The 114,393-nt window shown below is 42.7% G+C and overlaps 4 protein-coding genes across 8 annotated transcripts in view; 1 reads left to right on the top strand and 3 right to left on the bottom strand.

Moving 5' to 3' along the window:
- Window positions 1-9,763, bottom strand: part of CPA4 (carboxypeptidase A4) — a 21,439-nt gene extending 11,676 nt beyond the window's left edge. Inside the window, exons 1-5 of the mRNA XM_008512808.2 lie at window positions 9,612-9,763; window positions 4,630-4,711; window positions 4,033-4,167; window positions 2,835-2,933; window positions 62-163 (exon numbers count right to left, since the gene is read on the bottom strand). Coding sequence (XP_008511030.1) covers window positions 62-163; window positions 2,835-2,933; window positions 4,033-4,167; window positions 4,630-4,711; window positions 9,612-9,679 — 486 coding nt within the window. The 5' untranslated portion in view covers window positions 9,680-9,763. The remainder of the gene's footprint in view (window positions 1-61; window positions 164-2,834; window positions 2,934-4,032; window positions 4,168-4,629; window positions 4,712-9,611) is intronic.
- A 3,059-nt stretch (window positions 9,764-12,822) lies between these two features.
- CPA2 (carboxypeptidase A2) lies at window positions 12,823-33,566 on the bottom strand. The gene is given in 11 exon segments (XM_070616603.1): window positions 12,823-13,023; window positions 18,271-18,352; window positions 20,424-20,623; window positions 22,420-22,510; window positions 23,682-23,792; window positions 25,117-25,210; window positions 27,682-27,791; window positions 29,510-29,608; window positions 30,203-30,337; window positions 31,000-31,087; window positions 33,229-33,566. Coding segments are annotated over 11 exon segments (1,344 nt in total). The 5' UTR covers window positions 33,375-33,566; the 3' UTR covers window positions 12,823-12,835.
- Window positions 33,567-53,708: 20,142 nt separating this feature from the next.
- On the bottom strand, window positions 53,709-61,277 carry SSMEM1 (serine rich single-pass membrane protein 1). Its single transcript, XM_008512785.2, has 3 exons — window positions 60,995-61,277; window positions 56,397-56,451; window positions 53,709-54,529 (listed from the first exon to the last, which is right to left on the bottom strand). The coding sequence occupies exons 1-3, from the start codon at window positions 61,175-61,177 to the stop codon at window positions 54,033-54,035; spliced, it is 735 nt and encodes a 244-aa protein (XP_008511007.1). The 5' UTR covers window positions 61,178-61,277; the 3' UTR covers window positions 53,709-54,032.
- A 1,735-nt stretch (window positions 61,278-63,012) lies between these two features.
- TMEM209 (transmembrane protein 209) lies at window positions 63,013-93,525 on the top strand. 5 transcript variants are annotated; one of them, XM_008512751.2, is made up of 15 exons: window positions 63,013-63,909; window positions 64,845-64,981; window positions 65,114-65,172; window positions 66,013-66,144; window positions 66,624-66,865; window positions 69,535-69,736; window positions 75,753-75,928; window positions 76,556-76,627; window positions 78,736-78,832; window positions 81,792-81,917; window positions 84,008-84,105; window positions 85,223-85,337; window positions 85,434-85,531; window positions 88,646-88,719; window positions 91,814-93,525. In XM_008512751.2, the coding sequence occupies exons 1-15, from the start codon at window positions 63,907-63,909 to the stop codon at window positions 91,866-91,868; spliced, it is 1,686 nt and encodes a 561-aa protein (XP_008510973.1). In that variant the 5' UTR covers window positions 63,013-63,906; the 3' UTR covers window positions 91,869-93,525. The 5 variants fall into 5 exon arrangements, 4 of the variants coding, with proteins under 4 accessions (XP_008510973.1, XP_008510982.1, XP_070472700.1 ...); XM_008512760.2 differs by having other exon boundaries at window positions 63,896-64,071; XR_011539267.1 differs by having other exon boundaries at window positions 63,902-64,037; window positions 85,119-85,337.
- Window positions 93,526-114,393: the final 20,868 nt, after the last annotated feature.

The following is a 114,393-nucleotide window of genomic DNA, read 5'->3' as shown; positions in this document are numbered from 1 at the left end:
TGGACACGAGGAACCAGGAGTCTGAGTCCAGGCAGGCCCTTTGAAGAGCATGGGGCCTCACCTTCAGCACATACATGGACCGGTTTTCAAACGAATGCCCAATCTTCAGCCTGTGTGCCAAGTCAGGAAACTCTCCGGCAATGTTGTCCATCTCATGGTAAATCTGAAGAGTGAAAAAGCGAACCCAGGGGCATTTTTTAAATTTGTTCACCTCTGGATGGGTATCTGTGAACTTTATCTTGTTGATCTTAATGATTTCTTCCAGCTCCCTAACCTTGGGATTGACAATATTATCGGCATGGAATGCTTATGCTGGAGGAACTAAGAGTGTGTTTCTAAAAATTTCATGTTTTATTTGTCCACAAAACTAGAGTCCATTAAACTAAAGTAGTTTAATGCTCCAACAGTGTGGCCCTGTGCACCATATCCCATTCAACCACCATTCTTGAAAGCATTGCTCCCCAAACTTTTTTGATCACTTTCTCCATGAGTAGAAAAAAGAAAAAAAATTTAGCAGGCATCATGTATATATACACTATCACACAAATATATTATGTACATTATTAAACAAAATATAGAAATAAAAATGGTTACGTTAATGATAAATATTAAACATATGTAGAAATATAAACAGAAGTCGTAAGAGTGTCTTCCTCCATCCCAGGGGACCATCTTGCTTACACCCTGCACTGTAGGCGCCCCACTTGGGAGATGATTCCTCTAAAGGCTTTTAGAGAACAAGTGAAGAGCTGTAAAATCGTGGCTACAAAAGCTTCCATTTGCTTTCAGTTAAAAAAAAAAAAAAAGTTTGACTTAAATAGATTTCATCCATCTTAGTTCCTCAAACTTTATGAGGGTCAAAAGAAGGAAATAAATTTATATTTACACCTTAAAATTGAAAGGAGGAGCTTTACGGAGGAGGAAAATGTGAAATCAATATAGAATAAAATCAAGCTTAAAGGGTTTATCAGACTTGGAGTCAATACGGCCGATTGAGCAGAAGCAAGAAACCACCCCCAGATAAAATACAATGAAGATGATTCACAACCAAGTTTAAAAGCCAAAAAAGGGGAAATTGCAGGTGTCAGAAATAAAGAGGGAACTAGCTGGCAGAGTGGAGGGCAGAGGATAAAGCCCCAGGACCGGATACCGGCTGCCTGAGGTGCTGAGGATCTACAGCAAACCAGGAGTAGGAGTAGAGAGCACAAGACCCAGAGGAGGGCAAGAATCCGGAACCTGAGAGACGGGAATCAGCAATTCCAGCCACATAAAGGGGCCTGGAAACTCTACCCTCAGACCCTAGAAAGTGGAGCAAAAGCTGGAAGCCTGCCCTGAGCCATGAGGAAAAAGAGAGTCACCTAGGAAAAGTTCAAACACCAAGCTGTGTCCAGATGGGGGTGGGAGGGTCCAGATTCACACTGCTCATCAGGACAACACTCACCAGAGAAACTAACAGAAATAACAGCAACCACAACAACACACACAAAGGTCTGAAACTAGAAGTCCTAACAGAGACAAACAGGAAATTCCCACTAGAGACCTAAGAAGGCCTCAGTGGTTGTAGGATATGAGCTCTTAAAAGCCGTTTTTAGAAAGAACTGAATATGATCAAGCCAGGAAGGAACACTAATTCACAGCAAAGTCCACGCAGGGGACAAGAGATAGCTGTAAACCACATGACAGTGGCACCTAGAGCCAGAGAACAGAAGCGAGTCGATGAGGAAGTGAGGCTCCTACAGCACGCAGGTGAGGGGATGGAGTTTCCGTGGGGGCTTCGGTGACATTTGCAACTGGTTAGCTCAGCTACAGAGTGCCCCGTGTTAGTGAGGCTAACGTCATGGGTTTGATCCCTGTGGGGGCCCTGAGCTCTGCTTTCGTCCATGGCCCTGAACTGAAATCCTAACAATCCAGCTGTTTTGCAGATGTATTCATTGGTCACAAGAGGGATCAAGGGGCAGTGTGGTTGGAAGTGTACACAATAAAGCTACTGACAATCACGGGAGAGAAGTGGAAATAGCTGGTCAACCTTTGAAATAATCCCTCATCCAGAAGAAAAACAACTCAAAGTATATGCCTCGTGAAAAGCATGTCAGGAACACAATCTCTGGATCTAAAGAACAACATGTACTCAGGTATAGGAAAGAGAATACCAATTTAGATTTGGGGTGTGTGCCTGAGCTAGCAGAGAGTTTCCAGACTAATGAAGAAGACATTGTGGGACATATGAGAACTGCGTGGCACATGATGTTGTTCCATTCTATAGTTCCTCTTGATTCCTCAAGTTCCAATATCATATGAAATTATTCTGCTCCAAGTTTTTCATTTGCAGCGTTGGCTTACTTTGAAAGTCAGTCATCTGTATAATGTGGTTTCTAACTAAATACAGCACCAAAATGCATTATGGAAAAAATATACTTTATAAGTAGTCATGATAAATGAGTGGAAATACTTAGTTAACCTTGGAAATAACCACTGTTTACTTGCCTGGAATATGTAACATTTTAATCTGGGTGAATAAAATACAGGGATTATGGTGGGGTATAAGAAGGTTGAATTACAAGGACTGGAAATGATTGCAATTATTTCACGGTTTCCTTTAAGGGACTGCTTAAGAAAAGAAGGATCACGTGAGACAAAACGTTTAGTTTGCATTTCACTATGCTCTAGGGGCTGGTGGGAGTTAAACAACCCAAGAATTAGAAGTGTGCACACACATTTTACCCCTCAGTGAAGGGATATTGTGCCAAGGACTAACACCTCCTGGAAGTAAGGAAAGCGGTTACCAAACCCAGGAGGCCGACAACCTTGACCTTGACATGCTCTGAAACACTTACAGCTTCCAGGGAGTGGTATGCTCCATAGTTGAAGTTATTATTGCTCCGTTCTTGCCCTTCATTGTGTTGCATTTCTTCATCTTCCTTATCTAAAAGGGCCTAAAACAGACGTGACAACATTGTGAAGTGATCCACTGGAGATAGAGGGCATGCTATTTCCACCATATCTTGACACGGGCTGGCCAAGATGGCAGCACGATGGGCACACTTATCAAGCAGCACAAATGGCAAGGTGTAAAAGGGGGTAAGATTTCTTCCCCATATCTATAAAATCTTATTTCTTGGCACCCAGCATACATCACCCCATTCAAAACCTACTTACTCCCTGGAAAAAACATATGTGCTATTTGGTTATTCTATACTATGAATTCTCTAGACATCAGCCCGCATCTGGTATCCAGTGCCTCTGAAATACACAGCTTGGGAAACCATTCAGAAACAAAGAAATTCTTATAACCACTCATACTTTGAAGGTTCCTGGCAGATGTCTGTGACATGTGAGGATGATTAATAAGCTCACAGCTGCTCACGCCATCAGGAAACTCCCGGGCCAAATCACCAATTAGTCCATAACCCACCTCGGTAAAGGAGAGAACACGAGCCAGACACTGTCCTGCTGTTCAGATACAGGACGTGAGGCTGGTGTTTGGCTTGGGTGATGATGTTCCCTCTGCTGGGGGCTGTTGGTGACATTCTCCCGTTCTCAAAGGATGCTTTTTATGACTGGTCCCCAGCACCCTCCACCTCCCTGCCCAGTCCGTTCTTCCCTCCAGACTTCAAATAAGAAAAAGGAAAGAGACTTAATATTTGTGGGGCATCTATGACGTACCAAGCAGTTAGACATTTTACATACATTTAGTCATTTACCCTTCTCAATAAATCTTATGAAACAGGTACCACTATTACATTTTACCAATGAAGAAACAGAGGTTCAAGAGGTTAATAGCTTCTCCAAAGTCACAGAGCTAGTAGTTAGCAAAATCAGGATTTGGATCCAGATCTGTCTGGTTCCCTAATCTATGGATGCCCTTTCCGCTACAACATGTTCCTCTAACAGGTCACTGCTCTTCACTTCCATATACCTCAGTGTCTTCATCTGTAAAATGGAGAAGGATAAGACCAGAACTTGCAAATGTCTCAGGTCCCCTCTGGCTACTTGGTCCTATGCAAGACCAGTGAGGGGCCTTGGCCTACCCACCTGCAGATCTGCAATTGTCACTGAGTACTGTAAGGCCTGGGACTTCAGGAAGGATTTGACTGGCTGCAAACTGACAGATGGGACCAGGACATCCACGGGATGACTGAAGGCAGAGGGAGATTTCCAGACATCGAGCTGAAGAGAACAGAAATAAAACCAGGTTAAAGGACAGCTCAGGTAAAAGGCACAAAGAACTCATTCTTCAGAACCACTGCCAAAAGCCAGGGTGATCCCTAGGGGCTGGGATCTGCTCAAGGGCAAATTTTGCCCATTTAACAACTGTACCTGAAAAAAAAAAAAAAAACAATTGTATCTGGTGAGGCTGGCCCAGCAGGCAATACCTCGCAAAGTCCAAGAAGTATTAAGTCAATGGCAGACAGAAACACGGAGTCCAGGGCTGAGGCCTGCCATCTCCCAGGACAGTGCTGCTGTTATCCACAGCACTTCTCCCCCATCAACCCTCCCAATCATATAAAGGCATGTGGACTGATACATGGTTAGACACAGAAACTCTTCAGGAATAATAATGCTGGTGGTGTAAGAATCTTCTCCCACCAAAGTCAGAGCTACCCAAGGGGACAAAGAAGGACCAGGTACCTTAAAGTTGTCTGAATTCAACAGCTGACTTAATTTGCTGATCTCATCTCCACCTCTGACGTTAATCCTAAAAACCTGGTCCCTAGAGAAAAAAAATTCAAAGGATAATGGTGAGCTTTCAGCTGGCAAATAAACCCTCAGCCTACTATCCCAGACATAACTGGGCTGAACGAGAGGAAATGGTCTAGTCTTTGGTTATAATGTATAGCCATTAAAAATAAGGCTACATGGCAACTATGAAAAAGCGCTTATGGTATAACTTTAAGGGAAATATTAAGTGAAAGAGCAGGACACAAAATTGTATGTATGCCATGATTACAAGTATGGAAAAAGCAGATGCATTGGAAGAAAAACAGACAACGGAAATACAGCAAATGCTGACAATGCTTATGTTCGGGTCGTGGGATTATGGATGACTTACTTTTTTTTCCTCTTGTATCTGTTTTCTGTAATGTGGTCATATTACTTTATAATGAAAAACATATATATTTTGCAGAAAGGAATGTTCCTTAGTTACACGCAAAGCTAACTCATGACATAAAGGAGCACTTCTTCACTGTCAGGGGCTAGGACTAAAACTCTGGCCGAATATGCTGGAAAGAGTTGGAAAATAGAACAGACCTTCCATCCTTGGAGGGTTAGCTATTTTCCTCTTAGCAAAAAAGGGAGGGTCTGGGTGCCCTGTCAATCCTTTCCGGTTCCAGAACCCTGTACAAATGCAAACTGCAATCCAGACCAGGGTGCTGGGGCTGCACTTGGGATTCAGTCCTCCCAGGGGGCCCCGAGAGGGCCCAGAAGGGAGCCGGCCATCCTGAGCCCCCTTTGTTGTCTGTTCTGCATTTGTTTCATATACACCATTTAGTTGGAAGCGGCTGCGGCAGGGGTAGAGGCCCCCGAAGTCCTGTGTGTGGGTGGGAGAAGGCTGAGCCTGAAAAGCTGCCTTTGTGCTCTCAGCCGGCTCAGGGAGCCAGGGGAGCCATTAGGCCGTTGCTAGGTGACGGCCCAAATGAATCTGCACTCGAGGCTGTCACATGCGTCATCCCTTTGACACAATGAATGTGAGAAGAGCTGCTGGAGAGGGCTGTGGGCTGAAGGACCTGTTGACAGAGAAAATGGTTCTGTCACAGGGAGCTAAACGTGCAGCCTCACGTGGCAGATCAGCATCTCATCAGAAAACCGGCTCAATCCGGATGGACGCTCAGGGTTTAACTTTGTTCTGGGAGCTTCTGGAGGATCTGTGGAGGTCTAGCCTGGCCCCAAGGAGGCCAGGGTCACTGCAGAGTTGCTTCCATTGCAGGTGGCAGCTCTGAAGGAAATGCCAGTGACCAAGGCTCCCTTTCTCCCAACTCTTCCGTCTCCGCGGCGTTGGGGAAGGTGGGCTGCTAACTGCATCCCACGGGAGCTGCTGAGGCCGTAGTGGAGAAGCCGCCAACTGGGCAGGTCTCAGTCTGAATCCAACGGGCTTGCTAGGAGTTAGACGGCAGCCCTGGGAAGACGGACAGTCAAATCACCATTTCCCTGACCCTGGGCAGGGAGCCTCACAAAAAAGGGGCAGGTTAAAAACAGAAGAGAAATCCTTACTCCTGGCTGATGACCAGGGCCCATCTGCCAAACTCATGCTCTGTCACAACCCATCCTCAACACTCCAGAACAAGGGATGTCTTAAAAATGGGTGTTCTAGAAAGCACGGACATCTCTATTGGCAAAATTAGGTATTTGTAAAATACAGTACTGATTAGGGCAATCACAAAAAAGGAGGGGAGGGAGAAGGAACAGGAAGAGAAAAAAGCGGAACATAGGAATAAGGAGCTCTTAAGAGTCTGAAAATCATGTTACACATTCACCCAGAGCATGTGTTTTACTTTTCCCAAAGTGGTAACTTCACAACCAAACTTCCATACTCCTGGGCACAGTGCACAATAATGGAACACAGTGTATCTAACCGGCCCTGATGATGATTAAACCCACAGCCCACCTCATCACGCCTTAACAAGCCCAGCTACAGAGGTTAAAGACACATCTGTAGTGTGCAGAGAGACAGGGTGGAAGGGCTGGTAAAGAGCGGGGCCCTTCCCCATCTCTCTCTCCTACACCTTCTTGGCTCCAGCCTCACTGAAATCCTAAATTCACCATGTACTTTGCCCGTCTGTGCCTTTGCACATGCTGTTCCTTCTACCTGGACATCCAGCCCTTTTCCTTATCTGCCTGGCAATCTCCCACCCAGGCTTTAGGACCAACTCCCACCACCCACAAGGTTTTCCCTAACCAGAGGAGGCAAAGTTAGAAACAATCTTCAGATGGTGCTAAAAATTAGGGGTGAGGGGGCTGTCTAACATTATTGTCATGAACATAAGTCCATCAATACCTGGAAGCAGAGAGAACGTAAGTGGGTGCCAGGTGAAGGGCAGCCTTCTTCTTGCCCTTGTTGTCCTTGTTTCTACTTGGAAAATGCCTTCTGCAGGCCCTGAGAGTGTGAGTGGCTGAACACAACCTATCTCCACCATCCGGAAATCTGTTCAAAGGCTTTAAGCTCTTCCTGAAGATGGAAGATTGGCCTGGGAGGGGGGATATGGTGGGATTTGCAGGCTGCCATGTTAACCCTCCTACTCAGCACAGTTGTTCTTACAGCTCTTCCTAACTCTGGCCCTCTCCAATACCCAGGGCTGTCCAGCTGCTGTGAACGCAACGATTGTGATCCTCTCTCACTCACTCCCACGCTTGTCCCACGTTCTAGACAGTCAACAGTCACCTTGGTGCTGAGCTTCTATCCCTCCCACTTTGGCCATGTGGGCAGCCAGGTGGCCTGTTCTTTGTGCCTATCTCACCTGCCTTTCCACTCAGGCTTAGCAACTACCATGAGTACTGGGAGATGGTTTCACAGACTCTTAAATGCCTGCCAGCTACTGCTGAGGCTACAACCAGTTCTGCAACTACTTCCTGTCCTCTGCCTGCCCCACACCTCTAGGCATCCTGGCCACTGTCCCATCCTTAAGATGACTAAAGACCAGAGCAGAAGACACCAGCAGAGTGAGACAGGGGAAGTAGATGACTTGGGTGGGAGGAACGGAGACTGAGGTGGGGAGGGGAGGGACGATCATCACCTTCATCTCCATCAGCCCTGTATCGCCTCCAAGCCAACTTGTCTCCTAGCTTCCTGGCCATTTGAATGCTCAAAGGCCAGCTTCCCCTTACTCTACCTGTTCACCAAGATGGATGTTTGGGACGTGTCTATGTACCCCAGAAAGGAGTCCACCACCTTTGCTGGGTTCCCTACTACGGGGTAAGAACAAATTTGGTGATGAGGATGACACTACTGGTTAAAACCATCTGCAGTTAGCTCAGGCACACACCCCTTTCTGTGCCAGCCCCTGAGACAAGCACTCCAGGGTCCATCCCAGCTGTCTCAACCCAGGTGTCCACTGCGTTGTAAGAGAAGTCTGTACTCCGAGAAATAAAGATTTTTCAGCCATGTGAATAGCTGCAGTGGGAGCCTGACAGCTCCATGCGTCAGCCCACACGGCAGTGAGCATAGTTATTACACACCTACTGCTGAGCTGCCTGTGGCAACATCTCCTTCCCAGGCCACCTGCTACACTGAACCCCCCTGAGCTATTTGGCAGTAGAGACCAGGTGTGAACAGAAGCCATCACCATAAAAATTACTCAATCTCATATAAGTAATTACCTCAATAAACAACTCCAAAGTCCCTTTAGCCAGGTAGTATAAGAGAGAGTAAACTAACAGATATAGATAGATCAGGGAGATACAGGATTCTATCTGGAGATTAACTTGTGTTATAGCAAAAGGGATGGGTGTTGTAGCCAGAGTTCCAGCTCCCCTGCTTACCAGCTAAGTGGCCTTGAGCAACTTCTTTAACCTTTCCAAGGCTGAGTTTCTTCATGTTTAAATTGAGGAAAATAACACCCCTGCCTGGCAGAGTTGTTGTGTGCTCCAAAAGATAATGCACATGAAAGCGCTTTGCAAGTAGCAAAGTATTATGCAATAATGAGTTATTAGAATTCAACCTTCTAGCAGGGTACCATGGCATCCTTTCATCTCTCCCACCTCCCAAATGTCCTTTCCTTTGCAAACCTCAAAGCATTCAGTGTGGAGGGGGTTGAGCATGTGCGCACGCAAGCACGCGCGCGCGCACACGCACACACACACACACACACACACACACAGAGTTTACAGGTGTGTCCTTGCATGTCAATTTTCATAGCTGTAGCTAGGCAAGACCTATCAAATCTCCATGTCCTAGACGGTGACGAGAAAGCACCAGCTCAACTAAGCCTTCACCGTTAACAGAGAGGTGAAACCAGAAAGCCTAAGACTCAGGTTTTCCCTTAAGCATGGCAGAAATTAGAAAGAATTTCTGGTCATTCTTGGTAATTCACAATATAGGAATAAGAAAGTAGGCAGTGCCTGGAACTGACCCTACAAATAAGAACTAGGAAGAAAAAGTATTGGCAGGAGATTAGGGAGCTGGGGAGGGACTGTGGAGACCATTTAGTCCTGATTCCACAGGTAAAACTAGCCCAAGAAAGAAGTAACTGATCCAGGGGCCAGGCAGGTGGTGCAGCAGTTAAGTTCGCACGTTTCACTTCTCCGCAGCCTGGGGTTCACCGGTTCGGATCCCCGGTGCAGACATGGGACTGCTTGGCAAAAGCCATGCTGCGGTAGGGGTCCTACGTATAAAGTAGAGGAAGATGGGCATGGATGTTAGCTCAGGGCCAGGCTTCCTCAGCAAAAAGAGGAGGACTGGCAGTAGTTAGCTCAGGGCTAATCTTCCTTGAGGGGAAAAAAAAAAACAGAAGTAACTGGTCCAAGATGACATGGGCAGAGCTGGCACAGGAGCTGGGTATTCTTTCCCAGGGCCATATGGGTTGAGGTATAATCAGTCACTCATTTCCAGATTCATTTGGAGCCCATATCTCTGAACTAACCAAGTAAAAATAATAATAAGTCCAAAAGGAACTTACCCAAAAAACTTTTCTCGGCCACAGATGCTGGGCCCAATCAGGGCCCCAAAGAACAGTATCCACTTCATGTCCCAAGGGTCTCAGCCACAGAGCAGCTGAGTCAAGCTGTATTTATAAGGACTCTGAGGTAGACTCATGTCCTCAAAAATGCTAATGTGATTCCCAAGCACCCTTGCAACTCTGACGCTACGTCAGGCGTGCGCCTACCCATGCCTCTTCCATTCCTTTTGAGTGATAAAGGCCAAGCCTCTTGACTTACAAGATCAGAACTTGCTCCTCAGGCTGGAAAAGTCTGTGCCAAGGGTGCCACATTGCTCATCGCTTGGTATTTAAATAGTGTTTTTTGAGTAAATAGGAAAGTCCCAGGACAGGAGAAGCCAGATTAGAAACATGGGATGGAGTTAGCTGTAGATTAAAGAAAAGTGAAGACCATCAAAGGAACCACAAGCCAGCTCCAAGACCACACGCTTAACAAGCCTCATCAGAGAATTTCACCAGAGCAGGTCATCATGATGAAAGTTTGTGGCCTCTGTTTTGAATTTGACACCCAATTCCTATGATCCCACTAAGAAAGTAGACATATATGAGGTAAATGGTATAGGAAGATTGTGTTGGTCTGAATAAATTACCAGTTTTCCTTGGGGTCTGAGCTAAAGGGAAGGCTTAATGATATTATTAGTAATAATACTTTCTTATATTTGCTAGACTCTGAGTCTGGTATCTTTTCCACTAAGTCACAGCAGAGTAAATGGAAGACACTCATGACCTCCACAACTTCTTCAGGGACTTTGAGGCCTTGAGTCTGTCTTGGGAGCCCCATATCCACAAGCCTCCCGCATCCCGCTGTCCTATGGTCTACCTTCTTTCTGCACTTGCTCAAGGGGAGTGGATACAACCAAGAGGCATGGTTGGGTGTGTCAAAGAAAAATTATCCTGACACTTGTTAAAACCATAAGGAAGACTTTATTCAAAATTATTGCAATAGGGGTCATGCAACAGGAGAGAGTACATAATTGTGTTCAACTCTGACTACAGTAAAGACAGAAGAGTGAGGGGTCAGTAGATGGAAAATTGCTAAGAGGAGACATCAAGAGTAGGGGGACAGCCAGCCCATGGCACAGCAGTTAAGTTCGCACGTTCTGATTTGGCAGCCCAGGGTTCACCGGCTCACATCCCAGGTGTGGACCTAGTACTGCTTGTCAGGCCATGCTGTGGTAGGTGTCCCACATACAAAGTAGAAGAAAACGGGCACAGATGTGAGCTCAGGGCCAGTCTTCCTCAGCAAAAAGAGGAGGATTGGTGGCAGATGTTAGCTCAGGGCTAATCTTCCTCAAGAAAAAAAAAGAGTAGGGGGATTCTTGCTTAACTAGCCTAACAGGATTCTTGCTAAAGGCAGGCCAAAGATGTACACATAAAAAGTGGAGGATGAGGAACTTGATCAGATGTCAAGAATTGGGGGATGACTTAGCAGAATTCTCTGCTAAGACTGATTTAGGGCCAAAAGACAAGCCCTAGTCAAAAAGAAGACTCAGAGAGCCTGTCTAAGGTTTGGTCAAGGAAAGTCTTTGTCAGGAGTTGTGGAGCCAGTGGCCTCTATCAGAGCTCTTTCATCCTTCCAACACTGAAACTGAACTCCTGTGCCCACTCCGGTCCATCACAAAGGTTGGGCTCTACTTCACCAAAATAGATTTCAGCTCTGAAATTAGTAACAAGAGAAGCTGAGACTGGAATCTGCAAGCAATGTGAACTAAAGAATCAAATACCCAGAATTCTAGACAAGCTGGAATTCACTTCCCATCTTTTTCTCCCAGGGAAATCCATCAACAAAATCTAAGTCCTTCTTGGAAGTGAATGTCTAAAGAGAAATTATATGGAATCTGAGACCCAGACTGGATGGGGCAGCCAGCAGGAAGGCATGTCGCTGGTTTGGGTCCCCACCAATGTTTATAATGCAGCATACCAGAAATGGAAAAGCAGAAGCCAACAATGGAACCAAAGGATACAGCACCTAGCACAATGCTTGGCACAACGCAGTGGCTTAATTAGTATTTATTGAATAAACTATCTCAAAAGTCCACTTCCATCTCTTAAATGCTATTCTATTAAGGTGAAGGAGCTGACACATGCCACAACATGGATGAACCTTGAAAACATCATGCTAAGTAAAATAAGTCAGTCACAAAAGGACAAGTACTATTTGATTCCATTTGTACGTGGCACCTAGAACAGGCAAATGCATAGAGACAGAAAGCAGCATAGAGGCTACCAGGGGCTGGATTGAAGGAGTATGGGGAGTTATTGCTTAATGGGTACAGAGCTTCAGTTTGGGATGAAGAAAAAGTTCTGGAGATGGATGGTGGTGATGATTGCACAGCACTGTGAAAGTACTTAAAGCCACTGAATTATACACTTAAAAATAGTTAAAATGGGGGCCTGCCCTGTGGCCGAGTGGTTAAGTTTGCGCACTCTGCTTTGGCGGCCCAGGATTTCACCAGTTCAGATCCTAGGCAAGGACATGGCACTGCTCACCAGACCACGCTGAGGCAGCATCCCACACAGCGGAGCCAGAAGGATCTATGACTAGAAGACACACCTATGTATTGGGGGGCTTTGGAGAGAAGAAGGAAAAAAAGAAAAAAGAAGATTGGCAACAGATGTTAGCTCAGGTGCCCATCTTAAAAAAAAAAAAAGTTAAGGGGCCAGCCCAGTGGCCCAGCAGTTAAGTTTGCACGTTCCGCTTCGGCAGCCCGGGGTTTGCCAGTTCGGATCCCGGGTGCGGACATGGCACCGCTCAGAAGGCCATGCTGTGGTAGGCATCCCACATATAAAGTAGAGGAAGATGATCACGGATGTTAGCTCTGGGCCAGTCTTCCTCAGCAAAAAGAGGAGGATTGGCAGCAGATGTTAGCTCAGGGCTAATCTTCCTCCAAAAACATAAAATAAAATAAAAAATAAATAAAATTTTTAAAAAGTTAAAACGTTAAATTCTATGATATGTGTATTTTACTATAATTTTAAAAAATAAATTTTAAAGAATGTTGGGAGCATTTTGCTCAGGATGGATTTAAAAAACGATGAAGGGGTACACCTCAGTGGCTTGCCGTTTTTAGGGCAGCACAAATTGAAGACATAATGCTCCTAGATCAAAATTCGAAAAAGTAATAATCACAACCCAACTGTGCTTCAAACAAAATAGCTTTTAATGGTATTTCTTTCTCAGAGCCCTAACAGGGGTGGTCTCGCACATGCTCCAGGATTGTCTTCAAACCAAGCCAGGTTTCTTTGGCTGTGGGCAAGATCTGATCGGCAGGCAGGAGGAAGCCATAGCAACCCGTGTCTCTCAGTTCAAAGGCAAATGAGTATTTGATGCCAAAGTCACAGGCCCAGTCGATGCTTCCTCCACTGGCTTGGTCTGAAGGATAAAAGTGAAAAAAGTCTGGTTATGCTATTCCCACTGGCCCCTCACAGCTATAGGACCTCTAGATTAAGTTCCACCATTATCAAAGGTAAGTCAGGCCCATATCTGCATGGACCTTGAGAGCAGGGACAGCTTAGTAGGGCGTTGTGTGTATGAAAAAATACAGATTAATGTGAAAAGCAAAAGGTGTTATTCAAATGGACACTAAGCTTGCCTTCCTTTGGCATCCTTAGGAGCCTCTGGCTTCACTCATCCATTTGGAATCCTGCCTGATCTCCTAATTGCCATCTTCTACACCTTAGGGAGGCCACATCACTTCCTTCTTTAGACAAGGGCTAGACGTAGACGTTGTTTTCTCTAGTGGGAGAGGAAGGATTACAAACAGAGTAAAAGATTTGGTCCCTGCCCTCAGGGAACTTTCAGCTAAGTGTGGAGCAGGCTTTGTTCTGATGTCAAATAACATGCCCAGCACCTGTATGTGTTGGGTTAAACCAACAGAGTAATGTGCACCTGTATAACGTGTGGCCACTGACGTGACAGATGATGAAAGAAAGAAGCATTAGCCTACAAAGACTTGCAGGCAATCATGACTCAGAAGAGCTGAGCAATGGACCAGCTCTGAGGCCCCTCCCAGGGAGGTCAGGTAGTGGTCAGATGGGCAGAGATGGATGTCACCTAGTTCCTAAGAACGGAGTTGTGCAAAGGGGAAGACCAGGGAAGCCGTACCAGGGAGGAATCAGACTAGTGGTTAATACTGTGAGTTAACACCATGAACTCCTGTGACTTGTGTCTTTGCCTTCGCCCACAGCACTAGAGCAGTGCCCAGTAAATAACAAACACCAAACGGTTGCTGACTTAAACTGAATCTTCCCGAGTACCAAAATTACTAAGTTATACCTTTGGTATGGCTACGCAACACAGCCGATCCACTAAGAGGTCCATAGTAGACAGAATACTTCAGATTGAATCCTGGTTCTGCAGATCATTAGCTAGGTGACCTAAGGCAGGTCACTTACCTCTCTGAGTCCAAATGCTTCATCCACCTAATAGGGATAATAATACTACTTATTTCATAGAGTACTGAGAATTAAATAGGATAATATAATGTTTATGATTCCAATATTTGTTGAGTGCTTACTAAATGTATTAGGCTGTATGCTAAATTGGTTCATTTAATCCCCACCTGGGTCATGAGGTAGATACTAGTATTATTCCCATTTTACAGATGAGAAAACTGAGGTTCAGAGAGGTTAAGCGAAGGAACTGGGATAATGAATGTAGAACAGACATTCAAAATGTGTCAGTTGTGATTATACCTATCATTATCAACACATGATAGGATCCTATCAAAAAGCTGGACCACATTAAGGATCAGAGGCACCTGGAGGAGAGTAGTTCACTAGGAAACTAATGAGCAACATTTACAAGTGCCTTAGAGTTACTAACACTTTCATTCTACATTTTATCTTCTGAGCCTCTGGACAACCCAATTCACAGATGAAGAAACCAAGGGAGGATGAGTGACCTGCCCAAGGTTACTTGGTTCCAAAGTGGCAGAGCTGTAACTCAAACCCAGGCCTCTGTCCCCAAGGTCTGAGTTTTTCCCCCTACACCTCTCTGAGAACTCACGTAACAACTTCTCCTGGACCAACCACCTATTGTAGTGCAGCTCCTCATAGCCCTTTCCAGATGAGAAACTGCCCAGGAAATGTCTCACCCAGCACAGAAGTCCAGCCACCTCTCGGGTGGAGTGAAGCAGGTGTTCAGCCCACAGCTGCATACCAATCTCGGGCAGGAGACAAAAAGTACTTAATTGTGACTAGCTTTTAGAGGCAGTGCTTGTCCATGCTGGAATGAGGCCAGGATCAAGGATAACAGAGTCAGCTCCGGGCAGAGATGCAGCCAGAACTTGCTTTACCATTAATGGTCAGGTTCCAAAATATTAGACAGCAAACGCTATACTTGCCTGATATTAGCTTATTAGAAATATCTTCAATATCTGTGATCTTATCAAGAAAAGCATACTAAACCTTAGCCTTCCAAGGTCTACTATCCTTGTAAATACCTCAGATAAAGAGAGTGAAAAACTAGATTCCTCTAATAAAATGGTTGAGACCCCATGTAGGGGTCTCGGGAGCAAATGATGCCATTCTGTTGACAATCTGAACTCCAGCCTCCATGCAGAGGCTGCCAACCAAAGGACATAGGCATTCCTCAGCCTTAAGTGGCCATTATGGCCTTCCTCCCCATCACCACCACTCAGAGGGCCCTCTGCCCTGGACGTTCCCCCAACAAAGGGGGGGGGACGATCCTGTGAAACCATAAGCAGATCAGTCTTCCCTGAGACTAGCCTAAAAGATACGTAACAAAAGCTCCAAAGCTGTTGATTCCATTTTACTTAGTAATCTGGACTTGGGAACATCCACCAAAGAGATCATCTAAAAGAAAAAGGAGTTTGTACCAACATGTTCATAGCAGCACTATTTAGCAAAAAGCTGAACTAATCCAAAGGCCCAATAACTGGGATATAGCAATATAATGGAACAACAAACACCAAGAGTGGAAACACGTAAAACTACACATGAAATGATGTTAACTGAAAAAAGCTGGACACAAGAAAGAACAAAGACATTGATTATAACTAGGTAAATATATTTGTGTTCATTAACAAAATCATGAATGAACTTGAAACTGATAATAAAATATGATTATTGAATTCTTTTTTTCTATAAAGTTTTTAAAATGCATCGTAATAGGAAAAGAGAAAAGAAAAAAAATCCCATAATCTGGAAAAAAAGAAACTTTCGTGATCTGAAATATTACCAGATCAGAGTTTCTGGATTTCCATTGTGTTCTAGACATGGTGAGTAAACTATTACTCCTTTCCTCTCCAAAGAAAAACATGGCTGACATGTTTTTATCTGTGTGCACTCCCTCAGATTCCCGCCACCACCCTCCTACAGATGCACCCACATCAGTGCCTGCAGCATGTCTGCAGACTCACTCCTCTCGGCCAGGCCTAATCTGCCCACCTCTGCTTGTCCCCTTTTTGCCACTCTTCTCCCCTACTCTGGATCAGTACTGCCTTGCTCATTTCTTCTCTCTCCTGCACCTTCCACCTCTCCCTCTCTATTGTTCCTTTTCCTACAATCAGTAAATAAGTCCGTTATCTCAAAAACAAAACCCTCCCTTCCTCTCTCTCTTCCTTCTCATCCAGGCTCCTAGAAAGAGCAGTCCACTCACCCAACTTCCCCTCTCCTTCATTCCATATACTCCCCAGTTACTCTTACCGCTCTTCGGAACCTGCTCTGGTTAAGGTCACCAGTAAGCTAGCGATGAAAATCCAATGCTAAATGTCCTATTTGACCTCTTTGTGGCCTTCTTGTGATTGTCAACCACTGCCTCCTTTTCAACAATTGCTCCTTCCCTGGTTTCTGAAATGTAGGGTTCTCGGCCTCTCTGCCTAGGCCTGCTGTGTGTCCCTCCCTCACTGCTAACCCCTTCTGTTGTCTAACATCTTGCTCCCCTCCTCCACCAGGGCTCTTCCCACTCCAAATGCTCTTTTTGCTCTCCTGTTTCAACCACCCTCTCTGTGTCAACTACCCCTAATATCTCTCTCCACAGAACCCCAGGGCCATGTAGCCCAAAGCCTGTAGGACATCTCCACTTGAACACACACCAATTATCTCAACCTCACTATGTCCAGAACTGAACTGATTATTTTTCAGCCCCACCCCTCTTTCACCTTCCTGGATTGCTCCCTCAGTTAATGGTACCATTCAATGACCCTCAGGAAGAAACTCTTTACATCCAATAAATGACAAAAGGCTTTTGGTTTTACCTCTGAGATGCCTCGCTTCCATCCTCATTGGCACTGCTCTAGTTTGGGCCATCATCTCTCACCTGAACTCTTCCTTCTCTTCCTGTGGGATGTTCCTACTTCCAGTCCATCATCACTCCATCCTGCTAATGCATTTTATCTAAAATACCGTATGCCTCGATGTACTCACTGCTCTGCCGAACACTCTCCAGTGGCTTCCAGAATCCTTTGGGTTAAAATCCAAACTCCCTAACGTGGCACATAAAAACCTGAACTCCCCCACTCCCCTTCTTACCATTTTCATTCCAGTAGTCCAAAACCTCCTTGAAGTTCCCAGAGCCCATCATGTATTTTCATACTCCTAGGTCTTTGCATGTGCTGTTAACTAACCAGAATGCCCTATTTTCCCCTTCTCTAGCTTTCTGGTGGTCAGCCTTCAAAATCTCACCCTTCTCCTATATGAAGCTTTTCCTGACTCTGCCACTGTCAAATCCCCCCAACTTTCTAATACTTCTATACCATTGCACATATCATACCAGCATTCATTTGTCTTTCTCTTCTTCTTCCATATTAAACTGTGAGTTCTCTGTGGAATTCATTATGTCTCCAGTACTTGGCATAATGATCAGCACATAGTAGATGCTTAATAAAAGTGTGCTGGACAGAGTGGCTGCCTATAAGAGGCATTTGTTTCCAAAGGATCATCAGGCATGGAACACTAGGGATCCTGGGCAGTTTCTGGCTTTGTCCATAAAGTGAGGGGATACCTCTGAGGGACTCAGAATAGCATGAAGGTGCACCAGGATTTCCCACAGCACTGAAGTCATTTCTTCTTTTCATCCCTATCCACTGTGGGAGAGGGGAGTCTCAGAAAGTCTGACAGCAGACTACCCAGACTTATTCCTGACACTGTCAGTATTCCTGATCTGTCTTCCTCTTTGTCTCCCCCAAACTCTGCACGGAGAAGTGACTGCAAAAGAGTCTATCCACTGAGTCATCTGGGTCCTCTTAAAGAGTCGCATCCATTCTGTCCCCATGCACAGTCCATGGGATTACTCAGAGTGAGAGCCATCCTTAGCTAGGAAAGGGGAAATTAATAAAAGTGCCTGACTGAGGACCAGATCTTGATAAAGGCCATTCTCAGGCAAAGAAATTCCACATAATGAAAGTGACCATAAGGATCCGGACAAGCAGGGGGAGAGAACACAATACAAATCTTTAGGAAATTCTTTGCTCTAGATATCACATGGTAGGTATCTCATGGAGGATACTCAGCCTTACTGAGGGGATCTGGTTATGGCTGGGTTCCCTGCGTGAAGGTTCCATGCCTTTCACATCAGGGCACTTAAAGGCTTTGGCCCAAAGTCACATGGTGCCTGTCATCTTAGTGGGTCATTTGTAAAAACACATTGGACACTTACAGACAATTGAGCACATAGGTCCCACTTTATACGGTGCCTTTCAGGCTTCTCAAAGATGGGCAGCCTTTGGGACCACTTCATTCTAGAATGAGAGAACCAACGAAAGGTGGATGGATAACATTTGTCTCTTAGGAGAACAGGTGTAGAATGACACAGTCTGATTAACCGGACTCTCCGGTTAGTTGAGGCTTGAGCACAACACCCTTCTTGTTTTAACCATTTTCACTGAGAAGTAAGCACAAGTTCACTTCTGTTGGCTTTGAAAATACAACAGGAAGACCCTTACTGTTTATTTGACCATCCAGGTATTTGCAATAAATACACCAGGGTCATTATTTTGCCACCAGCTCTCCTTGTTCAGGGGTGTGGATGGAAATAAGGTAGGAGTAAGGGGCTAAAGAGAATGTGTACTGACCCCAGGATGTACCCGGGAAATTGATTTTTTTTTTTACTGGATCCCTACATTGGCTTATTTCCCTATGATTGTCTCTTTTTCCAAGAAGTAGAGCTCAGCAAAATATTTTCCATTATTTGAGGGTTCCAATTTTGACTGATTGAGGCTTTACTGTCCTTGCTAGGGATAAATGTAAGGTCTTGAACTTGGGTCCAGGAAAACAACTGTACAATTACCAGATGGGGGAAACCTGGCTCGCTGGAATCCTCAGAGAGCCTGGGGGTTTCAGTTGTCAATGAGCCCAACATGAGTCAACGGCACGGTGCGACTGCCAAAAAACTAATGTGACCCTCAACTGCATAAGCAGAAGTGCACAGTCTGGATGAGGGCAGTTATGGTCACGCTCTGCTCTGGGCTGGTTAACCCGCCAACACAAGTTTTACATTCATTCTGGGAGCTCCCCTTGAAGAACATGGACAAACCAAAGCATGTTCAGAAAAGAGCAACAACCAGAATGGTAAGGGAACTTGGGACCATATTACGAGTGCTTGAAGGAACTGGGGGCATTTAGTGGGGACAAGGAAAAACCTAGGAGAAGCAGGGTACTGGTCTTCAAGTAATTAATGGATTTTCCCTCTCAAAGGGAAATAAACTTGCTCTATGAAGTAAGACAATAAACCGGAACTGGTCGGTAAAAACCATAGGAGAAAGTTCTCACTCTCTATAAGGAAGAACTCAAACAAGTCAAATCTGCCCCAACATGGAATAGGCTCCCTTGGAGGCAAGAAGCTGTCCCATCATAGATTGGATGACTACCTGGCAGAGATCTGAGCACCAGAGTACATAACTGAAGGTTAGCTAGCTTTCTAAAAGTACCTGTTAGGTTCTTTCAACCCTGCCATTCTTTCTTCCCCAATTCGACCTTGAGAGGTAAGACTCACCAACAAAACCCTGGAAACTGCCTTACAGGGCTAAAATCCGACTGCTAAGGTGCAAGATACACCTGCATTGGAATAATCTATTCCATTTCTGCTAGGGGCTGCTGAAAACCATCTATTTGAAAGTAAACTGACTGAAAGGTCCCATCTCAAGGCTTATCTCTAACATATGGGTCTTAAAAACAAAGCCTAAAAGCCAAGTTGGAAATAAATGCACATTCCCTTCAGCTGGGATAGCTCTTGTTCAATTGTAAGCAGCCCCCTGAGATGTCACCGTCTGACTTAAGGCTGCCACCAGTTTGCTTAGTCCTAAAACAGGAAAGATGATGGAAGGTATCAAGTCAAGGAAGTGAGTGTTTTACACCCAACATCGTACACGAGTGCATCGTGACAGAAGCTCGTAGAGCTGAAGGCACCAGGAGGGTATCAGGTAAGGAGCTGGGAGACAGCATTGCTTAGCATAGAGCATCTGACTACAGAACCAAGAGCCTCAGGTCCAAATCCAGGTGGTTATTTCCTAAGCAACAGAAAGCAGAGCCAGGGAATTTATGGTTGAATCAAGGTCCTGCTCATGTAGATTAGGGCAATAATAATTTCATGAATTCTGTTTCCCAAGGAAACAATTTAGGAAAGTCCATAACCCGTCTTTCAAACATTTGCCTGAATCACAGTCTTTCCCGTGGATGGACGTACTATGTCTCATTCATCTTTGTAAACTGTCACTAGTACATAACATCTTAGTACCTAACTTTATGACTGAAACTTTCTTGTCCACACAATGGATGCTGTGGCTGAGCTGAAATGAAGTTTCAGAAACTCACCAGCTCATTAAAGTTATCTGGCCTGCTACATGTATACCCATAGGGGAACACCAGCAGCTGGGAATAGCTGTGGAGGGTAATGAAGGCCTTGAAGTTTCCATGCCTCTTGATGAGATCCACTATGGATTTCACTTCAACTTCAGAGTTGGCACTGGGTCCGTGGTATCCATCAGAGCAGGGGTCATTGCTGGCTCCAGGTCCTGATGGGAGGCAGAAGAACCCAAGAGAGAACAGGGAACACTAAGAAGACACTGTATGGGGGCGGTTGCAGTACATCACTAAGTTCCCCCTCTGGAAATCAGAGCAAGATTGTCACTGTGTTAGATGGAGTCATTATTTAAGGGCATAGTTGGAGAGCCCAACTGAAGTGATTCTGGTCACATCTCTCTTCTTTAAAAATATGGTTCCTCGGGGGACCAGTCTGGTGGCATAGTGGTTAAGTTCATGCACTCTGCTTCAGCAGCCCTGGGTTCACAGGTTCAGATCCCAGGTGTGGACCTACATACGGCTCATCAAGCCATGCTGCAGTGGCACCCCACATACAAAGTAGAGGAAGACTGGCACAGATGTTAGCTCAGTGGCTATCTTCTTCACCAAAAAAATAAATAGCTAAGTATGGTTCCTCTATATGGCAGAAAGAGCTATCAAATTAGATCATCTCCTCTCTGTGGGAGATATTGGAAGAAAAGCTAGATTTAATATTATAGATGGAATTCCTGCATTGGGTGGGAGTTGAGCAAGCTTATTTTCTGGGATCTCTTCCAATTCTTAGAGCCCAAGAGTAGAAGACTCTATGCATCTGTACTTCTAAGTCACAAAGCTACAAATGCAAGGAACCTCTGACACCCTTTCTGCAGTGAGAAAATCACAACTACGTTTGACAATAAGGACATCTTTGGCCTTTATTTTCATAGCAACTAGAATTACTCATGACCACTGAGTTGGTTCTTCAGTGGCCTGACCAGGGATGTGAATGCTGAAGGAACTCTGAGGGGACAGCTGGGACATTGGACCCTCCCCCCAGGGTCTCTAAATGATATATACAAAGTCTAAATACAACCTGTCACCTTATTTTAAGATTATTTAATAAGAACAATATTTCAGGAAAAAAACTGACATAGAATTGCTGGGCATTGTTCAATATTTTGGATCTGATACTTTAATTTTTTTTCCCTACACTGAAAAAAAAAATTATTGTAAAAGCGATGAATGAAGTTGCCACTCATCCATATCTTATCACAATTCCCAAGTGTGTCCTTTCTTGACTCAATAACTCTCATTAATTCATTTGTCTTACAAATATTTAGTGATTACCTTCTACGTTCCAGATACTGTGCGGGGTGTTAGGAATACTACAGTGAAAAAGACAGCTTCTAACCTCACTGTTATCACACCTAATGAGGAAAAAACCAAACAAATTCCAATTCTGTGATTAGAGAAACATACGAGGTTTTAACTGGTGCCTGAAAGTATTAAGGAGCCCCCCCAACCAGCCTGCTACTGACTCTGAAAAATTAGAGCTCTAAGTCAACAAAGCCAGAGTAGCAAGCTAATATTTTCTCTTTGACTCTATTTTGAAAATCAGTTTCTTAATCCTATTTGTACTTCTTTTTAGTTTTCTTTCTCGAAGCATCCATAGATGATGTAATGCTTCTTCTCTGAATAGATCCTAACCCCCTCTAGTGGTTAGTTCAGGGCTTCCTGAGGCCTCCCTCCATTGCAGGCAATCTTGCTCTGGAAGCTCAGAAGCCGAGCTGGGTTACAGCCTGTGGGAAAACCAAGATGTGAGACAAAATATATTAAATGCTGTTCAGAGCTCTGTGACAGCACTGCGCGCCTGTGAAGGGAATTTAGTTAAGTGTTTTTCAAATGGGTTTTTAAATGGCTTCAATCCTGAATGGGCTTAGCAGGCTGACAGCACCGCAGCAGAGCCATGCAAAATAGCTAGTTGGCCAGACAACATCTGAGCATCTCAGGGGCAAGTGTCCGCAGTCACCTCCAAAATGTGCGTCCCGGTTCCGGTTCAGATCGACACCAACACAGTCTCTGTCAGGTATCTTGGACAGGGTCTTCTACCACATACGATTCTTTAAAATTCAAATAAGAGAGAACACAGAAAAAAGAAAGATGGTTATTCAGGCTGATGAGAGGGTCCCTTTAGAATTCTGTTAATTTCCCTTGCTCTCTCCCAGGAAGGCCCCTTCGGAATTGCACTAATTTCCCTTGCCTGCAGAGGTGTCGAAGAGTCCTTATGTGGGGTTCTGTTTGGAGCTTTATGGTTGTCTCACCGGGGCCAGAGGTAGATATTCAACCCTCTCCTCATATGAATACCTGCCAAACTGTGTTCCTTAGAACACCAGTTCTGTTAAACGTTGACAACAAAAAAAACAAAAACAACAATAAAAAACAAAAACAAAAAAACAAAAAGTGGGGAGAGAGCAACGGTTCTGTGATAGAAAATTTGGGGAAAATATAGGGCTAAATTGGCTAATTTACTTCAGAACTTCTAAGAGTTTTTTAACGCTTTAATGTTTTTTTATGAACCTCCAAGAAATGAATGCAGTGATTTGTATTCCTTTTTATTGTATGGTTTGATATTTCCCAAACTTGATCACAGAACCCTTTATTCATAGGGTACCTCACAAGATGAGTACTAGTATTTGTACGAGTTCCTTTTGAACACACGTTGAAAAACACTATCATAGTCAGCTGTCTCCAAAAATAAACTTGATGCTCTGATTCATTTTGAATCTACATGGGTCACAGTTGCCACAATAGTGTTTCGTGGTGAAATTTTAAAGAAAAAACCCGACATCGCTCCTTTTAGTAATATGACAGAGGATTTCTTCTACAGGTTGTAAGTAAAATGCTAGATGCAATGTACTGCCTACCTAAATCCTACCGCAATCTAATTGCCAGCAGGTAACATCCACCTCCTCTTTTCTATCAATCCTACCACATAAACACGGAGATAATTGGAACAAATCTCCTAGGTAACTGATGGCGAACATTGAGCTCTAATAGCCCAGCCTAACAGCGGAAATGGGCTCTGACCGAGGCAATAGATACAGACATCTTGTGTTGGAACAAGAAGTGATTATAAACTCCACTATATGCCTCAATTCAGGGCCGCTACTGAGAGATTAGGCATTCTGTATAGGGTGAATCAAGAACAGAAAGATCTATTTTATTTTGTTTTTGAAGTTCCCACACATCTTCTTAGATTCTTGTTGAAGGAAAGAAAAAGTCCAGGCTTACTTTGGTTTGAGAGAACACATATCCATCAGGGTTTGCGACGGGCAGCAGGAAGATATCCACTGAGTCCAAAATGGAAGTAAGAGATGGATCATTTCCATAATCAGAGGCAATCTGAGCAGAGACAACAACATATATGTCAAGTTCACAGTCCCCTTTCACTGGGGAACAGGGGATAGAATCTTAAGGCAATATGTTTTTTCTAAACATGAACCAGGTATCCCTGGGGGTCAGTGAGAGTCTCCGAGGACTGCTGTCCCATCTCCCGCAGTGTTAATGGGTTGAAGATGCCAGGGTCTATACCTTATTTCCAGTCAGAATAATTTACTTATATCTTTTTAAAAAACAGATATCACTTATCCCTTCCCTCTAAAAAGGAGAAATCTTTTTATTAATTCTGGTCAGGCATTCTGCAATGGTGGGCAATGGCATATGTGGCTTAGAGGCATCTATGAACCAAAGAAATTTTTTCAGTTTTCCTTAATCACCACACAGGCTAGCTCTCCAAAAGTAGTCATGACCAACATCCGATTACTTAAATACTCAGAGACTTTTCTAAAGATACAGAGGACCAGTTAAACTCCATTTGGGAAATTAAATTTCTACTTGTGATCAATTGCAGTAGAGTTGAAGTTTCTGGTGGATTAAAATTTATTCATTTCCTGTGCTCAGCCATCCTAAGGCATTATTATTCAACTGTTAAATATCCATTTCATAATACCCTAAAGGTAACCGCATTTTAATTGAACGGAAAAATGTATCAGTTGGTATGCACGTGGCTGCATATGCTTGAATGATCTGATGTGGATTGATTTCCTTTGCTCATGAATTAACATTCTGATTTATAGCGTGTCATTTTTGAATTACTTAAGAAATACCACACTAGGTCACACCCAGCCCAGTGTCCTGACTTTAATTCCAACAAACATGTGGAAGAGAGGTATTGCTTCACCCCGATTTGAAAATCAGATTTGGAAAATTTTCAGAACAACCCAAAACCCTTAACTAATTCCACTTTGGATCTGTAGGTTAAAGTAAGCTCTTCTAGCACCTGTTTATATTTTCCATCTGAGCCTCCTTCAAGATTTTACAGATTCTTATAGATTTCTAGCCCTCAGAGTTCCAGGCTCCAAAGCAATTTTTCTCTAGTCTGTTCTTATGTTGAAATCTGTCTCCCAGGGTCCAAACTTGCCACCCGCTCAATTTCTTCTAGCTCACTGTGTCTTTTAACAGAGCACACAGTGGCTGGCCTGGGGGAGAGTGCCAGGATGCTGGGTGGGGCAATACCAGAAAAAGGTTGAATGGGTCCGTTTCCTGCCTGTGTGCCAAGAGAAGGTCTCGGGCTGACAGTGTCAGTCGTTAGGACCACGTGGACTGTTCTTAGGTGTGACCTGACCCCAGAAAGACAAAATAATTGAGGAATTTTAGCCAAAATGACCTGATTTGCTGTCCACAATGCAGTAGCTTGAGTAATCCACTCTCGACCATGGATTCCGGCATTTATCCAGAAGGCCCGCTTGTGTCCTCCGGTGCTGAACTGCAAAACAAGCATGGAAATGGGATTGGCTCCACTGCTGCGGGACCCTCCTCCCCTCTCTTTAGTGGGGGAGTCTTATCTGTCCCTTTTTCTGTACTTGATGTGATTGAGAGAGAAGGAGGAGGTATAGACAGTGATGCCGTTGATTAACTCGTCTCATTTAATGTGACTTTTTTCGTCCCTTCTTTTAATGTAAGCTTAAATGCAGGCTACCAAGAGGGATATAGACTTTTTCTCCTTTGAAGTTGGTAAAAACTTGTTGTGGATAATGTAAAAAAGTGAAAATAAGTTTATCATATGCTGTAAATTTCTAAAAACAGGTTACAGAATAGTATGATGCCATTTTAATTTTTTAAAATGGCTAGTCGGGGGGCCAGCCCAGTGGCGCATCGGTTAAGTGAGCACGTTCCACTTCAGCAGCCTGGGGTTCGAGGTTTGGATCCCGGGTGGAGACATGGCACCACTTGGCACGCCATGCTATGGCAGGCGTCCCACATATAAACTAGAGGAAGATGGGCACAGATGTTAGCTGAGGGCCAGTCTTCCTCAGCAAAAAGAGGAGGATTGGCGGCAGATGTTAGCTCAGGGCTAATCTTCCTCAAATAAATAAATAAAAAGGCTAGTCCGTGTGTATGTGTATATATATGTACATACACACAAACATACGAAAAAAAGGTAGAGGGGGAGGAAGAGAGAAAAGAAGAGAGAAAGAAATAGATATACAACAAATTGTGGAATTAGAATTACAGAGATGTTTTTCCTTTTTCTTTCTTTTTCAGTTTCTTTTTCCAATTTTGTGCAATGATTGTCTTATTTTTGCAATAAAAAATGCTTGTGATAACATTTTGAGTCCTTCATAAAAAAGGATGAGGCTCTGGAAGTGCTCTCCAGAGTTTAAATTTTATGATCTGGGGCCAGCCCCCTGGCCAAGTGATTAACTTAGTGTGCTCCGCTTCGGTGGCCCAGGTTTGGATGGTTCAGATTCTGGGTGCAGACCTACGCACAGCTCATCAAGCCATGCTGTGGCAGTGTCCCACATAGAAGAGCCAGAATGACCTACAACTAGGATATACAACTGTGTACTAAAGCTTTGGGGAGGAAAGGGGAAAGAAAAAATAAAAGGAAGATTGGCAACAGATGTTAGCTGAGGGCCAAACTTTCTCATCAAAAAAAAAAAAAAAAAGCATACCTAAAAAAAAAATTATGATCTAAGTGACTCAGTTTTATTTGGAACACTGGCTTTGCCAATTGGATCAGTAAATGGGGAGGAAAAGATTATTTTTGCACCATCAACTTCTATCTCTGTGCAGCATTCTAAACATAGCAGATAAGGTAAATGAGAAATGCAACTCCTTGCTCAAAACTACATTTCACAGGATTTTGAAAGTTTTAGTTGAAAACGTTTCATGCCTTTTCCTCCAAAAAGCTCAAATGTAAAAAGCAGGGATCTTTCAAAAACACATAACATTCTCAACCACAGAACCACCCTAGAGGAGGGAAGGCCAGGAAAATCCAAGGGGGAGGAGAATCTGGGGTTTCCTGACCCAGTTGTAGGAGAAACAGGGAAGAGGAAATTTTTTTAAAAAACAAAAAAAGAAAGACAAGGTAGTAAATATTAGCAAATGTACCCTAGTGTCATAAAGCAGGCAAACCACTCCTCTCAGGCCTGCTTTGGGAAAAACGCTCTGGAGAAATCCATCTGTCCCAGTGAGTCTGCTGGTTCTCAGCCATAACGTTTCCAAATTTAGCAGGGAGTTGTGACATTATCACTCCTTCTTTTTTTTTTTTCTTAAACTCTTTCTAGGAAATCTGAGGAAATAATTTTCACTCTTTTTTTTTTCAGAGCAAGGTGAAAAAGCTTGAAATTATCAGCACTACGACTGTTAGACATTACCGGTTGAAATAAAACCCTAACCTTTTTCAGCGAGCACCTAAAAACTGCCTGCCTTTCTGGGCATTTGCCTTTGCGGTTTAATTTAGTTGCCCGGCTTCCTCCTTCACACTGCGGGAACTCTTCTTTTTTTAAGTGAAGCTCAGGCAAGTACTTGGAGCTTTTATTATTATTATTATTATTATTCTCTTGTTTAAAAAAAAAGAGGAAGAAAAAGAGAACTTCTACCTTGATTAATTACAGAACACCTTCCCCATCGCCCCCCAACTCTGGGGTCGGCACCACCTCCCCCTTCCTCTGTTCCCATTGGCGCGTTCGCATCTGGTTCCCTGAGAGCGAATCTATCAAGATGAGAGTATTAATTCACTTCTGCAGACCTGCGTCAGATTGCGCAGGAAAGAGAAAAAGAACAAGAAAGGGGCGGGGGGGCTGTGGGGAGGTGGATGGTGAAAACCAGCAAAGACCGGTTAGGAAGGGGGAAAAAAGGACTCGCTCTTCACGCAGAGCCGGGACTGACGGCCCGCCTGGGAGGCGCGGGATTCTAGAAGCATCGGGAGGAAAAACAACAGCTGCACCTGTGTATCTTGAGCACGCTCAGGGGCCGCTTTTCGAAAGAATAGCCAATATTCACTTTGCTCAGTAGACCAGGGTGCTCAGCAACGAGGTTATCCAATTCTTCGGAAATCTGAAATGTTTACAAAGAATAAATAGACATCTGCAAATGAATAATCTGATGCATCCATTAGTGACTTTCTTTCTCCTCCATTTCCATTCCCTCAGGACAAAGTGGAGAGGCCCGTGTGGCAGATGCTGCACGACTGGGGACGTTTGAATGAAAGCTGAGAGACGATGAGTCACTGGGCATCTGCAGGGGCTGGAAAAGGGGAAGCCATTTTGCGTCAGTGCAGCCTGCTCTTTCCAGTTTTGTGCTTAAAACAAAATGGCACTTCTCTGGCTTGCTTGTGGCTTCCCTCACTGCTGCTCTAAGGTGGAACTTCCCCAGCTAGAAAGCTGCTCGCCCTCACTAGCAAAGGAATACAAGGGGTAGTGACACCAAAAAAAAAAAAAAAAAGTGGATTTAGAGGCAGACACTACAAAACGCAGCAGGGCTAGTTCAGGCCGGGGGCTGCCTCAGATGCACTTCCATCGGCAGCTACTCCGGTTCTTTTTTGCAAGGCTGATCGAAATTCTGTGCAGCTGGGGCACCCAAGCTGTGTCCATTGCTGGGATTGAGGCATGTCTGGGCGTGTCTTGGAGAGTGAACGGCATGAAACAGCCTCTCCAGCCGTTGCCGACGTTTGCTCTCCCTAGGACGCAGACACCAATTTGTGAGGTCCAGCAAAGGAGAGAGCGCGCATCTTATTTTCTTTGCTCCCTTTTCTCCCTCATCCTCTATACTGGTCTACAGTCCCTTATCTGAAACCCTTAGGGGCCATACATATTTAAAATTAAGGGTTTTTTGTGTGTGTAATTTTAGAAAGGCAGGAAGCATTTATTGTATATTACACATGTGGCATTGCTCCATATTCGAATACATTAATAATTCTGGCAGTGAGACAAATGAGTAGCAACTTGGTTCAGATTTTTGCCCCTAAATGAGTTTAGGTCAGGTCAGGTTTTGCCACCAAATAAATTGGGGGGTGGGGGAGGGATCGTTTTCAGAGTTCTTTGCATTTTAGGATTGCTGATAAGGGGAATGAGTTCCTACCAGATACCTCTTTTCTGGCCTTTTCCTTCTCTTCCACCTCTCACCTTAACACCCCAAACCCCAAATCCTCTCCGGTCCAGCCTCCACCCCCGAATCAGTTAGTGCAGATGGACCCCTGTGGGCCCCAAGAAAAGCTCTCTGTCAGGAAGACGCAAATGCAGCACTGCCCAGGTGCCCAGATGGCAGCGTGCGACCCAGCTGGAGGAAGGGGGCATTCTTCACACCAACAGAACCCAGGAAAGAGAGCAAAGACTTCACTACCATGAGGTCTGAGAGCACTCGGCAGGTTGGGAGACCCCACCCTTGGCTAGAAGTCAGAGGTGTCAAGGTGTCCCCTGGTTTCATTATCAGTGGCTTCCATGAAGCACGGCTCACAAATGGCTCTGTGGGCAGCACAGGTCAGAAATCAGCAAGGGGGCCTTGAGCAGAGATCATGAGTGTGGCAGGCTGCTTGTGTGCTCACTTAAGACACACCTGGACACTTCCAAATAACATGATGGCTGCTGGGATGAGCAGGTGGGAGGTCCTGCCTCGAGGCAGTGACACTGATACTGGCTGTGAAATCCTGGCGAAACTTGGAGAAGTTAGGAAATAATATGAGAATAATTTCCATTAAATCACCAAGTAGAAGTATAGGCCTTGTCATCAGAGGAGAGAATGGCCCATTTCTCTAATGTTCATTTTGAAACACCTACCTCTTTGAAGGTATGATAAGCCTCAAAGTTGAAGTTACCATTCCGTTCTCTTGTCTTAAGATTAAATAACATTTCTTCATTCTCTTTGACCAAGAGAGCCTCAGATAAAACCAGTTATATCTATGATTAGTTTACAATGCATTTGAATCTACAATTGTGAAGGAAATGATAGGTCCCCAGTCCCCAGTGGTCCTCTTCCAGTCCCATAGGCTTTGGGGTCATCCCTTTCCCTAATTCTGGCAGCACTGTGAAAGGGGATGGGACATTAACGGGACTTCCGGCCAGGCAGATGCTGCAAAAAGAGCATGACAGTCAGTCCTCTGATTGTCTTATGGCTCATCCTTTCTTTCTGGGAGCCCAGGGCCTGAGGTAACTGCTAATAAAAAACTAAATAATAACATCTTACTTTTACCTACTTTGACTAACACCCTTCGGTTTGTACTTTATATTTCATGCCAGAGACTCTCTTTTTGCCATTTCCCTTAAATTTTTTATTACCGTATCCCACTTGTGCCAAATGCAAAAGGGAGAGGGACAGCGCCTCCCTACCCTCTCTGCAGAGATGGCAGGAAGATCCTAGTGACGCCCACAGGTCCCTTCCCTGGTAGAGGGTCCCCAAAGGTAAAAGAGGATGGACCTTCAGTTCATGTTGACCAGCAAGCCTCTGGAAGGACGGGTCTGTGGGAAAATTACCTGAACATCTTCAATCGTGACAGAATAAGGCGTTTCTTGGGACTCCAAGAAACTTTCGACTGCCTGGATGCTGGAAAAGGGAACTGGGACATGGGCTATCTCCCCTGGGATGGTGGGTGACTTCCAGAAGTCAAGCTGAAAGGGATAAAAGGTCAAAGCAATGAGTGGGTCATTCAAGGGAAACAGACAGCTCAGCGCAGACAGATTTCCAGAAATCAATTCATATCTATTGTACCTCAAGCCCATCAGACTGGAACCATTGTGGAGTCCCTATGATATTGCAAGAAGAGTTTTTAAATATCCGAGCATTGGTATGTCTTATTTGTTTTCCCTCCCTATGGTTAGATATTAAAACTGGCAGAAGGTAAAGATTATTTTAAATTATGGCAGTTTGTTTTTAACAGTTGGCATTCAAGTGATCCAATTCATTTCATAACAAACTATTAATATTATAAATTATTTTAGGAGGAAAATAACGCATTAAAGGTGTTCAGTGATTTCTCAAAGTAACTTTCACATTCAATCTCTCTTTTCATTCTTACAATAAACCTGTGAGATAGAAGAATGGTATATTTATCCTTATTATACTAAATGGGAAAATGAGACACAGGGAAGGTAGGTGACTGGCCCAATGTCACATCGTTGGTACTAGAGCACAAGTTTTCTGCATTCCAGCTCCATGAATTAGCATTCCACACTATGTCAGGGAGATGAGATACAGTCCAAAATAAGAGATCTCAATCATTGTGTGTAACAGTGGAGAAGTCACTCTGGGAGACAGAAACCCTCCCTGGGACAGATCCCTGAAGATGTTCTTCAGCCTCCAGTTCTGTCAGATTTTTTATTTGTTCTTCATTCCTTGGTATCATCTCAAGAATTTGGTGTCTAGAGAATATTAACCACATACGTGACCTTAAAAGCAAAACCTGGACAGTGTTTCCTGTTGCTTCCTGCTCGTTAGTCTTTGCATGTAAGAGGTTAATGCAGCAGTCAATAATCTCTTTGACAATGGAGAAACTAATAAATAATATACTGACCCACATCCCCAGACAGAGCAGTTGATAGAATGGCTTTACTTCCCCCAAGGCAGTGTTATCTCCATAATTAAGAGGTGTACCTGCTCCTAGCAGGAAGCTTGACATTAGAGTTACCTTTTCTTTAGTTAATAATTATCAAATAACATCTGCTGCTCATAAAGCATTGGCTTTTAAAACTTGTCTGTTCCTGTTTTTCAGAAATAAGTAAAAAAAAAAAAGGAATAATTAGTTTGGTGCTTGTAAGTACTTGTAAGAGAAATCGAATCCACATCTGGGTAGACCTAGGATGTCTTTCTATGGTTGTTAACTGAAATATATCAGAGTTCCATCTCCAAACCCCATTCATAGGGCCCAAACCTGGCATACGGCTAGGGAATTGAGGCCCAGAAAAATCATGGTGTGCCTTTCTCTCTCCACACACACACACACACACACACACTGAGAAATAAAGGGTATCGAGGGGCCGGCCCGGTCGCACAGTGGTTAAGGGCGCACATTCCTCTTCGGCAGCCCGGGGTTCGCTGGTTTGGATCCCAGGTACGGACATGGCACCATTGGCAAGCCATGCTGTGGAAGGCATCCCACATACAAAGTAGAGGAAGATGGGCATGAATGTTAGGTCAGGGCGAGTCTTCCTCAGAAAAAAGAGGAGGATTGGCAGCAGTTAGCTCAGGGCTAATCCTCCTCAAAAAAAAAAAAAAAAAGGGTATCAAGGACACCTGGGCAGGAAAGAGAAGTCACAAAACAAGCAAACACATATCCTTAGAAAAAAGTTGGGTAGTACGCCTGGGTTCTTATAGCCTTTCCTTGGTGACAGAGGATCCTGCTCTATCCCTTTTCTCCAGGTAGGCTGACTTCCCAAGTCCCTGTCCTGCCCGTGTGTGCAGTGAGGAAGGGATTGGTATAAAGACCCAAACCCGGGTCTTCTGAAACCAGCTGTGCAATTTCCAGTGATCTCTAGTGGAAAACATAAGTGAAAGTATGCGAGATCTTCAAGGCTCTCCTGCTTCCACCTGCCACAGAAGATCTGAAAAATCTTCCATTTGAGTCTCATGCCTTTTGGTTAATGCATGAACTCCCAGGAGTCCTCCTTTAAAACGGGAAGCCGTGGATAAGAATAATATGTGACACTAATATTTCCTAGTGTGTGTTCTTGGGAATAGTAGCCCTTTGAGTTGCTTAGCAAAAAGTAAAGAAGGAAAGAAAGACGAGAGGAGTTTGATGGTCAAAAAATTGGGTAGGTGCAGCCATCTTGATCCCCTCTTGTAGATTTACAGTGCACGCTAATTTAGTAAAAGCACCTAGAAATCCTATAGTTGTTTAGCCCTCTGATTCCCAAAATTTTTGAACTACAGTAAATAAATTTGACCACCCATTTTTTGGGGGACAAATTTCTTTGACCACTTTGTAGTTCCCTGGAACACTGTTCAAGAAATGCTGCCTAATGCCCTTCATAGAATCTTGGAACCAAACTGCTTTGGAGCAACGATGAATCCTACAAAACCGTGAGAGTTAAAGTTGGGCTGAAATCTGCAGCCCTGGTCCACCCACTTCATGAGGCTCCACTGCATGGCACTAGATCTAAAGATGGGGAGGACAAGAGCTGACAGGGAGGATGGAGCCCAGAAAGGTAGGGCGGAGGTGGTGGGAGGGTAACTGAGACGCTTCCTGAGATGGACTGAGACAAATAGCCACACAGCTTTATTTTCACTGATGTCTACCATCCCTACATTCTGATCGTCGGAAGGGAAGATGGCTAAAGACAGAGAGAAATAGAGTATATGTGTTCAGTTTTCATTTTTTCCTTCGTGGCATTCATCTCTCTTTTTGATCACTTCTTCCTATGATTCCCACTATCCCCTCTCCAAATCTAAGAGAACTTCTCTGAAAATGCTGAACAGTTACATCCCTTACCCTGCAACGGTCCGGTGAGAGACTCTGTAAATCAGATAAGCAAAATTCAAACAGGAACCAGAACACGGAACTTACCCCACAAATGTCTGTCGACAGTAGGTATACCCAAAAAGGGCACCAAAAAACAGGATCAACCTCATGGTCAAGGGTCTTCCCAGAGTCCAGAATTCAGTGTCACTCCCGAACTTTATTTGTGGGAACCACGGCTGAGGCTGATCCATTTAAGAACTCAAGTGAGGGGCTGGCCCCGTGGCCGAGTGGTTAAGTTCTCGCGCTCCGCTGCAGGCGGCCCAGTGTTTCGTTGGTTCGAGTCCTGGGCGCGGACATGGCACTGCTCATCAGACCACGCTGAGGCGGCATCCCACATGCCACAACTAGAAGGACCCACAACGAAATATACAACTATGTACCGAGGGGCTTTGGGGAGAAAAAGGAGAAAAATAAAATCTTAAAAAAAAATAAAAAAAAAAAGAACTCAAGTGAATTCCCACATGGAAAATTCCTACCTGCATGTCACATTCTTCAGGTTGTAGACACCCACCTGTGTGATATCACCAGCCCGTACATTTTCCATTCCTACAATGAGATAACAAACTTTGATGGAAAGAAAACAAAATTGCTAGCGCATACCAAGGGCAAATCATGTATTTATGATTTGGAACATAAAGTGCCACTAACTCTGATCAGTGATAGAAGCCAAATTAATAGACCTAGAGGTTAAAGTCCTTTCTGGGTCTCTGACGAAAAAAAGGACACAGCATTTATAGTAATTACTCAGGCATCCTGTCTATCACATTCCATTAGTTTGCCCATTTGTTTATTTTTATAATGTTTACCCTGAAATACTGCAATCACTTCATCCACATCTGCTGAATCTCCCTGTAGATATGGCCCATTCCAGTCCTCACTCTATATTAAACAAAACAGAAGGCCTTTTAATAGTCAATTTTGGACTGTTTCTGAAGTGATCCATCTGCATTTATATCAAATTGATGTCCCTGTTTCTGTGCTTTTTCCCAAAATGAAAATGTCTTTCTGATTATGACAATGAAATTACTTGTTATAGAAAGTTCAGATAAAAAGGAAGTGTTCTATTTAATCAGCATTAATTCCTCCACCCAAAGAAAACTATTTGGTGTGTATCTTTCCAAACTTCTATATTTTAGAGCTTTTTCTTAAACAAAGATTAGACCATATCCTATATTCTGTTTTTTCAACAAAGATTTTCCTAAACAAAGGTGATCTTTCCTTGTCTGTCAACATAGATCTACATTAATCTTTGTTCTTCATTGCATAAAAAGAAAATACACTGGGACTGGCCCCGTGGCAGAGTGGTTAAGTTTGCATGCTCCACTCCAGTGGCCCAGGGTTTCGCTGGTTCAGATCCTGGGTGCGGACATGGCGCCACTCAACAGGCCACAGTGAGGCGGCGTCCCATATGCCACAACTAGAAGGACCCACAACTGAAATACACAACTATGTACTGAGGGGACTTGGGGAGAAAAAGTAGGGAAAAAAAAAAGAAGATTGGCAACAGTTGTTAGCTCAGGTGCCAATCTTTAAAAAAAAGAAAAAGAAAACACACCTACCTATTTTCAGGAATCATACTTTATTGCATTTTAGTCATTCACACACATTATTTTCAGCCTAGCAAGAATCAACCACAAACAGACACAAGGAAATTTTCATCTGTCCCCTGTGTGTCAAATTCTTCATCTGTGCACGCTTTAAATCCCTGGGTTAGAATTCTCAAGTACCTACTTGAAGGGGAAAGGTGTGTGTACGTACATATATATGGGTGTGTGTAGATCTATGTTGACAGACAAGGAAAGATCACGTTTGTTTAAAAAAACCTTTGTTTAGAAAATATATATGGTGTTTAAGAAACTCCCAGATTAACTTGGTTTTTCATTCTCTTGGGCATCAGGGAGAAGACAGAAACCAAGGGCCAGAGGCCATAATTCATCCTCACATCCTCAGCACCTATCGAGTAAATGGCCATCATATAAATTGAAATGAATGTTCTTGGATGATCAGTCAAAGCTTCTTGGAAAAGATGGGGCCTGAGCTGAGTCTCAGAACACATAGGAATGCTGAGGAGGGCCTGCATTTCTGGTGGTTGGGAAACATGAGAAAGGTAGAGAACTGGGAAAATGCATGGTTGGATTGGGGAGGAAAGGGGCCCCACTCGGGCGGACTGGACCCTGGACGTAGTAGGAAAGATAAAATATGAGAAGGTGGGGCAAGATGGTAGAGGCCCTCACAGTCCAAGCAGAGGAGTTTTTGCTGGTGAAAGGGAGCCATGGAGAGCCCTGGAAGTTCCTGAGCTGGTGAGTGGTTGATGAAGGCAGCATTGAGAATGAGGAATCTTGCAGGATGGGCGGCAGGGCAGAGAGACTCTAAGCAGGGAGCCAAGTAAGGAGCTTCCTGAAGAAAGCCAGGTTTAAAATGATGCGTCTGGACTAGGTGGTGGGAGAGGGAATGCATGAGATGGGCTCACAGAGCTATTTCAGTGGAATAATCATGAGTCCGTAGTGATGATGGTGCCTGAGATGGTGTAGAAGGAGGAGCCGGAGAAAGGGTACTTTCCAGTGGGTGTTAAAGGAGGGCAGACAGCCACCCCCATGGCAGCATCCCAACGTTTCCTCACTCAATTGTCACACTGTGTGAAGATCCACTGTGAGAATTTGTTTCATGTCCCATACAGTATGCTTTCAAAAAGGAATTTTTGCTGAGAAATACTACCCAGTGAACTGAATTCACTCTCAGTGTTAGGGACATGATGGCTCTTTTTTTCTTCCTGAAGAGGACAGTGAGGATGAGCCTAGAGATGAAACAGGGATCCAAGAGAAGCTTGGACCCCTCACTCCTAAGCCTAGGGCAGTCCAAAGAATAGGGAGGACTTGAGGATGATGCCTGAGATGAAGGAAAAGAACATTCTCTGGAGTGGATGAAAATAATTTTAAAAAATAGATAGAAGAAGTTGAAGGAGGAGAAAGCACAAGCCTTAGTAGGAGGTTGCAAAGAGAACTCCAGAAAGCACTGTTGTTTCTCCGTCACCGACAATACAGTAGTACCCCCTCGACTTTGGGGGGTATTTTCCAAGAGCCTCAGTGGATGCCTGAAACCACAGATAGTACCAAACCCTATATATACTATGTTTTTTCTTATACGTATATACCCATGATAAAGTTTAGTTTATAAATTAGGCACAGTAAGAGATTAACAGCAACAAGAAATAATAGGCCACTTATAACAATATACTGTAATAAAAGTTATGGTAGATCCTAGCCATCTTTTTGTATTAAGTCAAAAACTTTTACCTTTTCACATGAAGGAAGCACTTTATGGCTTCTCTTTGGCATGTCCGAATTGCCAGCATCACTGCTCTTGCACTTTGGGCCGTTATTAAGTAAAATAAGAGTTACTTGAACACAAGCACTGCGATACCACCGCAGTTGACTGGATAACCAAGATGGCTACTAGGTGACTAACAGGTGGGTAGCGTATACAGTGTGGATACACTGGATAAAGGGATGATTCATGTCCTGGGCAGGACGAAGCACAGGGGTGCAGAGATTTCATCAAGCTACTCAGAACGGCGGCACACAACTTAAACCTTATGAATTATTTCTGGGATTTTCGATTTAATATTTTTGGACCTCCATTGACCACAGGTAACCAAAACCATGGGAAGCAAAACCGTGGATAAAGGGGGACAACGGTATAAACAGATCCTCATTAGAATGGAGCTTCGTCCTTCTCCCACCTCATCGTTCTGGATAAATCTGGTTTTTTTAGATAGCAGTGTTGGGTATACACGACATACAATAAACTGCATATATTTAAAAGATGCTGGGCCAGCCTGGTGGTGCAGTGGTTAAGTTTGCACATAATGCTCTGGTGGCCTGAGGTTCACCGGTTCAGATCCCGGGTGTGGACCTACACACCACGTGTCAAGCCATGCCGTGGCAAGCATCCCACATAAAATAGAGGAAGATGGGCACGGATGTTCGCTCAGGGTCAGTCTTCCTCAGCAGAAAAGAGGAGGATTGGTGGCAGATGCTAGCTCAGGGCTAATCTTCCTAAAAAGAAAATATGCCATTTGATAAATTTTGACATACACCCAAGAAACCATCACAACAGTCAACATCGTGAACATATCCATCATCTCCAATAAAACTTGTTTTTGAGAATCATGGAGGAAATCCCAGCCGGAAAGAGATCATTGAAGCCCCCCTGCTTTGCAGATGAGGAAATGAGGCCTCGAGGGGAGAAGGGACTCCCACAAAGCTCCAGGACTGATGAGGGGTGGAGCAGAGACAAAGAGCTCCATCCTCAGATCCTGGCCACTGCCCTGACACTCTGGACTGTCCAGTTATCCAAGGTAATTCTACTCAGCTCTAGGAAAAGACCGTTTCAAACCAAACACTTCTATAGCAACCTATCCCTCAGGAAGCTGTAATTCAGAAGAGAAAGATGATAGCTCTCTTTAGAAAAGTGCTCAAATGGCAAGTTACTTCCTATTAAGGATGATGTTAGGCACACGTCTCACTTTTGCCCTTTAACCCAAGAAAGTGAGTAGTCTAATCACAGGGAAGGAAGCCACTGAAGGGAACCGTAGGAGACACGACTTCAAATTAAACAGTTCAGCAGAGTTACCAGGCTCCAAAGCACTTCAGAATCAAACTCAAAACGCCTTTGAGTGTAGAATTATTATTATTCATAGTAAAACGAGTTCTGCAGCTGTTAGTGAACCATTAATGATATATTTCAGAATATTATGGATTCAATAGACTTCTGTGCTCTCATTGGAAAATATATACAGTCGTAGCATCTGTGAAAAAAAAGTGCTCCAAATTTCAATCCACCAAACTTTAAACCAAATTTCCCATGACAGGAAGGTGAAGATTGTATCAGAGTTGCTTGGTTCTCTGCCATACATGAACAAGGCAACTTCAAAATCTTATGGGGTTGCTTTGTTTTGACGGATATACCATGGTCATGTAAGACGTTAACATTAGGACAAGCTGGGTGACAGGTATGCAGAACTCTCCATGCTATCTTGGCAACTATTCTGTAAATCAAAATGACTTCAAAAACTACTCCAAAATAAAAAGTTTATTAAAAAATAAAACCTTCTGGGAAGCCACATGCAAAAACAATAAAAAGGCAAATGATGTACAGTGGAAAATATTTGCAGCTTACAAAGGGTTAATATCCTTACGATGTACACAGCACTCACAAATCCCTACAAGGAAATATCTTGTAGAAAATGGACAATAACAAAAATAGACAGCTCAAACAAACACACAAAATATGGCCAAATAAAAAATGTTCAACATCTCTATCAAAGAAATGTTATTTTTGAAAATGAGATGCCACTCTTTTCACCAATCAGGTTAGTAAAGTTGTTGGGTTTCTTGGTTGTGGTGGATGTTTGTGTATTTGTTTGTGTGCTTAATATTACCCAGAATTGGTGAAGGTTTGGGAATATGGGCACTCATGGAAGAATATACACTGTTACAGCCTTCCAAGGTAGGGAATTGGCAAAACTTACAGATATGGACCTCCACACCTACCATTCTACTTTGAGGAATTTATTCTGAGGAGATCATCGTGGATACACACAAAAATTTACCCAGTACTTGTATTGTTTAAAATGGTGAAAAATTAGAAAAATTCTAGTGTCTTCTAATTGGCAGTTGGTTAAACCAAGCAGAGCAAATCCACACCAACCAAAGATGAGATGACTGTTAAAAGCGATGCTGTATAAGAATGCTAAGAATATTTCAAAACATAGGAAGATGTTTACAGAATGTTAAGTTTAAAAAAAAAAAAAAGACAGCTTACCAAACAGAACGTGCATTCAAAATAATGATTATTTAGGAAGGAAACACACCAAAAATTTAACCAGTGATTTGGCTACACAAATTGCCAAAACTTCTGTGTGGTTATGAGTACCTTTAATTTTCTTCATTTTGCTTATAATTTAAATAGAAAGAAAGAAAGAAGAGACCAAATCTCCCTCTGAGATGGGAGGGGAAACCACAGATTCTGGCATCTTTCCGTATACCTTGGTCCCAACCTGGCTTGGCATCCCTCTTGATACTGTGCTTTCTGGCCTGGCTTTCTTTTTGGTCTGTGAGTTCCTGATTTGGGTTCACCCTAATACTCCATTTTCCCACCTACCCATCCTTTGGGGCTCCCCAGAGCTCACCACCCTGGCAGCCCTCTGCTGCCCCCTCCTGCCACCAGCAGACAACCACTGTGTCAATCCAGGGGGACCCAGTTTACACTGAACCCCCGCCTTCTCTTCCCAAAGATAGCCTTCGCAATTGCTTGAGTCTAAAAGTCCATTGCACAAACCCTTTTTATATTAAGTCAACTGGGAAGAACAAACAGACTCTGTAGATCGTTTGCTGTTTGCAACACCAAGCTCAAAAGACCTCTAAGTACAATAACTGGCCACCCAACACCATATTGTGAGGATCTATCTTCTCATCCTTCTCTTCCTGGATCAGTTTCCCATTCATGATCCCTCCAGTTCAGGATCCGTGCATGAATTCCTCATTTGTGGAAACCTACTACATGACAGACACTGTTAAGTTGTAGGGCTCCAAAGATGAATAAGACAGATTTTATCTGCCAAGAGCTCAATGTCTAGACCAGTACTGTCCAATAGAACTTTCTGTGATGATGGAAATGTTCTATATCTGCACTGTCCAACATAGGAGCCACCAACCACATGTGGCTGTTAACCATTTGAAATGTGGCTAGTGTGACTGGGGAACTGAATTTTTTATTTATTTTTTATTTTTATTTTTATTTTTTAAGATTTTATTTTTCTCCCCAAAGCCCCCTGGTACATAGTTGTATATTTTTAGTTGCAGGTCCTTCTAGTCGTGGCATGTGGGACGCCGCCTCACCGTGGCCTGATGAGTGGTGCCATCTCTTCGCCCAGGATCCTAACCGGCGAAACCCTGGGCCACCAGAGTGGAGCGCGCAAACTTATCCACTTGGCCACAGGGTCGGCCCCTGAATTTTTTATTTTATTTATTTAATTTTAACTTAAATTTAAAAACTGAAGCAGTATAAAATATTTTTCTTTTGAACAAATTTTATTGTTTTTGTAGGACATTTTAACTGTTGAAAATTTAACAGCCAAATTGAGATGTACAGTAAGTGTAAAATACACACCAGATTTCAAAGACTTTGAATGACAATTAGAATGTAAAATATCTCATTAATAATTTTTATATTTATGACATGTCAAAATGGTAGTATTTTGGATATATTGGGTTAATAAAATATATTATTAAAATTAATTACACCTATTTCCTTTTACCTTTTTTCTAGATAGTTACTGGAAAATTTTAAATTACCTATGTGTTTTGCATTAAATTTCTATTGGATAGCACTGGTCTAGGAAAAAAAGAAGTGATGTCTAAACAAACAATTTCCTACTAAAGTACCTTATAGGTTCCTGGAAATGTATACAAGTTTGATGCATAACAGTTAAACTATAGGAGCCAGCCCCATGGCATAGTGGTTAAGTTTGATGTGCTCTGCTTTGGCAGCCTGGGTTCACAGGTTTGGATCCCGAACGCAGACTTACACCACTCATCAGCCATGCTGTGGTGGCAACTCACATATAAAGTGGAGGAAGATGGGCACAGATTTTAGCTCAGAGCTAATCTTCCTCAAGCAAAAACTAAACTAAAATAAATAAAATAAACTATAGACTTACCTGATATAACAAGGTAGGATAGTTAATTCTCAAGAGCTAAAAAACATCATAAAGTCCCTAATTTCAACCTGCATTAAATAATAGCCTTTTATCCTAATTTCAAATGTAATTCATGCTGCTTATTAAGAATTGAAGCATTAGAGAAATAACTCAGTGGGCCAGCCTGGTGAACAGGGATTAAGTGCACATGTTCCGCTTCGGCAGCCCGGAGTTCGCCAGTTTGGATCCTGGGTGCAGATATGGCACTGCTTGGCAAGCCATGCTGTGGTTGGCATCCCACATATAAAGTGGAGGAATATGGGCACGGATGTTAGCTCAGGGCCAGTCTTCCTCAGCAAAAAGAGGAGGATTGGCAGCAGGCGTTAGCTCAGGGCTAATCTTGCTCAAAAAAATTAATTAATTAATTTAATTTTAAAAATTTAAAAAAAAGAAATAACTCAGAAAGTTAAGCTATTACTAGAGATAATTAACAGTTTGAGCTACATAAAAACATACTGTTGTTATTAGTTATTTTTATAAGTGTGAGGTTATACTGTATTTGGGGGAGAGGTAAATTGTATTTCACTATGTGGATATACTATAATTTATTTAACCAATCTTATTTATGGCATCCAATTTTTCACTATTTCCAAGCATATTACAAAGAACATTTGTAATTTTCATAGTAAAAAATTCAATTACTGAAAACTATAACACAGAAAAGTTACTACCTCTCATGTTGCCCCCCAACCATTGTCCCAATCTGTACCTCTGATGATTGTTACCAGTTAGGTGTATATTCCATCAGAATTTTTTTTCTGTGTCTATGTTAACCAGCTTATTTTCTCCTTTTACAAAATTTTAGACAGACTGTACATATTCTCCAACTTACTTTTTTTGAAGAAGAAGAAGATTGTCCCTGAGCTAACATCTGTCACCAATCCTCCTCTTTTTGCTTGAACAAGATTGTCCCTGAGCTAACATCTATGCCAATCTTCCTGTATTTTGTATGTGGGATGCCACCACAGCATGGCTTGATGAGCAGTGTGTAGGTCTGTGCCTGGGATCTGAACCCACAAACCTGGGCTGCCAAAGCAGAGTGAACTTAACCACTACACCACTGAACCGACCCCTCCAACTTACTTTTGAACTTAAAAAATATTATTTGGACACCTTTATATGTCAGTAAATATGCTTAGTTTACAGAGAAATGCTCATCAATAAGAAACTTGTTCAATAAATTATGATATAGCTATAGAATGGAATATTATACAGCCATTAAAACAAAATGAGGTAGATCTTTATGAGCTAATATGGAATGATGTCAAAAATATATCTATAAGCAAAAAAGGCAAGTTGTTGAATAGTGTATATTACAATTCAACTTTTGTAAGAGAAAAAATACTTGTACAACTATCGCTGGCTGTCCAAATTTATTTGCTTCCAAATTCAAACAGCAAGAGTTAAAGTTTGAGCAGTAAATTCAGATAGTGAAGGATATTAAGTTTTCCAAATGTATTCAGCTGCTAAGTTTTGGATGGCGACTAGCAAGAATTGAGACGAGGAGAAATATACCGCAAAATATTTATCTGAATCTATTCAGTTCCTAGGTTTGGAAAGCAGCAGTTTAGCTTATTACATGTGTTTTTGCACAAAAATGGTCTGGAAATAATATGCATTGAACTGTTAGCAGTAATCATCTTTGGGGTAGAATTTTTCTTCTATTTTAACATAACTGTGTTATTTGAATTTCTTACAAAGCACATAAGTACTTCTAATCAGAAAACAACACAATAAAAATGTCATTTTTAAAAAGCAGATTCTGGGAACCTGGCAACCTAAGCAGATACAATACTTCGGTGATTATCCTTAAGTGTGTATCTATAATTTCTTTGTACATCTGAAAGAACATTTCTGTTGAACCAATTCTGAATAATGGAATTGCTAAGTCACAGAGTGCGAGCATTTTTCATATTTCCAGGTTGGCCTCCAAGAAAATTATAGCAATTTTCTTTCCCACCCACATTGCCTTGAGAGCGCCTGCTCCCCACAGCTTCTCAATACTCGTATCTTCAAACATTGGGCCTATACCAATCTAAAATAAGGAAAACTATTTCATTGTTTTATTTTGTATTGCTTCAACGATTTGTGAAGTTGAGCATCTTTTTATGTATTTATTGGTCATTTGTAACTTCTCTTCTGTGAACTTTCTATTCATATATTTCAGCCATTTTTCCGCTAACTTCTTTGGCTTTATCATATTTTAAAAACTCTTTATATATTGGGGAGTTTAGGGCTTGCCCTGATTTTGTGTTCCAAAATTTTTCCCAGTCTGTCTTTTCACTTTATTTACTGAGTTGTTGTTTGTTTGTTTGTTCATTTTTCTCTCAATCTCTCTCCAGAAGTGGAAATATTGTAATGCAGTCCAAGCATCACTGTTTTCCTTTAAGGCTTCTGGATTTTATTTATATTGTGCTTGGAAAGGCCTTCCCTACTTTGAGATCAGGAAACTTTTTACTAGTGCTTTTTTCTAGTACTTTTATGGTTGCCTTGTTTCATCTTCCAATTCTGTTCCATCTGGAGTTAATTTTTATGTAAGGGATTAGTGTGCATCACTGTTCAGATATGTTCTTCAGGAATATATTTTTCAGCATTTTATACGTGTTCTTTAATTTTGATCTTTTTCTTTTTCCACAAATGAACACAGTCAACAGGCTTAAGTCCAAATGTGTAATTGATGCTAAAACGCACCCCTTCCAGCCTGTCTAATGATTTCCAGTGATGTCTCAACTGAACTAAATTCATAAAATCTACTCTTCTTATCACTAACATCGACATTATCAGGTATAAATGTCAAGGACTAAATATTCAAATAGATGTGCAAACACTGATGTACAAAGCTATTGATGCATTGAAAGTAAACAATGCCATCATTTGAAATGTTCATTCATGAGCTCACATACAAAAATCCAAATTCTGAGAGTTTAGGAGTGTCAATGCATAATGTCCAAAAATTCCAATTATTTCAACATCAAACATATGAGAGTCAGGATTTGGCTTCATTACAATAAGATATGATCAAGGCTACAACAGGGGTCTCCACTGTGAGAACCCAGCTTTCCTGGGAGGGCCACAGAAAATGTTACAGAGAGGTGAGCTTTGAGATTGGTCTTACAATTGTGGAGGGGTTCAACATTTGAAGATTTGGTGACTGGCGTTTCAGGCAGAGGAATCCAGTGAGAGAAGGTGGCTAAGGGCAGAAGGGCTTCTTAAAGTCCTGATAGTATCTTTCTCCACCCCTCCCAGTTTCTCCTCATCAAAGGAGGTAAGGCTCTGATGCCAGACTTACTCTCACCGATTGTTTATTTGGCCTCATTCACAATAAAAGTATTTCTCCAACCCTGCAGATGCCTTTTATACCTTCTTATCTTTGTGTAATAAAAGGCTTTTCCCTCTTCAAAGGAACTTCAGACGAAAGCAAAGCAGGTCAGGAGATTTTCCGGGAGATGGCCGAATGACCTAATTTACTCCTTTATTGGTGTGGTGGCCTGGGGTACCAGGCAGCCTTGCCTTCTCACCCCCAGAATGCCCCTGCTCACCTGGAGAGGTTGATACTCTCCTTTTTTCAAGGCCTAGACCCTCCCACAGGTCACCTTCTTCCACACCTCCCCAGTCACACTCCCAGCCTTTTTGCCTCCCTCAGTCCAAGCCCCCTACTTCCCTACTATTCCCAACACACACATGTGTTATTGTACGGAAAAAAGAATTTTCTTCAATGTTATTTAAAACTTTAATCCTACTTCTTGTACTTTCGAAGCCCCAAGACTCTGCACATTTGAAATTAATTAAAAGATTTTAAGGGGCTGACCCAGTGGCATAGTGGTTAAGTTTGCATGCTCTGCTTCAGAGGCTCAGGATTCACAGTTTCGGATATCGGGTGTGGACCTACACATCACTCATCAAGCCATGCTGTGGTGGCATCCCACATAGAAGGTTCATTGAGGAAGACTGGCACAGTTGTTAGCTCAGGGCCAATCTTCCTCACCAAAAAAAAGAAAGAAAAAAAGATTTTAATACCAGAATTCCCAACTTAGTAGCCATCAGAATAGATCCCTGGATCTCCTATGTAACTTAAGGATTTTTTGAGAAGCATGCTGCATGTTGTATTCTTTAGGCAGTGGTGTGCTGGAGCTGCTCAGACTGGCTCGGCAGAGCCCTCTATCTAACTCAGTGTTCAGTGATGTCACTTAGGTAGCTTGAAATAAGAAGTTCTGGGAGTCTTTATATCATGGAAACCAGCAAGTGCTACAAAATCAGGGCTTTTTAAAAATGAGAGCTGATTGTTAAACATATACCAGCTGTACAGAGTTCACTGACCTCCTTGCCTTGCAAGGACACTGGGCCTGGGCCCTACGTGAAGGAATGTGTCTGGGCTTGGGGCCAAAGATGGCCACTTCAGCCCTGACTCTAAGGCACAAGTTACAAAGAATATGTCCTGTGTCATGTTCCTTGTCTGGGCTGACCACCCCGACGGGCACCTGACCGGACTTTAGAAACATCCCATCCGTGGGAACAAAAAAGATAGAAGCACCCCATCCGTGGGAACAAGAAGAAATAACTTAAAGTATCCAAACGTCTGAAACCCTGAGTCAGAACCCAGAGAAACCTTAGGATAAAAGGGAGTCACAGGCACAGAACAATTGGGAGTCTCACTGAGGAAAGGACGCTTTGCCTCAGACACGGACAATCAGCACTCCCACCCGTCGTACAAACTATTGGGACTTCCCTGGCTGATTGTGGCGTGGATGTTGTAAGGACCGATTGTTGTTCCCCTTTATCCCTGCTCCTCGTTCTTTTTCCCTTTATCAATAAACTGTGATTGCTTAAACAACCAAGTAGCCTTGGTGGTACCTGTCATTCCTTGCCCTTTGTGGCTGCGGGCAACACCAGCACACCACTGTTTTAAGGATTCTTTTGGTTTCCAGTAATAGAAACCCGCTTAAGCTAGCATAAGCAAAAGGGGAATTTATTAAAAGAATCTGCTGTGAAGTGTCATGACACCTATGAGTGGGTAAACAGATGGGCCTTAGGAATTAGCTGGAACCAGGAATTTGAAAACCAGCAGGACTTTCCTTCTCATTTCTCTGTCCTTTTCTGTTTGTTTCATTTGTTTCTTTCAGTTACAATTTGCTTTCTCTGGTTCCCAGTCTATACAGAGGGAAATGTGGACCCTGAAAACCTGATTTAAGTCCAGTCACCTAGAGAGACCAATCTCTTTCCTGGTCTCAATTCCAAATTCTCAGGAAGAGGCTCCAATTGGAGTAAAGTCCTACTGAAATCGATGCCTGGATGGGGTGAGGTAGGGTGGGGGCAGGCAGGATCACACTGTACCAACATTCATGAGAATCTGGGGGAGAAGAGGCTCCTGGAAAAGAAAAGGCATGAGGCAGTCAACCCAAAGCGTCCATAACATTTATAAAGACCTTTTCTCAGCTATTAATAGCTCTCACCGTCATCAACACAGGCAAAGCCACAGACCTCATCAAAGGCGTACAGGCACCTTATTCAATATTTGTTTAACACCTGAGGCATTATAGAGCACGTTCTAGGTAAAAGGAACTGCTCTAAAAAGTATAGAGGATAAGAAGATGACTAAGACCCTGTATTGGCTGCAAGAAACAGAAAGCCAACTTAAAGTGCTTAATAAGGGAAATTTTCTTGGCCAATGACAAGTCCCAAAGTAGGATGGTTCCAGAATTTGTTAATTCCGCAGCTCAGAACCTAGTCTTTTGCATAGTCTCACTCTGACATGTTCAGACTAATGCCCTTATGGACACAGATAGTGGTCCTAGTTGCAGTCATCATGTTCAGATTTGACATCATCCACCAAACAAAAAGGGACCATTTCTTTCCTGTGCCAGTCTTTTTTAAAACTGAAGAAACTTTTCTCAGCATGTGCCCACCAGCAAACTTCCCTTTCCAGAATTAGATCACAGGCCCATGTATGAACCACTCAGTGACAGGGGAAGAGCACCAGCACCAGCACGGTTGGCTGAGACCAAGTGAGGTCTAACTCTAACTCTTGAAAAGGAAGGAGAACAATGGAACAGAATGGGGATCTGCTAGAATGGAAGGAAAACAATCCAAGGAGGCTACCACAGACCCTTTCTGCATCTGTAGGGATGCAATCAGAGGAAAGAGACAAAAAGACTCTGGCCCGAAGCGGCATTTCTCCAAGCCCTTTTGTCTCCGACTCAACTCTCTGACCTGCCAGTCAGTCTTATGAACCCTGGCTGCAGACCCTTCCCCTGGGATCTGGTTTTTATTTCTCCACTTCCCGCTTTTGAGTTATACTAATTAGTAGCAGAGTTGGCTCCCTGCCTGATGCTCTCACTGCTAAATCAAGATTTTGAACACATGCAACTCCTAGTGAGAGAGGGCCCTGATAAAGACAGTTACAGACAACAGGCCCCTGCAATAAGGCAGCTTGAGGAACTGCCTGTGAAAGAGGCCAAGCTCGGAAGATAAAAGATGAGAACTAGAAGACAGTATTGCCCAGGATTATAACATTTTTGTTTTTTTAAAAAAGTATTTCATGCATTTCCTTTTTTGCACGGAGTGGAAATCTGCAATGAAAAGTGAGTTGTTCAAAAAAGAACGAGTATAACTTTTTTCGTGATACATCTTTCCTCTGCCAACTTCTTGAGACCTCTCTAATAACTTCCAGTCTACATACAGCAAAGCTCAGTTTTCTGTTTTCATCTGTAGCTTTGTGAAATTTAAAGTGCAGCTCTTCTTTACACCAAAAAGTGTCTATAATCTAATATTCAGTTGATATGTGACACTAAAAAAATAAAAAGCATTTTCTCCCTTTGTCTCCCCTACGTGTTGGTGCCTGACTTGTGTTTCCCTAACCCTCCCATGCACTTCTGTGACCACATGTTCCTGACAGATAGAGAATATCCAGGTGGCCTGGTACTTGGAAACTTGTCAGATATTATTCAAAGCAATAAAGAACACATCATACAAGTCTTTGGTATATTGTTACAGGGAAACCCTGTTTAGAATTCACTAATTGGGAATTTGTGATAATTTGAGGAAGGGCTGGCTGAAGTTAACCTTTGTACTATCTATGGAAAAAAAAGAATTCACTGAAGTTCTGAATAGTGTAAACAAGATTGGAAGGGGAATAATTATCTACTTAAAAGAACCAGTTGTTTTGAAAAGCTTTAGAAGTATCCTTTTACATACAAACAGGATAATCATGATTTAAACAAAGGCTGGCCTGTTTCTAAGGCCCCTTTGAAATGTCAATTACAAATTACTCTTGTCTATTCACCAAGGCAAAACCCACCCCTGTGTACCAGGCAACAGTTGGTTAGCTTGCTTCCACTTACTCTATTTGAAAATAATAAACCTAAAGTTCTTTTAAAGTAGTATAATTCAATTCAAGCTTTTGGCTAATCTAGACAGTGCAGATTTACAATGTGGGTAAGGATTTACTAATTACTAATTACTAGCATTCATAACAATCAGGAATGCGTGGAGTGACAACTCCCTTTACTAACTTAGTGGAATAGCTAGCTAATTCAGAAAATCTACAAAGAAAACTACTCCAGAGCAGTGGCTTTTATTTTTTGTCTTACCATAGTAAGAAACACATTTTACATTGCAATTCAGTAGACACACACCGAAACAAAAACAATACTTACCCTTATTATGTGCGATACTCTGTTATTTTCTATTTATTTTTTAATAAATGCTAGTCACAACCCACTAAATTGATTCCACAGTCTGTTAATGGGTTGCTGTTTTGAAAACACTACTCTAGAATCTGTAGGGAGACAGTATGCCTTCATGAGAGAAAGGGTGGCAGTGGAGAAGAGCTGTAGATGCTATCTGATTTTCTTCATGGTGTCCTCTCCCCATTCTCCTGCTCTCAAACCCTTGGCCATCAATCTCACTGCTCTAGTAACTACGGCCTCTTGTTCCTCAACGCTCAGCGGGAAGTTCATTCCTACTCTCACCAACTCTTCCCTAAGTTTCCATTTACCCCCTTTTCTTCAAAAGACCCCCTGGAGTTTCTGCCTGATTCACCAGGGAGCTCGCCAGGCTTCACCACTGCAGATGGGGCAAGCGGATGCCACTAGGCCTCTCCACTCAATAGTGCAAACCCTCTCCAGCTTTACTTAACTGCTCCCATCTCTGCACTGTTTCTGACTCTTGGCACCATTTTCCACTAATAGTCCTTCTCTGGTCTCTCTGGACTCAGTTTGGTATTTGCTATTTGGTCTCCCAAGTTCTTATCTAATTCCTCTCCATTAAGAACATGGATAATATATTATCACATCATCATGGTAAAAACAGAATCTTTGTGGTCAGACAAGACCAAGACCCAGCACCCCCACATTCATCAGCAGTATGACCTTGGGTATGTCATTGAATTTCCCTAAGTCTAGTTTCATCATCCATAAAATTAGGGAGATACCTATTTTGCAGGCTTATGAAAGGTAAATAATCCTTATAAAATGCTCACTTCAGTGCTTGGTGATGAGGATCAAGCCTGCTCCTGCCCCAAAAAGAAGCCCAAGGTGTCCTGGCCTACGTGCTGATCTACATGACCCAATGGATTTTATGGTGTGGATCAGGGCTGCCCCAGGGAGAGAAGCCCAGGGCATCCTGGCCTACATGCCGATCTGTGTGACCCAATTCATATCTAAAGTTATACGACCACACAGCTACCAGACCCCACCTGCACTGATACCATCTAATGACTTTTTACATTATCTTTCCTTTATCTAGTAAAAATGAGTCACGTACCCATGCCTTATAAATTTAGCCCTAACCCTCAACACATTGCAGCTCTTTACTGCCCATGGGTCCTGTCCCCATGCTACTCCATGCTATTCTCTGAATAAAGGAGCACAACTGCCAGACCTTGAGAGGCCAAGAAATCTTTCTTTCGAGTCCTTGGCTCACCGAGCCTACATCACGTGGCATATGGCAAGCACTCTCTAAATGTTACCTATTATCAGTATTATTATTGTTGCTGTTATTATTATTGGTTTAGATTTAATCTACTGGTTCATCTCTTCTCCCACTAAAACCACACCACCCAGTCCTCGAAGGCAGTTACTGGTTTAGAGTTTGAGACTGTCTACCCTGTAGCCATAGTTCCCAGCTCCCCCATTCCCCAACCCTTCTCCAAACACCTCATATGTATATATTCTCATTCTTTGCCACATCCATCTCATTTGGACCCTTCCCTGCATCCCATAGTTCCCTGCATCCCATTTCCTGACAACATTTGTGATGCTTGATATAGGTGGACATTGCCACAAGATCAGTTCTAATCATTTAGCTGCATCCATGGGCCACAGATAGAAGGTAAGCCCAAGAATTCCATGCCTCCCTTCAAGCAAGCCACCCAAACAGGTGTCGACAAAAATAATCCGTAACCAATCTATAAATGAAAATTTGAGTGAGTTTATTCTGAGCTAAAATGTGAGGACCATGGCCCAGGGCCTTTCTTCCCAAAGGAAGAAAGGGCACCAAAGAAGTGGGGTGTACAGAGTGGTTATATACCCTCAAAGAGGATGTTTCACATATGATTGAAATGTCCCTTTTACAATAGTCGTGAGACTGCTCTGTCAGCACAGCGATTGAAGGACACAGCAGGGTAGCAGGTCTGTTGTCTCGAGCTGGGTGGTCACAAGTGAGCTGGGTGGTCAAAGGTGAGCACAGCAATTAGTTCCTAGCCTAAGGAAAGATGCCTATCCTTAAGGAAATGCCAATGTGGGGGGAAGTTGCACCTTTATCCTAAGGCCATTTGTTCTTGCCACAGTAAATGTTTAAAGCGGATATACAATGTATGCTCAATGACCGCATCAAGCCCTTTTGGAAAAACAAAGTCAGGCCAAATTGGGTTTACACCAAATGTCTTCCTCATATACTCCAATATATCCTACTGCTTGCCATTTCTATTCGTCACAGATTACAACCTTCTACCCTAAAAACCAGAGGAAACCTAATTTATCCCATTTAGCAAGGACAGACTGAAGGGGGTACTGTTATGAAGCTCAGGAACCCTTACCCTGATGGCTCACACCAGGTTCTGCACAAAAGCAACATCTAGGGGCTGGCCTTGTGGCCTAGTGGTTAAATTTGTGAGCTCTGCTTCAGTGGCCCAGGGTTTCACTGGTTCAGATCCTGGGCACAGACATGGCACCACTCATCAAGCCATGCTGAGGCAGCATCCCACACAGCACAGCCAGAAGTACCTACAACTAGAATATGCAACTAAGTACTACGGGACTTTGGGGAGAAGAAGAAGGAGAGAGAGAAAAAAAAAAAGAAGATTGGCAAGGGATGTTACCTTAGGAGCCAATCTTTAAAAAAAAAAAAAAAAAAGCAACATCCAGCCATGACTAGCGTTTGCAGCCCCAGTTTCATGAACTCTCTCCCACCTCACTGGTTCTGCACCTAGCTCATTGACGCAGTTCCAACGGGCCTGGCCATGCTTTTGCTCTTCATTCTACCATGTCCTTGCCTTAGATTCAGTGTGTTTCTCTCCTTGGGTGTGGATATCCTCCCAGCTGTGTTTGGCTCTGTTTGGGTTCAAAATACTTAGAGATTACCCTGTTTAATCCCCTCATATTTATAGCCCCTGGTTCCTTCTTCCTATAGGCGGCTATCTCCCACTTCCCAATTCTGATCTGTTCTAGCCCCATGGATGAGACCATGAAAAGTAGCCTTCTTTGATGTAAATCACTCTTCGGATAATAGTGTCACTGGTTTATATTCAAGCAAAACATTTGGGGCATGGGCCCTTACTCTAATATCTGGAAAATAGTCATTGTCCCTTTTCCTGGTGAGATCACATCTACTTGGACAGTACTTATGGCCATGTCGGGGGTGGTGATTAACTTATCTTGAAATCAGGATGTTTCATCTTCAGAGACTAATGGCTAAGATCATAACCCAAACTCTGAAGCCAGACAACTTGGGTCTAAATCCTGCCTCTGCAACTTAATACCATATTTTGAGCTTGTTTTTTGTTTGTTTGTTTTTTGGGTTTCTGTTTGACATCCACTTAGATAAACAAGATAACTTAAGCATCTGGATGATATCAAGCTAGAAATATCAGACTCATTCACTAAGTTTTAGATATAGGCCCCTGCCCTGCTTTCTCTGCCTCTGCTTTCCCCAGCTCCTCCCCTTTGCTTTCATGAATCCCTTTACACATTGATTCCACTGCATTATGTATCTATCATGTTGTCTGGCACTGTGCTGGGTCATAGAGATGCAAAGATGACAAATAACGGACTCTACCTTTGAGTGCATAAATATATAGGTCACAGAGAGAAGTGCAAACCAATACATTCACTAACATGTTAAGGGTGCTGGATGGAGGCCTTTTCAAGGTACACTGGAGCATCAGGGAGGGCACAGTGAGTTTGCCTGAGGGAACAAAGTAAAAGAGTATCAAGGAGTGTCAAGAAGTCTTCATGGAAAAGGTTGATGCTTGAGCTAAATCTTGAAGTTGTCCTGCTTTTCACTTGTTCCAACCCTGAGGAACAGACCGCTTTCCAATCCTGAGGCAATCTGAGCCACAAATAGGCTCAGAAATGTTACCCCATGTCCTGGATTTTAGTGGCTTCGTTCCAATGGTTGGGGATCCCACATTGCCTCCTAAGTCTCTTTGCAATCAGTTAAGGAAACTGCTATTATCAGGAGTGACTCCTGAGATCAAAATCACAGATCTGTGGTCTCATTCCCAGCCCCATGGAAGGCTCAGTCTTTATTATATGTAGTACCTAAGTCCTTCCTCAAGACGTAAGCCCTTCTTTGAACTCTAGCCCAGTGACCAGAGTCCCTGCTACTTATTTTGTCCTTGCCAGCTCTCTCTTCTGGGATCTGGGCTTTGTTTTATATCCCAGCTGGAATTTTGCCATTTATCTGGAGAATGATCTCCAGACTGTCCACTCATGTACCTAGGCCTGCCTGAATTCCTCATTACTAAGGTCCCCACTTAACTGGAAAATCTAGCCCCAACTATGTCTAGATTGAGGCTAACTTGCAGCAAAGACTTTCTCTTTGACCAAACTTTAGTCAGGCTCCTCTGAGCCCTCTTCTTGACCAAATCTCGACTTTGGTGCCTGTCCTGTCTTTGGCCTGCCCAGCCCAGTTTTAGCAAGAATCCTGCTAAATAGGTTTAGTGAGAGTCCCCCAGCCTAGATATCTGATCACCTTTGATATCTGATCAAGTGCCTCATCCTCCACCTTTGACCTGTAAATCCTTGGTCTGCCTTTAGCAAGAATCCTATTAGGTCAGTTTAGCAGGAATCTCCCTACCCTTGATGTCTCGTCTTAGTAATTTCCCATCCACTGGCCCCCTCACCCGGCTCCTTGGGTATAAATCTCCACTTGTTCTTGAGTATTCAGAGTTGAGCTCTATTTCTCTTCCCTATTGCAATAGATTTAACCCATATTACAATAGTCTTGAATAAAGTCTTCTTTACCATTTTAACAGGTGTCAGAATAATTTTTTCTTTAACATTTGCCATGCCCTTTGGACAACGACCACAACGCAGCTGCCCCTCAGGGTCATGCTGCCTCGGCTCCTTGGTCTATTCTAGAACCAGATCTTATTTCAGGCTCTTGAGCTCCTCTTCCTCACTAGACTCTAGCTGATGCCTGTGCAGCAATACAGCTCAGGTAGTCACCTGAAAATATGGACCTGGAGAATATGGCCAATTCTATTCCAACCAACTTCACCTAATTCATTTAGTCAGTCAGACAATCAAAACATATGAATAAATGTAAATGGTTTCTGAACATAAATATATTTTCAAAGAGCTTCCTTATTTGTATTACAGACATAAACAAAATACACACACTCAAGGCATAAAATATGTCCTGTGCTCTTTTGAATAAAAAACGATAGTGGATGCAGATCTTTGATCTTCCAGTTGTGCCATAAACAAATTCACTGGCCTGTTTTTGGACAACGTATTGGGTTCCAAGTATGTTTTTGTTGGTAGTAGAGAGACTTTATCATAAAAGCCTCCTCACCTAGAATTCTAGTGATTTTTCTTGTTTCATTCATCTCTTTCATTTGGCTTCAAGTAAGGTAAGGACTTGATAAAACTCAAAATTTACTGAACTTTGTGTTAATGTCAGGTGAAGAATTTTCCTCTTGAATATCTCCCTTCATTGGGGTTGTTACTGAGGTGTTTTGAAGGAAATGGCGTGTCAACCATTCATTGGTTCTCAAGGCTTTGCAGTGGAGGCAGGGCCTTTCCTTGATCTGGTAACTTCCCACATTCTTTTGCCTCTGAGCTATTTTTCTCTTCTTAATACTGGCTGGTGATGGGTGGTGTTCACTTTCACTCTCCTTCCATGAGGAAGCTCCCGAGTTAGATTCTTCACTGTCACACTCCGTAGTATCACTGTCATGTTGGGTCTGAGTCATCTGGCTGAACTGAGGATGAAGCCTGATTCGTCTCTGTTCAAGATAGGCGTTGACCAAAGCCACTTCTGATTCAGTTACAGGAGCAAATTGGCTCTGCTTTGGTTTTTTCATCATTTGTAAAGAGTCCCAGGTACCATCTTTGCTTTGCCGCTTATAGGAAGTATCTTTGCTTGCTAACAACCAATGAAACAAATCAACAAGTTAGGCACATTGTTGGTTAATATAATTTCGTATTACCTAAGGAAGCCTATGGCATGCGAGGGCTCACTTTCAGTTGCCATTTGCCAAGCCACCACTTTTCCTCACACATTGTGCAATTGTTGGCAGCTGACTGCATTTTTCAGTACCATATCAAACCTCCTAAAGACCAAAAGGGTCAAACAGATGCTTGACATGCTACTTTAGAAGTTTTGTGGACCCCTGATATAAGATCAAGGGAGGGACTGGCTCCGTGGCTGAGTGGTTAAGTTCGCACGCTCTGCTGCAGCGGCCCAGAATTCGGATCCTGTGCGCAGACATGGCACCGCTTGTCAGGCCACATTGAGGCAGCGTCCTACATCCCACAACTAGAAAGACCTGCAACTAAGATATACAACTATGTACGGGGGGTTTGGGAAGATAAGCAGAAAAAAAAAAAGAAGATTGGCAACAGTTGTTAGCTCAGGTGTCAATCTTTAAAAGAAAAAAAAAAGATCAAGGGAAAGTTTTCTAAACTTTTCCAGAAAAGGACTCTTTTTTTCCTTTGCCTTGAAGCCTTAAAGGTTCGAGTGTGTATATGAATGTGATTTGGGTAGCAGGAAACAAAGGGGATCTTTTCTTTATATAGTGGTGTGCTGGAGTCAGCTCATAGCAGCCAGCTTGCAGGACCTATTTGCTAAACTTTTAAGAATTTTGCGAGATGGTTGTTAAACACAGCAATTAGTAAAAATTAAATTATACAAACATGATTAAATCAAATTATTATAAATAAATCTAATAAACACTCAAAACCTATCACTTCCTAGTTATTTTACTACATTATGATGTATGCTTTTAAAGCTATTTATGTCTGTGGTATCTAGATATTGGAAATACTATGTAACAATGTGCATCTCTTCTCAACTCCATATTCAGTGATATCATGTTGGTCACTTGAAATAGTTTTGGTGGGATAAAAATCAACAAACACTAAAAATCAGGGCTTGGTTTATGTTTTTTCTGATTGTGTAGGCTGAAAAAAGTGATGGAGAACATGTTACTAACATAGATTGCATTTAAAAGTTTCATGTCTGTAGCCACTATATTGTGAATAGCACCCAAAAATGAGGAAATATTCTTCCAGACAATTCTAAAACTATTATCCAATTCAGCAAAGAAGTCACTCATATCACTTACAACCAAGTTAAGTTCCAACACACATCTTCCTGTTTTACTTTCAATTACTCCTTAACTTAAAAGAAAGTAACACTCATATTGGAACCACACTTGTTCATCAGTTGCTGCTACAGGTTGACTAAGGATACAAAGGTCTGGCAAAAATCAAGGAAAGTACTTTGTAAGAATCAGCAGTCTATATGGAATTTACCAGAAAGAGTATTATCTAGTTTATTATTTGTAAATTGCAAGGTATACATCCTTTATATCAGTAACATTTTTTCAAAAAAACATGTATATGCACATACACACATATTTTTGGAGAGCCAGTTGTTAAACATTTACCAGCACACCACTGCTTATAGGTCATTGAAAAAGATGTGATATACAGCTCATAATCCTGTAGTAACACCAACAAGATGTGTGAAAGGCAAGCTGTGTAAAGCGAGAATGCTGAAGAATGAAAAGAAAACTTGAGCTTACCTATCAGTAATTTTTGGCCTCTAGTGTCTCTGCTAAAGCAGCTAAGCTGTCTCCTGCACTAAAGCAAGGAGTTAATCCAATGGGCCACCAGATGTCTGTGGAGGCCCTAAAAGACTCTTGGTGTCCACCTCAGTAGTCTGCTTTCCATGCTCAATACATATTTATCTTAACATAGTCCAATATCGAAAATGCGCTGGCTCTCACCTTTACTTATTGAAATGTTTGTCCCACTGTCTTCATCCTTTTTCTTCTCAGACATCTGTTTCAGAAATATAGATTAGAACTAATGATCTCAGTTATTTTTCACTCATATTTACTCGTTAAGAAACTCTATTGCCCTAGGCCCTTTGACAACGTCGAATTTTAAATATCCAATGCAGTTCAATAAATACTCAATGAGCTCCCATTATGGTGATCCTACTTCAGCTGTCCATTAGGAAGACCAGGCTCTGATAGCAGAATCTACCAAAATGTTTTAAACCAAGCAAAATGGAAAAAAGACTTGCAAGAAAATAATACTAATAAGGAGCTATAGGTTATAAAGTTTTCCTGTACTCACAATATAGAGTAATAATCATTTAAATATCGTTTAAAAACAGATTTGATAGTACTAGGATTACTTTTAATTACTTTTTAAAAGACATTTTGTCAGGTCACGTTATTGATAATTCTTTAAGATCTTTACCTGAATTCATAGACATAATATCTCCCAAATCCTTCAGAAACTTTCCTCTAAAATGCAATCATGATATACTATCTGTGAATATGGCAACCAGAAGAAACAGATTTCTTTGAATGGTTCCAATTTCAAATATTCTGCCCCACTATTCCATAAATATATTTGTCCCACTTTTCAGATCCGTGTCCCACTTTTTGATGCTGAAAGGGTTTTTGCCAAAAGACACAAAGATAAAGCAACTCTTTCAGAATGTATCAAAAAGTTTTGAAACACAACACAACACTTTTGGCACAATAATTCTTCTATTGGGAACCTAATACCAGGAAATAATCCCCAAAAGAGAGAAAGCTATGTGTACAGAAATATTCATCATAGTGAAATTAGGATAACATAAAATACAAAATTCAAAAGTAGGCAATGGTTAAATAAATTATGGTACAATCATATAATATATAGTTGTAAAAATTGTTATGAGAGGGAATAAATATGTTATAATATTAAGTATAATAAAAATCACAATGCAAATTCATATACGCTGTATTATCACAAGTTAGCTAAAAATGTGAAAACAAAAAAGACTTTAAGAGACGTACACAAGTGTTAGCAATTGTTGGCTTTGAGTCGTGAAATTGATTTTTTTCCTTCTAATTTTTCAAATTCTCTACAACTAGGGAAAAATGAATTTATGTAGAAAATCAAACTTCCTTTGAGTTGAAAATTGCCATACTTGGGTATTCATAACTGCAATCTAAGATCCTTGGCCCATTCCTTTCTGGTTTTTTTTGGTGAGGAAGATTGGCCCTGAGCTAACATCTATTGCCAATCTTCTTCCTTTTTCTTTCTTCTCCCCAAAGCCCCAGTACATAGTTGTATATCCTAGTTGTATGTCCTTCTAGTTCTTCTATGTGGGACGCCACCACAGCCTGGCTTGATGAGTGGTGTATAGGTCCATGCCCAGGGTCCAAACTGGTGAACTCTGGGCAAGCAAAGCAGAGCACACGAACTTAACCACTATGCCACCAGCTGGCCCCCCCATTCCTTTCTTAATATCTGATCTCTACAATGGTAGGAAAGTTTCTCCAAAAAGGTACCTGTTTGCTTTTTGGGTTATTGCAACCATTCTCTGAAAACATTGAGTAGAATCTTCTTTTAAGATACCTTTTTTAAAAGAAGTTTTTAGAGGACCTTATTTTAAATTTAATATGTATAGAGATGATTATTAAAAGATTAGAAGTTTATAAACCTAAAAGTTAATAGTAGTTGGCTATTTCTATGTGATTTGGAGTAGTTTTTATTTCATTTTTTTCTACTTTCCTATAATTTCCACATTTTTTATAATGGGTACTTTTGTAATGGAGAGGGGAAAGTGTTTAAAAACACTTATTAGGTTTATACCATTTTCATGAAAAAGGTTCCATATTTGACTTGATGTCAAATCAAAATATAAACACAAAATCAAAAGAAAGATTCTGCATCAAGCTAAGTGGAATCATATGAACTGTGCTTAAAAAGCATCTTATTAACTGCCTTTGTGTGTGCCTCAGTGAGTGCAAAAAGCAGTGCTTGCCCCAGAGGGTAGGGTGGAACACAGCGGCTGGGTTATGCCTCTGCCTTTCAAAATTCCACTAATTGTGAGATTTTTATCAAGCCACTTAACACCTGCTCAGCTCAGTCTCCACATATGCAAAATGAGGAGCTCGGACTGGTTTTTTTATTTTATTTTATTTTATTTATTTATTTTTGAGGAAGATTAGCCCTGAGCTAACATCTGCCACCAATCCTCCTCTTTTTGCTGAGGAAGACTGGCCCTGAGCTAACATCCATGCCCATCCCCCTCTACTTTATATGTGAGATGACTGCCACAGCATGGCTTGTCAAACGGTGCCATGTCCGCACCTGGGATCCAAACCGGCAAACCCTGGGCCACCGAAGTGGAATGTGGGAACTTAACCGCTGTGCCACCTAGTACTGGTTTTATTTGGAAAAATTCCAGCACAAGCAATCTGAATAAACACGAAACAAATACATAAACTAAATATAGTATATATAGTCTCTGAAAGCAAAAGGGTAAATGCATCTTCCAAAGTGGCAAGTCCAAAGGAAACCAGTGTGCTTCATGTTTGAGGATAATTACCACCACATTTCCATCGCGCTTTCACCATTACTTCAAGGTTTGTAAATAAAGGCTCATAGTTTAGCAAAGAAAATGAAGTTCAAAGTGAAGGAAAACTTCCATCTTCCTTGACTAGCTCTCATATGGTTCTCAGATTTCAAATCTGTGACCCTTCAGAAGAAGCAGTTCAACTGATTGTAGCTTCTATGAGGGTACAAAGTGAAAGACGAAACCTCTAAGATAATTAAGGTTTTAATCAGCAGTGAATAGATTTAATTCAACATTTCAACTATGCTTTGAAGCAAACAAATGATATGGCAGGAAACCTGGGTCTATTCCCCCCTCTGTCACTAACCACTTATATGATATTGGACAAGTCACTTAATTTCTTTGGGCCTTATCCATAAAAAAATAGGAGAGAGACTGATATCTTACTTGCCTACAAATAGGAGGCCGGACCATACACTCTCTTGAGGTCCTTGAAGCTCAGGGTTCTACGACTCCAAACAGCTGATGCAAGCAAGGGAGCAGAGGAATCGCTTAGACCTCTTAAGAGGTATTCATGATGAAATTGCCAGGAATCAATTTCAATTTTTTGTTAATTTTCTAAAGTAGCTTTTCTTGCCAGGCCAGACAAATTCAATATACTCAGCTAGAGAATCTAAGACATGTATAAGCTATCATTATTCTAAATTTCCTTTTGGCAAAGTGTCTACCTTAAGAAGCGTTTAGACTTTAGATGAAACTTCTTCTTAAGGAGGAGGAGGTGGTGAGAGAAGAGTCTTTGATTATTATAATGGAATCCAGCTGGCATAGACATAACAAACCTCCTCCTCTCCATCTAGAGCTGATATAGCAGTCAGTCCAGCTGACCACTGCCAGCCCAGCACTCTGGCTGTAATGCTAAATGATGGTGGTTTGATTAATAATCAGCCTGGTATTAATGGCCAGCAAGGATTCCATGTCAGCGATTTATAAGAGCTCAGTTACTCATAACATGTTGGAGCATCACAGTGCTGATAAAGTGGGCTATCTCCTTTCCTAAGAGGATGGCATTTTCTTCTGCTAGTAGGTGGTCTAGAACGAGGACTTTAGTTCTGTTTAGTTTAGCTTAGTTCCACATCTTTTTCTATACAGAGAGTGTATTGCTTCAATCTAAAACCCCCCAAATCCTACGACATGTATCCTATAAATACGACAACTTCTGTATCTTGATTAGAATTACATGGGGCTGGCCTCGTGGCCGAGTGGTTAAGTTCGCGAGCTCCGCTTCGGTGGCCCAGGGTTTCGTCAGTTCGGATCCTGGGTGCAGACATGGCACTGCTCATCAAGCCATGCTGAGGTGGCATCCCACATGCCACAACTTGAAGGACCCACAACTAAAAAATGTGCAATGATGTACCGGGGAGCTTTGGGGAGAAAAAGGAAAAATTAAAAATCTTAAAAAAAAATTCTTTGGGGAAAAAAAAGAATTACAAAAGGAACTTGGAGGTCATTAACCAGTAGGGAAATTTATTCCAGTATTACATAGCATATGGACAAACTGCAAACAACTTAAATGTCTCAAAATTGCAGATTTGTTATGGTGCAACCACAAGACAAAACTAGGCAGTCAATAAGCGTGTTGCTTTGTCAATATAATTTGAGGAAGTGTTACAATATAATATTAAGTTTTAAAAAAAGCAGAATATGAAAATTTATACACTATAATGCCAACCATGTAAGATTAAAGATAGATGGAGAGATGGAGAGAGAAAAAGAAAAACCTATAAGAACATATTCCAAAATGTTAACAGTGGTTATCTCTAGGAACTAAGATTACAGTAGTTTAAATTTTCTTCCTCATCCTTTTCTATATTCTTGGACTCTCTAGAATGAGATTGCATTATTTTTAAAACTAGAAAACAAACTTTTAAAAAGTCATTTCATCAAAGTAAAGTGAATTTATTTTATGGAACATCCCCTAGTCTACAGTAAATATATTACTTAAAATGAAAAAGGATATCCTACCCAGACAGAAGCCCGAGAGAAGAACACCAGGACCAATATAATGACAAAATACCAAAGCAGGAAGCTCCCTATCGTCCCGCAAGAGTCATCCCTCCGGCACTCATAATCTTGATTTGGAATGGTAAAGCTTAAAGGCATGGGGGGAGGATCCACCTCCCAAAATAAGGAAAAAAGGTCTCCCATGATGGCTTCTTGTTTCAAAAATAAAACATGCTCAAGGGATGAAGGTGACTGGGAAGAACTTCACCTGATGTGTATGACAACTTCCTTGGCAACCTATTATGACATACACGTTAGTGACTGCGACAGGAACTGACAAACGCTGGCTGTCTAAGTTTTTGGACCTTTTATCTAAATTACTTCTATGAAAGTTTACAGTATTTCCTCCATACCTTAACAGATTAATGCCATAGTGCATTTTGCTTTAATCTTTTTTTGTGAAACTTGTATATACTGTATTTTCTTCCCATACAATATTTTAATGTTGTTAAAATCTAAGTCTTTGAGCTATCCATTCATCTTTTTTGTCTCTTTCACATGTATCATATCATTGTAAATTAACATACACAGTTCTAATGTGTTATAGATTGAATTGTGTTCCCCATAATTCATATTTTCAAGCCCTAACCCCCAATTTGACTATAATTGGAGATAAGGCCTTTAAAGAGGTAGTTAAGGTTAAATGAGGTCATAAGAATGGGGCCCTAATCCAACATGACCCGTGTCCTTATAAGAAGAGCAAGAGACATCAGGGATGTGGGAGCACAGAAAAAAAGGCCACAGGAGCACACAGAGAGCCATCTGCAAGCCAAGGGAGGCGAGCCCCAGGAGAACCCAATCCTGCTGCCACCTTGATCTTAGGACTTCCAACCTCCAAAACTGTTTAAAAATTACTCTCTGTTGTTTAAACCACGCAGTCTGCTGTATTTTGTTATGGCAACTCTAGCAAACTAATACCTAATGCCAACGATATATCTAATTTGGGCAGGAGTGGTGGTCCTTTTTAAGCCTTTAATAAATGCGCAGTAATTTACAGATTATATTAGGAGGGAAAATATAGATGTGTCTGTTGTGAATTACATCCGATGTATACAGTATCTTTGTAGGAAAGAGTCAGATACGGTGGGGAGGAACCCTGTGTTCTAACTTTGACTGTACATCGAACCCTTTCACTTCGAACAATTTTCGAGTTAGTTTCTCTCTAAATCTAAAACTAGAGCAAAACACCCTTGCTGCTAAGGCAATTTAAAGATTCTAAAAATCCCACTTTAAAAAAAAACCTGTTAGATCTTTAAGAGCATAGCATACCTGCAGATTTTCATTATTATGCAATACTGATGTGGATTAAGGCTGCCCCAGCTAGAGAAGCCCAAGGTGACCTGGCCTACATGCCAAACTATATGACCCAGTGGACTTTTTTTTATGGTATGAGTTAGGACTGCCCCAGGGAGAGAAGCCCAGGTCATCCTCACCTGCATGCCGATCTATATGGCCAGATTCGTATCTAAAGTTATATGACCGCCCAATAACCAGACCCCATCTGCACTGAAATCATTTAATGACTTTTTACATCATCTTTTCTTTTTCCAGTAAAAATAAGTCACGTACCCATGCCTTATAAAATTAGCCCTAACCCTCAACTCAGGGCAGCAGGAGCTCTGACTGCCCACGGGTCCTGTCCCCATGCCTACAGCTCTTCACTGCCCATGGGTCCTGTCCCCATGCAGCAGCAGCAGAAGCTCTGACTGCCCATGGGTCCTGTCCCCATGCTATTCCACACTATTCCCTAAATAAAAGAGCACTACTGCCAGATCTTGAGAGTTCAAGAAATCTTTCTTTCGACTTCTCGGCTCACCGACCCCGCATCAATACTACAAAGAAATTTCATTTTCTTCTACTTTACCTTAGGAGCTTTTTAGGAAACATTTTGGTCATTGGGATGCACATGATGTAACAACTCACTAGCTTATTATGACACAGCAGATGTTTTTATTAGGGGCACACTTCTCCGCATCCCCAAGGGCAAGTCCCCAGGCCCTGCGCATCCTGGCCCTTGGCCCTCTGCCTTAGGCTCGCGTCGCCTCCTCCAGGAAGCTCGCGGGGAGGCCGGGCTGGCCCCTCGTGCACCTGCGGGCCGCCCGGGCTGATCCTCCAGGCAGCGGCCTGGGAGGTCTACTTTTACACCCCCGCGTGAGGCTCAGTGACACATCATGGGCGTTTGTATTTGTTCAGTAAAACCAGACTGAACTCCCTGATGAACCTTTTTCCTCAGGATAAGGAGTTCTTCCAAAGAATATGCAGGAAAAGTAAAAAAAGGGTTTTTTTTTTTTAACCTCAAAACCACTAGCAACTTTAACGAGACACATTTCGGTTTTTCTTGTTACTGCTGCAGCCTTATTACGAGGATATTTAAGAATTTTCATCGAGTCAGGACCGTTGCTTTTCTGTTATTGTTTTGTTTACCACAGAGGTGTGAGAAATGCTTTGTCATTGCTGACGGTATCTGGACACGTTACCTCGTACTGTGTCCTACAATCAGCCACCCTACTCAATCAAATCTGCTTAAAAATGAGTCCATAAATGCCCTAAGAAAGCTAAAATTATATTAATATACAGAAATTCAGTTTGTTATAATTATTACTTTTTACTGCGGGTTCAGAACCTCGTTTGAATTTTTGCTGCTCAGCCTTCTCCACGCAGCTGAGGGGGGAGCCACAAATCCGAGAGCTGTTTCCTTGGTAACGCTCCAAGACTCCGGCCCTTCCCCCACCCCCTTTTTCTCGCGAGAGGAGACAGTCCCGTTCTTCCGGTAACTGTAACCCCCCCGCAAGCCAAATGCCTTCGACTTAGCGCTCGGCTTTGCGCATGTGCAGTAAAGAGTGGCGCGAGCAGGCGGCTTCCGGCTGAAGAACATGGTGCGTTTTCGGGGTCATCTTTGTGCTTCCTGGACGCGGCGTTCACGCGTGTCGTGGGAGTTTCGCGCCTGCGGATCCGCAAAGGGTTCAGACACAGGGGGATGTGGGCACGCATCCCACCACCCCTAGTGAGGGAGGAAAGAAGCAATAGGGCTTGCTAAAGTTTGTGCCGGGAGAGCCAGGGAGGGAAGCTCTCCAGACTGGAGAGTTTGGAGTCGCGGGCTGGGTGGCGGGAAGGGTACTGCACTGTTCTCTGTGGGATACAGCTCCATATGGCTGGAACAGGTCTTACCCTTGTCTGCAAGAGATGAGGCTTAGCAAACAAAGGAAATAGAAATCCCAGGGTGGACGGAAGCAGAATGCACATTGTTCCCACTCGCCCTCATCCCCTTCACACCATGAGTACTGGCCCTTCTAAAACTTAAATCCCTATCCTTCCTCAGCAACACAAAACAGTGCAGACTTCTTTAAGATCCTAGGCAGTTAATGGCTTCCGAGGATGTGGGAGGAGTCTTTACTGGCTTTTAGCTTATATGGAATATTTTCTCCCATAATTTGGCATTTTGAGTTTGTTAAGTTAGCGTTTGGGCTAGTCCTTGGGACAGTCTCCAAAAACGCAATGCAGAGTAACCGCGGACATTATCACCCACCCTTAGATTACAAAATAAGACATTTTTATTTATTGGAAGTATTAAATTGTTCTCTGAAGTGACCAGCCAGTTTTCCCTTGCTTAGAGGAGGGTGCCAATGAAGTGATAATTTAGGGTTCCCTTTTCATATGCTAATAGTAAAATGTAGACAGTTTTGGAAAGACATTTTAAAGATGAGGAAAATGTGCAATTGTTATTTACCGTTATAAAGGACACAAGTTTGATTTCTTAAATGGAGAAGTAGTTTCTTTTGATTAATTCTTGTGCTTTTTGTTTTTTGAATAGATGCAAGGGGAGCCAAACCCTAGTGCTTCCCTTATTGACAGAACCATCAAGATGAGAAAAGAAACAGAAGCTAGGAAAGTGGTTTTAGCCTGGGGACTCCTAAATGTATCTATGGCTGGAATGATATATACTGAAATGTAAGTTAATCAGCCAAAAAAATAAATAAAACTTGAAGAGGCCAATGGTTGGTTCCACAGGTTTTTGTGTGTGTTTGATTTTTGGTGTGTTTTTTTTTTTTAAGATATTGAAAGCCTTTTTAATTTTTTTAGGACTGGAAAATTGATTAGTTCATATTATAATGTGACATACTGGCCTCTCTGGTATATTGGTAAGTAATTAATTTTCACGGTGATTTAGATTTACTACCAATGCAAACCTGCATTTACGTTTAATTCAACTTAGTATTCACTCCTTCATTCAACAAATATTTGAGTGCTTGCTATGTTCTAAAAACTGGGAATGCAGCAGTAAGGGAACAAGGTCCCTGCTCTCATGGAAGGAACGTTCTAGTAGGGGAGACAATCAAATTAATAAACAAATAAAATTCTGAATAATTATGAGTTCTGTGAAGAAAAATAAAGTTTGAGGGTGGTGAGATTTATATTTGTTACTCTCCCTGAAATGCCTTCCCTACTCTACCTTTTCACCATCAAGACCAATCAGGTTACTCCACTGATGCCTCCCTCAGTTTCCTGGTTCCTTCCTTTTCTCTGTCTACTGCTGTCTGCTCTTCAGTAGTCCTTGGGTGTAAAGAGTCCTTATGGCTGTTAAAGTGAATTCCATAGTGTAATACACATTAATCTAAAGGCTGTGATAGGGACGTGGTGTGGAAGTGGAAGAGCAAGAGTTTTGGAATCTGCATACCTCAGAATTGTGGCTTTAATACCTAGCTGTATGCTCTTGCAAAAGTCACTTGACTTCTCTACAGTTGTTGACTGATCTTTTTAACATGACGGTGAAAACGTTTATTCTACAAGGTGGTAAGGATTAGTGATAATATTTTGAAACTCACTATTAAATGCCGTACACATAACAGACATTCATTAGTTGGTAACTGTTACGAGGAATAAGAAGATAGTTTTCAGTTTTGTTGTTAATTTGCTAAAGGAGGAAGAGTTTTGTTTTCCCTCTTTAAATGTTTAAATAAAAAAAAATTATTCTCTTCCAGAGCTTGCCCTTGCATCTCTCTTCAGCCTAAACGCCTTATTTGATTTTTGGAGATATTTCAAATATACTGTGGCACCAACAAGTCTGGTTGTTAGCCCTGGACAGCAAACACTTTTAGGTTTGAAAACAGCTGGTAAGTGTTTTACATCTTTTGCAAAAGTAAGCGAAAGGTTGGTGATAAATCTTTTTCAATTTAATTTTCCCTTTTCATAGACTCAGCTGGAAGGGACTTCTAAGGCCATCTGGCTGAACTATATTAAACAAGTCTACAGTAAATTATCTGAAGACCAATGATTATCATTCCTATTTATATAAATTGAATGGAACTAACTGTTCAACAGCTTTCTGAAAGTTTGTTCCGTGGTTTAATTACAATTAAAATTAAATGTCGAACTCTTGGCTGCGCTGAAGCTAATTTCTTATTTTGAACTCTATGGAAATGGTAAACAACTTATTTGTGTGCTTTGGTAATTTAATAACCAAGTCACTTTATTACTTACTTTTTTCTTGAAGAAAAAGGTTGGGTTCATTAAATCTGTTTTCATAGAAATTTTACTTATCCGTAGACATAAGTTATTTATTTACTTATATTTATTTATTTCTTCCTTCTAGTTGTGCAGACTACTCCTCCACATGATCTGGCGGCAACCCAGATCCCTCCCTGCCCACCTTCTCCTTCAATTCAGGGTCAGAGTGTGTTGAGTTACAGCCCATCCCGCTCACCCAGTACCAGCCCCAAGTTCACCACCAGCTGTATAACTGGATACAGCCCTCAGCTGCAAGGTCTGTCATCAGGTGGCCGTGGTTCTTACAGTCCTGGAGTGACCTACTCGCCTGTCGGTGGTTATAATAAGGTAATGACTCTTTTCTCTTGGCCAGTCACTTTATTTTAGAATCGGGAGGTACCTTGAAAATCACGTTGTGAGTTAGAACTCCTCATTTTATCAGTGAGGGAACCGAGGAACAGTGGGTAACTGACTTGCCCAAATCACCCATTTAAGAGCCAAGAATAGAACCCAGATTTCCTGACACCTGTTCAGAAGTTCTTTATACCACATCTTAACATGAAAGAAAAGGGGCTGGCCCCGTGGCCGAGTGGTTAAGTTCACGCGCTCCGCTGCAGGCGGCCCAGTGTTTCGTTGGTTCGAATCCTGGGCACGGACATGGCACTGCTCATCAAACCACGCTGAGGCAGCGTCCCACATGCTACAACTAGAAGGACCCACAACAAAGAATATGGAACTATGTACTGGGGGTCTTTGGGGAGAAAAAGGAAAAAATAAAATCTTTTAAAAAAAAAATGAAAGAAAAAATTTAGCTTTTGTGAAGATAATGAACTGAGGTTCACCATCTAGGATTTTTTCTGCAGGGTCTGTAAAACAAGTTGAAACTATGATAATTTTTTTCTTTCATTTCTTTACTCATGTTTTCCCTCTTTCTTTGCTTGTTTATGTGAAACTTTTATATATCCTTATAGAATTTTCATGTTTTTCATCATGTTGGAGTATCTTCTAAGCTAAAAACTGGGATTGTCGTGGTTTGACTCTTGAGTGTGAACACTCTTCATGGGATGATTAGAAACCTGCATTCCCACTCCCACAGTAAAGTGGGCATTTGTTCTGATTTTTAGGCTTGATAGAAGCAAAATTGACAAATTTGAAATTATGACTCCTGCCTGAAGCATAAGACTATAAGAAGGGCCTTAAGAGGGGGATGATCACATTTTCAGCTGCTCTCACTAGTTAGATGAACATCTCTATAGTTACTAGTTAATGAGGAATGTCTGGCAGTGAAATTAATGCACTGTCCACCCTTACCTTACCCTTTTACGTAATCTTTCTTTGTAATGCAATTCTGTACCACTGGTTACCCAATAATAATTTTGGCAAGGAACAGAATTTAGAAAATTTTGTACAAGTTGAGGATGTGAATATATAGTGATAATTCATAACCTATAGGTAAATATGACTTTTGAAAATAGTTTGTTTTCGTGAGAAAGAAAGGAAAAAAAGTAGAAGAAAAATCACTCATAGTCTAATGGCTACTTAGTACTCATCTAGCGGATATACTGTAGTTTACTCTTGAATATTTACTTTCATTTATTAAAAACTGTTGTTAGTCTGCACTAAATAGCTCTGTAGATAAAGTTGATAACATTGCTTATCTTTTTTCTACTGGACTGTAACCTCCTTGAACACAAGATTATATGTTTTTATTCACCTTAGTTTCCTTAGCACAGTGTATGGAATATAGATGCTATGTAAGTCTTTGTTGAACCAAACTAATACCTTGGAAAAGTTAATGAAATGAATAATTATTTTTCTGGGGAAAAAATGCTAAAATCAACTAGGAAGTAGAAAACCTAAATAAGGAAGAAAATTTGAAAACTATTAATCAAATATATCTGCAGAATACATTAAGGCCCTAAAGTGTTACCATTGAGTTCTTTTAAATTTTCAAAAAGTAGTTACTTTCTGGGCTTTTGGTTATGGGAATTTTCAAACGTACGCAAAAATGAAGGGATTAGTACAGTGAACTCCTGTGTATCTATTACCCGTCTTCAACAGTTGTCAGCATATTGCTAGTGTATGAACAGCTAATTCTGATCTGATAAAACAAGTTAAAGGCTTAAACTCTAGAGTTAAAAACAGGATTGAAATCTTGGCACTAGGGGCCTGCCCGGTGGCGCAGCGGTTAAGTGCACACATTCTCCTTTGGCAGCCCGGAGTTCACTGGTTCGGATCCCAGGTGCGGTCGTGGCACTGCTTCTCAAGCCATGCTGTGGTAGGTGTCCCATGTGTAAAGTAGAGGAAGATGGGCACGGATGTTAGCTCAGGGCCACTCTTCTTCAGCAAAAAGAGGAGGATTGGCAGCAGTTAGCTCAGGGCTAATCTTCCTTAAAAAAAAAAAATCTTGTATATCAAATAAACATATTTTAAAATAGTAATGCTGATGGACACACACCAAAATAGGTACTCCTATCTTTTCTCTTCGGATAGGAGTATAACTTAGTATAACATTTTCATTTAATAGAATGGGAATATGTATTAAAAATGTTCATATGCTTTGATCAAATCATTTCAGTTCTAGGAATCTCCTAAAGAAATCGTCAGAAATTCACCAAGATTTGTGTACAAAGATGTAAATCATAACATTGTTTACAGTAGCCAAAAGTTGTAGCTAATCCAAATGTCTAGAATAAGAGAATGTAAAAGCAAATTATGGCATATTTGTACAGTGAAATACTATACAGCCCAAGGAGCACGATTGCTAAGTCATATGGTAAGAGTATGTTTAGTTTTGTAAGAAACTGCCGAGCTGTCTTCCAAAGTGGCTGTACCATTCTGCATTCCCACCAGCAATGAAGGAGAGTTCCTGTTGCTCCACATCCTGCCAGCATTTGGTGTTGTCACTGTTCTGGATTTTGGCCTTTCTAATTGGTGTGTTCCTTTTTGAGAGTCAAAAACAAAAACAAAGATAAATTTCAATTAAAAATAAAATAAAATTCCTTTATTTTGTATAGTTGGCAAGCTACAGTCCTTCTCCTCCTTCTGCATACCCTACCACTGTTGGACCGGTGGAGAGCAGTGGATTGCGATCTCGCTACCGTTCTTCACCCACGGTGTATAACTCCCCTACCGACAAGGAGGACTACATGACAGACCTACGAACTTTGGATACTTTTCTTAGAAGTGAAGAAGAGAAACAGCATAGAGTTAAGCTGGGTGCGTATTTTTTTAAATTTACGTCTAATGTACATATTTTTGGTGTCACTTTACAGTATCCTTAACCCATTTATTTTCACTACTTTGATACCGTACATAAAATGTTTGCCTCTTTCTCTGACATAACTTGTGTGGCTTAGGAGAGAATCACATTTTTTTTTTATATTTTATGCATTTAGAGTTAAGTTCACCAAATTTAAGAAGTAAAATATAGCTGAACTAACTGAGACATCTTGAACCTTTCGTCTACATTAAGATTGAAAGCTTTTTCATATGATGTAATTTATAATTTCTCTTTAAAAATTGAGGCTTTCAGATGTTTGTGAAGCGGGGCATAGCGAGGCTTATTGAAGTGCTAGTTGTCTCTCTCAGCTGGTCCTTGGGAAGGCTGGGGTGGCGGGAAGGACGAGGGAGAGAGCATGGCTTTAGTAGAAGTGCTACTGTTTTTCAGAACATTTTTGAACTTTCTTTAGTTTACCTTGGGAAACAATGTTAGCAACTCTTAATCTATTTGGGGTGGATTTGATTATTACAAAGTCAATTGTTTGAAACCAAATTAGGTTATTGAGCGGAGTAATGATTTTTCCCCTGAGGAACGTTCGCAGAAAGCACATTAGGTGCTGAAGTGTGGCCACAGTGAGGAAACCAGTTATTGGACCATGGCTCTTTGTGTCACTTGAAATCTCTCCATTGATTTTTAATTTAATTTTGCCTGAAAATGCCACAAATGTCAAAGAAACAAATCAATATTATCTTGTTATTTGTTGATACATGCTTTTCCTTCTTTTTAAATTTTGAAATATTTCAAGTATACTGAAAATTGTGGAGTATAATACAAAGAACAACCTGTGTACCCTCTACATATTGTTGTCATATCTAGATATTTTCTAACTTCCATTTTGATTTTTTCTTTGACCTATAGGAGTTATTTAGATGTATTGTTATTATTGCTTGGAAGTATTATTGGTGATCGGTGGTGCTTTTAATTTTCAAACCTGTGAAATGAAAGGCTTGGTTATCTTTTTGTTTTTCCCTCCAAGTTAATTGTACTGTGGCTAGAGATTCTGATCTGTACCCTATTAATTTTTTGGTGTTTTTCGAGACTTAGTTTAGGCCTGCTATATGATCACTTTTTATAAATGGTTTGGTGTATTCAAAAGAATGCATAGTCTAAGTATTGGGCTCCATATTTGTTTATTGAGTCAAGCTTCTTGACAGTGTTCTTAAATTCTTTATCTTACTAATTTTTATCTGCTCGATGTTAGTTACTGAGAAAGTATGTTAAAAGCTCCCACTGATTATCTCCCATTAAATATCTCCTCATAATTCTGTCAAATGTTCTCCATATGTATGAGATTATGTTAAGTGCATGTAAATTCAGGATTTGTACTATCATTCTGGTCAATTATTCCTTTTATCTTTATCTCTTAGGCTTTTTGCCTTGGAGTCTGTTTTGTCTGACATTAAGACAGCTGTACGAATTTCCTTTTGGTTAGTATTTGCCTGCTATATCTGTGTCCATCCCTATACTTTTAACCCTTCTGTGCCTGTAGGTTTTAGGTAATTAAGTGTTTTGAACAAATTAATGAGTCTTTTCAAAATTAATGCTACGTTGGTTGTCATAGTGGCTTTCTAATTTCATCATTCCTTCTATATTTATCCCTGTTATATTTTTTAAACTTTTTTTATTGTAAAATATAGCTAAAATTTACCATTTTAACCATTTTTAAGTGTATAACTCAGTGGTATTAAGTACATTCACATTGTCGTGCAGCCACCTTTTACATTTATTTGTTGGCATTCTACTGTAAGATAGAGCTTTTTCTTCTTCCCTTCTTATATCATTTATTTTGGTGGTTTGATTCTCTCAGATTTGGCTATGGGATCCTCTGGCTTCTGTGTTCTTTTGACATGATGCTATCATTCTTCGAGCACTTTTTTTTTTTCACTTTCTAGCACCATAAGATATTCCAGGCTCCTCTTGTACTTTCCCTGGCTAACTAGCTCTGGAGTCAGTCTGTTTCTCCAAGGGACGATGATTGCTTTTAGTGGAGAATGGTATTTATAAGTTAATGTCTGGGCATTGGATATGCCGTTGTTAATGGGGTATCATTACTGTAGGTCCTCTCCGCAAACAGCTAGGAAATATATGTGTATACATACATACAAACACACATCTATATGTCTACATGTATAAGACATCGATGTGTACTTCCACATCCATCCATTTATATATATTAAAAACCATGAGTTCATACTGACACCTCCAGTTCCAATCCAACTGTATTGGGTTTATTCCAGCCTCCTCCCTGTCCATATTTGTAACTCCTTTCTCCAATAGTGAGAGACCAGGCACTCACATATATTCCTTTTCACACACACACTTTTTTGCTGATTGGCCGCATCATCCTTAAATATTTCACATGCACCTCCTAAGAACAAGGAGATTTTCCTTTCTAACTGCAATGTGATTATCATGCTTAAGATGCTGCTATTAGTCCTTTTTGCGTTTCCTCCAGTTGACCCAATAATGACCTTTGTAGCTTTTTTTTCTTTTGCCGATCCAGGATCCAGTCAAGGATCATGTATTGCATTGGGTTCTTATACTTCTTTTGTCTTCTTTAATCTAGAACATTTATTTGTTTTTTGGTTTTTATGATATTTACATTTTGAAGAGATCAAGCTGGTTGTTATGCAAATTTGGATTTGTGTGACCATTTTCTCTTTATTAGATTCAGTTTAAATGTTATTTCTTGGCAAAAATACAATAGGTAGTGGTGTGTTCCTTTCAGTGTATCACCTCGAGAGACTCCTGGTATCATTTTGTCGCTTTACTGGAAACATTACATTGGATCACTTGGTCAAGGTGCTAGCAACCTGATTTCTTCCCAATAGCTTTTCCCTTTTGTAATTAACAAATAATCTAGGGACCAGCCTGGTGGCGTACTGGTTAAGTTCATGCACTCCGCTTTGGTGACCCAGGGTTCGTGGGTTCAGATCTTGTGTGCGGACCTACACACTGCTCATCAAGCCATGCTGTGGTGGCGTCCCAAATACAAAATAGAGGAAGATTGGCACAGATCTTAGCTCAGGACCACTCTTCTTCAGGCAAAAAGAGAAAGATTGGGTATGGATGTTAGCTCAGGGCCAATCTCCCTCACCAAAAAAAATAATAAATTAAAAATAAATAAATAATGTATAGTGTAATCCTTCAAGTGTGTGAATTTCCTGTTCCCCCAACAGCCTTTCACCCAATGATTTTAGCATCCATTGATGATCCTTTCCTGAATGAGTACATGCAGTGGTGGTTGCAAAATGGAGACGTTCTAATACTTTCATTTCTTCTACATTTAGTAGTTTGCATTGCTCTGTAAAGAAGCGCTTTCTGTTTTTCCCCTCACCCCACAGTTTGTTTGTTTTAGCCAGTTTGGACTGATGGTTGATTCTGTCTTTAGCAGTCTCTAAACTGCTGTTTAACGAGCTCATTGAGTTTTTAAATTTGTCGGGGTTTTTTTCAGTTTTCAAAGTTTTGTTTGGTTCTGTTTCAAATATGCCTGATTTACTTTAGGTTATCTTATGTTGTTCTTATGTTTTCAGTTCTTTTTCTTATCACAGTCACTTAAAACATACTTTTTAGAAGTCTCTGTCCAGCAGTTCGGTTATCTAAAGTTCTCGGAGATTAAATACTAACATTTTTGTCTTGTTGACTCTTTTGCTGGGAGGCTTATTTTCTTGTGATTTATGTGTGTTTTGTCTGTTTGTGGTAGACTTGTCTTCAGTAGTGTTTTATCGATGCTTTTTCTGTCCTGGGTAGGCGGAGTGGAAGCCTGGTCTCCTCCTAGCAGTTTTGTGTTTGTCTCTGCCAGGTGCCTCAGGAGTATCACTGACCTCAAACTAACTTAAGTAATTTCTGAGCTTGGAGGTTCCTGGACTTCACGGGTAGTGTAAATGGGTGCTCTAAATGTGAAGGTGGATCTGTGATTTTTAAATCTCAGAGGTTTTTTTAAATTTCCCAACAGCCTGACTAACACAGACAAGCTTCCTTGTTACTACCTCCTAGTGCCAGTAGACAGATCTTTTTTCTTATTCACTGAGAATGCAGTCCTCTGAGATCCCTGGCCCTGTGCTGGGTGAGGGGATGGAGGTAGGAGGAAGGCCTGAATCCAGCTTTCCACCTCTGCTGGGCCTACATCCTCTTTTCCCATTTGGCCCCTGAAATCCAAGCTACCAGGTTTCCCAAAGCCTGCAAAATTCTCCGTAGGAGCCACACATCAGCTCGCACACAGGCCACTCTGATTTTCAATTCCCTTTTCATTTTTAGCCACTGGCTATTCCTCTTACTTTTTGTAAGTTCCATTATTCATTTAAATAATGTGTTTTATTTAATGAACATTTTTAGATCTATGTAGTGGGAGATCTTTCAGGCTGCCTAGTTTGTTATGTTGTCAGAATTCCGAATCTCTACGTGCTTCGATTCTTAGGTCCTTTGGGCTCTCCAGGTCCAGATCTTGTGCTGTTTTGTTGGTGGCAGTGGTCATCAGAGACAGGCCCTATTTTGTCACTGCTTACTATATATATTTGCTTTTGCTTTGGCTAATATACAACAGATACTAAAACTTCTCATTTGTATCATCTGTGTAAAACTTCTTTTGTATCTAAAGCCAGTCTTTATCAAAATTTTTCTCATGTTCACATTTCTGTCTCAGAAATCTTGATTATCATTTTTAAAATTAGTAGTCAAAATGATTAATCAAAATAGGATAACTTTGTCCTCTATCATGACCATGTCTCTTACCTTCGTTTTTTATTCCCTATTTATTAAATCAGTTGTGTTGGTTTAAAACTTCTTTTCTTGACATTAATTCATTCCTGTAAGTCAATTTTGCCAGAAGTCCTACTTGAAAATTTAACTTTACACCAAGTGTGATATTCCTTGACTGTGCATAATTATTTATTTTTATGCTGTCATGAAACATACTACTATTCACCAAAGCTACTAGCACAGGACTGGCTAACCTTCAAGGTTTTGATGCTATGGGGTGAAATACTGCAACATATTCCTTTCATGATTGCTCATCCTTTGTGCCTGTAAACATCACAAGAAAACCAGTTCTATTATTTTCTAGTCACTTCTTTTAGAAATTCTGTGGAGATTAAAAAAAACTAATTTCTACTCGTGATTTTTTTTATGTGGGTATGAAGTATCAACTGATATTTTTGATATCAGTTAAACTCTGAAAATAAGCCGCTTCATAAGTATCATAAGCCCGTCATCGAAAATTTGCGATTTGTTCAGGTACTGTGCTCCATGCTGGGGAAAACACCCCCTGCTCTCAAGGAGCTCAGATTCTGTCTGGGGCAAGAGACAGACTGTAACCTTGAAGTGTGATGAGTTCTCTGGTCGAGGCCTCTACAGGACTAAGTTCCTAAATATGACTGTTTACATTTCCTAAAAGTAAATTTGTAAATCTGGAGGTGTAATCAGCAGATAGTCTCTTTTACTACCACACAGGAATTACTACAGGCCGTAAATGGAACCCAGCATAGTGCAGGGAAGAATGGGTTTAGCTGCTAGCCCTCAGAGCAGTTTCCTAATAGGAAGCTCTCGTTATGCCATTCAGAAAGAGCTTCTAAAAATTCAAGCAGGTAACTTCCTTAGCCTGTTTTTTCCCTGAAGAAATTTGTCTTTTGTTTGTTTCTCACTGAAGCATTTAAAAGTCTTAGATAATGAAATAAGCTTAATTTTACAACAAAAATAAACAGACACTTTCATCCACTTAGGGTTTTTATGGCTCTTAAATTGATACTTCTCAGAAAATGTTCTTTCTAATTTTTAGCACAAGCAGGCCATGTTCTCTAAACAAAAGGTAGCGTTGGGGAGGAGGGGGGAGAGGAGCTCCTGGAGGCTCCGTCTTCCTGGATTGCCAGTACCTGGGTGCCCAGATGCCCGGGGTTCGTGTGCTGACTCTAGATGTCAGGATTACTCCTGCACGCTGACGCTCTGTGATCATTGTAGGGAGCCCGGACTCCACCTCGCCGTCCACTAGTCCCACTTTCTGGAACTACAGTCGTTCTGTGGGGGATTATGCGCAAACCTTAAAGAAGTTTCAGTACCAGCTGGCCTGTAGGTCTCAGGCCCCATGTGCCAACAAAGATGAAGCTGATCTCAGTTCTAAACAAGCTGCAGAAGAGGTAAATGGAAAATAAAAATGACTTGATATTTCTGATTTACAGATTATTAGAAAGGCTTCTCTTCTACTTCTAGAACGTTTTTTTTTCTGTAACCTCCACTTTTAATGCCTAGAAACATAAGTCTGGCAAACATTAAACAGTGGAAAGACTCCTATCTAACTTTGTGTGCGTGAAACTGAATTATATTTTACGTGTTACTCTTTATGACACATAGTTGACATTAGTGTCCTCCTAAAACTTTTTTCTGCATTCATTTATAAAAAGGTATCTCAAGTATCTCTTTGTACTCAACATATGCAAGACATTTTAATACATTTGGATTAGAACATTTGACAGTCTGTAAATTCATCAGTTTAATACTAAGTATAAGATTTTTATTTTGTTCTTAAAAGCAAAAAGAATGTCCTTTAAACATACTAATGTAAGGAATTTTAGAGATATATCTGTGCATGAATAGCAACCAAGTGAGTAATAAGACAATTACGGCATATTAATTAGATCAGTATTGATGTTTGTGAAGACTTTTTTCAAATCATTCCAAATATTTTTGAGGGTAGGGGAGAGAATGACTGATTTCTGGCAAGATTTTTCCTCACTGATTATTCATTTTAAACATATTTTTAATAGGTTTGGGCAAGAGTGACAATGAATAGACAACTTCTTGATCATATGGATTCATGGACAGCTAAGTTCAGAAATGTAAGTTCTGACATTGCTCTCTGGATGATATTAGTGTCTTAATATGCAAAGTATGTTCTTGGAATATCAGAGATGTTAATTATTAATCAGAATATCAGACTTAATTATTATTAAAAGTGCAGTATGGATGGCATGTGTATAAGGATAAACATGACATTTACCTTATGGCATCCATTTTCATGGGATTTTTTTTCTCCTCCATATTTAGTAAGTCAGTGTATTTTGAGTGGATAAGGGAATAATACATTTAGTTATTAAGGTCTTTCCTTTCCCAGCATCTCAATTTTATTTTTCGGAGAGCTTTTGTATCAGCTGTTAGGTGTCTAGAAATATGAGGGAAACAAAAATGAGATCCTTGCCCTCAGAAGACTTCAGAGTTAGAGAGAGAAGACAGTATATGCTTGAAGCTACTTCAGTCAATTTCTTTGATTTTTCTACAGAAGAACCCTCTAATCTTTGACCTGGAGGTTGGGAAGGCCAGCTCTTCCATATGGAGCATGAATTAGTTTCCTTATGTCAGCGCTGCCTCTTCCTGTCACTCTCGGGAGTCCCTCTGTGTCCCAAGTTCTGTTGGGCAGATTGGCCCCTGGTCCACTGCAGGTAGCTCCACTTAGATTCTGTAGAGGCTGCTGCTGCTTCTGCTGTTTCGTCCTTCAGCACTCATGCATCCACTCTCTATCTTCTAGAAATATCTTGAAATCACTTGTACTCCTTTTTTATTGTTTTACTATAATTTAAATAGGGTATCAATAGGGAGTGGGGAAAAACAGCAGCCTGCTTTCTTGACCCGGAAGTCTGGATGGCTTGTTAAAAAAAAAATTCCTGAGCCCAACCTAAAACTACTGACTTTTTGGGGATGAGGTCTGGATCTCTCTTCTGGACCCCTTAGATAATTTTGTTGCAGCCAAAGAGTGTCTGACAAGTAGGATGCATTTAATAAATGTTAGAAGAATGAGTGAAGTGATGTCCTAAAACTATACTCTCTTTTTTTCCACTTATAGGCTTGTTTAAAAATGCTAATGTATTTAAAATATAAAGTCTTGGTCAGGAGTACTAGCTTGGGAGAAATACAAACACAATCCCTTGTCCAAATTCCTTAGGCTACAGTGTTCTAAATTTAGTGGTTTTTGGATTTTTTTAAAAAACTATATGCATATACCATATATTTTGTAATACCGCTAATGGAGTCTGGTTAGCACTAGGTAATCAACCACATGAATATTTCTGCAGCAAAGCATTTGAATAGTCACGCTAAGTGGGATGAAGTCTGTAAATAGCTTCATGGGAATTCAGTTCAGGTCCTGCTAATATATCAAATTTGCTTGCTAAATGGATTCCAAAAAAACTTGCAATTTTCAGAGATTTTTACTTCAAAATTTTTATAAGGAATTATAGACCTGTATTTCACCTGTACTTTTTTCATCCTTCAATTTTATGGTTAAACAGAAGCATTGAAACAGAAATGGTGGTTGAAGTTGCTACAGACACACACAAAACATGTAACACGGACAAACCAGATGGCGTGATCCCTTGGACAGTCTTTTCACATCCCGGAGTTAGTTTGATATTAGCCATGCAAAGTGGCATTTGAAATTCCTTGTTCTAAAGTGCTATTGTAATAGTCACAAACCAGTTTCAAATATAATAAATCTGTTTTCCACGTGGCTAGGGAATTGGGTGAGCCTGCTGAGAGTTAATCTCTTGTGTTAGTTTCAAAAACTATCTTACTAATCTCAAACCAATATAAACACTACTTGAATAAATGTATGAATGATTACCCTAGACATGTAAACTGAAAGTTATCCTTTTAGCTAAGTATAATAGTCATAGAAAAATTTAAGAAAAATTTAACATATAACTGAAAGTTTTATATTTTCTTCAGGAAAAAAAACAGACGTGATTTAAGAATATAACTTAGCAACTTACATTCCAATAGCATGTTTGCTTAACTCTCTCTAGACTTCAGGTACTTGCTGCTTCCGTTCTCTCCACTGTACTCTTAACCTTCTAGTACAAGATGGTAAAAAAATTCTTAGTTTTATGAAAACAGTTATTTGAGAAATGCTTTAGAATTATGTGTGTAAAGTCTTTACCTCATTTCTTCCTAGTGGATCAATGAGACAATATTAGTGCCACTTGTACAGGAGGTTGAGTCTGTCAGCACACAGATGAGACGGATGGGTTGTCCAGAGCTGCAGATAGGAGGTATGTGAAAACAGAGCCCAGCGTTTGATGTACCTGCAATGAATCTGCCAGGTAGAAAATTTCTTCTTGTAATAGGCTGTTTAGCACCTTCTTTTGTTATGTTGAGGTGAAGACAAAAACTAAATGTCTGTAATAGTGTTTTTTTAATATAACAGTTTTATTGAGATATAATTTACTTACCATACAGTTCACCCATTTGAAGTCTACAGTTCAAAGGTTTGGGTTGTATAACCATCACCATAATCAATTTTAGAGTATCTCATCACACAAAAAAGAAACCCCATGTACACACACACACACACACACACACACCCACCCCCACCCACCCCCTTTCCCACCACCACCTATTCCCCAGCCCTAGGCAACTACCAGCCTGTCTCTATAGATAGGCCTGTTGTGGATATTTCATATAAATGAGATCATACAATATGTTGTCTTTTGTGACTGGCTTCTTTCGCTTGACGTAATGTTTTCAAGGTTCATCTGTGTTGTATCGCCTATCAGAACTTCATTTCCTTTTATTGCCAAATAATATCGCATTGTAAAGATCTACCACATTTTGTTTGCCCATTCATCAATTGATTGCCATTTAGGTTGTTTTCACTTCTGGGCTATTATGAACAATGCTGCTATGAACAGTTGTGTAAAAGTATTTGTGTGGATGTGTATTTTAATTTCTCTTGGGTGTTACCTAGGAATGGAATTGCTGAGCCATATAGTAAACTCCTTGTTTATTTGGGAAGTACAGAAATACACAAAGGAGAATATTACCCATAGTTCTGCTTCTAGAGATAACCATTATCAATTTTAAGTCACAACCAATTATTATTTTTGGAGAAAAATACTATGATGCTAACTATATATATCAATTGTAAATTATACATAATTTAAGAACATTAAAATATGAAGAGTATATATTTAGGAGTCGAGAAAATACAGTACCTCTGTATGTATATATTTTTAATGAAATTGTGGTCATACCATTTTGTTATCTGCTTTTCCCCCCACTATTTCTCTTTTGTTGAATATTCTCCAGTACTATTTTTATGGCTAGATTGTATTTCTTTTTTATATATACAATGTGTTGTACTTTTAACTGATCTTTATTATCTAAAATTTATGGTTTTTTCCCTTTGCTGTTATTAATAATGCTGTGAGTCAGTATCCTTTTATCTAAATATTTGTGTACATTTATAATTATTTCTTTAGGATAATTTCTTAGAAATGGAGTTGGGCCAGTAGCATAGTGGTTAAGTCTGCCACATTCCACTTCAGTGGCCTGGGGTTCACAGGTTTGGATCCTGGGCATGGACCTACACCACTCATGAGAAGGCCATGCTGTGGTGGTGACCCACATACAAAAAATAGAGGCAGATTGGCACAGATGTTAGCCCAGGCCTAATCTTCCTCACCAAAAAAAAAGAAGTGGAGTTGTCAGTTCAATAGGTATAAACGTATTAAGTCTTTTGATGTGCATAACCTTTCAAAAACCTTATATCAGTGTATATACTCTAGCAACCATGTCACATGTAAGCATGGCTTTTTCCCAACATTGGATATTACTAGTAAGGTTGGACATTTTGTGGAATTTCTGGTGGTTTATTAATTTCTTTGGATAGTTGTCTTTCATGATATGAGGAAAGAAATCGCTGTCATAAAAAGTTTCTGTGGGGCTGGCCCCATGGCTGAGTGGTTAAATTCACTCACTCTGCCTTGGCGGCCCGGGGTTCAACAGTTTGGATCCTAGGCGTGGGCCTACACGCCACTCATTAAACCATGCTGTGGCAGCATCCCACATAGAAGAACTAGAATAAGCTACAAGTAGGATATACAACTATGTGCTGGGGATTTGGGGAAAAAGAAAAAAAAGAGGAAGATTGGCAGCAGATGTTAGCTCAGAGCCGATCTTCCTTACCAAAAAGCTTTAAAAAAAAGTTTCTGCTTGTCACTTCCATAGCAGGCAACTTTTAATTCAACCTGATTTTGAAAGCTGTCATATATCTTTTTATAAATACCCTACAAAAATCTTCTGTGCAGAGCCAGCCCTGGTGGCCTAGTGCTCCACTTCAGTGGCGCAGGTTTGGTTCCCAGGTGTGGAACCACACAACTCATCTGTCAGTAGCCATGCTGTGACAGCAGCTCATGTAGAAAAACTAGAAGGACTTACAACAAGTATGTACAACTGTGTACTGGGGCTTTGGTGAGGGAAAAAAAGAAGAGAGGAAGATTGGCAATAGATATTAGGGTGAATCTTTCCCAGCAAAAAAAAAGAGAGAAAAATCTTCTCTGTGTTAGTTGTCCATAGATCTGCTGATATGGATTTGGCTGCCCCTTTTGTAATGTGTGTGTGTGTGTGTGTGTAAATCTGGCTACCTTGCCAGAAATGATGAAATAAATTGTAGGTAAAGTAGATAATGGCCAGCCCTGGTGGTCTAGTGGTTAAGTATCAGCACTCAACCGCTGCAGCCTGGATTCGTTTCCTGATCATGGACCCACACTACCTGTCTGTCGGTTGTCATATTGTGGCAGCTGCGTGTTACTATGATGCTGAAAGGTGTGCCACTGGTATTTCAAATACCAGCAGGATCACTCATGGTGGACAGGTTTCAATGGAGCTTCCAGACTAAGACAGACTAGGATGAAGGACCTGACCACCTACTTCCGAAAAAGTCGGCCATGAAAACCCTGTGAGTAGCAGCAAAGCATTGTCTGATACAGTGCTGGAAGGTGAGAGGATGGCGCAAAAAGACCAGGCAGGTTCTGTTCTCCTCCACACAGGGGCCCTAGGGATCAGAATCGACTGGATGGCACTAACAACAAAAAGTAGATCATGCAAATTGTTAGGACTATTATTGCTTTCATTTATTCCTTCAACATCTATTGAGGGAAGAGCATTTTAAGTTCTTTTAGAGACCCACATGAAGAATAATCTGTGTTGTGTATGTTTTATTTTTGACAGAGGCTAGTATTACTAGCTTGAAGCAAGCTGCTCTGGTCAAAGCTCCTCTCATTCCAACTCTGAATACAATCGTGCAGTATCTAGACCTTACACCAAATCAGGAATACTTGTTTGAGAGGATCAAAGGTAACTGTTGATTTGAAAAAGAAAAAAACAAGAGCTTTTTCACTAGTACTTTGAGATGTTATAATAAAATAAAGGTAACAAAGAAAAGCACTTTTTGAAAAAAGGAAAAGTATCCCTAAGTATTATCTCATATTTTATAAATATATATAATTATGGCTTAATTAAGGCTTATACTTGAACAACTTTTGGGTTTTATATTTTATATGCTTAAGAATTGTCAAAATAATGTAGTTAGCCTTGAATATGTTAATTAATGATTTTATTGTATTTAGGGAGACTTAAATATGAGCTAAATGGGCTCAAGTGAATATTTCACTAATTTTCTACTGGGAGTAGAAACTACCAAGCATGGGTGCCACTGTGGCATTCTTTATAATTTTAGTATGCTGATACTTATTTCTTTGAGTTTTTATAATTTGTATTTAATATATTGCTTCTTTATATTTCTGTTATATTTTGATTATTTGGGGGGGGAATTCTGGTTCTTTGGGGGGTCTTCTGAGGAACCTGACTTGAGAGTCAGGGAAGTACCCTTCCTGAGCCTCCACACGCCCTCTTTATGCCTCCCTACTTTTATTTGGATAAATTCTGTAAAATGTTCTCATCACTAAGCAAGTTTTAGAAATAATATTTCACTCTTCAGATTCATCATAAATGTTAATGTAAAAATGTTATGGTGCCCGCTCTCTCCCCTAGGTTGGCACTGGGGTTCAGGAATAAGCATTTATCATGACTTTTAAAAACTTTCTATATAAGGAAAATTCAAACATGCATAAAACTAGATGCAACAGTATGCTCAGCCCTCTTGTACTCAGCACCCGTCCCAACAGCCGTCAGTCCCTGGGCAACCCCTGCATGAGCCGTGTCCTGTCTAGCCCCTCCCTTCCTGTGTTATTGGAGACAAATCCTCCACACTGACATCACCTCATCTGTAAATATCTCCATATGTATCTCTAAAATAGAAGGCTTTTAAAAAACCACAGTACAATTATCACACCTAATTTTTGAAACAGTTTCTTTATATCTTGAAATACACAGCCTGTGTACAAATTTCCAGCTATCTCATAAAATGTATAATTACTTTGTTTGGTATTGTTTGTTTAAATTGGGATTTAAATCTTATCACATATTGTGATTGGTAGATGCATTTAAGTTTCTTTTAGGCTGCAGGTTTCCCATCCATCCTTTTTGCTTTGCAGCTTATTTGTTGAAAGAACTGGATTGTGTGTCCTATTGAGTTTCCCGTGGTGTGGATTTTGCTGAACATGTCCCCATGGTGTAGTTTGACATGACCCTCTGTCCTCTGTATTTCCTGTGAATTCAGGTTGCAATTTTTTGGCAAGATTGCTTCATAGGTGTGTGTGTGTGCGCGCACGCGTGTGCATATATACAAAGTATATATAAAGTATTATTGTATATCAAATATGCAAAAAAGTTTACAAAATACAGTGAACACAGTATGGGCCTTCTAGATTGAACAGTTACCAACGTTTTGCCATTTTTGGCACGTCTCTCTCTCTTTCTCTTTCTGTGTGTGTACATACACACACACTTTTTTTTGCTCTACTATTTGAAAGTACATTACAGACATTATTACTTTTCAGCACAAGAATTCCTGAAAATTACATTCTCCTGCATAACCACAATACACTTATCAGACCTTTAAAATTAACTATATTTGTATAATATCTAATATACAGTTCATATTCAGATTTCCCAATTGTCCAAAGAATGCTATATATTCTTTTTTTATCCCTAACCAAGATAGAGTCTAGGTTTACACATTACATTGTATTGTTTTATCTTTTTTTTTAGTCTCTTTGTCTAGAACAGTTCTGCCACCATTTTTTTCCCAAATGACATTGACTTTTTTAAGAATCCAGAGTAGTAGTCTTCTCCCACATTGTGGATTTACCTGATTCTTTCCTCATGGTGATGTTTGAGTTAATCTTTTATATGTTGTATTTCTTTATGTTTGGGTGTTTTGATCAGGTTTTTAAGATGATTTGCTTCCCTTGTTATAACTTCTTAGGCTTTTTCTTATTTTTTTGCATATTCTTAGCTTTTTAAATTTCACCTTTGTTTTACAGAACTATCTCAAGGAGGCTGTATGAGCTCGTTTCGATGGAATAGAGGTGGAGACTTCAAAGGACGCAAGTGGGACACAGACCTGCCCACTGATTCTGCTGTAAGTTCCTAGTTTTGTTTTCTCAGGTTAACATTTTTCTTTTTTTTTTTTTTTGAGGAAAATTAGTCCTAAGCTAACGTCTGCCACCAATCCTCCTCTTTTTGCTGAGGAAGACTGGCCCTAAGCTAACATCCATGCCCATCTTCATCTACTTTATATGTGGGATGCCTGCCACAGCGTGGCTTGATGAGCAGTGCCATGTCCGCACCAGGGATCCAGACAGGCAAACCCTGGGCCCCTGAAGTGGAATGTGCAAACTAAACCACTGTGCCACTAGGCTGGCCCCTTAGTTTAACATTTTTGTTATTGGATTTATGTGTTTTTATTTTTCCATTATAAAAATAAGTACTAAAAAGAACTTAGAAACTAAGGTAGAAATAAAAAATAAAATTGTACAAGTGTCTTAACCCAACCACTGTTAATATTTTGGTGTATTTTTTTCCCTTTATTTAGGTTGTGCTATTTTTTAGTTTTTATCATAGCTGTAATCATGCCATATGTAAAATTTTGTATCCTGCTTTTTTCACTTTTGCAATGTTTAACTATTTTTTCATTATTACACACTATCATCTAACTGTTCTCCTATATTGGGCCTAAAAGTTTGAGAAACGTGGAATGGGGAGAGATTTCTGTTTTTCTATCTCAAATAATGTTACAAGGACTATCATGATGCATATTTCTTTCTTATTTGGGATTATGACTTTAAGAAAGATTGCTAGAATTAGATTTATGAGATCACAGAATATAAAGTTTTTGAACATTTAAGAGTTTTTCAAAATCATGTTCTTTATCTTTTTATAGTGACTGTTATGTGTGAAAATGAAATTTTAAATGTTAATATTCAAATTGAGTATTGAATGTATGTGTATTTTATCTTGGTTTTGCTGTTACTTAACTCTGGGTGTGAAGGATTCACTTAACGGAAAACTTAAGATTGTCTTGCTTTTATCTTTTCATTGTATAGATTTCATCTTAGAACCTCTTGAAAACATTTTTGCTAATTTTCTCTTTAGGGGAAAATTTAAAAGTTGGAGTCATTATAAACACACACGTTTTTAGAAGGCTGTATCCATGATAGATTTCATGCTGACTTTGAAACACTGTCCCTCCTCTTCAGATCATCATGCATGTATTCTGCACCTACCTTGATTCCCGGTTACCTCCACACCCAAAGTACCCCGACGGGAAAACATTTACCTCTCAGCACTTCGTTCAGACACCAAATAAACCAGGTATAAACCTTTCCTGAAAGAATGAGTTGAGCTTTTCACATGAAATATATCCAGTGGTTTGGTTTTATTTTTTAACGTAGCGTGTTTCCTTTACAGATGTGACCAATGAGAATGTCTTTTGCGTTTATCAAAGTGCTATCAACCCTCCCCACTATGAACTGATCTACCAGCGTCATGTCTACAATCTTCCAAAGGTACTTCTGAATGTAGAAGTTGCTGTTACAGAATGTTGAGGATGACTTGCTTTGATATATATTTTTTTTTTGAGGAAGATTAGCCCTGAGCTAACATCCACCACCACTCCTCCTCTTTTTTATTGCTGAGGAAGACGCCCTGAGCTAACATCCATGCCCATCTTCCTCTACTTTATATGTGGGACGCCTGCCACAGCATGGCTTGATAAGTGGTGCATAGCTCTGCACCTGGAATCTGAACTGGTGAACCCTGGGCCACCAAAGCTTAGCGCATGACCTTAACCGCTATGCCACTGGGCTGGCCCGCTTTGATAATATTTTTTTTTTAATTTATTTTTTTTTATTTATTTATTTTTATTGAGTTAATGATAGGTTACAATCTTGTGAAATTTCAGTTGTACATTAATGTTTGTCAGTCGTGTTGTAGGTGCACCACTTCACCCTTTGTGCCCACCCCCCACCCCACCTTTCCCCTGCTATCCACTAAACTGTTCTTAGTCCATAAATTTAAATTCCTCATATGAGTGGAGTCATACACAGATTATCCTTCTCTCGCTGGCTTATTTCACTTAACATAATTCTCTCAAGGTCCATCCACGTTGTTGCAAATGGAATGATTTTGTTCTGTTTTGCAGCTGAGTAGTATTCCATTGTATATATGTACCACATCTTCTCTATCCATTCGTCTGTTGATGGGCGCTTAGGTTGCTTCCACGTCTTGGCTATTGTAAATAATGCTGCAGTGAACACTGGGGTGCATAGGACTTTTGGGATTGCTGACTTCAAGCTCTCTGGATAAATACCCAGTAGTGGGATGGCTGGATCGTATGGTAGTTCTATTTTTAATTTTTTGAGGAATCTCCATACTGTTTTCCATAGTGGCTGCACCAGTTTGCATTCCCACCAGCAGTGTATGAAGGTTCTTTTTTCTCCACAACCTCTCCAACATTTGTTACTATTAGTTTTAGATATTTTTGTCATTCTAATGGGTGTAAGGTGATATCTTAGTGTAGTTTTGATTTGCATTTCCCTGATGATCAGCGATGATGAGCATCTTTTCATGTGCCTATTGGCCATCAGTATATCTTCTTTGGAGAAATGTCTGTTCATGTCTCCAGCCCATTTTTTGATTGGGTTGTTTGATGTTTTATTGTTGAGTTGTGAGAGTTCTTTGCTTTGATAATATTTTTAAAATAGGATTCTCTTTTTTATGGAGTAGGTAAACTTTTAAATTAGGGAAAATTTATTTCTTGTATATCCTTTTTTTCTTTTCTTTTTTTTTTTTTTTTTTACTATAAAGCTAATATATATTTAATTTGGAAAAGTATAAAGAAAAGAAAAATCATTCATTATTCCATTACTTAGAGGCAGCTCCTTATTAACATGTTGGTGTGCTGCCTTTTGGTAAATTTTATTTTGGTCTTTGTACTTTTTTACAGGTTGAAATCATATTATTTACATAGTTTTATATCCTTTTAAAAATTAACTTTATAACATAATTTTTTAGTGCCATTAAAAATCTTCAGGAAAATACTTTTTAATGGCTATAAAAAACTTCATCATAAGATTGTAACATAATTTATTCAACCATTCCCCTACTGTTGGACATTTTGGATGCTTCTAATTCTTCATTATCATAAGTACAGCTGAATATTCAACTTTATGCATATAACTATCTTCATTTGGGGTAATTTCTTTAGCCCAAAGTCCAAAAGTGGAATTCTAAGGTACAGAATATTATCAAGGCTTTTAAAACATATTATCAAATTACTTTATAAAAAAGATTATTGTACCAGTTTACACTTCTTTCAAGGTATTTTACTCTCGATTGCAAACAGATTGTTTGCAGTTGTGTTGGTGACCTTTTCTCATATTTTTCTACCGGCATTGTTAGTAAGAAATTTTACATTTACTATAATCGTAAATCATGCTCTCCATCAGATTCCCAGGAGAGAATATTAATTTCATTTTTTTCAAGTTTAGTATTTCAACTTTGTAAGTGTAAATATTTTGGGCCATTGATATTCCTGTGGGTACACATGCAAATCCTTTTTTACTTTTTGTTTGTTTGTTTTTTTTAACATTTTCTTTTCCTTTTTCCCCCCAAAGTATATTCTTCGTTGTGGGTCTTTCTAGTTGTGGCATGTGGGATGCCGCCTCAGCATGGTTCGCTAAGCAGTGCCATATCTGCGCCCAGGATTCGAACCAACGAAACACTGGGCCGCCTGCAGTGGAGTGCGTGAACTTAACTGCTCAGCCATGGGGCCAACCCCACAAATCCTTTTTTACTTTTTAAAGAAATACTGTCTTTTAAAAATTATACATCCGTAGATTCTTGAGTAAAAACAATAAATCAGAGTAAGCAGCTACAAGTTAATCAGTAAGTTGAAAATCTCACTTAGGAGCTATTTTACAGACCAGAAATTACATATAACAGTTTGAGTTTAAGGGCTAGCAAAATGCTGCCTCGTAGTTCCTGGTAGCTAAAATAAATGTATATTTAACTTGTTAATTATACTGTTATTAACATATACTGTAATGTATTTTGAAGTGTGATTAAAAGTTTTTTAATCCCATCACTTTTGTTTTTGCTGTTGATTTTGGAGATAGAACAGTTTTTGTGTGTCGTATACAGGGTCACCAGCCTCAGAACAGCTCTCTTTCAAGCTTTCATAAATACTGCTGCTCACGTGTGGAAACTTCCCAATGTGTTTACTTTCCGCTCATCTTTCAGGTCTCAACTTAAAAATCCTTCCCTTGGGGAGGCATTCCCTGCCTCCCCGTCGGGGTCAGATGCCCGCACCTGTTGCCCTGATGCTCTGCACCTCCTCTCTCATGACAGTCATCATACTTTCTTTTAATTCTCAGTTTACTGTCTGCCTTTCCTACTAGACTTTAAGCCCCTTGATTACATGGATTCTGTCTGTCTGATTCACCACAATGTTCTCTCTTCCTAGCACAAAGTAGGCACTTTGTTTAATGAATGAAAGTCTGAATTATGTACATGGAATTCTGAGTATTAGAATGTGAAGGATCTGCATTTACCTATCATACTGAATCTTTGGTTTGGTTTGGTTTAGTTTAAATCTTGCTCTCTTTTTCTCTTTATTCCAGGGCCGAAATAATATGTTTCACACCTTGTTAATGTTCCTCTACATTATAAAGACCAAAGAGTCAGGAATGCTTGGGTAGGTGTGGTAGGTGTTTGTGCTTTAAAAACACAAGTATTTAATTTGTTTACTGTTTTTCTTCTTATGGTAAGATTCTGCAAAGGGCAGCTTCATATACTGAAAGGATTTGTGGAGCGAACAAGAGATATGGCTTCTAGTACTAGCTCAGCCTTGTCGCTCACCAGCTCTGCTATCTTGGGCAAGTCCATTAATTCCTCAGAACTTCCATTTATTTCCCTGTTGGTAAAAAGGCAGTTGGACCATCATTGGCTTTACACTTGTGTTCCCCAGAGGAACAACTCCGAGATATATCTCAGGCTCTTGCCACTTTGAAATTTATAAAAATAATAAAAAACTGGAGTCTATTTGTATTTACACCATCCCATTTCAGACACAAAGCCTTCTGCAAAATGTTTACACTTCCACAGAGTCTGAGTCAGCACCCATTCCATAATATTGTTAACTGGGATGGAAAAATGGTCAGTTGAAATTGTTTATTCTAAATACTTAGTAATGAAGCTCACATACTGTTACAATAAATTCACAGTTGCTATATTGTCATTTTGATGATCCAGCATTTTAGTGTGTGAGTAACGTTGGAAGTAAGTGGACACGGGCTAAAGCTGGGGAAGTCTGGCACTGCATGGTCTGAGGGCCCTAAACCTGGGTTCTGGGTCCAGCTCTGCCAGCAGTAAGCACACTGAGGCTAAGAAAATGTAAAGAGAAGGCCTTGGAGTAGAAAACCTCTGGGGTCCATTACAGTTCTGACATGCGTGCGTCTTTTCTAAGTTTTGTGTAGGTGCCCTCTTTTATACGTATTCTAGAACTGCATTGTCTGATAAAGCAGCCATCAACCACATGTGGCATTGAGCATTTGAAACATGACTGGTCCAAATTGAGGTGTGTTATAAGTGTGAAATACATAGACTAGAATTCCAAGACCTAGTACCAAAAATATATATCTATATCTCATTAATAATTTTGTATATTGTTCGCTTGTGTTGAAATAATATGTTGGATATATTGGGTTAAATGAAATCTATTATTAAAATTAATTTTACCTGTTTCTTCTTTTTTTTTTAACTATTTTTTTTTTGAGGAAGATTAGCCCTGAGCTAACATCTGCCACCAATCCTCTTTTTGCTGAGAAGACTTGCTCTGAGCTAACGTAATGAATTTTTAGTTCAATTGAAAATTTATCTTTTCCTTCAAAAGATCCACATTGATATTTTGATGCATAAATGATTTGTCATGATAGCATGAAGCTTGGATTGAGTGCCATATACAGTTTGTCATATGCATAAAAATGTAAAAACTTTACATTTGCATTTTACATATCATATGCATAAAAACTTTAAAAGTACTTAATGGGGCAGTAATTTACTCAGACGCCGAAAAGAATTGATTTAATTTTCAGAGTGCTTATTTTCTCTTAAGAATCAGCTTTTATGTGGAAAATGAAACATTTTAAACTAAAATTAATATATGTTTTATTTCTTGGGATTTTTTTTAACCAAGGCAAAAAAAACTTTGAAATTATTAACTTTTAAAATATGATTGATTAATCTTTTTAATACATTCTAAAACAATCAAATGGTTAAAAGACACTATCCTGTAACTTAAAGGAAATAGAGTGGTTCAAATGTAGTCCATTTGGAATCCTGACCATAAAGCAGTAGATTGATCCAAATACATTATCAATTCAGTGCCACATATTTGTGCAGTTACTGGAATGAGATGAATGTTTTACTTTCAAAAGGGAAAAAGAAATCTAGATAGAATTAACTACACAGTAACTTAAGTGTTCTGTTTAGCAGAAGACACCGTAAATAAAGTTTGAAGCTAAATGACAAAGTGAGACAAAGCGTGAGAGTTGCAACACATATATCAAATCCAAGCTAATGTTTGTCATCTATAAAGAGCATATATACATTAATTAGAAAAGAGAAATATAGAAAATGGTCAAAGAGACAAAAGATTTTTTCATAGAAAAGTGTTGTGCAAATGGTTAATAAAACACAAAAAGATGCTTAACTAGCCTCATATACAAACAAGCCAAAATGAAAACATTTTTTCTATCAAATGGAGATTTAGCATTTGCAGTGTTGGTGAGAGTATGAAGGAGTTACTGTCTGGAGTAGTAGATTTTTCTTATTATATGCAATATCCTTTAGTTTAAGCTATATTAATAGTACCCATATGCAGATTCACTGAAGCATTTCTTGGTTTTTTTGTTTTGTTTCTTGGTTTTGGGTGGGTTTTTTGGGGAGGAAGATTATCCCTGAGCTAACATCTGTGCCAGTCTTCCTCTGATTTGTATTTGGGATGCTGCCACAGCATGGCTTGACGAGTGGTGTGTAGGTCCGTGCCCAGGATCAGAACCCACAAACCCGAGGCCACCAAAGTGGAGCATGCGAACTTAACCACTATGCCACCAGGCTGGCCCCCTAAAGTATTTCTAATAATTAGAAAATTCCTAATTTAAGTCAAATAGGTAAAATTCTCTGAAAGGCCTGGCATCTCTATCATCTCTGTTTTTTAAATTTAATTGACACTTTACGGGCTGGCCCAGTGGTGTAGTGGTTAAGTTTGGTGTGCTTCACCTTGGCAGCCTGGAGTTTGTAAGTTCGGATCAGTTTGTAAGTTCGGATCCTGGGCGCAGACCTGCATTGTGCAGACCTATTCCACTCATGAAGCCATGCTGTGGTGGCAACTCACATAAAACAGAGGAAGATGAGCACAGCTGTTAGCTCAGGGCCACTCTTCCTCCCAGAAAAAAATTAAATAAATAAATTTAATTGACACTTTAATCTTACTTGCTAAAACTGCCCTGTAACTCTATCTGATGTAATAGTTCTTAAGGTCCACTGAAAAATTAATTTTCAACTCCATAAATCAATTTGTTCTAAATTTGAGTTTTAAGCACAGTTAAGAATTATTATTACTAGAGTTCACCTGATAAACCATGTGTGCCATAACTTATTGCAGAATAGCGTTAAATGTCATCGGTTAAACGTGTATTCCTTGTGAAGACTCTTGTTTTAGTTATTTGAAAAAAGACCTTCAATGCTTGGCAGTCCAGTCTGCTCAAACTGTTTTTTCTCTTTCTTAGGAGAGTTAATCTTGGTCTGTCCGGTGTGAATATATTGTGGATTTTTGGCGAGTAGTGGGTCGTTGAATTCCAAACATTTGGACTTTGATTTGGCTGAATCAGAAGTTGAATCTCAGCATCCGTGAGTCACTGCCACTTTTGAAAGAAGATACATATGAACGCTACAGACTCTTTAGATTTAACGAAAGTTTAGCTATTATGAAACTTGCTGTATCTTCTACACCAAGAGATAGTACCCTCGGTTTTTTACCGCATTTCAGATTTTTCAGTTGCCTACAAAACTGTGATCCTTCAGATTTTTGTTGACCCCAACAGTGTAGGTCCCCCTTAATTAAATAAGTTTGAGTCTCTTTTCATTGTAAACCCCAAATAAGAATCATCCACCTGATTCTTCCCTACAAAAATTTTCTTCAATCACATTATTTAGTATAAATACTTAAAAAGAAACAAGTTATAATTTATTTTTTATCTCTGTATTTCCACAGTGTTCAGCAAATAAGCCTATGTCCCACATTTAAAGAAATGAGATAAACTTCTAAGTAATGTAGTAGTTCATGTGTATTTTTAAAATATTATTGAAAGAGATTTGACAGTATTAGCGTTTAAAAATTCAACTCTTGAATTAAATTTAGTTGATAGAATTAAACTTTTGGGTCTTAGTTAAGAGGCTGAGGACATCAAGAAAATTACTGCTTTGGTTTAATAACTCAATTTCACTATTCCATAGTATTGTATTTTAAGAGTTCCCTTCCTTAAGATCATATGATACCTTGTCTGTTTAAATTTTTTAGATATGTTCAAAATTATCTGGAGAGTAAGAAGTTACCACATTTGTAAGTTTTACTTGACTCTCCATCCTTATTTTCTTATGTGTATATGCAGTATCTCTAAGGCTAGCTGGCATTTGTGTGTGTTTTCCAGATTGACATATTATTAGAGACTGCTTCCGTCACCTGGAAACAAGTGAAGCCAGTATCTTCTGAGCCACTCATGTCATTATTGTATATGCAGCCTATTTTGTATCGTTTGTAAATTCCATTTTTCAAAAAGTTGTTCCTGTTTTTTAAAAGTTAAATGTCCAAAGGAAAGGAAGTTTCTATCTTTTGATTGCTTTTGATATGTTTTAAATGTTTGCTATGATATTTTAGAAGAAAATATCAATTAAATGTGTTAAGTATAAAAGCATGTTAGAATCTATTTCAAAAGTTATTGAAGGTGTCATGGAATAACAATTGTTAACGTTGTTAAACTATTCATTTGCATATTCTTTATTAAAAGTAATAAGGAGAAAAATTTTAACAATACTTAAGACAAATTTTTTTTTCTTTATAGGACTTACGGCAGCTTTTAGTCCAAAAATTCAAAGCTATAATATTTTATTTTTTAAGTGCCTGTCAAAAAATACAATATGCAATATAAATATACATGTCAAAAGAGTTGGGAGATGTATGAAGAAAGAAAGGGTGTTTTGTTTGCACACTGAATCTAGTATGGGTTCCTGTACTCGGGGGAGCTATCCTATATTAACTTGTCCTCACAAATGTTTGAGCCAGTTTATACTTTAATATGGCTTTTATTAAAAATATTTTGTGAATTAGTTTGAATTTATACTTCGGGAAGACAGTACACTGCAAATATGGTAAATTTTTTGGTCCTTGTGTTAAAATGAGTAAATATCAACTTTTCTCTAATTAAATGTTATTTATAGTATATTTTACACAGGTTTTTCTTTTCATTGCTTGACTCATTCTTGTGGGATCAAATCCACTAATCTAGATTATTTTCACTGTATCATTTATCCTTTTCTTCTCTGTGAATATCAGCCTTTACTTCAGCCAAATTCGTCTTAGGGGCATACTTAGGAGTCTAAACTTTAGTTCTTACTGAGACACAAAACATGCTGTGTTGCTTGGCTTCCTCAAACTGATAGGCACTTAGAACTGATATTTTAATGGTGAAGACACGCACATGGGGTGGCACTTCTCGTCTCAGCCGTGTACCATAAATCCTTCAGTGCGGGCATCCTCACAGGTCAGGCTGTGGTCCCCTGTGTCACTGTCTGTGCTTTTCCTCACAGATCCCCTTCATTCCGCGGTTTCAGTCATCACCACTCTGCGTTTGATCCCCAAGTTCATCACCAACCGTAATGTCTCTCCTGTGCTCTAGTGTTACATTTACTGTGACCTGTCAGACATTGCCGCTTGGATGTCCTGCAGACTCTCTGTGCCTGGAACTGAATTCCCATTTGCTGAAACCAGCTCCCTCTTCTAACATCCCTTTTTCTGTTCATTGTGCTACCGGTTGCCCACGCTCAAAACTCCGGTGTCATCTTTGATTCCTTGAGCTCCCTGGGTCCCCAATCCAATCAGGCAGCAAACCTCATCCATTCTTTCTTAACAATGTCTCTTGCAGCTGTCCCTTTCCAATTCTGCTGCCACCGTGCTCATTTACACCCTTATCAGCTCACACAGGACTACTACCACAGCCTGATTAATCTCACAGCTTCCTGATGGTTGCGGTGCTTCCAGATTTTCCCGTTCATCCTGCACATTCTCTCCAAATTCATCTTCCTAAAACACCTGTTTGATCATTTCATTGCCCTGATAAATTCCTTAGCCTGACATTTAAAGTCCTCCACAATCTGGCCGCAAGCTAGCCTCTCCACCCAGAGCCCAGCCTCCAGTCGGTGCAGGCTGCTCCTTGCTGGGCTCTCTGCACGCTACCTCCTGCTCACCCTGCTCACACTCTGGGGACGCCCCTCCCCCTCTACAGTCTACCCCTGCCTTAAGACTTCACTCTAATTAAACCTGCTATTTTTTGGAGCTGATCCTGACCACTCCAGCTGGGGTTCTCCCCCAGGGACATTAGCTCGGTGCCCCGTTTTTGGCACTCAGCAACCATATGAATGGATTCAGAAGTGACATTTAGTCTCTCTGACAGTGTGTCCTCATATCTTGTCTCGTCTCATATAAGAACTGTGGTTTCTACTAGTCTGAACTGTGCTGCTGTTGAGGAAGACTTGATGATGGCTACAGCTACCTTTTGGGAAAGGCTTGCATTCTGCTCTTTGAGTGATACCTTTTGAGCAGCCAAGCACCCTGGCTTTCCTTTTGTGGCTAGGCCCAAGGAGGAGGAAGCACTCCCAGAACTGGACAGCCACAGCAGGGGGACTGCCTGAAAAGTCAAGGGGTTAGGAAAATGCTGCAGCCAATTCCATGTGCTCTTGGTCCTGGGGGTCTTAGTGAGCTGGGGTAAGGCTGTTGCACCTGGCGGTACATCGGCCCAGCTGCTCCAGGGTCCACTATGACAGACCAGGAGAGGCCCTGGTCCACCCATCCCTCCAGGTGGCTTCAGTCACAGCTGCCCCCTGGCTGTGGGTAGGAGCAAAAGTGCATGAGGACAAGCAGCAGAGGACTGGGCTCTCTGGCAGGAATGCTTTGGGGGAGGATCTGGGTGGGGTGGGGGCCTTTTCTGCCCAGTTAGAATGAGAGGGGTTTGCACAATCAGCACCTGTGCTTTCTTGGGCCCCAGTGACATTGCCACACCTCACTGGGTACGCCAGTAGCTTTCTGCTCGGTCTTCAGGATCATTAGGCAGTAGCTCTGAGCCACATCTCTAATTTGATCCCTGGACAGTCATCAGTAATTCCATTTCTACACTGAATGAACTGCACTGACCTGGGGGGCAGCTTATGGATTCTACAGAGGGTGCCCCTCAGGCAGGGTTAGGAAGGTCCAGTACAGCAGCTGCGGATGGAGAACAGCCTCCCGTGCACCCAGCACCCTGTCCCCCTCGCACAGCTTAGACCCCAAAGATATTTCGTAGCAAAGCCACATGCAAGCACTCCTAGGCACTGCTGTCGATGAAATTTAAAGCTGTAAGTAAATGCTTTCATGCCCCCATACAAAGTGAATTTTCCAAAGTCAACCTGGCTGGAAGAGCCACTGGCCTGAATGGGCCGAGACTTGGGAGGACTGAGCTCTGTCGCTGATTGGGGCAGGGCAATTAACCTTTTACACTGTGATTTTTGATTATAAGATAAAGATACTCTTCATACCTCAGAGATCATTGAGAAGCTAAAACTGAAAATAACGGGTGACAGTGCTCTTAGGTAAGGAAAATATGGCTTTAAAAAGTCTTTTCAAAATAACATGTTAGTGTAGGGCTGGCCCAGTGGCGCAGTGGTTAAGTCTACACGCTCCACTTCAGCAGCCCAGGGTTCACTGGTTCGGACCCCCAGTGCGGACCTATGCACTGGTTAGCAAGCCATGCTGTGGCAGGCGTCCCACATATAAAATAGAAGAAGATGGACACAGATGTTAGCTCAGGGCCAATCTTTCTCAAAAAAAAAAAAAAGAAAAACCGTGTTAGTGTAAAACTAAGAAATGGCCCCTTGGGCATTGTAAAGCAACTATCCCATTCTTGGATCATGCTGAGATACAGATCTTCATGGCCTTGACACACTCACACCGCACCCCAACCGTCCTAGCCCAGCTGTATCTGCCTTCTGCTCCCTCCTTCCCCAGCCCCAGACCTGGCCATCGCCCAGTCGTAGACAGTACCACCCTTGTATCCTCAAGGCTGGGCTTCCGGTCTACCAAGAAAACACTGTCTCCTTCCTTTCTCATTTCTCAACCAGAAGGAAAAAATAACAGCCCTGAATCAGACTCTGCTTTCATGAACTGTATCCCATAGGAGGAAAGTCAGAAGGTGATGATCTGCTCTGTTGGGGGCAAAACTTGTTTTTTCAGGAGCAGCAGCCAGGCGTGATTCTTCCTCAAACACACGGTGTGTAGACTGGAGTCAGGCAGCTCTGTGGTAGTTTTGGCCCAGAGTACAGGCATTGGCTTACTGGGCTCCAGCTCCAAAGAAAGGCCCCTTGTGCTCCTCAGGGGGAGGAGTGTCGTCCACGGGACACCCTGAGGGGCAGAGGAGGAGTCCAGCTGACTCGTGAAAGTGAGACTTGGCAGAAGGAAGTCTGAACTGAATCCACCAGCCCCCAAACCTGGTGGTTTGAAAAGGTGTTATATGGCTTCTATCTCAAGTTAGTCAACCACCCTTAAAAACAAATTCAGTACAATGCTCTGCTTCCGGTTAAGTGTCCTGCACGAGTTCTTTCAGGTGTTTTTTATGCCATATTGAAAATTCCTGGAGTTAACTACTATAAAGTGGTGGTTAGACTCCACTTAGACCAAGTGCCTTGGATAGAACTTGGGGGCAAAGTGCACATCCTAGAATACAGCGTCTCTTAAATATGACACCAGATATTTTCTCTGTAGCCAGAGAAATGATCTTTCGTTTAAACTACCGTATCGTCCGAGTAAATTTCTACTTCTTCCCACCTCACACCTCTATTTCCCCACACATACCCTCTCCCCACTCACCCTCCCCCATGGTTTCTGTTGGTGAGGGATCTGCAGCTGCTGTGGGCTTACCCTCCTGACCCTGTCCTGGCAGGTGCAGTGGTGGGGCAATGCTAGAATGAATCCCCAAGGAAGGCTGCAGGTCTCTCAGGGACGGGACTCTGGTAAAGGACGGAGTTCCATTAGACTGTGCTTCCTCCAGGTCCCTGAGGGCAGGTGCATGTTAGGTGCTCAGTAGATATTTGTTGCATTAATAATTAGGGTAAGTAGACACAATTCACTTGAAAGGCAATCCTTTTCTTTTTTGGCCTGGAATTTGGGGTAGGTGTGTGTTCCATGCTGAAGACCATGGAGAGCTCCCTGGCTGGCACGTAGAGGTGTGGCAGAGGAAGAGCAGCAAGGAGCCGGCAGTTGGCAGTTGGATCTAAACTTGTAGAAGTGAAGACCAGAGAGCCCACTCTCCACTTCCATGCATTCCTCTTTGGTGGGCTCTATGAGAATTGATTCAATAGGAAAGAGTACGTATATGCCTGGGGCAGAGAAGCCCTCCAGCTACATCTTTGCCGGTAGTTTCTCAGTAGATACAAAATTGGTCGCATCTTATAAACCCTCAGAGCTGGAGCTGTATTGGGGTGGATGCAAGGTGCGAGGGCTGGGAACACCCTGATACAGTCACGGGATGCCATTATCTTCTTCCCTGAAACACTAGAGTTTTGGGGTGCTCTTCACCCAGCCATTTCTAACAGCTCCTTCCTGTCTTAAGATCTCTGCTCAAATATCACCTCCTCGGACCGGTTCTTGCCACCCTAAAATGGCGCCCCCATCACTCACTACCCCCCTTACCCTGCTCAGCTCTTCTTCTTGCCCATATCTGAGATTTTGCTTACCATCTGCTTCCCACACCAGCATCCTCTCTAGAGATGGGATACTAGTCTCCTCTTCCTGTTTGAAGAACTGAACATTAAAGGGCAACTATGTGCCAAGTGACTCTTCATAAATTTCTGTTGTAAAATGATAACAAATAGCTTGGTTTTCTGACTCCTTCAGATCTTCGTCTAAAGGTTGAAAACTTCTGCTATGTTACAGATTAAAAATACAACTCAGAAGAAGGGACACACACCAACTGTTTCTTAGGGAAGGCTCCTGGATGGCGGCAGACACTTCCAGGTACATTCCATTAGCCAGCACTTAATCACATGGACACAGCTAGCTGCAAAGGAATCTGGGAAATGTAGTTTTTCTTGGCCATGGCCATGTCAAGCTAGCTAATAATCCTAGCACTATGGAAGAAGGGGAGGATGGGTATTAGACAACAGCAGCAGTCCCCTTGAACAACTTAACTCTCACCCAGCACTTCCTTATTAATTGGCTCACTCTCTCTCCTTCCTGAGGTGCTGAAAATGAGGAAATGTTCAACATTTTTGTAGTCCAGATACCAAAATCCTATAGAGCACAATGTTGCAGACACATCCACACGGCTTCTCCTTGACCAACCTTCTAAGTATTTTTAGTCAGCACCGGCTATATAATTTGCAGGACCCAGTGCAAAATGAAAAAGCGGGGCCCCTTGTTGCAAAGTTATTAGGAATTTCAAGACAGCCACAGCGGAGCATTAAACCAAGCACAGGGCCCTTCTAAGCGCAGGCTCCTGTATGACTACCTGGGTCTCTGGCCTGTGACCGCTGTTCTGTATTTACTCACAAAAGGAAGGAGCTGTTCATATTGTGAAACACCACATGCAAGTAGTGTTGTCTTTTCAGGCTGTTCCAGCTTTTAGGTGAGATTTTTTCCCTTGTCATGGCTCAGACAACTCACAAGTGGTCTTGGGGATCAAACGGCTTGATTGTCTCATTCTACAGACACCCAGAGAGGGCCTACGAGTACCCAGGGTCCTGCTTGGTTCTGGTGTCAGAGCCTGCTCTAGAAGTCCAGTCTCCAGACTCTGCGGCACCTGGAGCCTGGCTGCACTGCAGCCAGGATGGAAGTGATCATTTGTCTCCATCAGGCTGGCACTGTGAGGCCAGGTCAAGGGCATCGTTGACACTCCTGGGACCTCCCATTGCCTGCTTGGGCTAGACTCTTCTTCCGGCCTCTGGTCAAAGCAGAGGCAAAACCAGTAGCTGCCCAGTTCTTGTCTCCCTTTAGGACAGGTAGCACTGGTCATGGAAGGGCTGAATGGTGGCCTGAGAAGGGAGAGCTTGGCCACTACGCTCTGACACTCCCTCTCCACAGACACCTCCAGGCTGGGGGCCTGTGCCTCTCCGTGTGGAGGTGGGCAGAGAGGTTATGGGAGGACTGCTGGACACACAGCCTGCCTGCCAGGTGCCAAGGGCTCACTCTGATGGCGCTGGATGGGGTAGGGGACAGGCACTCGTCCTGGTGGAGGTTGGAGCCGGAGGCGGCAGCTGGGGAGGGCACTGTGGGGGCGCGTGGAGCAGGAGCAGCGGCAGGTTCAGATGAGTGCGTCACGGGGAGCAGGTGGGCCAAGGTGTCAGATGGGCACACTTTTCTCCAGGGAAAGGAAGGCGCTGCAAGATGCGAGGCGGAGGAGAGGAGAGTGATTAGCAAGCCTGGAGTGAGTCACGCATCCAGTCCCCTGGGCAGCCGTGTGCGCAGCGAGCTCTCCTGGGTGCTGACTTGGTGCCAGGCTGCACAGCTGGTGCCGGGAAAGGTGCCAGGTTTCCTGCGGGGGCCTCACGAGGTAGGGCCAGGAGCCTGGAATCTGATGGCCACCTGCTCCTGGCTTGAATCCAGAGTCTGCTGGCATCTCTGCCTCTGAGCCCTGCTCGCCTCAGAACGCTTCTGCGCAGGCCGGCTCCTCCCCAGGGCCCACGCCTCCTAGCCCTCAGTCCTTTGCCCCTCCCAGGCCTCTCCTTGCCTGCCCCCCACCACACTGAAGAGTACGGGGATTCTAAAGAGCTTCGAGCTGTGAGCGAAGTAGAAGCAACCAGGGTATGCCCTCTCTTCCTGTGTCCCTCGCCCTGCCCTGGCCTGGGGGCAGCCCCTAGTGGGAAGACAAAACCTGGGCCCCGGTGGGGACAGAAATCCAGGCAGTAGCACAAGGTCATGCCCCACACCCGGGAGGTGCTCTCAATCACGGCCACACCAACACGGGCTGTCCCTGCTTCTCCATCACTCCTAGGCTGGTGACCACTAGTTTTTGGGTGACATGGGGGATTGTGAGCAAAAGAAACCCAACTGGTTTTCATCCCTTACAGTAGGCTCGAGAGCTGTGAGTAGCTTGTCAAGTCACCAGGCTCTCCATCCTGCAGGCTCCTGGATCCCCCTAGCCTTGGGAATATGCACACTCTGTGGCCCATGTTTCTAGAAGACTCTTCAGTCGACTGCCTCTCTTTCTTCCTGTCCGACGTGGAACCTCAGTCGGCACCTCTCTGCTGAGCTGTGGTTCTTGGTGAAGCATCAGAGGGCCCTGAGAGGGGTGGGGTGGCACCGGGGTGGCTGTTGGCAGAGGGCAGAGGCTGTGGGTGAAAGGGAGCCGGCCTCCAGGAGGGACTGATTAGAAAACACAGGACTCAGCGGCGCTTTTCTGGAGCCCTCGGCGACCCCATTGGGGCCCTGGGAGAAGCTTCTACCTGAGTTCCTGACCTCTGCCCCCCACAGAGGCTGTTGCTGGCACCCACCTGGCCCCGAGCAGGGAGAGCGAGGGAGAGCGAGTAAGGGAAACAATGGCCTCTCCTCCCTCCTGGGCCCTGTTGTTAGCTATTCAAGCACCAGCTCCACTGGCTTTTCTGAACTTCTCTCTGGATCCAGGAGTACTCAGGGTGCCCCGTGCTGGGTGGTAGCCTTTCCACAGCTGTGCCACCGGCTCCTGGAGATGATGGAGTTTTTTACCCTGTGGTGGTCACTTGTGTTTGCCCTTCTGCCAGAAGCTTCTCTGCCTTAGCTGGGGAGGGGCGGGGAGGGGAGGACACCAGCAAGTGTCCAGGAGACTGGAGGCCACTCCTCTGCTTGGCCAGCCCGAGGAGGGGGAAGAGCCAGTCTTGCCCCAGCGTCTGTCCCCTGCCCGGCCACCACATAGGGCCTCAGAAGAAGGAATCTGGCTCCCACACATCAGCGTCATTTCCCTCCTCCTGCGTCAGGCAGTGAATTTACCAAGCAGCTAATATGCTCAGGGCCTAGCTGTTCTCACCTTTGGCTGATCACTTTCCTTCCCTGTATCCATTCTCTCCGTCTGCAAAATGAGATCCATAAATCTCAGCGCCAAGGTAAGAGGCTTTTTCACAGCAGAGCTGGTGAAGGAAGAACAGCCAGGAGGCTTCACTCTCTGCGCAGCCACAGCCAGAGGGAGGCAGTGACGCGGTTGTCTCTAATGGCAAAAACGTGCAGAGTGAGCCCCCGTCCTGAGCCCGCCCTCATCTGCTTGCTGCCTCTCTGCACGGGGGGCTGCCTCAAGTCACGGATTCCAGCCCAGGACAGGGGTGAATGCACCCTGGTATATTTGTAGGGTGCACGTGTGTGTGTGTCGTGGAATGTGTGGTATGTGCGTGTGGTGTGGAGTGCAGCATGGGTTTGTGTGGCTTGTGTGCGTGGTATGGTGTGTGGTGTGTGTGGGTGTGCACTGTGTGTATGGTGTGTGTGTGGGGAGGCACTGGGGGTGGTGGGCGCTGCCCTATACAGGAGTCTGAGACATCAGCGTCCCTCTCCAAGGCTGTAACAGGCAAGGGCCTTGGTTTGAGCTCCTAGAAGAGTGATTCTCCACACGTGGTTCACAGCGGCTCTTAGAACATGAGCATCCGTGGACCTGACTTAAAACGCAGACGGGGCCCACCCCAAGGCACTGAAGCAGAACCTCTAGGGTCTGGGCCTCATAATCTGCATTTTTTTCACAAGACCCTCAGGTAATTCTTCAGCACACTCAAGTCCGAGAGCCGCTGATCCAGCCGGGTGAGCGCATGTGAGCGCCCCACCTGTAGGAGGCAGCGTGCACAGGCGCCTTCATTCTTGCTGAGGACTCTGGATGGTGTGGCCTGTCTTTGGCTTGTTAGCAAACATGGCCACGGGTTACAGTCGTCCCCAGAGCTAGTGTTCTTGAGCTTGTGACGTCACCTCAGCCTCATCTTCTGAATGCACCATAAATATGCACTTGGTTGCTTTTGTTCTCAGGCGATTTTGTGCATAGCTTTGTGTTTCCCGACCATCTTAGAATATCCTTGAGAGCAGACACGTTTCCTGTTTCTTTTGTTTCCTTTTTGCTCCGCAGGGTCTAATGTGGGGGTTCTGTACACAGCTGGTACTGAACTGCTTGCTCAAGAAAATGGTGACAACTTGGAGAGAGACTCTGAGAGGCTGTGGGAGTCCCTGGAGCTGTGGTGGGGCCTTCTCTGCGAAGCCCACATACCTGCGGCTGCCCCCTCAGCACCCACACCTGCTGAAGTGGCCTGCCTGGCCAGACCTGCCCCCCCACCCTCTTCACTAGATGAACCTGAGGATGAGGAACTCCAGGTGGACCTAGAGCAGATGTGGGCGCAGCAAGTGGCCATCCCGTGTCCGGCATCCGCTTAATTGAGAGCTAGGTTGGGTGGGTGCGGGCCTCAGGCCCAGCAGAACTGGGAGCGCCCCACTGCTGTTGGGCCAATCGAAGCTCTTCTGCAGGGAGCGGGGCCTGAAGCTGCACCTCATCGTCAGTCCCCGAGCAGCAGGACCCAGGGCAGGACGTGGTAGTTCCTCAGCGCCCCCTCCACACTCACATGCCAAGCAGCACCCGGTGAAGCAGGGTGATTTCGAAGCTTTCTGGGTCCAATGTCCTGACAGGCCTCTTAGCCTCCCCACCCCACAAGCTGAGTCAAATTCTAATTGAAGCCTGTGAAGCACAAAGTCCTACCGAAACCATTACAAGAGTCTTCTGGAAGATAGGGACTGACAACACTCTGCAGAGAAGAGGATGAAAGGTTCCTGGCTCACCAGGCCCTCTGGGCAAGGAGTCCCAGGGCACCCAGCAGACGGCTTCTCCATCTCCGTCCTCTTCAAGTCTTCTCCCACTCCTGATCTCATTAAAAGGAACCAAAAGGGCTATATGATTTGGCTTCCATCTGGCCACTTGAGATTTAAGGACTTTAATCAGTAGAACGGTAAAGAATTAAATAACTACAATAACAAGAAATCCGCCAGCAGGCCTTTCCAGTGACCTTGCCAGAGTGCGTGGGAAATGGATCACACCATCTGGGCTTGACTTCTCTCCCAGGGAAGACTGAGTGATTACACCATTTTAGGATCCAAGTTTACAAAAAATTTGCTTCCTAGATTAAGAAAAGTTGTGCCCTGAAACAGCTTATATCTAAAATATCATCTGCTTCCTGTCTCCAACTGCCCACCCCTTCCCACCCCCCAAAACCAGCCCTCCTCTGTTCCCCATTCCAGGTCAAAAATTCCAACATGGCATCTTCAGTAAGGGCTGACAGTTCGAGGCACCCCAGAGGGCTCCCCATGAAGAAATGTGGAAAAGTCTAAAAGCAGGAAATAAATTATACTGGTTGAAAAGACAAGAAAAGTGGTTGAATTCTTCCCCCATGCCCAAGTCTAGGATTTACCAGTCCTCTTCCTGGAGACATCTTGCTCTCATGGGGGAGAACCTAAACCTAAATCTGTGAAGGAAAGACAGAAGAGAAGAGAGCTGGTGGTTCACGCAGGCCTTCCCTTTGTCAAGGAGCCACTGAGAGGGAGCCTAAGTTTCTAGACCTGGGAGGCAGCCTCTGCATTCCCACACCCCCTCCTCTGGCAATGGCTGACTAGCCCTTGCCCCAACTAGTGTGTCCCTGGGAAAAAGAGGCAAGAGGAAGTGGGAAGACTCCACGGGAGGCAGGACTGAAACAAGCTGGGGCTCAGGCTCTGCTCTCTGAAGCCGTGAGGAAGGCCCTTGAGCTCTTCGTCCCCAAAAGGGAAGTGGAGGAAGAGGCAGTTTGAGGTAAATCTCCCTAGTGAAGGAGACACTCGCAGCCTTGAGCCACTTGTCTGGCTCCCCCTCTCACCTCACTGACCCTCCTCAGACTTTTCCACAGCCTGTGGAAGCCTGTAAAAGCTTCTTCCAGAGCTACGGAAGCTTCGCCCCCTTGCACTGGTCAGGCACCATAGGCAGGCCCTGGAGATAATCAGCATCTTGACCATTGGTGCCCTTTCTGAAGGAACTGGCAGTCATCCTCCTGGGGAGCACCCCAGGCTACAAAGGTTGGGAGGCCAAGCTATGGTGGGCAGAAGCAGTGGTGAGAAGAGCATCTTCCTTGAATCACAAGAGGCAGACTCTGGAGAGAGACCCTTATGAGGTCGGCAAGGGCTTGAGGTGGGAATAGAGCCAGTGGCACCTGGGTGGGTGGTGAGGCTCCCATGGCTAGGACCAGAGCTTCTCCCAGACTGTTCAATGTGGCATCCATTGCCCAGGAAGTATCTAACCAGACAACTACTGACATTCTGGCGCTTTCCAGGTCACCCTGTTTTTCTTCTTGTGCTTGATCCTCATGACCTTTTGAGGGCAGATTTTCTCATTTTTGAGAAGAGGAAGGCAAGGCCCAGAAGATTGCATTGTGAGTAGAATTGCTGAGACCCAAAGCCATGTACTGTTTAAAGGTCACGTAACTAAAGCATCCTGGCCAGCTGGGCCCAGGTGCACACGGCATCAGAAGCCCTCACCTGCAGGCCTGTTCTCTTCAGGGCAGGCTCTCCCAGGGCAGAGGCCTCACGGCCCCGCAGCTCCAGGCTCAGCCTATCCGGTCAGCAACCCCGGGAAAAAGAAGCCAACTCTCTGAAATTCTTTAAGAAAAAGCACAGAGAATCACAGAATATTCTTGTATCTACTACCCGGATTTGTCACATCTTTATACTCTGCCCTGAACTAGTGTTAAAAAAATGGATTTTTTTTAAAAAGAAAAAAAATACAGGAAATGAATAAACTATGGGACATCCAGACAATGGAATATTATTCACTAAAAAGAAATGAGCTATCAAGCCGTGAGAAGACCTGGAGGAACCTTAAATACATATTTACTAAGTGAAGGAAGCCAGTTTGAAAGGGTGACAGTGTATGAGTCCAACCATATGACATTCTGGAAAGGGCAAAACTACGAAGACTAGAAAGATTAGTAGTGGCCAGGTGTTAGGGAGAGGGGAGGTGAACAGGCAGAGCACAGAGGACATTTAGAGCAGTGAAAATATTCTGAAAAACGCTATAATGGTGGCTACATGTCATTATCTATTTGTCCAAACCCATGGCACATACAACACCAAGAACGTAAACCATGGACTCTGCCTGATAATGACGTCAGTGCGGTTCCATCATTTGTAACAGAGGGGCCACTTCGGTGCCGGCTGTTGATATGAGGGAGCCTATGTGGGGGTAGAGGGTGTATGAGAAATCTCTGTACCTTCCTCTCAGTTTTGCTGTGAACCTTAAACTGCTCTAAAAAAGATCGACTCTTTAAAAAAAAACACAGGAACATTAAAAACAATGACACCCAAGTCTTGATGACACCCAAGTCCCCACAATGCCCCACTGAATTAGTTTCCCAGGTCAGCCATCACAGAGTATCACAAACTAGGTGACTTCAAAAACAGAAATTTGTCACACAGCTCTGGAGGCTAAAAGTTGGAGATGAAGGTGTCGGCAGGGTTGGCTCCTCCTGAGGGCCGTGAGGGAGTCTGTGGTGGTTGGCGGGCAATCTTTGGTGTTCCTTGACTTGTAAATGTATCACCCTGATCTCTGCCTTCACATCCACATGCCGGTTTTGTGTGTGTGTGCGTGTGTGCGTGCAAATTTCCCCTTCTTATAAGGGCACCAGTCATACTGGATTAGGACCCATCCTAATGACCTCATTTTTATTATCTCTGTAAAGACCCTATCTCCCAACAAGGTCACATTCTGGGGTAGCAGGGGTTAGGACTGCAACATAGCTTTGTTAGAGGGTGACAAATGCAGTCCATAACCCCCACCGAGGACACAGCCTTGCCCCGACACATGGTGGTGATTGAGTGCTCTGTTGGTACGGAAGCGTTAAGACTGCGTTTCTAACTAGCCCAGGCCAAGCTGATCTTATCCTGTCTCGGAGCTCTCACAGGTAATTTCACAAGTGGGCTGCAACTCACACCTGGCTCTCCCATCAGAGCCACCTGTCACCGTGCAGTGTGGTAAGACACATTTTCCAGGTGTCACAGGACAATTCAACAGGCAGCAGGTCAGCCTTTCTCAGCAGGTACAGACAAGCCTCCACCAGTCACATCCAAAGGGTCTCTGAGGGGACTTGGGTGCTCCCAGAGCGTTTCACTGTCTTATTCTGACATTGCCATGCCAGACATTCCACTGGGGTAACTCCAACGAGAATTCTCTCGAGATCTATTTCCCAAAACATACATACTGTCTGACACAGCCATTTTTATACCTTTTAAGAGTCCCTTTTTGCATCGCTGACTCCAAGAAAGCTAATTAATTATTTTAGACACCACTATTAAATTGACACAGTGATTAATCTGATAATCCTTTTTATGAAATTACCTCTGAAATGCTAACTTTTCATCTTTTGTAACTCACTGTGTAAATTACTCTGAAGATTACATTGTACCAGCTTTCGGCTCTGTAAATCTTAATGGCAGTTTTTTGCCAAAAGCAATAAAAGCTGTCCTGAATTTATCAGGTCAATCAGGAAAGGAGCAGGCAGGCAGGAAATTGAAGGTGACTCACGCTGCAAGTGGGGGTTTTGACTGACGGATTGTTAGAACCTGCTGTTGCCGGTTAGCTACAGGGGACTTTGTGCCAGTGAGAGGAACAATGGTAGCCTCATGAAGCAGAGGGACACGCGGAGCCCTTGGTTGCAGGTGCCAAGGCTTCCTGTCTGAGAGAAGAGCTAGTGTGGTTCTAAAAGGTGGTCCCTTGCCCTCCCTCTCCCGCTCCCCAACGCCATCCCCGCGTCCCCTTGCAACACACCAGCTGAGTCTCTCAGTGGTGGAGACCTCCCAGCGCGTCCCATGTGGGCTCAGAGCCCACAGAGAGCTGCCTCACGGCCGCCCACGCTGAGCAATCCTCACGTCCTTCACATGGAGTAGGGGCAGGGCGCACAGCTTGGCTGTCACCGTCCACCCTGCTTTACCCAGTGGGCAGGCTCCTGGAGTTCAGGGTGACCTTAGTCACTCCAGTCATGCACTCAACGCTGTTGCGCAGAAGGAAACTTAAAGCCTGCTGGAGCTACCAGGCCTGTGAGAAACAGCAGCGTCCATCTTTGTTCTTTTTTGAAGCTAGTTTGTTTTCTTTTTTTTAACAGTAAGTCCTGTGCATCCCACGTGTGCCAGAATAGCGTTAGATCGCTTTGCCAGCCTCTTCTAAGGCTGCCACACACCTTTCCATTTGTTATGAGAACAAGCAAAGGACAAAACCTGTTGAACCTGTGGCCTCATGTATCCATCCATCCACCCCTCCACCCATCCATCCATCCACGCATCTATCCCTCCAGCAGTGTATATTGAGTAGCTACTACATGCCAGGCTCTGTTCTAGGTTCTGGGTGAAAACAGAGCAAGAACTTGACATAGACGATTCCTGCCCTCAGGGCACTTCCATTCTAATAGAGGAAGTTGGACCATAAACAAGATAAACACTAAGTGAGATGGTGTCCCATCCTTTGGGAAGAGGATAGGGAGTACTTGTGGGAAGGGGCAGTCTCTGATTTGAAACAGAGGAGTCAGGGAAGGCCACATTGCCTCCCTCCCCTCACCCTGGCCCTGGCCCTGCCTCATTGAGAAGATGACACCTGACTGAAGAACCAAAGGAGGTGAGAGCCTGAGGAAGAGCCTTCCAGGCAGAGGGAACAGCTAGTGCCAAAGCCCTGACATGGGAGCGCACCTGACTGGTGAAAGAACAGCAAGGAGGAGTTGTGGCTGGAATAGAGAACAAAGGGATGGTGGTAGGAGGTAAGGTCAGAGAAGTTTGGCAACCATGGGCCATGGATAAGTTAAGTAAACTTGGCACTTCCGGGTGTTTGCAAGAGAAACATGAGTCTGTTTGCCTTGTTCCTGTCCTCCCCTGGCGTTCCCTCCCTCCCCTTGATTCTGTCCTAAGGCAGCTCTCAGGCAGACCACAGCATCTGGGGGCCCCTGCTAAAAGAAGGGTGTGAGCTGGAGAGCCCGTGGGTGAGCCTTTCCTGGGCCCTGAAGGCCCACGGCCAGGAGTCTTTCTGTGGCCTGGGGAAACTGCAGCTAGAAGGCACCTGGCTCCAGCTTCCTGCGGAGCGTTGCTGCTGCTGCTGCTGCTGCTGCTTCTCCAGGCTGAAGCCAGCCAGGTTCTTTCTGCTTTGCTGAGGCAGGAAGCTGACCACCTACAGCCTCCCCGTGTTCCGAATTTGCTCCCATCCCTGCGTACAGAGGTGAGAGTTAAAAGCAAGAAAGGCGCCTCCCAGGAGCTGCTGGGCAGATTCTTGTGGTGGAATGTGTTTCTGATGAATCTAATATGAAGCCTTGAAATGGAAGAGTTTCCTTTTTTTTTTCTTTTTCTTCTCCCCAAAGCCCCCCAGTACATAGTTGTACATTCTAGTTGTAGGTCCCTCTGGTTATGCTATGTGGGACACCGCCTCAGCATGGCCTGAGGAGCAGTGCCATGTCCGCACCCAGGATCCGAACCTGCAAAACCCTGGGCCACTGAAGCGGAGCGTGAACTTAACCACTCGGCCATGGGGCCAGCCCCCCAGTGAGGTTTCTGATGCCCTCAAGTTGCTCCTGAGAGAGGACCCCGGCATGTGAGAAGGCTCTGGTCAGGAGCTGGAGAGCAATACGGTCCTTGTCGTCCAGAGGGGGAGGAGGCCCTCTCTGTGACCCCACCCCCATAACCCCATGCAGGAGTTATTCTGTTACTCCACCAGAGTCACCCCTTTAGCAAAAGAGCCACATTTCTACAGTCATGATCCCACACTGAGGTGTCAGCCTTCCAGGGGTCTGAAGGAGGGTCAGGGGAAGCCCTGAGGCCTCTGAGGGGAGCACAGAAGGGGCAGCAGCGGCCCCCAGCTCACCCCCCAATTGGAGAGCAGCAGGCCTGCCTCTCTGCTTCACAGAACCTGTCCTTGGCCCTGGGGCTCTGGATGCAACCTCTGTGGCTGCCCCTTGGCTAAGCTGCCCCATGGAAGAACTTTTTGGAAAAAGATAGCCAGGTGTGAGTTTTGGGGGGTTCTGAGAGTTCGGGTATCAGTTTTCAGTTCCTTGGGCGTGAGGATTGAGTGACAGGTCAATAGCTGTCACAGTAGCATGTGTGGTTGCATTTCTGGTGTGTCCCCAGCCCTCCCGCTGATCTGCCACTCCACTGAGGGTACCTGACTCTTCTCCCCTCCTCCCTCCATCCAGGCCCATATCGTGTTCCAGAACAAGCCCTCCACCCCGCCATGTGCATGGTGAAGGGGCCTGCCTCCCTGTTGCTTTTCTGGTGAGCCTTTTCTTCCCTCTGAAGTCACACTCACACATCAGAGAGAGCCATATCGCCTGCCCTCTGAGTTGCCATGGAAACAGAGCATTCTTCCCTCCTCTCTCTCCTCTGTTTACTTTGGTCAGGGACTGCGGCAAAAACCAGCCTGTCGCTGAAGGAGAGGGAGGGCGGGGGAGAGGGAGGAGGGCAAGCCAACCGCTCTAAACCAGATCACTCCGGTTCAGAGTGGCTCCCGCTTCAATCCTGGGAGCCGCTCAAGCTAGGCGTGGTGGGCTGCAGTGGGGGTGGTTAATGGGGACGGGCTACTGGCTGTCTGGTCAGCCTCCCCCTTCTCTCCTGCCCTGTCTGCCTCCCCGGGTGGTAGCAAAGCCCTTGTGGCGTGGCCCCAGGTCGCTGGGCCTCTGCTCAGAGGTGGGCAGTTGTTCACTACGTAAGGGTACCCTGCCGAGGGGGGCAGTGATGGGAGCCGAAATTCAGCTCTGCTCTGTGCCCTGGCCACCGCCGTGTCCTCCTAACAAAGGGTCTTGCTTCCTGGGGCACCCTCCCCGCGGCAGCCTGGGAGTGCTGGTTCTGTGTTCTCTCAGGCTTAAAGCTTCCCACTGCTCTCAGAATAAAAGCCGAACTATGCCCAGCTTTTCATGATCTGCCGGCCTGCCTCTCCTTCCTCGCCTCCACACCTCTTCCCCGGCTTCCTCTTGCTCCTGCCACATGGCTTCTTCCCCTTCCAGAAGACACCAGGAGCTGGGTTTCGTCCCTCTCTGGACTGCTTTGGTCCCTGATGTAACAACGTTCTTCCCCGAGCTCTCTCTAGCTCCTCGGTGCACATTCATTGGATCCTCAGACGAGGCTTTCCGTCACTTTTCTATGTAAAACAGCTCCTAGTTGCTCACATCAGCCTCCTTCGTTTCCTTCTCTGAGCATCACCTCCCCGCTCCCCACCAGGTGGAAGCTCCCTGAAGGCAGGGCCGTGCTCCCCGCCGCGTCCCCAGCACCCGGCCCCGCACTCGGCGCGCACTAAGTGTTCAGTTAGTAACTGGCCCAGGAGGGGTGGGCGCCAGCCCCCAGCTTCCCAGCCCGGCGGTTCCCACTTCTTTCCCCGGCAGGCGCAGCCGGGAACGAGGACCCGGCCGCGGCTGCCCCCTCCCGGCCGAGCTCCGCCGGCGCCCGCTACCCGCTAGGGGGAGGCAGAGAGGCCACCGAGGCGCCTCGCGGCGACGCCTGGATGCAAGCCCCAGGCCGTCTTGCTGCAGTCGTGGAACCTGGGCTCCGACCGCCCAGCCATGTGTGCAGCGGGGGTCCCGCCTCGGGGCAACGGGGCACAGGCCCGGGCGGCGGGCGTCTCACTCCCGGAGAGGAGGCGGCCTTTCGGGGACCCGGCGCCTCCGCGGCCGTCGCCCCAGCGCACCCGCCCGTGGCGGGGCCGCCCGGAGATGCTCCCTGCATGGCTCTCCCCGCCCGCTCGGAGGCCGGGGAGATGCGGTTCTCTAGACGCCCTTCAGTAAGGTCTTGTCGTTACCGACTCCCCGGCCGCAGCCAGGCCCCGCCCGGAGGATGATTTCTTACGAAACAAACCTCTGGGAACTGCATGCAGGGCCGCCCTTTCTGGGCTTTGCGGATCTGGGTAACTCCCTTGGTCAATCCCTTAACTTGGCTTGCCTTGGCCTACCAATCTGTGAAACGGAGGCAAGACCTCCAGGCTTACATTCCACCGCAGGTTTGCTGAGGAGAAAAGGAACAGAAATGCTTTCATGACTCTGCAGTTGTGGTGGGGTAAAGCAGGGCTGGAGTTCCAGTCCTGGGCCCCCTAGTGCACCCCTTGGGCACATGCCACTCAGAGCAACCCCCAAGTTCCTCATTCTTATGGATCACATCTTGGTGGGTGGCAGGTCTGGCCTCTTCCTTTCAAGGGAGTCTGGGCAGTGCGGGGGGTGGTGGGGGAGAAGGGGCAGATGCTGACATCCTGACCCATGATCTGATCCTGGCTGTGTCAGTTCACACTCCAGCTTTTCCTCCAGAGTCAGGCTTCGGTAGTAAACCAGACCCCAGATGCCTTTGCTGTGGGCAGAGCGAGGAAGTTTGCTCTCTTGTAGTGGAGTGGGGGAGATTGGAAAACACCCATGACAATCACAGTGAGAGCCGCCTCAGCTCCAGTAGCCAGACTTCTTTAGGTGAAAGGTTCAAGAAGGATGAACTGACCAGTCTGTCCCCTCTAAGGGGGGTGTTGTGTCCCCTTAGTAAGTGGCCGAAGCTCTCAGCTGTCCCTGTCCTCTCCTCCTTGCCCTGGTATGAGCTGGGCTGCTTACTGCCCTTCCCAACTGAGCAGGGCTTTGCCCCTTCCTTCCTACGTGGGCTACTGAGCCTTCCTGCTCAGCTGACTGCTGGAGAGGAGTTTGGACACACTTTTGGGTCTGAGAATCTGAGAAAAGTGTCTCTCTTTGGCATCTGAGACTTCGAGGCCACACCCTGAGGCCTGTGCAGGCCGGTGGATTTGCTGGGTCTACTTTGTACATCACTCACAAACCCTCCACTTCCTCTCCTCTCCCCATGGAGTAGGTGAAAGGAAAAAAGCCTCTGCCCTAGAATACCCTTCTTGCCTGGTTTCATGAATGGGCAAGATGCTTACGAATAGGCTCTGGGCAGCAGGATAAACCCACACTTAAACCTTGAGAGGTTGTGTACTTTTTAAAAATTCCCTCCCTCCCTTGCATTTTTTCCTTCTACTAGCTTCCAAGATTGGCTTTTAAATCAGAGATTCCCAAATACCAGTCAGGCTACATGTGAATCAATGACGAACTTAAAAATACTAATACTGCAGGCCCACCCGTTGAGTCACACAATCCTTTACAGTCGCTGACTTGGTCAGAAGGGACCCAGATTTACAGTATCCTGAAGAAGAGCTAAACTGAAAGAGCCGTGAAGGGTTCTGCTTTATAAAGGGGAAAAAAAGAAAAAACAAACAAAAACTAGGACCATACTAAAAAAAAACATCCCTGCTGGAGCCCTTCTCCCTCCCAACCCGTCTGACTACTGCAGGAGCTTTGGGCTGTCTTTTTGGATACCTACCTTTACATCTCTGATGAATTAATATGCTTTCCCGGTTGTTGCTTTAATCTGAGACATTCTATATAATACCTTCCTGCTATGGCAGATGAGGATTTAGCTCCCTGACATCACCCCACCTCCCCTGCCTCAGCCTCTTATGTTTACTTTCTTTATTGGTTAACTTTGTAATTTTAAGTAAATATTTCACCTCTATTTCTTGTTCCATCAACTACAGAGCACAATAATCGCAAACACCTAATCATGCTGACTGTGTGCACCATTCTAAGCACTTTACACATATCTACTCATTTAAACCACACAAGAACATCAAGACATAGGTTACTATTATTGGTCCATTTTAGGGAGAAGGAAACGAAGGCCATTTTACTATTTTTCTAGTGGTTCTCCAGGAGGGAGAGGAGATAAAGGCGGGTGGCCAGTCTGCCATCTTTACACTGAGTTCTAACAGGGCAAGGATTGGGAAGCATTCATTTTGGCCTTTGCTCTAGTTCCCTGCTGGGCAATTAAGTATGACAGTGACAAAGTAGCGAGGTCTGTCAGTCATCTCGGCCAGCACGGAGCAGTTAGCTCAGCTGTGGGACAGGGATTCCCAAATGCCGTAAACCAGCTAAATCGGAATCAACTGAGGAGTTTGTTAAAATAACTCACCTACTAAAACAAGATCTTTGGAATTTGGGCCGAGGAATCTGTATTTTTAACAAGCACAACTCATGCCTTGGAAACCAGTGGTCACGGGGAGCCTGGCAGCTGGCCTTGTTCTATTCCATACTCCATTTTCTTCCTCTGAGTCTGCACTGTGCCAAGTGGGTATCCTTGACTGTGGCACTCACTAGAGACCACCTGGCTTTGGCAGTAGACCTCCCATCACGATAAATCAATGATCTTCATTAATACCAAGATCAAGGTGAAGAGCTAACTCAAGTCCAATCCTAGTGCCACTGCTCACCTGTGACGCTCACCATTATGCTCTGGGCCTTTGGTCATAATCACAGAATGTTAGATCTGACAGGGATCTTGAAAATTATCTAGCCAACCTCCTCATTTGACAGATAAGTAAACCCAAAAGGCCCAAAGAAAAGTGAATTGCATATAGAACTATTAGGAATTGAGGCAAGAGCCCAGCCCTGGTCTCCCAACTCTCCAGGTCATCTCTTTCTAGGACTGCACTGTCTAATAGATAGTCACTAGCCACCTGTGGCTATTTGTATTTAAATAAATTAAATCAAATTAAAAATTTAGTTTCTTCAGTCACATTAACCACATTTGAAGTGCTCAATCGCCAGTGGCCAGTGGCTACCACATATTAGACAATGCAAATATAGCACATTTCCATCATTGCAGAAAACTATTGGTCTAGTGCTGGTCTGGAACCTGGGTCTTTCATTTGAAAGTAGTATGGAAACTGGATGGTTTTATCATTGTCCTCTCCCCTCAAGCAATTACTGCAGAAGATTAACTGTAAGAAAATATGGTTATACTGTTGAGTGATCATAGCTTAGCAATAGCACTTTGACAAACTGGAATTTTATATATGTAACTGGAAGAACCAAACCACCCAAACCAACTAAGCCCCTGAAACCTCTCCCCCTAAGCTTGGACGGGCTTACCTCAGAACCGAATCAGATACAAAGAAGAGTTCAGTGCAAAGCTCTGCCTGGTCTAAAGTCTGAAAGGTATGGGATCCACTTCTTACTCCTGGTAGGTCTGAGGGGAGTGTTCTTCAGAAGTGGTAGGAGAAATAAACCAAAGGAA

This window comes from Equus przewalskii, chromosome 4 (assembly GCF_037783145.1).
Source record: "Equus przewalskii isolate Varuska chromosome 4, EquPr2, whole genome shotgun sequence".
NCBI lineage: Eukaryota > Metazoa > Chordata > Mammalia > Perissodactyla > Equidae > Equus > Equus przewalskii.
The sequence above is the reverse complement of the archived record's forward strand: the minus strand, read 5'-3'. Positions and strand labels throughout refer to the sequence as shown.

Excerpts from the sequence above, each read along its gene's own strand:
- SSMEM1 (XM_008512785.2), bottom strand. The coding sequence starts at position 61,177 with ATGGGAGACCTTTTTTCCTTATTTTGGGAGGTGGATCCTCCCCCCATG. Across the intron at positions 56,452-60,994 it reads TCTCTCGGGCTTCTGTCTGG|ATGTCTGAGAAGAAAAAGGA; the intron begins GTAGGATATCCT and ends TTTCTGAAACAG. Across the intron at positions 54,530-56,396 it reads AAACATTTCAATAAGTAAAG|CAAGCAAAGATACTTCCTAT; the intron begins GTGAGAGCCAGC and ends ATTGGTTGTTAG.
- TMEM209 (XM_070616598.1), top strand. The coding sequence starts at position 64,011 with ATGTGGGCACGCATCCCACCACCCCTA. Across the intron at positions 76,628-78,735 it reads GGACAGCTAAGTTCAGAAAT|TGGATCAATGAGACAATATT; the intron begins GTAAGTTCTGAC and ends ATTTCTTCCTAG. Across the intron at positions 78,833-81,791 it reads TCCAGAGCTGCAGATAGGAG|AGGCTAGTATTACTAGCTTG; the intron begins GTATGTGAAAAC and ends TATTTTTGACAG.